This window comes from Vigna angularis, chromosome 4 (genome assembly GCF_016808095.1).
Source record: "Vigna angularis cultivar LongXiaoDou No.4 chromosome 4, ASM1680809v1, whole genome shotgun sequence".
NCBI lineage: Eukaryota > Viridiplantae > Streptophyta > Magnoliopsida > Fabales > Fabaceae > Vigna > Vigna angularis.
Genome location: NC_068973.1, coordinates 2,763,945 through 2,908,123, shown reverse-complemented (window position 1 = coordinate 2,908,123; position 144,179 = coordinate 2,763,945). Strand labels below are relative to the sequence as shown.

The following is a 144,179-nucleotide window of genomic DNA, read 5'->3' as shown; positions in this document are numbered from 1 at the left end:
CGGACCGAACTGTTTGAACAATTTGGATATTTCTAGGAAGCAGCAAATACAAGAGAGTCTAGAGACCAGTCCGATGAACTATGGATCTTGTCACGTGATTAATTCCAGCCTCAACTTCTTCTCTCCCTATATATAAGTCTCCCACCACAAACAAACCAACGCATACAACCACAGCACAAAACAGGGGAAACAAACACACATAATATTATTATTCTTATTATACACACCACCTTCATCACCATATTCTCTCCCCATTCTCTCTCAACCTTAATCATGGAGAATATTGGTGAAGAGTACAAGCATTACTGGGAGACCACCATGTTCCTCCAGACCCAAGAGCTTGACAGGTACCACTTAACATTCATTAATTAATCACAATAATATCAACAACTCATCAATAATTAATTAATTAATCTCAAATACGGCTAACATAAGCTGCTTTATTCGTTTTGGCGTTGTTTTTCCTCACCAGTAATTGGGGGTTCGAGGAGGCTTTATCAGGCTACTACGATTCCAGTTCCCCTGATGGTGCTGCTTCATCTGCAGCATCTAAGAACATTGTTTCAGAGAGGAATAGGAGGAAGAAGCTCAATGAAAGGCTTTTCGCGCTTAGATCGGTGGTTCCTAATATCAGCAAGGTAAGCTTTGGTTAATTGATTGATTAATTAATTAATTAATAGCTTATTAACTTACTGTTTATTTTGTGTGCGCATTTATATCTTTGAATAGGCTAATTGGGAGTGTTGAGTTTAAACATAAGAGAGAAGAAAATGAGGCATGCTTCATGTTTGTGAAATTGTGTCTGTTATAGAATGATGAGTGGCGTTTGTTTGTTGCAGATGGATAAGGCTTCAATTATTAAGGATGCTATTGACTACATCCAGCATTTGCACGAGCAAGAGAAGATAATCCAAGCTGAGATCATGAATCTTGAATCCGGGATGCCAAACAAGAGTAGTTCGAGCTATGACTTTGAGCAGGAACAGCTTCCTGTGGTGCTGAGGTCCAAGAAGAAGAGAACCGAGCAGATATACGATTCAGTCATTTCAAGAAACTCCCCAATTGAAGTCCTTGATGTTAATCCCCTTCTCTCTCTCTCTCATTCTCTCTCTTGCATTATTGATACTATAAAAATAATGTGGGGTATTGGTGATTTGTGATACGAAGATGATGTGGGGTATCGTGCGATTTTTGTTGTTATTCGTTTGAATTTTTTATTGATTTTTGCCGTGGTGGATGCAGCTGAGCGTGACCTACATGGGGGAGAAAATTGCCGTGGTGAGTTTGACATGCAGCAAAAGGACAGACACAATGGTGAAACTGTGCGAGGTGTTCGAATCTTTGAAGCTCAAGATCATCACTGCTAACATAACTTCGTTTTCAGGGAGGCTTCTGAAAACAGTCTTCATCGAGGTTAGTCTTCTTAGCTCCTTTCCTTCATCACATGATATATATCACTTTTCCCTTCACAACCACTTCTATCTTATACTATAATATATTATTCCCTCTCCTCCCTTTCTTTATCCCCATTAAATTAGCTTTGGTAAATTGGTAGGTGAGTGAGATCCCAACTCCATTTTTTAACTCGTAATGAGGACAATCTTATAGAAAATGTAGTGTGTGGTGTATATTATACTATATAACAGCACAAAAAATAAAGAAGTTACAACTAGAATTTGGGCCTACGTGCTAGAGAAGCACCAGACCACTTTAGCAAAAGTGGAAATGTGGAACACCCATTAGGAATAGTATTAGACTTTTGAGGGCAATCATGAGGGCTTTAACCAGAATTTCTGAGTGAAGTCCGGTCAAGACTCAAGACTCGTAATTTTCTTCATAACATCATATAAGTTGTAGTCATACTAAAAAAAGTAATCAGATAACATGGAAGAAAAGATTGCGTGATTCTTACTACTCCTAAAATTCTCAAATCTTTTCCCTTAATTATATCGCAGTTCAACTCACAGGAAATCCAATTTCAAATAAAATGGCCTTTCCCTTTATATAACAACATTATCAACTAAGCTTCCTACAAAACAAGATTATGCTTCCTGCTCTGGATGCTTGATTTCATTTTGGTATCCTCAGCAAATTTTACACATATTTTAATTTTCGTTCTTTATTTTTTATAAATACAAAATTAACTTTTTTTAATGATCAAATATATTTAAAATTGTGTTGCCAAGTGGTTCATCTACTGTAAAAAAAAACATTTTTCTTTCCTTTTGTATCATCACAAAGTTGGCGGATAAGAAATAAAAAGAAAAATCAAAGGCCATCAGTGCTGTTTTTAGCAAGAAAAATTTAGATACGTAAATACCAAACACACCTGTAGGGTTTTAATATTTGGTCATCGTTGCGATCTTGAACATTTATAAAAGACAAAATTGAAGTGAAGGGCGATACTTATTTAAAGTGCATGTTTTTTTATTACCATCAAGTCAAGCTGACCAGGGTGTGTTTCAAATATGTAAAAATTATTTTACTTTAATCAATCATTCACGTATGATGGATAACTATTATGATTAATATTTTCTTCTGATAAATTTGCAAAAAATAAAATAATCTCACTTGATTGTAAAAGATCAACTTTTACATGATAAAAAAATATTTAAAAATTACCATTTATGAATTTTGAGTTTCATGAAAATAATTTATATTAATTGTTTTATTAAACTTCAAATTTAAGCATCTAGTTTACTTTTTAACAATCGATTTTGTCTTAAAAAAGTTCAAATGAATTTGTCAAAATATTATTACCTGGGAACTTAATTGATTAACATATTACAAATTTATTAAACGACACAAAATAAAGACACAATGATTCGTGTGTTTGACGTTAACGATATTGATCTTATTTAAGCATATGATATGAATTTGATTTTGTTATTTTCTAATATTATTTTTGTGCAGTTGCTTTCCATATGTCAATTAGTATTATTTATGACTTTATTATTATTTTATTCTGATTATATAAATTAACTTAGTATGTTAGACAATTCATCTAATTGGTTAGTTAGCTAATAAATTAGTTTAATTATTAGTTTAATATGTCAATTAGTTTAATTTATGATTTGGTTAATAACTATCTATATAAATTGATCAGTTAACTAGTCAATTAGTTCAATTATTAGTTAATCCATAATTAACTAATTTAATTTGTTAATTAACCAACTAAATTGATTTGTTAACTATCTAATCGAATTGATTAATTAACTACCAAATTAGTTAGGTAATTGAATTAATCAACTAATTATAAAAAACCTATCTTGGTTTCTTAATTAAATATCTTTCTAACTAATAAAATGAAAAATAATTATAATATCAAGCATGAAAACGTAAGAAGATTGAATAAGTGATAACAATAAACTCCTATACTATTTTAAAATTTTAATTTAATTTTAAAAAATTAACTTATAAATTAAAATTCGAATTCACAATGAACATAAAATTTTGAATATAATAGATGATTTTGAAAAGGATAACAATATAATAGATTATATAGTGATGATAACGCCTTTCTTCATCTCTATTCTCATTTTAGAAAGAAAACAATTACTACAGTGAACTCCCCGCAAGATTTCGGTTTCTGTTTCTTGTTTCACTTTTGTCTGTCGCTTTCGACCATTGGTGCTCCAAACAGAGCACAAGGACTGCAACGTAATCCAATTTCCCTTGTTCCATTGTATCTGGCTTGTCCCTAAATAGTGTCCTAGATATCTACGACTGCACCAAATCAGACAACATAAAACCCACATTTCTGTCATGCTTAAACACTCTCACAATCAATTTCATTTGGGAAGACAACACTCACTCACACATGGCTGCGACATTGTTGTTCGAGAGGAGACAGACCAAAACTTGGGGGAGTCTTCATTGTTAGGTAATTTCAACAACAGAGTATTTGTAAAACCAAAACCAAAACCAAAACCAAGACGGAATTTTGACAACGTGTTTCTCGTTCTTCTGCTTGTGAAAAAGGCTTCATGGATCGGCGTGACTCTGACCCAAGTGGTGCCGTTTTTCAATCGCGCACGTTCTTGTTGTTTTTCATGTTATCGTTATTTATTCGTTCGTTAGAAACAATAATTTCATCAACAACAACAACAACTCTTGCATCTTACGATATAACGAACCTTCCTCTGCACTCACTCTGTCGCTCCCACGTCCACGCTCCACTCTTACTAAAACAACCATCTTTTGACCCAAACGCAAAACCACTTGTCGTTTAGCCACTGTCTGATTCTAATTATTACTATTTCAATCTTCATTCCAAAACGTACCCGTCAAAGACCATTCAACTGTCGTTTCACTGCTATGTTGGTTTTCCTTGTTATTTGTCCTTTTTTTTTTCACAGAAGAGGGTATTTTAATGAGTACCATTACGTTGATTAAGGAAGCTTCTTATTTGCCAGACACATAAACGTGTTTTTATATTTAATTCAAAGTCAAACCATAGCACGAGGAAAACGATAAGACAGGAGTTCATTTTATAAATTACAGTACATACAAATTTTTAATGCCCACTTGAAAAAAAAATGCTTGCTTGTTCCCTTGTGTTTCTTTATTTTGAGATAGCAAACGCGACAATGAATTTCAAGAATCTGTTGTTTTTTAAAAGGGACTCAATAAAAATAAGAGACAGAAAGTGAGACCTTACAATAAAAAATTAATAATAGCTCAGAGACGTGTTTAGATTTGGAAAACTATGCTACTTTTTTAGAAACAACAGCAGTTTTTGAAAATTTAGAAACAGATAAGTGTGTTCCAACGTCCAACCGATGTTTCAAGCTCTACGGCAAATAATGCATTATTGAAAGAGCCGTTTAGAATATTGCTACTTGGAGAACAAAACATGAATTGTATTTATCCACAAAACTTTTTTTTTTCTTGTAGACGAGATTCACAGGTGTTTCGTTTTAATGGAACTACCAAAGTCTTTAGTACTAATTAATAGCCAATACTTAATTGTCTGAATAAAAAAAAAAGACTAATGCTTAGTTGTAAGTTTAATTTATTTAAAGTCTAACAGAAATAATTTATATATCTTAAACAAGTGAGACACGTAGTTCAAGTTTAATAAAAAATTATTTAGTTTTAATTACAAAAGATTATCATTACTTCATTTTTTTTTGTACGATAAAAATGAAATTTAAATTCAAGAAATTATCAATGTGGTAATACCCTTATGTGCACGTTATTAAATTGTGTTCTCAATTACTTCTTAAGCAATGTCAACTCCAAAACGATAGATATATCGTATCAATTATAATGATTGCATACCAAATATTTAATAGCTATTAAACATGACTATTAGTTCATAATAGAGATGCTTAAGATTTAAAAAACAAACAAGTGCCGCACTATCTGTCTTTCTAAAAAACAATTGAAATATATCTAGTGTTGACGTGTTTTTTTTTTATAAAATATGTCATGGTTGACGTGTTTTGTTTTCCTCTTTTCAATATGCTATACAGATGTCCAACCATAGTTCTAACTGCTAAAAGATTCAAATTAATTGTTACTATTATATGTTGTAATAATTTAGTGGAAAGATCTGTCCATATTCTTTTATTTTTTAAATATCAACTTTCATTTTAGTTATATGGTTTAATAGTTTAATTTTGATATGAAAGTCTGGAAAGGAACATTAGGTTAGAGAATAGCCATAGAATGAAACAATGAATAATCTAGAAAATAATTAAAAAATAATCTAATGATAAGTGGAGATTATTATAAAATATGATTTCTTTTATTGAAACGACGTTTAAAAGGTTCTGTAGAATGTTATTATCACTACGATTAAAACTATTCTCCTTATTTTATCAGAACTTTTGGTTCCAACCCTTCCTTTGTAAGAGTGTTTAAACAAACAATATTGTTAAAGTATTCTTCAAATGCTAGTTCTCTAAGAAATTTTTTCTTAAAAAAAGTCTTATCAAACATAGTAACCTCTGAAAATTTTAAAACACTATATATCCAACAAGCATATCTCTTAGACATGCATGTGATGACTTAATTCTTTTTGTTTCGTCACCTTTTCTTGAACAGAAACACTGCTACACAATGTCACACACTGTTATAGAAAATTATGAAAAGAGATAATATTATATTTAATTCTATACACTTTTTTTCAGGCCAATGGAGAAGATAAGTATCATTTGGAGATAAAGATCCAGACAGCCATTGCAGCTCTTAACGAACCTCTGAGTCCCATGAGCATTTAAGGAAGAAGAAGAAAAACATCATTAAGTTGGGGTTTCTCAAATTTGGGGTCTCTATTGTATAAATAGAAAAGTTTAGGAACCATGCCTTTCATAGAAGTTTTCTGGTTATTACGTGCAATTTGGTTTAGTTACCCTTTTTTTCCCTCTCAATATTCCCATCAATCAAATATCTTCAACTTTGTCACCTGGGAAAGTTTGCAAGTTTCATACCCTTGTATGCCTACTGTATGTTATTATTCTTATAATAAACTGCTTTTCACACATGCATCTGAAATTATATAAGAATGTTCGTTTGAACGAATGTGAGAAAACTTGAGAGTAAATTGTGTGCTGTTCTTTTTAAGGAATTTAAAAGTAATTGATGATAGATTTGAAAAAAAAATTTATAAAAATTCACGTGAGATTTGAATGATGTGGTAGATTAAAAAAATATTTTAATAAATAAAAATTTAATATTATCAAATTGTCGTAATAGTAATATAAAATGATTTTTATGATTAAGATATTTTTTTGTAAAAATTATTTTAAATAGTAAAATAAAAAATTAATTAAATAATTAATGTAATATTTATTTTTTTAGGAAACTGAAATGAAAAAAAGGTTGCATTTGTAACCTAATAATACAATTAACCAGGTGGAGAAAATTAAAATGAAACTCCACAAAGAAAATAATAAATAATTTATAGCAAAGAACAACAAGAAAGGACAATCATATACCACTATGAGACAACACACCTTCGCGAAACTTTAACTGAAACAATAGGTGCAAGGGTGTTCTCCAAATTTCGGTGAATTCTCTGGTGACAGCACATCCTCATTAGACGAAGAAGCACCTTCAAGAGGCTTGATAGTGACAATGATTCCTGCTAAAAATCTCCTTCGACAAAAGAACCTTGGAAACCGTAAAAATGGCAACCGGTTCTGATCAAAGCTAGAATCGGTTGGAATCAGTTACACTAACAGCATAATCTGTTATGTGCTCATCAAAGACTTGTGGAATTGATTCCACCTCATTCAACATGCATCATGAATTGATTCAAGGCGTTCTTGGTTCATCTTCAACTATCATTTACAAAACCAAAAATCATTGTTTGGAATCGATTTCTTATTTTTTTTAATCGATTACAAGAGTAGAGTTTTAAATTTAATATCATGGATTGTAGTTTTCTTGTAGGACAAAAAGGGTTTTTCCACTTATTTAACAGTGTTCCACATACACTTGTTACTACTTAAAAAATATTTGAGGTAGGTATATAAAGAGATTCTCCCACTTGAAATTTAGAAAAACGCGTCTCCTTAAATTTTACGAAGAAAAAAGCACATGGAAACTGAAAAACTTCGAATATAGTATTTCAAAATATTCTTTATTAGTCAAAGTTTGGCATATCATTATCCTCTAATGTGACTTAACATCGGGCTAGAATTCCAAAGTCTGAACTAATCCAATTATTTAATATAAATATTATGTGATTATGGTACACTTAATGTTCAATTCCTTAACTATCTTCTTCAATTCAAGCTTACGGATACATAACCCAGTCAAATTTGGAACATGAGAGGGATAAACAGTAATAACTACTTTTCATTTATTATATATATAACTTCAAACTTTAATAACAAATTATAAATTATAATATATTAAAGTATGCTCAGATATTTTATTATAAAAATTAAAGAAATGAAATTATTTCTACAATGAAAATTATTAAAATAGAAATAAATATTTATATAAAAATAGAACAAAACTATTGATTGATTACCAATATCATAAAAAATATAAAAAAGAACAAAATGTTTTATAATTAAAAAAATTTAATAAACAATTTTTATTCTTACAACTAAATATTTTTAGAACACCCATTCCACGTCTCATGAAAAAAAAAAGACGAAAAAATTAATAATGCTTATTTGATTTAGGAGAAAGAAAATTAAAAATAGTGGAACGGGCTTTTATATTTTGTTTATCTTTATCTTTTTCGTTATTTTCTATTAAATTTCATAATTCTCAAAGCAGTTTGTATTCATTTATCTCCTATTTCTACTTTACCAAATAATTAAATATTTTATTTTACTTCTTACTTGTTTTTTTCTTCACTTATTTATTTTGTGTACATCTTTTCTATTTATTTCCTGTAACTGAAATCTCTCTTTTGAAAGAGAAATATATATAAAGAGTTAATGCTTTATTTTTGTCATTTTTTATAATCTTCAAATTTGTGAACAATAATTTGAAAATCTCTTCAAGATTCTTTTTTTCTAATTTTCCTATTATCATGTGAAGATCTTACACTATTCATTACCTTTTAATTACCTTCAATTGACCATTAACATTACATGAAAATAATGCTAAATAATCTTCCACACTCTATTATGATAGATAATTCTGATTGACCAAACACGAATATGAATATAGATATAAACCATATTTATTTTTAAAAAATAAAAAATAATATTCATCTCCTCTTATTCTTGTTTTCATAAATACTCTTATTTTAAATTATTAAAACACTTTTAATTTATTATTTAACATAAAAAAATTATTTTTATTATTCTTTTTGTTTCTTATTCTATTTAATTTGAAGAATTCTTTATTTATTACATATTTTATGTAAATTTCTAATATTGCATCAAATTAAATCACTTTAAAAAAATATATATTTGATTGTTTTTACTCAATAGTTATTCATTTTTGTTATATGAATATATTTGGTTGTACATCTCAAGTTTTCAATTATATAAACTCATTATTTATTAGGTAACATTTGTAATAACCCGACAACTTACAGGAAATATTGACTGCCTCCACACATTACTACGAAGCGCAAAAGGTTATCCATCCTTAAATTACTTCAGGCTAAGCACGTTTAACCATGGAGTTCTTATGGGTTAAGATGGTGATATGAGTAGTCAAATCAATCTCTTTAAGTTATCCTTCAACTGTATAGTCTCATACCTATACAGTCTCTAGATCCTTCTAATTCCGGTGTATGTTCGATTCATCCATGTGTCCCTTCCACTGAAAGCCTGTCAGGAGCCGCTCTTTATTTGTGTCTCTTGCACTTTGTGCCTCTTACACCGGCGATCACTTCCTGTCCTCGTTAGTGCCCGAGTGTCACAACATTGAACACTTTTTTTTTTGTTATTTTTTTTCTATCACCGGTTCAACTCATCCAATATTTACAAAATTCACTAAAATCCATAAAGTATTTTTCTTCTTCGTATATATAAAAAATGATATATTATATATCATGAAATTTCACTTATAAAAAGTTGTTTACTTTTGTTTGTAATTATATATTTGTTATTTGATTATCTATTTTAAGATTTATATTATAACAATTTCCTCTTTAATATTAATTGTTAAAGAAAAGAAAATATGTTTTTTTTACATTATATATTTAAGGTACTTTTATAATTTAATAGCGATAGTAGTGTAAAAAAAACACTAACTTATCAGAAAAAAAAACAAATGTTGAATATAAATAATGTGCAAAATATTTTTGGAACAAATGAAAATCACGTTATTCCATACACACGTGTGTGGATATATATATATATATATAATAATTTTCAATTAATACATTAGAAGAAATTTAATTATAGTAATTTTCAAGATAGAAGGTTGGTGCTAATTATGGTGATGGTGTGGTGAGTTTGATGTTGTGTACTGTCAATTCAACATTTATTTCCTTTTAATGGAAATTGTACAAGAAAAGCCTTTTTTATCAAATATAGAGAACTGAGAAAAATATTATTAACTAAAGAATAATTTTTAACTCAATTGTATAGATTTATGTTTTTTTATTTATATTTATGAAGCTAAATTTATTTAAAAAATTAATTTTATTTACATTTATATTTACTATCTAATTTATTTGATTTTTTTTAGATAAAACGTTTTTATTTTATCCAATATAGTTATATAATTATATAATTATATTTTAAGATTAAATTTTTTATTTTATATTTTAAATAATGTTATTTTAAAATTAAAAATAATCTTTATATATCTATATACATTCACAAATATAAAATAATCGCTTGATAGGTTTTAAAAGGAATATCTTATTATAAGTAATGTACTTGATGATCATTTCTGTTTGTAATTAGTTAGACCTTAAACATGATTTAAAACTAACAATAATTATATTAAATCAAAGTAAGTTGAACCATAATTACGCTGACGATAATTCAAAATCAATTTTAAAATTTATAAATACAAGTTTAGGATTATATTAAACCAAAGAATCATCATTAAAAATTAGACCGTAATTAAACGAATACTAATCCAAAATCTATAAAAATAAATTTGAAATATTATGATAAATTAATTATATTTAATTCATATTTATTAATCAGAATATTCTTTACACATAACCTTTAAGTTAGATCAAACTGTAACTTGTATTTGAAATTAAACAAACCAAGTAAAAAGAAAGATTGACTTCGACCTCATAAACATAAATTTTTAACAGAAGAGATAGTAAGTAGCTCCTAGTCTCTATTTGTTATATAATTCCTAATAAAGTAAGTAGTTTCACTTTTTTTCACTTATAAACTAATGAAGGTGGATGTTTAAATAATATACTTTTTTTGTTTTTTTCAAATCTTTATCATTTAATTTTATTATGTTTAAGTAAATCCGTATGAAATTAGTTCTAAAGTTTTGTCATTTTAACTTAAACATTTTGAAATATTAATTTTGTTTATAAATATAACTTGTTTATTCAATCACCAAAATAGCATTTCATATTCGGACATATATATATATATATATATATATATATATATATATATATATATATATATATATATATATATATATATATATATATGGGTTTACTAACGCGCGTACGCCTGTTTTTCAGTTGGTATGTTTTAACAATGTGTACCGGGTTTTAGTAGACAAAAATATCCTTATATATCATGGATTCTAAAAAAAAAAGAAACCCCAAACCCTTACTCACCAACCCTTACTCACCTCTCTCATTCCTCTCAACCCTTTCTCTTTCATCTTTCTCACTCCAATCTTTTCTCTGTTATCCCTACTGTAGCCCCAATTGAAAAAATCAAAAATTCCTCTCAACCCTTTCTCTTTCATCTTTCTCACTCCAATCTTTTCTCTGTCATCCCTACTGTAGCCCCAACTGAAAAAATCAAAAACACTTATAGTTAAACAATCTTACAAAAAAATGATTTTATAATGAGTTTTCATCTTATAATTTTTGTCTTATCTAATTTTATCCAATTTTCACAAGCATAAAGGAATTTGTAATTGACCTAGAAAAATATCAAAAATACTCGATGTTAAACAATTTCTTACAAAAAATGATTTTATAATGAGTTTTTATTTTATAATTTTTGTCTTATCTAATTTTCACAAGCATAATGACATCAAAGGAATTTGTAATTGGCCTGGAAAAAATCAGAAACACTCGTTGTTAAACAATTTCTTACAAAAAATGACTTTATAATGAGTTTTCATTTTATAATTTTTGTCGTATATAATTTTATCTAATTTTCACAAGCATAATGACATCCAAAAGAATTGGTAATTGGCCTGGAGGGTTTTTTTAGAGATGATGATTCAACATATGCAGATGATGAAATTAGAATATGTCAATGACTCAACTCTTTACAAAGGCAAATTGTTTAAAGGCAAATGTTTCTGATTTTTTTCAATTAGAGCTACAGTAGGGATGACAGAGAAAAGGTTGGAGTGAGAGAGATGAAAGAGAAAGAATTCAGAGGAATGAGAGAGGTGAGTAAGGGTTTGAAATTTTTTTTTTTAAGTTTTGAGAATAAAAATTATTAAAATAGCCTTAACTTTAAAACTTAGAATCCATGATATATAAAGGTATTTTGTCTACTAAAATCCGGTACACATTGCTAAAATATACCAACTGAAAAATAGGCGTACGCGCGTTAACAAACCCATATATATATATATATATATATATATATATATATATATAATTTTATTTCTGTAGCTATCAATACTACTTTTCTTTAAAAATCTATTTATATTGATAAGTCTTTATCAATACTATATAATTGACTGTTAGCATTGCATAATAATGATAAATAATCTTCCACACTCATAAGTCTTATCTTGTCTCTGTTATGATAGATAATTCTGATTGACTAAACACAAATATGAATATAGATATAAATGATATTTATTTTTATAAAAATAAAAACTAATATCTATCTCCTTCTTATTCTTGTTTCCATAAATACTCTTATTTTAAATTATTAAAACACTTTTAATTTATTATTTAACATAGAATGTTTTTTAGGTTAAATTCTTTTATTGTTGCTATTTATGTAGGTTTTTTTAGTTTGATTCTTGTTTTTTTAAAATTCCCAATTGAGTTTTAAATAGTGTTAATTTGAATTAATTGAGTCTCTGTCGTTAATTTGGCTTAACGGGTTAAGTTTTTGCAGAGATTGGAGGTTGACGTGTCAATTTTTTTAAACGTGGCATGCTGAAAGGAATGTGCTTGTGCCGCCATCAGCACCATGGGTAACCTTAGGCCGCCGTCAGCCACCCTGCTACCTTGCCGCAACCTCGTCATAACCCAACATCAGCGTCGCCGTCGTCGCGCAATCAATTTATAGCATTCCAGCAACCATCTTCATCTTCTCCAGCAGAACCCTCAAAGGCGAATTGCAATGCCGTCCCGAGTTCGATTTCTCCGCCAGTTCGCGAACATCTTCATCAACCTCCCTCACCGTCATTCAAACACCACCCAACACTGCAAGCCGTCGCGACTGCCACCACTCAGAGCTTCCTTTTCGCGACTGCCGCCACCCAGAGCTTCCTTTTCGCGCCAGCAGCGCCGTTTAAACCACCACCGCAAAGGCAAGACGTCGATCATGGAAGCATCTTCATTCTCGCGTTCATCATCAAACCCAGAGAGCCGCAATCACAAAGATGCAGAAACTTCTCATTGCAGAAGCATCGAATCGCGAATCGCATCAGCCACAGTTCTCCCTCCTCCTGCGCGAGCCATCACCGTCTTCCTCAACTTGCAAAGGAAAACCCAATCACAGAAAAACCCTAATGAAGATTGGGCAAAATCGAACCAGTAGCCACAATCATCTTCATCCTGCTGCACCTCATAACCATCAAGCGAAAATCCAAATCGCAAGATCTCCTTTCTCCATCAATGTCCACCTTCGTGCACCACAAGGAAGAATAACAACATCACCTAGTCTCACGCAAGGTTCACAAGACTCTCACAAGCACATTCCTGTCAGATTTTTTAATCACCAAATTCCACGTATTCAACTCTCAGTATGCCATATTCAAACTGAGAAAAACCTACATAAATAGAGACAACTAAAGGAGTTTAACCTTTTTTTTATTATTCTTTTTGTTTGTTATTGTGAGACCCTAGAAAATTAACATTGATAATCTCTGTCACATCACCATTAATACACACACCACGTCACTGCTCAGGGTAATTAAAACCCACTAAGCCTTGCATGCAGGAGTGCCATGTGTCACGATAGAAGCTCTGAAGTTAGAAGTGGGAGTGCAGGTGTCGACTGAGGGAACGTCCGTCCGTTTGACGTGGATTGAACAAAACTGAGTTTTTGAAAAACTCTCCCACTCACCTGCACCACCCACCTTCTTCCTCAGAAACCAACCTTTCATCTTCTCCAACTTCTCTCTAGAAACCTTCACCTTCTCTCTACTGTAACTCATCACCTTCTTCTCCGAATTCCATTTCAGAACCGTAGGAACGCTCCCTGCGCCGAGAGCTTCAATCTGAACCGAACAGATCCAAATTCTGTAACCGGTAAGTCGCTCGACTCTGGACGCTAATTTCTAGGTTTCATGCAAACTAAGATTCAGTTGCATGCAAGGGTAAACACTGAGTTCTCTGAGTTTTCTTTGGTTAGACTTAGTTGAAAAGCGTAAGAAATCGTGGAGGGTAGAAAGCCATAGTGGGGCAAGTCCAAGTTATACTAGTAGACGTACACTGCTATCCAGGTAAGGGAAGCTTATTAAATTTAATTCGTATGTTTGTCTTGTACTGTATGAACATTTCGTGTGTCGCATGAAATATGAACTATGTTCTTTGATTGTTGGTATATGATCATAAGTATGAGGTGTATATTGGTTGAGTATGTATGGTCGAACGTTGTTGTACTGTATGAACATGGTATATGTTGGTTGAAATGTATGATATGAGTGATACGTGTGAATATGAAATATACATGCTTAGAAGCAGTGAACGTAAGTGAAACTTGAATATCAAATTCCCTATGATAACGTGTGTCCAACATTAAACGGTTCTCGACCGTTTGGTGTTCTAGTAAACTTCTTTGAATTTGGAATACTTTCATTTGGGAAGGATTCTGGTCGAGCATGAACTATGTAGGTCTTTTACTTAGAGCTCATAATGAGCAGTGTCGATCTTACACATAGAAATCGTGTTGGGTAGTGCTCGGTCTTACACCAAGCGCTCTTATTCCTTTCTTGAAAAATCTTTGTAATACAGATCATCCATCTGTGTCGACCGACAGTGTCGAGTACCGTTGTTAATACAGGTCGACCATCCTTGTCGACCGACAGTGTCGAGTACCCTTGTTAATACAGATCATCCATCTGTGTCGACCGAAAGTGTCGAGTACCCTTGTTAATACAGATCATCCATCTGTGTCGACCGACAGTGTCGAATACCATTGTTAACACAGATCATACATCTGTGTCGACCAACCTTGTTGATCACCCATGATAACACAGATCATTCATCTGTGTCGACTGACCATGTCGAGCAACCATTGTTAATACGGGTCATTCATCTGTGCAGACCGGTTGTGTCGAGCACCCTTCTCAATACAGGTTGTCCATCTGTGTCGAGTAACCTCCTTAATATAGGTCGTCCATTTATCTTGAAGCCGGTATTGCTTTATTTTGGAACGGGGCAAGTTCTTCGGTCTCGTCCCTCACATTAGTTCTCGTTATAAAGAGGTCGTGACTTTTATGTACTGGGACAGAAAGACAAAAATGAAAATAAAAGTGAAAGATTATAAATGATGAACATGATATGAGGTGAACTATGGTTGTGAATTTTGGACGAGCGTTCCAGGGAGGAACGACTCATGGTTGAATATGGAATTTTGTAAAGTATGACTGTGGGCATGCTAATGCTGGCTTGGTCCATCCTGATATTCCGTGATACTCATCTTCATGTAGAGGAGAGTAGTTCATGTGTGGGAATGGCAGGAGGTCCTTAGTCCATAAGTTAACATGGGCGACGTAAGAACGGACTAACCTCGAGTGGCAGCTGTTGAGGGTCTCCCAGTTACTACACCACTCGGGTGCAAGGACGCCTGTAGCTACACAGATTCATACAGTCCGGACGGTCAGTCTAGTATCAGGAATTGATTTGAGTTGAGGGATTGATTTAATTATATGTTGTGAAATATTTGATATGTTTGACGTATTATGAAATGAATGATTTTACTTGAATTAAATTCAATAAGCTTACCCTGTGTTCTCTTCCTTGTGTTGTCGTCCGTCCATGTACGTTCGTCTTGTCCTTGCGATGATCATCCGTGTGGATGGGAGCAGATGGAAGTGAGCTGCTGGAAGAGGCGCTGGAAGAAGAAGTTTTGGAAGACGCCAATCTGGTTGAAGTAGAGGTTAAGGTCGAGCCCTAGAGTGCTCGACATGTGGTAGTCTTTAGTTCTTCTGTTTAGCTTATGGAAGTTCAGTTGCTGTTTGTGTGACCGTTAGTATTAGAACTTTGGAATACCGCTGGCTGTATTAATTTTTGTACCCTAAGCCGTCCGACAATTTGAACCTCGTTTTTGTTTTATGTAAAGACTGCACTGTTTACTGTTAAATGTAATCAATTCTATTATATGGTGTCGACTGTATTTTTGGGATGTTACAGTTATTCTATTTAATTTGAAGAATTCTTTATCTATTACTTATCGTTATGTAAATTTCTAATATTACATCAAATTAAATCACTTTTAAAAAATATATATTTGATTGTTTTTACTCAATAGTTATTCATTTTTGTTACATGAATATATTTGGTTATACATCTAAGTTTTCAATTTATATAAACTCATTATTTATTAGATAACGTTGAACACTTATCTTTTGTTTTCTGTTAATTTTTTTTTCTGTCAATGGTTCAACTCATCCAATATTTACAAAATTCACTAAAATCCATAAAGTATATTTCCTTTTCATATTTATAAAAATAATGTATTATATATCATGAAATTTCTCTTATAAAGAGTTGTTTACTTTTGTTTGTAGTTATATATTTGTTATTTGATTATCTATTTTAAGATTTATATTATTACAATTTCCTCTTTAATATTTATTTATTGTTAAAGAAAAGAAAATATGTGTTTTTAACATTATATATTTAAGGTACTTTTATAATTTAATAGCGATAGTAGTGTAAACAATTACTAATTTATCAGAAAAAAAAACAAATGTTGAATATAAATAATGTGTAAAATATTTTTGAAACAAATGAAAATCACGTTATTCCACACACACGTGTAATATATAATAAATAAATTTCAATTAATACATTAGAAGAAAGTTTGTTATAGTAATTTTCAAGATAGAAGGTTGGTGCTAATTATGGTGATGGATGTTGTGAGTTTGTAGTTGTGTACTTTCATTTCAACATTTATTTCCTTTTAATGGAAATTGTACAAGAAATGCCTTTCTAATACACACACATATATTTTTTGGATGAGAAAAACCTTATTAACTAAAGCATAATTTTTAATTCAATTGTATAGATTTATATTTATGAAACTAAATTTATTTAAAAAAACTTAATTTTATTTACATTTATATTTATTATCTAATTGATTTGATTTTTTTTAGAAAAAATGTTTTTATTTTATCTAATATTGTTATATAATTATTTTAATTATATTTTAAGACTAATTTTTTTATTTTATATTTTAAGTAATGTTATTTAATTTTTTTTAAAAGTCTACATATATCTATCCATATAAGTTACAAATATAAAATAATTGCATAATAGTTTTTAGAAGGAATATCTTATAAATAATTGACCATATGACTGTCCGATCAGCAAGAACAGTATCTGTAACTTTTTTTATTCTATAACGTGAACCGAGTTGTCTCACTAGTCAAACCTTAAACATAGTTTAAGACTAAGGATGATTATATTAAACCAAAACATAATCATTAAAAGTTGAGCCATCATTAAATCAAGATTAATCTAAAGTCGACTTTGGAATTTATATAAATACATGTTTAAGAATCAAAGCATGATTATTACAAGTTGGACCGTAATTAGACGAACACTAATCCAAAATTCATTTTAAAATCTATAAATACAGATTTGAAGTATTGTAGTAAATTAGTTACATTTAATTTGTATTTATCAATAAACTGTTAAATCTATACTCACTTTAACGTCAAACTACATTTTATAAATAACCTTCAAACTACATTTTATAAATAACCTTTAAACTATATTTTATAAATAACCTTTAAGTTAGACAAAACGGTATAATGTGTTTGAAATTAGACTAACAAAGTAAATAAAAGGAATTATTCACTTCGATTTAATTAGTTACTAGTCCGTGTTTGCTATATAATCCCTAATAAAGTAAGTAGTTTCACTTATAAGCTAATGAAGCTAGGTGTTTAAATAATATACTTTTTTTTGTTTTTTTGAAATCTTTATCATTTAATTTTGTTATATTTAAGTGAATCCGTATGAAATTAGTTCTAAAGTTTTGTCATTTTAACTTAAACATTTTGAAATATTAATTTTTGTTTATAAATAGTTTTTTTATTCAATCACCAAAATACCATTTCATATTAGGACTTATATATATATATATATAATTTTATTTTTGTACCTATCAATACTATTTTTCTTTAAAAATCTTATTTTACTATGCAAATTATTCACATATTCTAACATTACATCATAAAACAAGAAGTTTTCATTTGAGTGGAACTTCTAATTATTTATGCGCTACTTAAGTCACTTGTCAAATTTTCTTTACCTATTTTCATTACTATTCTTCAGCACATTTTATTTGTTCCAATTTTTGTACTTGTCAGAGGTAAAATATTAAGGTGGGGAACACATTTCAATAAATATATAAATGTTAAAGATCTCAAAACATTCTTGTTTTTGAAATGATAGCAATATATAATAGAAAAATATAATTTCACAAACTAAACCTCTTTAAAATATTTAAACTTAAAAGTAATAATCAACAATTTCACCTTTAACTAGAAATCTTGGTAACTTTATATTTAATAATCATGTTTTTTTACAAAAAGTCGTATTATATACCAAAAATAAAATAAACTATTTTATTCATTGAATTATCTTTCAAGATAATAACCGTCATGACCATTGAAAAATAATGTTTCAAGATAGTTGACATATAGAAGAATATAAAAAAAACCTATAACTTTAAAAGCAAATTTATGGTAAACTTCCAGCATCAAATTGGTTTCTCTAAACTTTAAATTAAAAACATGAATTTTGAAGTGTATTTGATATAAAAATGTAAAAATATATATTGAAATCCTACAATGACAGAAGAATAAAGATAATATAATAAAATAACGAGAATAAAATATGATTATTTTAGCAAAATTTATATTCTTAGTTAGATATTAAAATGTTTATAATATGTGTTCTTTCCTGTTGAAGAGATACTAAGGTCTTAGAAAGAACTCTGGCTATTCAACAACAAAACTTTGATCCTACAATACATTTTATTATATGAATCATACAATTGCATTCAACTTAAATTCAAGATTAACTTTTCATCTAACAAAGTTCCATCATATCAAATTGCTTTCACTGTCCGCCGAACAAAATTATTAGAAATTCTGAGTTATTATTTCAATATCATAATTATTTCTATTCATGTTAATTATTTTTACTTTTTTACATAATATTTTTATTTTAAAGCCACAGAAAATACTATACAAAATTGTCAGGAATATTAGCACTACCATAAATTACTTCCATAAAATCCAAATATCAAATTTGCAAGCTAAGAGAATGAAACCTTACATAAGAGGGAGAACTAGTTTGATAAAATCCTTTAGGCCTGTATATTAAGAATTTAGCAATACATTTGTAAGATTCTACCAGTCCTTCAGCAGCTCATTGGCAGCATCCATGAAGCTAACCTTGTTTTTCTTTGTAGTTATAGGCTCTGTTTCTGCATTGGAGGTTTCTGCTAGTTTCTCTTCTCTAACACTAAGATTCATAGGTTGCTCAACTTTTTGGGTGCCAAGAGTAGGAATCATGTCAAATAACATCGCCTGAAGGGGGTCAGCAGAAAAGTCTAATTTCTCTACCACCTCATTCTTTTGGTCATTGTACCTATCAGTCATTTCTATTTCAGGAATCAACATTCTTTCATGATCATTGTCCTTCAAGTCCTCCAGCTTGTTGTCTACCTTATTTTGTTCAGAACTTTCCACTGTCCTAGAAACTTGGACATTTTCCCGTTCCTCATTCTCCTGGGGTTCTGAATGTTTCTTATAAAAGTTAAGACTTCCTGCTCTGGTGTCAATCTCCTGCTTGTCACGAGAATCGCTTTCATCCGATGATTCGTATTCCCATATTTTAGTAGGCTTTTTCACATTTTGTGGTCGTGCTCTTCGAGTTTGTTTGCCAGTTGGTTTTACATTTTTTATGCCACTGCCCACAGGTCTTCCTCTTTTCCTTTTGATACCCTTCTCTCGGGATAAGAAGGCCATACTGTCTTCGCATGCAACTTGTTCACTTCTTTTCCGATTTCCCTTGTCAGAGAAAGATGTATTTTGGTGTTGTGTGTTATCTCCACACTGATGAGCCTCTAACGCCAAGTCCAGTCCACTGAAACAGAGCTAAAAACCATCAAATGCTGAGGAAAATATTGAAAATATTGATAGGAGAGAATTACTAAGGACGATTTCCAACATTTAACCACAGCCAATACCACCTATTTCGCATTTATTGCCTGATTTACCATTTCAAACAGCAGAGGCTTTCATCATCAATATTCTTAGCTGAGGATACTAGAAAGCTGGAAGAAAATGTTTGAAATACGTAAAGTTTTCCCAAATACTAAATTCTAGTTTTTATCAATCTACGGGCTCAGTTTTCAGCGACAATGAAATGATTTCTACATGTTGGTGCTTTCTAGTCCCCACAATCTGATGTGTAACATAAGTTGGTTCAAATTTGATTGTGTAGCTCATCAAGTGAATTTATCATTTTTTTTGTTCTTTCCTCTTTCATTTGATTTCAAGATGAATACAGTGACGTCTAAAGGAATTTGTAGCATTTGGGTTTGGACATTTTCTGAAGCTATTCTTGCAAATTATCATCAAATTTTGTCCCCTTCAGTGAGCAAAGCAACTTATGATGTGCGGTTTATTAAGTATAAAAATTGCAATCAGATTCTTTTTCCTTCAATCTAAAGAGAAAAAGTTACTCGGAAAGAACGAGGGAAATTATAACTTGCAGTAGGAAAAGGTACTCTTCAAACAAAGAATATAAAACAAGGAGGAAAACAATGAAAAATGAAGTAAAATTGTCCAATCTCTTTGCAGAGGAGAAGCTATAAATATAATCCTATCAAACTGGAAATCTTAAAGCAAAGGGATGATGACATTAAAACTGTAATCAGCTCGGTTTAGTTGAGGATAAAACAAATAGCAAAGCAAATCATACCTCAATAAATTCAATCTCCAGTTTATATAATAAATGAACAAATAAATCTAATTGAATTAGCATAACATAAATATAAATCTTAGCACTCCTAATCATTCATGCCCTGCAGGCCATCGACACTCAAAGACACTAGAACAAAGCCCCAAGAACTTGGCAGAACACTATAGTTACAGGTTACAGGCTTACAACACTCGTGAGGAACATATATTATATCAATATTAAAGCAATTGGATTTACAAAAGGTTCGAAATTGACACCCCCCACAAGTCACAGAACTAAAATGCTGCTTATGCATAAACTTACCAATCTTCAGCAGTTGTCTCTTCTATTCCCCAGGGCTTCAAACTGTAAGAGTCTTCTGGTAATCTTTGGCTACTGTCTGAACAATCTTCCAACCACTGGGAATTAACTATATACAACCTCTTGCTTCGGAGAATTTTCCTTTCTACTGAAGTGAAACTGCATAGCCAAAATCATGTTAGAAAATCTGAGAAATATCTGATATCATTTTTATATCTTCCTATTTTAAAGGTATCCTAGATAATTTGTTAGGATTTATGTTTCTTTAAAATTTGATATGGTTCCTTGTTTAATTAAAATCTTTGTAATTATATAGGCCTATTGTATATTGTAAATAGGTATATCATCTTCTATATTTATTTATTGCATTAAATCTATATAAACGGATTCTGTTGTGTAGTCAAGACCCATGGCTTCCGGCATCTCTTACGTTTTTCTTCTATCAAAGAAAGTCTTACCAACACCATTTTACACATTGTCAAATTTATGCATGTTATTTTTTGTTTTACCTGTTTTAATCACAATCATAGTCCATTCTCCGGGTAGGACAATCTCACTGCAAAACCTTTCAAGTGTTCTAGTTGGGTACTCTGGTAAAATTAACTGTTTATTTGATTTAGGCCATCACCTAGTAACCTAGGTATATTCTATTCTTCAAATAAATATTTTACGATCCTTCTTCTAACCGAGAAATCCCTACTCCTTTTCCTACCTCTAGTCCTTCCTGCTTTCTTCGTTTTTTAGTGCTGACGATCACACAACATTCAGGCAAGCCTTGTTTTGAAGGACGTTCTCCACTCTTTAAGAATCACCACTTTCACTCGTTCTATGCTTTGGTTCTTTTAGAGTTTGGATTTGAACCTAACTCAAGGCCAAAATCTAGTTTAAGAGATGAGGGTTGTCACTTATATAGTATATTGTTATCATATCAGTCACTATGAGATCTAAAATACACTCTTTAAGCCAATCTCAACCTTGAAGCTTGCCGACTAAACATGAGTGAGTGGTCTAATAACAACCAATTAGAGATGGTCCTATACACTTAACAACAATTGCTATAATAACTACGGTATCATTTTAAAATTTAGGTTTGGATCTAGCCTTATCCACGAGATATATATATATATATATATATATATATATATATATATATATATATATATATATATATTCTATTTTGACAATATTCACTAGTAAATATGGGATTTCCAACAAATTCCCACATTTTGCTAATGAAGAAGGTACTCAAACCTCATCTTGTTTATGAATTTCTTATGATCAAGTTTTTCACAGCACCACAAGACAGAGAGCTCTTTGTTTCCATTCCTAAACTCACAGGTGATATGATCTTCTACAAGCTGTTATCAACTAAATGAGATGTCCACTCTTAAATAAATAGGAAAAACATGAAAAAATGAAAAAGACCTAACCAGAAACTGAGAAACTAAAACTATACTGTCATAACAAATTGTACTGCATAAGTAGTTGATGATGCTCACTTAACAAGGTAGCAATAGACAGAGCACTTACCTACTCAGTATTTGTTCAAAGTCAGTCAGACATCCTGGCACAAGAAAGGCCACTAAATGGGTTGCAGAAGTAAGATTAGAGGTAACTTTTCCACCACCCATGAGAACCTCAAGCTTGAATCTCCTCAAAGCAAGTTGTAATATATAATGCCAATCTCCTTTCCTATATGAAGATATTTAATAATGAAGCTAAGGAATGAACTACGTGAAAATAAGGATCATAATCAAAATCCTGAAATCTCATTTTAACTGCTGAAGGTAAAAATTATTTTTGATTCAACATAATATCTTACGATGAAGGTGTTGCAGTGTGGAAATAAATTGAACATCCACAAAAGAAAGACCACTTATCCTTTGGGCAGTATTTTTTCCTGTAATGATCGACAGTGCTGACATCTTCAGACTTACTAATATTGCTTAAGAGCTGCAAAAGTTTATATAAATGAAAGTTAACCTAAAATACAGGTACAATCTAACTTGACTTTGCTAAATATTAAGGAAAAAGAAAAACACATGACACACATCAATCAAGTAGTTATTAGCTACAATGTACACAACCCATCATATGGAAAAGGTCTACACCAACAGAAGAAGTTATAACTTGGCCTTATCAAAGCGAATGCAACAATCTAAGAGAAAAATACATTAACTAAAGCTTGACTAATTGAAAATCATACCCTAATTTTCACATTAACATGGTGGTTTTGTCTCCTTTACATTTCAACATGTGAATTTTTAATAGAGTAAAAAGTTTGACAACATAGAAACTAGCTAGTAGAAAATGCTATTACCTGCTTGATGTCTCCAAGATCTAGGTCCATGTAGAAAGAGTCTGAGAACTCATCAATTTCTTCTCGGAACTTCTTCTTTGTCAGTTCAGATAGGAAAAGGAAGTACCTTTCGATTGAAACATTAAAAGCAACATATAGCGAGATAAGCTTTTACAGGATGTAAGTAAGTTTATATTCAGTCATATAACTCACTTGGGCTGTAAGCAGACAAGCTTTTTTTGCTCATAACAGTCTAGTACCCAAGAATAATGAATGATATCACCATGACGCTTTGCTGCTTCAAATTTAAAGCCTGCAGCACAGGAAACTTCTTTTGTTAGATCTTCAGCCAACAAATTTGTTCTTTTCATGCAAATGCAATTGCACATGTATATAAACAGAGAGAGAGAGAGAGAGAGAGAGAGAGAGAGAGAACCCTTGCTGTCTGCGGCAACACAATGTGTGACTGAGTTGTTCAAATTCATTGAAAAAGTTCCCCCATTCTCAGCAACTATTTTGTGCAAGGACTCAAGAGAATGCGATGAAGGCACATTAGCAAAGTCTGCACATGTCAAGGTAAACTGTATTGCACTGTCAACCTCCAGGAAAATTATGAGGAAGGAGGGGTAAAGCAAGCGACAAAATATCTTTGTAATGGAAAGAATTGTTTTCCCTATTCTACGGCAACAAAAGGCCATTTTATTAAGAGAGGAAAATAAGAATAATGGAGCCCAAAGGGATTGCCAAAAAAAAAGGAGCAAAAGAGGGAATTTGGAAAATGTAACAAAATTCGGATGCAGGTCATGTACATGCGTGGAATAAAATAGGATAGTTGTACAATGTCATAAACGATAATACACCACCATTAACACGAGGAAATAACTATAAAGGAAGAATTTTAAACAAAACGTATATAGAAAATAGAAGTAAATTAGTGGACAGCTGATTAGTAGCTAGCAAAATTCACCAGGATACAGAACATCATATTTGACAATATTAAGGAGCCCCCCTTAATGCTGGAAATATCAGTTTGAATTAAATGAGAAGGAACGATGGACATGTTTTTCTTTTCTCCCCTAGTGGAGGATTTCATTCTTTTTGGTTTACTGTCCTGTTTGCTGCCATATTCTGTATCCCTCTGTGTGGTACCATTGCTAGAATGCACTAGTTCTATAAATGCTGTAGAGTGAGAAAAGGAAAGCAGTCAATCTTACAGAAACATCAATCCATCATCAATACCACAATCACATGTTGCAAATCCCTTACATTGAACATCAAGGCATTCGTTCCAAGCTTTGTCATATCTCACCCTGTCAATCCTAGGAAATCTCAGGCTGTAAGGTGCAGCAAATACCTGTAAATAAAATCATTCAGATTAAAACTGTGCAATTCACAGGACATGAAAGGCTATGTAGACTGTAGTCCTTCCAGTTTTAGATAGACACAATGCATTTGCGAGGACATACCTCAGATTCTATAGTTCGGATATCACTGGTAATAGACAGAATAATTGATCTGCATTAAGAGAGGGGTAAATACTGATCAACATTGAAAATAATACAAATGACATGGCTTAACAAGTTCCTAATTAAGGTGGACTGGAGATACTTACTTCTCAGGGCTATCAACCCACACATCAGGTCTTTCTTTTGAATGATTAGTTACTTGATAAAAACTTGGTGGCCTCTTCTTTGGATATTCATACTTTCTGACAGAAAGAGGCAGAGAAGTTGAAGATATTTGATACACTATAGTATACCATTTAACTTTTTAGCTTCATCACCAGAACATGCAAATAATTTAAATACACAAGGAAAAACATGAATTATTACTGCATTAAAGAAATTAACCTGAAAATATAACTTACCTGAAGTATGGTTTTAATTTGGTTATTACAACATCAAGCTCCTCATCAGAGAGTCCAGTGCCAACTCTGCAAAAGGATATAAACCTGCAATATAAATAAGAATCTCATTAATGGAGCCATGTATACACAGCAATGCATATAAGTTAAAACAAGCTATAAAGTATCCCAACTTAAAAATTTAACCAAAAGGAGTACCATTGTTTGCTAACAGCACAGAAACAAAACGAAACATAAAATTTGTGAAACTTCACCAAATTCAAGGCACAATTCATTTATATTACAGATGTTGGTGTCAATACCAAACTAATTTAGCAAAACCAAAGTATGTTATTTACCACATGCTAGCAATATTGAAAAGTTTTTCACTTTTAGAGAAGAAATTCATTAAAAAAGCTGAACTATTTATAGAAAGAATCAAACTAGATGAGATGAAACTAATCGAGTTAAAACCATTTGTCCCATCTTTGTAGTGCATGCACACACCAAACTCATTTAGTTGAAACTACTTGTCTCAGGCATCTGGTGAAAAAACAAGACCAATAGACTTGGGACAATGACAGAGCCAGTGCATCTAGAACAAAGTCAAGGAGAATGCATTTGGGACAAAGATGGGACAAAAACGAAGTAAGTGCATCTATGATGAAGACAAGACTAACGATCATATAGAACAAAGATGGAACCAATGTATCTAGGACAGACAAGATAAGTATCTAAGACAAAGATAGGACAAAAACGATGTAAGTGCATCTAAGATGAAGACAAGACTAACACGCATATAGAACAAAGATGGAATCAATGTATCTAGGACAGACAAGATAAGTATTATGTGATCATATATAAAGAATGTGTGAATATAATTTTTACATTGGATCAGATCATATCTAGCCACTGTGTCAACAGTAGTGATTTTCAGAGCCAAAATCATGAAAAGTTTGGAAACTGAAAATCACGTTGCACTTTATAGTTAACACATGAAACAACAATGCTATGACAAAGCATTGTGTTGGAATATCTACCTATTCCTCCAATGGTCACTATGTAGCACCAGGCCACGGTACTTCAAATTTACAGCTTCTATTCACTGTCTCATGCTCTCATGGTTGTGCATGTTGGTGGGTCAAACAGAAAAGTTTACCTGTTGATAACCTAAGTTTATATGATTCCATCCCATGTTTATTTTCTGTTTTCCCCTGGTAACTTTTGTGTTTTATTTCAAGGACAAGACAACCAGTGTTTGGAACGTTAGTTTTAACAATTCGTCCCTTATTCACATTAGATTTTCGTATTTAAATAAAAAGAGAAAAGAATAATTTAAATTACATGCACTATAATCTAGTTTATTATTTTATCAAATTTAAATAAAGATATTTTCCAATTAAGATATTTTAGAAGCTAAAAAGTGCACTTGTTTATTGATTATGAATCTTAACCATACAATTTGATTTTCAATTTGGAAGATGGGTCATCCCATTCACGTTTTGTATCCTGATTCAACTACCATGAAGCTCAACATCAGAATGAAGATGAACATACAATGTATGGACTGCAATTACAATATTAAGTTCATGCATTTCTACCAGGTTTTAAGAATGGAAATTAGAGCAATGGAGAAGTAAGGATTAGCATAAGAGAGTTGGCACAAGGGAAAATTGAAAAAGTGAAGTAGGCAATCATGATGGTGGTTGTTGGAGGTGGAGCAATGGTGAGTCCGTGTTGCCACAATGATGGTTGATCATTTTTTAGGTTGTGTGCTATTTAGTTGGATGGGGGAATAAGGGAGGAGGAAGAAACTAAGTTGCAACATGGGACTAAAATTTTTCACTTTTAAATGAAAAGGGACAAAAGCCATAACCTCACATATTTATAAGAACCAAAATCATAAAAAGTCCCAGACACATTTATACCGCATAGGTTGTGCATTTGGTGATTGACGTTCTGCAAGGCCAACCAAGAATTGAGCAACCTGAAAAGAAAATAAGCATGCTCTTACAAGCTAATTTGAAGAACAATGAAATAAATTGTTAAAACATAGGCCTAATGCAATGGAAAAATAACCAAACCTGTCCTCCGCGTCGTCCAGAACCATAGTAGCCACCTAGAAATAGCAAAAGCAACAAAGTAAAAACAACCATGTTATAAACTCTACTTTAGAACGTACAAATTTAAGAACACAAATCAAATACCTATGATAAGTACATCCAAATCAGAGCCAGCTTGAATGTATTCAGGCTTCAATTTTAGCCACTTTCCACTACGATCACTAGGTTCCCATTTAGAGCTGTGGTCTTTTAAAACAATTCCCTCATCTCTAAAGAAAGAAAGAAAAAAAAAGTGTTAGTGTAATAAGACCTAATGGTAGGGTAATGTAAAGTGGAACAAGAGTAGAGGATCACAGCCATTAAAACAATGTAATTCTACAAAGGTTTAATTAAGTTTTAAGTCTTTTATAAATTTGAGTATTTTCAATTGAGTTTTTATTAAAGTTTCTTGGTTTATTGGGTACTCAAAATTCTTATATTTTTCAATTGAGTGACGTGACGGCTATTTTGTCATGTCATTCTGCTTACTTGTCCACGTGTTAAGAAATGTGAAATTTTGTAGTTGATATTAAAATGATATTACAATTGATGTCAAACAACAAATAACATTTATTACTTTAATTGAAAACATGTTGGATAACAAGGGGCTGAGACCGTCACCTACATCAATAGTGGTGATAGCAACACTCCCTTCGTTGGTGATGACATGGAAGTTATCGGAGAGCAAAACAATCTTGTTATCCAACATATTTTCAAGTAAAGTGTTACGATATTAGGTGATAGGATAGGAGGAAGGGAAGCCAAACGGTAGGGTAAAGCAAGTCGAATGGTAGGTGGTAGGGGTACGCAAGCCGAATGGTATCAAGCATAGGGAAGCAAGCCGAACGGTTGGAGGCAGACTGAAGCAAGCCAAATGGTAGGAGGCAGAGGAACACAAACCGAACGGTAGGAGGCAGGGTAAAGAGATGTAACCGATCGATTGAAGATGGGCGGGAACTAATTACAGTAAAAGGAGCCATATTCGAGGAGAATATCCAGTATAAGTTAATTAGAGTAAATAAATATATATTCCAGGAAAATATTCAATATAAGATATTTATAATTAAGGATATATGCCAGGTAAATATAAGGGGGGATATTTATATTAAATATAGGGATATTTATATTAAATGCAGATATATTCTAGGGAAATATTTAGTATGAGATGGGCGGGAAATAATTAGTATAAATAAAGCTAGAGGCTATTGTTAGAGTTATGTTTTTGATTATTGAGTTTGGTTGGCAGGCGACTATGTGTCCTGTGAGGGAGGTTATACTCCCAAGTAATTGAAGGAGGTTATGCTCCCAATTATTGTTTACTTTTTTTATTCAGATATTACCATCAATAAAAGAAATTCGTTAGTTCAATTCCATTCTTTCATTATTATTTTGCTTACTTTGAGTGTGTGAGGTTGTTCTGGTTAAGTTTCGTACTCAGGTATGTAACATAAAGCAACAAAATTCACCTATCACTTTATATTATCTGCATATTAACCACAAGACCTCCTATTTCTTAATACATGGAAACAAACAAGACGAAGCAAGATATTAAATAGTAGGGACTTAGTATAAAAATATAAAAAATTTGAGTACTCAATAGACAAAAAAATTTAATACGGATTCAATTGAAAATACCAAAATTTATGAGGGACTTTAAACTTAATTAAGCCTTCTATAAAATATTGCCATGTTATAGATGACTGCTTCAAATATCGCCATATAGCTTGTTCAAAAAAATTAACAACAATAAATCAAGGTTTTCACTAACCTATTTTCAATGGTTTCCTTGAAAAACCTCTCAACTTCATCAACTTTATGAGCAATAAATGACCAACAAGGTTCACCTGTATAACAGCACAAATACCACATATATTATATCATACGAGCCTGTAGTAACTCATTGATTCAATAAGAAAATCAGGTGAAAATTAATAAATGAGGATATTGAGAATAAAAAATAGTATCAAAGACATATGTATTACCACTAGAAATGTTGATGCAAACTCAAGATCATCCATAAAAATAAAAATCACACACACACACACACACACATATATATATATAATGATGATTGTAATGACATGACAATGAAATGAATGGTAGCAATATGGAGGAGATGGATAGAAAAATTTGAATCATTACATTAACCAAACTTAATTAATTCATGTTATCAAAAGTGAATTTTAAACCTAATTTAACCTCAAAATTAATTTGTAATATGAGATTTGCATCCACTTATATACTATAAATTTATAATATGGTAATATTTCTAGATGATGTGAGATTTCTAACACACTCCTCATGCTAAAGATTGAACATTTAAAGCATAAATTAATTTGTAAGATGAGATTTGCATCACTTATATACTATAATATGGTAATATCTCCAGATGATGTGAGATTTCTAACACACTCCCCATGCTAAAGATTGAACATCTAAAGCATAAGATGAGAAAGTTGTGAGTAGTCTTACAATAGCTTGATAACAATTCACACAATAGGCCCACCAAACCTTACAAAGACACCATTTTGGCCATATCTATGCAAAACACCCCAAAACATCAAGGACAAGAGGTCCGATAGATGCCCGATAAGAGGTGACAAACCTCAAGATAGACTCTTGTACCATTTTAGAAAGTGAGTTTTAAAGTTAAGTCAACATCACAAAAGTAACTTATAAAGTGAAATTTACACTTACTTATATGCTATAATTTGATCATATCTCTAGAAGATGTGGGATCTCCAACACAAGTCATTCTCATCAAACCACTGTAAACACTATTCATTTTTAAGAACTCTTCTTTGTGGTTGTATTCTTTTCTTACAACAAAAATTCTTCTGTTAGCTATCCTTATGTATAACCAAATTTCTCTGTCTAAGACAATTTATCATAACAAATTGGTAATACAGTTATTGCATTTGCAAAGTTTGATGTGCAGAAATTTACTACAGGAGAGACAACATAACTACAGAATATTTAATTACCCTATTTTAGGCTAATAACGTAAATATAGAATCAATCTAAGTGACCTTAATATTGTCAATTACTATATCTACAGGATCTAACATATGAACAAGATTCTATCAATAACAAAGACTCTCAACAAATCAAAAATGGAAACTTCCTAAAATCAGCTTCGAACTGAGAATCCATAAGCATAATTCTGCACTATAAGTAGTTTGATGGTAAAGGCATGTCCTTGAAGATGTGGGCATTCTATATACCAAAAACACTTAAAGGGAATCTTACTACAAGAGAGAAGTATGGTGTTGTGAAACTTCAAGCTTCATTTCATTTGCCATTTCTCAATAGAGAATGCAACTGCACAATATTTACCACTAGGTCGTGTGATCATCTAGATTAGTGTCCCCAAACCTCAAGCATTATCTTTCTCTATCCTTGCGTTTCCTCAAGTTACAATAAGAAATAATACAATAGTTGCCTATTCATGGCTAAGAACATAAATTTCATAAATACAGTGCAAATGAAATATCAACTAAAACCATATCAGCAATCTGCAATCATGAAAATTGGATTGAAGTGAAAGGCTGTTGGGAAATTCCTTAAAGCACACAAGACAAGACAAATTGTTTGTGAGAAAAATCTTACCTGAAGTAAGATGACTGTTGATACCAGCATTAGGCACCAAAACTTCCAACCGTCCCTTCATTGGCCTAACAACTTTACATAAAATCTCATGTCTTTCCTTCAAAGATTGGTGAATCACACTAGTATCTCCAAAATAAAGGATATCAAACGCAACATCTAGCCACCTCAAGTCAAGGCATATCATATATAATATTTTATTGCATTATAAAATATTCATCACCTATAGATATGCATTCTTCCATTGAAATCAAAACCATATCAAATTTCTTGACAGGAATTAATGTTTGAAAGCTTCATATACAAGGATACAGCATAACTGCATCAAGAAAAGGCCATGAAAAGATTAAAATTGAACTTGATAGTTTCTTATTAAAAAAAATTACAAAATAGATAACCTGTCTGTCACTATCAAGTCCATCTCTTGCTGCCTTGGCTGCAAATAACAGAAAAACATTAAATGGTTGTTACAGAAAATTAAAGATTTATGCTTTGTTTGGACAAGGAGAGAAACAGAAAAGAAAGAAGTAGGGTAGAAAAAAGTACAAGAACAGGAAAAGTGAGAAGAAAATGAATAGATTTTTAAGGTGTTTAGATTCAAGAAGAGAGAGAAGTGGAGTTTTCTCTCCATTGATTAGGTTGCATAATAGAGTGGAGAAAGAAAACAAGTTTTCCTCATAAAGACATAATTTCCCTTGATATATAAAGATTTTTAAGAGATTGGAAAAAAATTAAAGGTTATAATTGTAATTTTAGGAGGGGCCCACAAATTGTTTGCCTCTTTCTTCATTTTCTTCCCATCAAGGTTTTTCTTTTGTTGAGATGGGTCCCAAATTTTATTTTCTATCATCTCTAATGTCTCCTTAACCAAACAGCATAAAATCACTTATTCTCTCTCACTTTTCAATTTCTTTTGAAACAAAGGTTGGTGGTGATCAAGTTATATTAAGTACATGCCTATTTCCTGATTTGAGCCAAACTCAGCAAAGCGTTTTGAGGATTTGTCCCACACCAACATTTCACCATCAAGGATACACCTAAGAAAGATTGCAAGGACACAAGAAAAAAATACATTAGCTATTTCTGAAACATACATACATACACGACTTTCACTAAATAAACATGTATAGTTGCATGCAACCTTCCCATCGAGATGAGTAAACAAATGGGATAGAAATTATTTGAAGTAAACAAAATTGTAATCAAAAGCACTATAAATGTTCACCTATCTACAAGAATGTTTTGTATTATGATATCTGACATTGCATGTGCATATTCAGAATGATCTATAAAGTTCCTGCAAAGATGAAAAAGTAAATAACAACTGCGTTGTATCAGAACTTGTCATAGTAAATATATATCTTGATAAAAATAATCAACAAGAAAGAAATCCCATAATATTATAAGATTTTCAGAAATGACGCAGCAAATGGAAAACCCAAGATAAACAAAAAAAAAACTCATGCTGTGTTACATTAAGCTTTTTCTGCAATATAAAATTATTGAATAAATAAAACATTTCATCAAGCAATCATGTTGTTTCAAGGTCAGAAATAACATACATACAGGGAAGGTTGGATGAAAACAAGAATTCCCTGAGGTGAAACGGTGACAGTAGACAGGCTGAAGTATAAAAATAATAAAATATAAAATACATTTGATGCAAAGCACATTTATGCACCTGCCTTGAGAAAAAATGTATCTCAGTTCCGTTTTTATGAATTTGAATTCGGTCGCCATCAAATTTGCACTCAACAACCACTTCCTTCCCATGAAGCTAAATAAACGCAGAGTACAAAAATGAAGAGTAATAAGTACCAAACTAATAAATTCACTATGCATGAATTGTTCTACAATGTGAGCCACTGAGACATTGACTCTATGGGGCGTTGCTGTCATAGAAATTTGGGTGTTATGGTGTGCTCAAGTCTCCCCCTCAACAACTAGCTTTTAAGGGGGAGTTTCCCAAGTCCTTAGTTGTTTATGAGATCCAAAACACAGTAATATAGTCTCCATGTCATGTAGTCATGGAAAAGGATAAGAATGACAAGTGATTTGGTCAAAACATAAGTGACTGATAAAAAGGGTTAGCAAAGCAAACCTTCTTCCATGCTTCAGTTGCATTAGCAACTCTCTTAGCTAATTGGGGGCGGACAGCTTTCCCAACTTCAATATCCTACAGAAGAAAAGAAGATCTAAAAATGATTGCATAAAGCATATTAACAAGCAATATGCAGATAGAATGTTCATGTATATTTCAATCTTTATTTTAGAATGAAATACATCAGAGCATTTATAATTATGAATGACTCAACAAATTCTCTCAGCCTCATGGATTTATATTGAAAACATTACAAAACCAAATCCCATACTTTAGGGAAAGGGACTGACACCTATTTACAACTAATACATACACTATTTCCTATTCTAAGTATAAAATAGACCACCTAATTCTCGTATCAAACCACACCCTGAAGCTAAAGCTTGTTTATGTCATGCAACAAGCTTGTTTCATGTGCATGTTACTCATGGACCTTGGAGAGACAGCGAAAATATATGCTAGTTAACAGTTGAAATTTGCATGATGTAACACATTGCCACAAAAGAAATAAGATAACCAAAATGATAGAGGTCAGGTCTAGCAAGGCACATTTAGGCCCCAAGCTCAAAAAATAATGAAGTGACTAATTACCACCATTGAAGACTATACAGATTTCAAACTATTTTTCTAAATCACAACTAACCTGCCGTTTATGCCGCTGATTCCGATCCCTTAGCTTTTCACATACTAGTTTTAAGTCACAGGTAACATTAAACAAGTCTTCTGCATCAGGATGGAACTCATGAAAAATGCTTTTTTCACTAATTCCCAGCTTTAGATCTGCAACAAAATTTAGTTACATGCTCAAAGCTAATTTTAAGATATTAAATAAATTTGTTTACTAGTATAAATGAAAAACACCTTTCAGGATTATCATGATAATCCACTTCATTTCCTGTGCATTTGTCTTTTGGATAAGGGTAGAAAGAACCAAAATTTTCTCAGCCCTGTAGCAATGATCGCGCCATTAAGAATCAAAGATGATAACTCAAAATTATACATAGGAGAAGTATTTTGAGTATATTGAATATCTTTCCTAAGAACAATGGGTCAAGCAGAGATTTCAACCAAATTTTCCCACTTATCAGAACATATAACCTCGCGTAGCACCTACCAATGCTACACACAACAATCACGTGCGAAACTTCAATGTAAACAACAACAAACGCACCTGTTTTCACCGGAAGCCAACCGGTCAAGCAACTCATTCAACTCCCTTATCGTCAACCCTCCTGAAGCGGTCCCTTGCCTGCGGTGCAGCACCTGGATCAAAACCAACAACATTTCACTTTTCACCTCGACACAGCATTACAGAACCCTAAATATACAAAACGGCTCCGTGAACTGACCTCGGTGGCGACGAGGGCGAAATTTCCTGCTGTAGCGCCGGTGGCGGCGCCACCCTTACGCCAATTGATGAGTCGGAGGGCATCGGGGGAGTCACGGGAGATGCCGAGGGCGTCGATGAGGGAGGTGGCGAGAACGGACTCCTTGAGGCCATAGGAGCCGCGCTCGCGATCGAGGTTGGGGAGAATGAGGCGAATAGCGGGGAAGAAGTTGCGGTCAATGCAGAAGGCGTCGAGGAACTTGCGGAACTTGGAGCGCTTCTTCGCCGCCGACTTGCTCCGCTGCGTCCACGTGAAGAGGCTGCACAACACGCTGAATTTGGTTTGCTCCGTCGCCATTTGAACTGAGGGAGCTAAAGAGTAAGGCTTGGATTAACCGCCAAAGCCCCGTGAATGATGTATATTTGTGTTGTGTTAATATTAAGTGAAACACATATCTAACACGATTCAGCGCGACTTGCTGGATACGCATCTGTTTGTTTTTACTTATTTGTTTTAGTATGTTTTTTTTTTAATATTCAGCTAGAAAATAAATAAAATGAAAATTTGTATTTTTTTTTCCAAAAAATATAAAGCTAAATTCCAATTATCTGGCTTCAATGAATATTAAATAGCCCTTAAATTATTTTCTATTTTTTATGCATTTCTGTCATTCTAAATACATATTTATCTCTTTATTTTTTAGTAGTGGCATTCGTAGTGGCAATTTTTAAGACTCTTTATTTTGTTTTATATAATTATTACTTTATAAAATGAGTTAATTTATAAGTATATGAACAAAATCAATCTTAAGTAACCAACTTAGGTCAAACAAAAAAAAGGATCTAATCTAATATACGTCAAAAAAGTTTTGTTCGAAGATGATTCAAATCAGTATGGACTGCCTCGTCACATTTAAGTTAAAAGTGAGATAACTCAAATTAATTTACCTTTTGGAAAGTTATAAATTTTATAATTAATTATGACTTGTTACATATTAGTGGATTAAGTATGATAATTTATTTAAGCATATTTTACTTGTTGTGTATATCTATTATAATATAATACATATTTAATGTTGTATTTTGAAATATCCATTCTAGTACAAATTTAATATTAAATTCTGAAATATATAATTCAGAATACAAAATTTGTATTTTGGAATATATAATCTACAATCCAAATTTTTCCAAATTATGCCCTTCAAAATGTCTTTAAATAGTGCATTTCGGAACTCGCGATGAAAATGATAACTACGTGATAAAATTGGAATTTTAAAACATACAGGAGTGTAATGAAGGTGCGTAAAGAATCAAGCCGTGAGATCAGACCTAAAAAAAATGTCCATATGTTGCAGAAACCTCAGGAACATAATAAATTGCTAAATTGTATACAAGCAAAATACGCGAGAATTTTGAATTATTTATTTGAAACTTGTAAAAGTTTTGGCAATTTAACATATGATAAAAGTACTCAAATGATGTTTTAACTCAACAAACATATCATCAATAGGTTATCATAAAATCAATTTATGACTAAAATATTTTTATGAATCACATTTAAAAAAACATTCTTGTTTCAGATAAACATAATTAACAAAACTAATTACTTAATTAACTAATGTGACCGTACACGTTTGACATACTTAGCAAATAGTATAAAGATATTTGATATCGCAGCTGCTCCACATGCGCACTTAACAAAAACAAAATAGTCAAAATGGCTAAATGACATTTGATTACATTTTCTGTAAAAATTCTGATCTACTGGCCACCTCTCTAAAATTAACCACGATACAAGATGATATCAATGAAATACATAAAAACAAGCTCTTCTGAGGTTTCATGATATATGCAAGCGTTACTAGCCTCCAATCAGACCCAATTAGAAAGAAATTGGTCTAAAAGGAGTACCCTTGCCATAAATCAATTTAAAGCCTGAAAGTACTGTAGTCTCCTAAACCAGAAGATCCATAACCTGTGTATGGTTGTGATGACAACGAAGATGGGAGGCGTGATGCAGTGCCCAATTGAGAGTACGAAGACCTCGAACCTGCATCTAACCTGCCGTAATTCATACTGACAGGTTCTTTGTGAGTGCTTATAAAATCCTGCAATGCAGATGGGAAAGAATTTCTGTGAGCAAAAGCTAAAGTAATCAACTATTCTGAAAATATAATATCAAATTTTCACACTTATGCTTAATTTTGTCCTGTGAAAATCTCAGGTTGAACTGATGAAGTGAAAAAACCAACTATGAACTTCCGACAAAATAGTGACACTGCAAGATGTCTTTAAAATGTTCCAACTTTATACAGAGTTATTTGAAACCAAAATTACCATGCTTGCATGAGACCTCTACTCTTGCATATTCACAAAGAACTACAAGAACAATCGTAATCATCTTTCATTTCCTACTTCTCTACTATTAATAGAACTTATTCTTTCAATCCTCACATCGCACTATCAAGTAACACCCAAGTGATAAAAGACTTCAGTCAAGAAGATGAAGAAGAGGAAAACAGCTAATAGCGAGAGTGATCCTAAAGAATTCTACTAAATGAAGGACTAGTGGCTACAGAAAGAGCAACTAGGTCAGATGTAAAAATAAGACCGCCCCGTGCATAAATACCAACAAACACCACATCTGACCGTGCAGATATGCTTATGTAAATATGATAATCATACAGGAGGTAACAGAAACAGAAATATATAACTGCATTCTTTGCGAGAAAAGGCCCTCTGAAGTCTCCTACCTGAATTAACTGTTGCGCTGTTTGAACCTCAGATGAGGTGCCTTTTATTTCTACAATGATTTCATCAGGCACCCTGCTCTCTTGCACAGTCAATACAGCACCACTGGTGCGACGAATGTAATCAATATTAGTCCCTTGAATACCAATGATGTCTTCTGCATAGGATAGTGGTATTTGCATTGTTTGTATTACCTAAAAGGCGGGCATAATTGGGTGAATGAAGAGTACAGTGACTATTAACAAATCAACAGAAGAGATAAATAAACAAAATATATAGACTGAAGAATGAGCACACGTTTGCTTTTAGCTTACTACAGAAGAAGTCAATAAAAATTATATGCTATGACAAATTTTAAACACCCACATCATAACCAGCCATAGAGCCAGATCATCATCCGATAAACAGTCACAGATGTATATTCTTTTGTAGCGGGTAAAACTTCATAATACACATACACACACACATATGTATATACATAGATATAGATATATTCTTTTGCAATAAGTAGTGAAATTTGACAAAATAGATACATACACATAAATCTTTTCGCAATAGGTTGAAAAAATAAACAGATTATTTTGGAACAAGTAGTAAAACTAAACAAAATATAGGCAATCACATATACCAGTCTCTTTCCCAAGTAAATTTCATGCAAGAAAATCAACAGAAAACATGTGAGGGGAATATAACTAACCGTAGTAACAATAGGAGCACTAACACGGCCTAGGGCAGAAGAACGAACACCAGAAAGTGAAGAATCCTGCCCATAGAGAGACATGGTGGAAGAAGGGAGCAATGAGTCCAATTGACTTTCACGCTCAGCTAAGATAGAATCCCTTTTTGTTGGAAGAGGCATATCGGGAAATACACTGGTACGTGAAGTACTATTCAACAATGACTTGTCAGACCAGGCCTCTGCTTGACGATCTTGCGAGATTGGTGCATTGAACTTAACAACACAGAAATCAAGTACAATAGTATAAGTATATAGACAAAATCAGAAAATAATATATCTTACATTTCTAGTGAACTGTCACCATATTAACAAGAATACAGTGGCAGCTCAAAACAGAGAATATACATCATAAATAACAAAGTCTGATTCTGGAAGTTATAATTCTAAGTTAGGAAGCTACTAGAGAGCTACTTTTATATCAATTTCAGATTAGACAGTTATAGGAAACTAATATGATATGAAAGTTATAGTGATATGTAAGTTGTGTTACTGTCTTACAGACTGGTAAAAGGCAATATGTCTCAGGATGTTATTCCTTGTGCTTTGCAGGAGGATACAATTAGGGGAAACTTGTATTTGTAGTTAATGTGGCCTATAACTCTAAGGATCTGAAAACGGTTCACCTTGATCAGCCATTAACTTTTGATTTGTATCCATAGGAGTATCAATGGGTTTGTACTCAGTCATGCTTGTTTCCTTCATAATGTCAAAGCATATTTTCTCTGTGATATCACAATGCCTTCCTTGATTGGGCCACCTCAATACCAATAAAGTATTTTAAACAACCAAAATCTTTGATTTGAAAGCAACAAAACAAGAGTTTACTTAGTTAAGAAAGTCAGAATTCAGTATTTTACTTCTTGACTCCAACATATAGTAAAAGAAAATACTACCTAAAAAAGGCATCATGAGTAGAGATTTCAAAAAGGGTGAAATAACCTCCAAAATAGAAAAAGCAAAACATATCAGAAAACTAAAAAATTGAAGAAATGGCAAAGCTGCACAATTCAGTGCATATCTTATATGGAAACCTTCTTACATTTCTCTCAAACAGGGGAAGAACGCTGTGATCAACCAAAAATTTCCTCAGATGGCCAACTACTGCTTCCAGAGCTTTAAGGACCTTCAAGGTTTCTCCCTGAATTTCCACAATCCTCTCATCCGCAGTAGCATAAAATTGCACCTCATCTTCATGAAAATGATTTGCCATTAAAATAATATATTGTAGTTTAAATCATTGCATGCAAACTGGAAGCCGTGCTATGGTGAAACAAGAGAAAAGATGCATTCAGATTATTATTTTATTGCACCCAGATATAACAATAAATATGGAATTTAAGAAATGAATAGTCTGGAAGAGGTCTTATTATAATCTGGGAACAGTAATATTGCATTTAAAGGAATATTGCGATTTAAAATGTTAGATGTGTTTTACAAAGATCTCAATATAGAGAATGGAGAGTTTAAGATATATAAGCTTGCTAATATACAAAAAGAAAGACAAAAAGATTTGGATCAAGATATATCATGAATGAAGGGAAAGTTCTGGTCACAAATCAAAAAATCAAAGAGTGAGAATAGAATTATTTTTGTAAGCTTTTCAAATATGGGCAAATATTTGCTCCTAGTATGGAGGAGAAATCCAAGAGGAAGAACAAAAGTTCGCTTACTATTGTAGAATTTAACCTGGGGAAGCAAAGAAGCCCTCAAAAGGATAGACAATGAAAGAGCTGTTGATCCAATTGGTCTTCCTATTTAAGTTTGGTAGTGTATAGGAGAATACGACATGATTCAAATCTCTGAGCTATTCAATGAGATTTTGAGATATAAGAGAATGTCAAATGAGGGACGGAAGAGTATTTTAGTTCCTATACTTAAGAACAAGGTAAATATTTAGAATAACTTAAACTATAGGTGTATGAAACTTATGAGTTACATTATAACAATAAGGAAAAAGGTGATTGAGAGCATAGTTAAGACAAAAACGGGGATTGCAGAGAAATAATTTGGTTTTATGCTGTGAGGGTCTATAACAATAGTAATTTATCTTTTGCATGGGTTGATGATAGAAAGATACCGGAGCAAAAAAGAAAGGGACATACATGATTTTTATTAACTTGAAGAAACTTATGAGCAGGTGCAAAAAGAAGTCTGTTGACTTGTGAAAGATGTTAAAACATGTTTTCCTTTTTAATGGCTTATACTGTGGATATACAAGACATGTGGTAACTACTAGTGCCAAAACTCCAAGAGACGAGACTTGGGACTTCCCTGTAGGAATAACTAGATAAGTTTACATCAAGCCTCAACCTTATGTCCTTGTTTAACTTTAATCTAATTTTGAACGTACTTACTCAGAACACAATTTCCCTAATTGTATGTTTTTTGTGAATGATATATAATTTTGATCAAGGAACCAAGCGAAGTTAACTTTAAACTTGAGCTTTGGAAACAGACTTCAGAAACAAAAGGTCACTTAAGTTGAAGACAACATATGCATGGCAATTTTAACAAGAGACAAGAGAGATACAACTAAAAAAAAATGAGTCAAGAGGTCATACCACAAGTTTCTAAGTTTAAATATCTAGAGTCCATATTACAAAATAATGAGAAAATCACACAACAATACAAGTGGGATGGCCAAAATGGAAAAAGAGATTACAGGTTATTTGTGATGAGAAAATACCTCCCAAACTCAGACAAGTTTTATTTACTGCTATACATCCAATAATACAATAGAGTTGTGAATGTTGGTCGCTATGAGAACAAAAAAAGGTGAGAGTTGCATAAATGAGAAATTTTAAGATGGAATACGTTGAGAATGACAAGAACGATTCAAAGATAGCCTATTTTGATAAGCTACACCAAAAAGCTAATTGAAATAAGTTGTAAAGAACTTCTGGGGCTCCAGATATTTTCATAAACTAAAATAAGCTCTTCCAAGCACCCCTTTATTACCTTGAACTGTACTTCGCTCTTTACCTTCTACAATACTTAACATACACATGCAATATTTGAAAAGAAAAACAATTTAGGGAAGTTGACAGTATGGCTGTGGCACACATTCATGACTAATCAATAGACAGATAATTAATTACTCATTTAAATTTCTCAATAGATGATCACAAAGACAAAATCTTGCAATCTACCTTGAAGGAAAACTGTCACTCCAGCCAAGATGAAAATGTCAACATAACTCAAATAAACAAATGAGAGCAGCAAACATTAACTGCAATTTCTTAGTAAAGAAACATTGGTAAAATCATTCTCTAACCATATAAAAGTAGTGGTAGCATACAATATCTCTGACACAATAATCATAAAAAGAAAGTATCCGACATAGAAAATAAATTGTCATCTACAATTATGGACATCCTTAAACATCAATGTTTTTCTACAGTAATACCCCCATAATATGTGTCTGTGCGCATTAAAGGATTCGCATGCAGAAGAAACCCAAATGATTGCATTATATCCATGCAGAAAATAGGAAGCATACCTCCTGACAGCACTCTAACAGAAGCACTGGTATTCTCCTGGATAGATTTTATTAACGAGCCTTGCTTTCCAATCAAACTAATAGCCTGTGTCGATGCAACCAATAGACGGATGGAACAAAATGCAAGACCAGCAGTAGATTCTTTATTCTCAGAATCAATTTCAGATAATCCAAAGACACGCTTGAATATCCTTATCACCGCATCCATTGCAGGGGAAAGGGCTGCCTCTGTCTCTTCCCTCCCGGATACAAGTACCTATGAGAAATATAAAAAAAAAAGAAAACAAATTAAGTATAAAACAGAAACTAATACACAAATATATAGAGTCCATCATCAAAGGAAGACATACAAAAGAGTAGATGTGCATGCATACATTTCTCGTTTGAACAACAACATGAAAGCAACTGAACCATAGAGTTAGCTTCCATTCACTTTCTATAGGAAACTAAATAACATTCTAGGCACATACGCTTGAAGATTCTATACAGGAGTCATGCTGATAATCCACATGAACAAGAATAAAAAGCAACACTTTGACATGGAAAGAAAGACACGGACACATAGTAATGAAGTAATGATAAAATTGAAGTTGAACAACGTAAGCAAACATAAAACCCAAAATATAACACCAACTAAAATATACACTTAATGTGAGGAAGGTATAAGTAAAGCAGAACGCAGAAAAACCCAACGAAAAGAACAAATAGACCAGACAAAAAACGGAAACAATTATATCTATATGTCACTGAATGTAATCAGAATCGGTTCACCATCATTCAACTACGGATGGTCATGTAATTGAAAATTATTGAACTTTATGGCAATTAAACTTGAAAACAATGCTAATTAAACCCTAAAATTCGAATTTTGATTTCTACTGTATTGAAATTGAAATAAACATACAATTGACAGAATAAAAAATCAACTACATACTTTAACACCATGGCTTCCTAAATAAGAGAAGTAGAACCGCCTTATCATAGAATTTTTTCCACAGAGACTGTAGAATCATTCACCGTATTGAACCTCGAGTTTAGGGTAGCATGTAATGCAATTACAATAATCCTAACTTGAAACAACTGATTGAGCGAGAACAGTCACGCGCTTGGTGGTACATTAGCATGGAAATTAAAGGAAGGGAACAGAAGAAGCAGTGAAGAAAGCACAAAAACAAAAGCGACTACTTCTAGGGTATCAATCACTTTCGCGGTGCTAGAAAGAGTTGGAATAAAAGCATACAACTTGAAATTTCGAAAAAGAAAAAGGATATGAAAACCCTAGACAGAGGGAGAGATTAGGTGCAATTGAGACTTACAATTCGATCAGGAGTGCCAAGAGGAGCGTCAAGAACGCGAATGCGAGATCGTGTCTCTTCACACATCTTCTTTATCAGTTCTCCCTTGCGCCCTATGATGCTCCCAACCTTCCCCACTGGCACGATGAGACGGAATACGCAATCCCCAGGCCACCCTAGCCACCTCCTCTCCGGAGGAGGCGCCGCCGCAGTGGTGTCAGCCTCCGCCTCGGCCGGTGGCTGTGCGGCGGAGACATGGTCCGGTGTTAGTAGGTTGCCGGCGGAACCGTTCTGGAGTGGTTGTGCGGTGGCCATATGAGAGAGACGAAAAGGGTTGTGAAGTTAAGGTCTTGAGAGTCTGAAGGAAAATGAACACACCGGAGCTTCCCTCTATTGCTTAGCTTCACTGTGAGTTTTCTGTTTTTGGTTAATGGAGTCTTTAATCCTCAAATTTAAATTTATATATTTTATTTTTTATTTACATTTTTCCTTAAATCCATGTTTTAGTCTTACAAATATCAATTTGTAAATTTTATGTCGATGTATTTAAGAAATGTTAAAGATAATAATTTATTGAGTTCTTTAATTTGTAAAGTAATTATAAATTTTATATTTTTTAATTAAATATCTGTTATTTGAGTGAATTTATAATTAGAGTGACAGGAGTTACCTTATATCATATTACTTATTACTTGTATGTCTTTATATGAAAAATTAAAGAGTATTTAATTAAAATTTAAGTCCTTCATAAATATATATGTGAAATTTAAATTAAGTTTTAATTGAAGATTTTGGTTTTATTGATAGTTTTCTGTTACATTAAATTGAGGTGGCATCATCTTTTAATTTTAATTTTGCAGTTTCAAACAAGATATAATTAAATTAAACAGTACAAAGTTGAAGTTTTCAAATACATGTGCTACCTACGTATGGTATAGTGTGTCTATTTCTTTTTAGCAAAAATTAATTAAACTATAAAATATTTTTTATTAGAAATAATTATAAAAATAACTAATATTCTTATAAAATCGAATACATCTTGCAAAGGATTTCTCTAACACTTCAAACATTACAAGTTATTTCACATTTTCTTATCGAAATATTTCAAATACTCATTTCTTTGAATTGAAAATTGATATGTATGCAGAAGACATTATAACGGTTGAATTATCTAATAATAAGTACAATAATAAATGATTAATCTATTAATTATCTTGTAAACACTCTTATCTATAATAAATAATAGTTTATGTTTTCTTGCAGTAATTATAATTACTAATTAAGATTAATTTATTTAATGATATTTAATGATATTGAATTTTATAAATGATTATTAAAAAGATAAAATTGAAAAATATTTTTTATTATGAATAATTTTTTGAATTTAAAAAAAAAGTCCGGTAAAATTGAAAAAGAAATTATGCACACTAAAATAAGAATAATATCTATATAGTATATAATAAGATAACATTATTTCGTATTATAAAACAAACATTAAATAATCAAATCAATGAAAACAAAACTATTTTTGTTATAAAATATTACAAATTCGTAACTTTTTTTTTCTCATTGTTCAAGTTTATGGTATTTTTCTTGATATTACAAAATCAAATAGTCACCTAATTACTGAGAGAAATCCAATTGAAAATACAAATATTTTAAACATTTAAAAAATAAATAATAATAATGAATTAAATTGAAAATATTAAAATTTATTAAAGATCACAATTTAATGTTATTTATTATTTTCTATGTGAAACACATGCAGAGTGTAAGACCTGTGTAAAATAAAAATATATTTTTATTTTACTATATTTATGATAAGAAAGGAAACATAGTTTAATACTTAGTTTTGTATGTATTTAGCATTGTGTTTCCTCTTTTTGCATGATTTGAGGTTGTGAACGTGACAGTAGTTGACAAAAGGTGCTGCAAGATTTTCTATGATTTGTTTTGTTTTGTTGTGCTTGGTTTTGGACAAATTGTAGAGTTATTAAGTAAAAGAAACCTATGGTTAAGTAGGGGCATATTAAAAACGTGAATTGTGACTTTGAGGAGAACCCTACCATTTTTCTTATATAAACTCTAATCTATGTGAGAGAGTGGAGGAATATACAGATACTATGCTAAATCATAGGTTGGGAGTGTAGTTTTGAATTGTGGGAAGCACTGCTACGCAAGGAAAGAAAGTCATCTTTGGTCTTTACTTTGAACCTCAAAGGGTTGTGGAAACTCACTGGAACTAGAGGTAAGGGGGGAAACTAGGGTTTATATAACTGTATGCATGTTGGGGTAGTTAAAAATTAGACTATATATGTATGTTTGATGGTGCATGTATATTGTATGATGGGTAGAAGGTAAGGAGAGCTAGATCTGTTTCTATAGACTGTAGAAGTATTAAACTGTGTTTGAGATCTGTTATATTATGCTCTTTAATGCAAATTTGGGAATTTGGGGATGAAAGTAGGAGTTTCTGGGTTTCTGGAAAAAAGCCTGGTGCGATTCTGCAGAAACGCGCGCTCGTCCAAACGGTGCTCGACCAAATAGTGGTCGGCCAATTTCTGAACGTTCGGTATTTGTTGTGAGCATTCGCCGAATCGGCCAAATTGGAACGTTCGTCCGTATAGTGCTCGACCAAATTCAGCCAGTTTTGGAACGTTCGGTCTTGATCAGTGATAATAACCGTTCGGTCTTGTATCCTCCAGTAACGAGCGCTAGCGTTCGTTCTGGGCTTGTTTGGGTGAGCGTTCGGTTTTGATGTTTTAGTGATTTAAGAGTTCGAACTACATTTGATATCTTTTAGGTTTGGATCCTGAACGTTCGGTTTTTGGGTATAAGTGAACGTTCGGTTTTAAGTTGCTTATTTTTAAGTTTTGAATCTTGAACGATCGACTTTAGGGTATTAGTGATTAATGAGCGTTAGTTTCTGCTGATCGGTTAAGTCTTGATTTTAGCACCGTTCGGTTAGCTGTTGATATATGTCGTTCGGTCAGGGCTTATTTTAATACCGTTCGGTTGAAACCTGAATTGATGGTGTCCGGATTAATAGTGTTTATTTTGAGTGTTCGGTATTAGTGAGTATAAGCGTTCGTAGTTCTATCAAGAATCAAAACGTTCGTCCAAATGGTGTCCGGATTAATAGTGTTTATTTTGAATGTTCGGTATTAGTGAGTATAAGCATTCGTTCTTAACTTGGAATTCTTGGGTAGCAATCTTGAGCGTTCGGCCTTAAGTTGGTATTCTTAGGTTTGAATCTTGAACGTTCGGCCTTAGTTTAATTGTGATTGTGAGCGTCCGTTCTCGATGTTGTTAATCCTCAGGAGGTACTCGTCTCAGGTAGTGTCCGAACTAGGTTTAATCTTCGAGCGTTCGTCCAAATTTTGCTCGGTTTTAACGTTCGGCCTGATAGTGTTGAGTATAGTAAGGTGTTCGGTCTTAGCGTTCGTCCGAATGGTATGTGGTGCTCGGTTTTAACGTTCGGCCTGATAGTGCTGAGTCTAGTAAGGTGTTCGGTCTTAGCGTTCGTCCGAATGGTATGTGGTGCTCGTTTTTAGCGTTCGGCCAAATAGTGCTCAATCTATTATGGTGCTCGGTTTGTTGCGTTCGGCCTGATTATGCTTGATCTCATAGCGTCCGTCCAAGTGGCATTCGGTGAATAGTGTTCGACCAAATAGTGTTTGGTAAATAGTGTCTGTCCAAATAGCGTTCGGCGATAATATATGAATCCGTAATTTCTTTGGGAGTATTTTAAAACAATTATTGAGAATTGTTAGTTATTTTCTTGATCTAATATCGGTTTATTTATACATGTTATTGAGAATATGTATGAATTCGTGATTGAGCACGTTTATTCTGTTGGAGGTGGTACATACACTATGTTATTTATTTGTAACTTCGTCTGTCTTTTGAGCATTTTTGCTAGTCTCGCGTGAGACTGAGATTCGAGTGTCACCTTCTTCTGCGCGAGGAGGTGAATGTCTCGCCCAATGACTTCGGCTCGTGTTGAGTATAGTGCATCGTTACGCGTAGTATCGATGTTTTTACTCGTTAGTCCTTGAGGAGTCGGGGAGATAGGTCTGAAGTCGCGATGGAAGACGACTCGGGTCGCCTGTTATTGAGAACAGGTTATGACAACGAATTACAAGTAAACAACAATTTTTATGAAGGACTAGTCTGCAATGTCATGTGTGTCGAATTATATTAAATCATGGAAATTATTATAGTTTATATGTAATGGGTTTGTGATGTGATATTTCTGGTTACTCACCCTAAAATGTTGTGGTTGTGGTTTCCACCTACGATGATCGTACTTGTACGGGAGTAGATGGTATTGCAGATAAAGCTGGATTGGAATAGCTCTTCGAGAGAAACGGGAAATAAAACTTGTTGGGATTTTTATAATGTTTTCTTATTTATGTTCGTTTGATTTTGTTATTTTAAGAAACAATTAAGATTTGGTTTGTTGTAATGTATGAACTTATGATGTGTGTATGGTTTGTTTATGTGTGGTATATTTTAAAAAAAAAAAAATAAACACTTTCATAAGATTCATGCTTCAAGATTATTATTATTATTATTACTAATATATCCTATAAGGGGTGTTACACAGAGTAATAATCACATCATTCTTCTCGACAATAAAACAAAAATAAGAAAAACTTAATTGAAAAATATACATACATTTTTATACTAAATAAAACACAAATTCTTGAAAAAAAATCAATTAAAAACGTAAAAAATTGTCAAAATTTTGAAATTTAATTAAGTATAATTTTTTTATAAATAACTTCAAATGTTTTATATACAATAAGTTATTTGAGTAAAAAAAATGTTGAGTAATCGTGAAATTTAAAAATATAAATAATTTTTAATTTATATCTCTTTTAATTGATTAGGACTTTTTACTAACGCTAATAGAAACTATTTTTTATTTCTTAATGATTGTCATAAACTTTTTGTTAATATTTATAAATAATTAATTTATTTTTTAATGTTAATAGAAAAATATTTTATCAATATTAATTATGATTATTTCTTTTGTTAATATTAGCTGAATTTTTTTTCAACCAATACGGATGAGAAGTCAAAACAAAATTTTCAATTAATAACATTAAAATATAATTTCTGTCAGTGTTAACGTAAACAACTATATTAAAAATAATCTTTATTAATATTAATGGATAAAAAGTTTTGTTAATATTAATTTAAATAATTTCACAAACTTGAAGTAAAAGATATTCTACGAGAGTACATTTAAATTATGAAAAAAAATGTATATTTAAGTAAAGTTTATACTTCGTTATACTTGAAATGTTTTATAAAGAATTAAAATTAAAAATTAAAGCAAAGTTGATGTAAAATAAAATTATTCAAGTTTTTAGATGTAGAAAGTACTCATCTTAAAGTGAATTCAACTTTTTGATCGTTGAAATATTAATGATATAGATTTTTTATTAGCAATCTAATTACAGTTCAATTATTAATAATCATATTTTATTGTTTAGTATTAAAATTAATTAATGAATTAGTAAGCCTCTATAATCTTCCAATTTTAATGATAATTTGTTCATATTCCTGACAGTAGACCGTCCAATACCTAACGATCATCCATTTCCGTCAAATGACCTGGGCTCCATGGCTCTTCCACCGCCCTGGCTTCCTTTTCTACTAATATAAAAAGGTACTCCGTAAAAAAAGAATTTGCTTTAACTGCGTTAAACTATATATAAAGAAATAAAATTATGAACTTTCTTCAAACTGAAATTTAAAACTTTTTATTTGATTTTCATGCATCCTATCCATAATTAATTTCCCGTATGTATATATGTGGGAATCCAAATATAGTAAAATCTGCCAATACTAATATTTATATTAATATTCAGGAATCCACATATAATAATATTCAGGTGATTAATAAAGTGAGTTAAAAATGTGCGAATGTATTAATGTATAGTCATAACTTAGGCATACTTAACTATTTATAAATTTCAATCTATTGATTTTCAAATTACTGAAGACATGCACCTATTATTACCCAATATATTAATTATATTATTGATTCGCCATTTTAAACCAAACATGTTATCATGGAGTTATCGGATAATAAATTTTCGTTGTTAAAATTAAAAGGTGGTATTTTTCCAATATCTTTACCAACAGTTTTAACCGCCATTGTTAGTGTTGACGTAAAGTTAAAAAGAGAAAGAGGAAACGTGTGTGTAATTTCTGAAACACTGTTAGTTATTCATCTTTTGAAGAGCCTTTGTGTTGCGGTACAAAGAAAGAAAAAGTACGGCAACTGAAGATTGGATGAAGAAAAGAGTTACAGAGATGGATGCATGCACAGCAGAGGTTTTTAGAGTTTGATGGGATGAAGAAGGAGCCTGCTGACGGTGATGGCAATGTTGCAGAGCTTGCGGAAGATGACGCTCTGAACGGAGAGAACGTCGTCGTCGCCGGGGATGGAGGCGTCGCAGGTGTCGATTGCAGCCAAGGCAGCTTTGAGCCAAAGGCGTGTATCGGTTTTGGTATCAATCAAGAGAGCGGCAATGGTGTCCTCCAACTGGCTCTCTGCGTCGAGAATGGTCTCCTTGCAATCGGCCAAACCTTGTTGAACATCGGGGCTGAGGCTATCGTCGTCGATGAGAATTTTGGTTTCTCCGAGGATCCCAGAAGCGTTGGTGGCAGCAACCCTGAGAGAAATGATTGCCAAGTCTCTGAGGTCTGCGTTAGGGCTTCTGAGAGGGTCTGAAGAGAGAACCTGAACACACAGGTTTCTGGTTGCGGAGAGTGTGCATACCTTCTCGATTAGATTCTTTCCTTTCGGTGTTTCAACTGCTGTTGCCTGGTGTGCCATTGCAACCATGCACACAACCAACACCCAGAAGAATTTTGTTGAGTGTTCCATTTTGTATTTGGAACAAAAAGGTTTTCTTCTTCTGGGTTTGGTTGTGTGTTGCAGACCAGGACGAGGAATAACTGAACTCTAAGGTCAACATTTATAGTACTGTCTCTTTAATTCTTCATACTTAATTAAGAATTTGTTATATCTTCAATGCTTAATTTTAGCACAATATCTAACTGTATTTTGTGTTTACGTGGTTATTATCATGTCTTCCTCCCTATTTTTTCGGCTTCTCAATGGACTTCTGCAACTATAATTATCAGTTATCAGTTATAAATAGAAAAAGTTGTACTATAATTATCAGTTATATTTTTATCTAATAAGAAGCATCGAATGGAATCGAAAATAATTACTGTAAGAGCTAATATTGAGACTTCGATTACGTAATAATTATCATTTTTCACTTAGATTGATTTAAAATTTAACATTTTACATGAAATCTAAGTCCAACTACTTAAAATTTGCTATCATATATATGCAATCTAGTTTAACAGACACATAATTATTTATGAATTATAAAAGGGTTATTTATGCATTTACTAATTTTCATTATATGCCAAATCTAGTTTATCTTACTTAAAAGTTAAAATCCTACATCAAATTTAGGTTAATTGACAAGAAAATTGTCACTCCACATTGAATCTAAGTCAACCGATATCTAAAACCTGTTATTTTATACTGAATCTTGATCAATAGGACACAAAATTATTTTATTTGAAATATTGGACCATCAATATAATAATGATAAGACGAGACATTTTGTACGTAAATAATGTTTTTAATGTTTAAAATAATGAGTGATGTTTTTAATGTTTAAGATTTTTTCTTGAAATCTAAGATATTTTTTCCCATAAAATTTATTAAATTTTATACTCTATTTGTTATTTCTGCGTTGAGAGCAATTAAATAAAAATAAGGTTTAATCATTCCTTTTCTTTCTTTACGTCTCAATTGAATCCTATTTTTGTGAAAATTGCAACAATTTGGCCTCTACCGGTAAATTGAACCTAACGGCGTCAGTATCTGATAAACGTGACACACTGTACTGATATCTTTTTTCTTGACGTGTCACGGTGAACTAATTGATGTTGAATGACGTGGATTTAGTTTATTTTAAAATTAAAAAATTGAGAGTTTCATGGGATAGCCACCCACCGCAGATCTTCTTTCACAGGTTATAATTTTTTCCTAAAGTTCCACCGGAGACTTCTCTCCCTCCTCCGATTCTACCACCATTAAGATTAACTTACATATAAGGTACTGAAAGGTGTGTTTTTGTAATTACTTCGTAAGGTTCAATAATAGAAAGTTCCAAAATCCCACCAAATCTCGAGGTTCATCAATGGCGTCGTCGCTCACGGTTCTCTTCTTCATCCCCTCCTTCGTCTTATCCTCTCTATGCCATGCACTACCGCGCGAAGCCGCATTTGACGTCGTCGATGTCCTCTTGGATTCAAGGTTCGTATCTATGGCTCTAACACTAGAAGTTGTTCAAGAAATCTGGCCAGCCGTCCCTTGACCTCCTTCGCTTCCACCTCGCACCGTTCCCGCTCACCTCGTCCACCCTCCGCCTCCTAAGCGTCGGCGCAAGGATCCCGACAACGCTCCCCGGTCAGTCTCTCACTGTCACAACCTCTCCATCCGATTGCGCAACCTTCATTAACAACATAAAACTCACGCCATGGTCAATCTACGACGACGTGGAGAAACTTGCGATTAAGGTGCGAGTTAGGGTTTTTGTAATTAGGGTTTTTTTGGTTTTTGGTTTGGGAATTTTCTCAGTTCTTATTTTGTCTTGTAGTGGTTAAAATGTTGGACGAACGATTGGGTTCCTGTGCAGTCTAAGGTGGCTGCCATGGAAGCTGGGCACTGGAGAAGATGAAGGATGGCATTCCAGGAGATGGCAGATGACTACTTTGTCCTTATTTAAATTTTATTTCCCCTTTTTACAGTCCATTTTTTAATTCAAAAATTAAAATAATACACTTCACATACATTTCTAATGCCACATCATTTAAAAAGACATCATCAACACGCCACATCACACTCTTCCTAACGGCGTCTTCTAAATTTAACGGTAAGGGTTTATTTGATTCAATTTTACAAAAATAAGGACCCAATTGAGACGCCGAAAAAGAAAAGGATCTACTTGAGATTCTGGACGAAAATAGGGACCTACCGAAACATTAAACCTAAAAATAAAAATCTTAAAAAATGTAACATCCCAAAAATACAATCTAAAACTATATAATAGAATAATCACATTCAATAATATACAGATCAGTCTTACACTAGAAGAGAAGGTACGATCATGACCGAACGACCTTACAAAGAAGTACGAGAAATTTAAAGCTGTACAGGGGTACACTTCTGACTGAACGGTTTACAAAACCTATACCGAACGGTCAATCATAACAAAAAGAGAAGGTGATCGAACGACCACCTCACAACCAAACTAAACTACTGACCGAACGTCCTACTGTTCGGTCTTCACTTCTACCTCGACCAAGTTTTCTTCTTCTAGCGTCTCTTCCAACAGCTCGTCTCCTTCTGCTCACATCCACATGGATGATCATTGTAATGACAAAGACGGACGTACAAAACAAGACAAGACAGGAAACACAAGGTAAACTTATATAATTTAATTCATGTATAAACATACATTTCACAAAATCAAACAAACAAGATATTTCATCATACGTTCATACAAAGCTTAATACTAGACTGACTGTTCAGACTGTATTAAATCTGTGTAGCTATGACGTTCGTGCACCCGGGTGATGTAGTAACTGGGATACCCTCAACAGCTGCCACCCGAGGTTAGTCTTATATGTCCAAATTAACCATAAGGACTAGGACCTCCTTTCGTTCACACACATGACCTACCCTCCTCTACGTGAGGACGAGTACTCACGGAATATCAGGATGAACCACCAGCTTAGCATGCCCACCTTCATACTTTACCAATCTCAATATTCATACATGAGTCATTCCTTCCCGGAACACTCGTTCATAATCCACTTCATTTCGTTCATAACATATTCTCTTCGTCTTTCATTAATAATTATCTCACTTAACCACCTCGTACAAAGATTCATAAGGATCCCAAATACCGAACGTTCAACACTGATTCAGAATGGGACCGAACACTTGGAGCGAGACTGAGAGGTCTCTAGTTCCAGAATAGATTAAGACCAAGAGGTTTACTGTCAGGTTGAGAAAGAAACCGAGTGCAATAGATATCTCAGGAACGAAGGGAACAAACGTTAATTACAAAGTGAGCCAATTAGATGAACTGACTCTTAAGAACTCCAACCGAACACCAAAAAGACCATGTCAAGTACTAAAACTCTAGGCCGGAACCAAAGGATACAACCACTTCAATACATCAAAGAATAATACTTAGAAGAATTCAAGTGAAGAATCCAAACGCTTGTGAATACTTAGCTTGTTTGAGTTTCGCATCAAGAAAATCGAATGTCAGTCAATGACCGAACACGGTAAAAGGGAAAACTCTATGGAAGTTGGACGAACGTTATTTTCATCAAGATAGATTATAAAAGAAACAAGTACGAGCGCTTGGTGTAAGACCGAACACTACTCAATACGAGCGCTTGGTGTAAGATCGAACACTACTAAACTTATATTAGAAATCTTGATAAATATAATAAGATACTTATTAGAGTAGTGTTTAATAATAAACTTAAAATATACGAATACATATATACATATTTAAGTTTATCACTGAATACCAAGAACCAACTATGCTTGGCCGAACGCTCATGCACAGTATTTTGAAACTAAGACGGTTGTCCTCAACTGGGATTCCTCCCAAATGAAAGAATCTAATTCTAACCAAGTTTACTAGAAAAACCGAACGGTCAATGACCGTTCAGTTACAAACGTACACTCTCATAGGGGAAATTCCATACTTATAAACCATTTATCTCATTTAATTTCTCAACATTTATCTTCATAACTTCATAATTCATATCATAGTCAATTTTCATACTTCATACCATCCAAACATAGAAATTTCATATATTTCATGCATCAGAACATAGCTCAATCATTTTTCATTTTCAATCATCAAATCAACGAACGTTCATGCATCACAGCAACATATAAATTAAATTAAATAAGCTTCCCTTACCTCTGAGCGTGACCGGACGTTCACAGAGGCAGAATACAGTTCACCACTACCAGTTTTTCTACCCTCAACGCTCTATAATTATCCAACTAAACCAAGTAAAACCAAAACACTCTCAAAACCACTCATTTGGAGAATGGTGATCAACACATGAAACCAGAACTGGGTTTGCGTGTCTAGGAAAACGAATGACAGAGTGAAGAGAAAGACTTACCAGCTCAGCTTCACCAACCGAACGGTTTATCTGGAAGCTCTTGACGCCGAAAGTGCTTCTACGGTGTCTGAACGGAGATCAGAGAAGAAACGATGAAGATTTTGTAGAGAGAAGATGAAGGAGATTTAGAGAGAAGGAGGAGAAAATGAAGTTCCAGAGTTTGGAGGAGAGGTTGCATGCAGAGAATGGCGTGGATTTCTGAAAACTCAAAGTTTTCCTTCCAAGTCAAGGACGAGCGTCCGCTCATCTGCCGACACCTGTCTTCCACTATCTGATTTTCGGATCCTCTTCGCTTGATACCGGGCGTCCGTCATCTGAGTGTCGAGCCCTCCTCTTAACACGTGAACTCCACTTAAAACGAATCCTGAATGCGTTTTAAATGGGTTCCGACAAAAAACATCTTAATTAATAATAAGGAATGGTATAATATTTTAAAAGATATAGAAATACATATAAAATAATTTCACATTTTTATTCTATTAAAATTGTCACATTTAGTTACATATGTTTCAAATATTTTGTTGCATGAAAAAATTAGTATAGTAATATATTTAATTTTAGACTTAATTTAAGTTTTTCTAGTATTTTTAACTAAATTTGTATTCCTTTTCTTTAGTAATGTGAGGATTTAAAATTACTTTTTAATCAAATTTCAATCACTTAATATTTTCGGTTAATTAGATTACATGAATGTTATAAGATTAATATAAAATAATATTAGTTCGGTTTTATGGTTAATATAAAATAATATTATGACTAATAAAAAATTAATAACTTTTATTACTTAATTTAAAATATGTTGAATAATAAAATTGTTATGTTCTTATACGACTTTATAAACTATAGGTATTACAAACTACTTACAAAAATCAATAGACTAAGTGGTGATAATGGCCTCAATTTATTACTCGTAATTTCCTTCTATATCAATTATAGATTTTCACATTTTATAATCTTGAAAGGTGACACGGTTAAAATATAAAAATATTATTCAAAAGACGAAAATAAATTTAATAGAAATTCATTTAAAAATAATTAGAATTATAAAGAACTTGAAACTTGATTAAACATTAGTATTATTATTCAGGTTTAGTTTTAAGATAAAATATGTTTCTAAAGTCTCTAAATTTAGACATGAAATTGAAATTATTATTCTAAACTTTATATATTTTAGTATTTAAACTTAAATTAATATATTACTTTTAGTTTAATTGTATTAACTTTTTTATATATATTTTAAAATGATATTTGAGTTGTTTATACCTATTTAACATATTATATCTTAAATGTCGGTATGAAATACTATTTAGAAAATTTAAAAGGATTATTATTATTAGGTTAAAATGACTGTATTTTTTAAAGTTTGATATTCAAATTGTACGAAAGTTTATGAAATATACTAATTTTAATTTTGTATTTAAAATTAAAAACTAAAAATATATTTAATTCTGATTTTATCTACAATTATGTAAAGTGTAATTGTCTGAATTATTTTTCTATTGTTTATTATAATATGAATATTATGTTGTAAATTCTATGTTATTAAAAGTGTAAAGATAAATGTTATGGATACAAGTTATCATTAACTTTCCTTCTTAGGGTTATATTTACTTACTATTGTTTATGTTCACGATAAAAGCATTTGTACTAACTCTTGAAAATTAAGAAATATTAAAATAATGATTGTGAGATGTATTTTTCTAATAATTGAAACATAACAATAAATTCATTTTGGTGTAAATGTGTAAATTAATTCAAATTTTGATGAAAAATAATTAAAAATCAATAATTAACTTAAATTTTAAAGTCCACATATACATAAATAAATTAAAAAAACATAAGATGATTTTTTTTATAAAGATAAGTTTTTGTGTCACTTTATTGTTAAATAAATCTTAATTTTTTTGTTTCTTCAGATTTAAGTTTTCTTATATATACTCATTAGTAATATAGTAATAAGGGTGTTACATTTGTTGTTAATATAACTAAAAACATTTATGCAACTAATAACACATTTAACGAATGAAAATTTATTTTTAATTTTTTTTAGTTAAAATATATTTTTAATCCCTAGAATTTAGGTTATTTTTCTTTTAGCCCCCAATTTTTTTTAAAAAAAATATTACTTTAAAAAAAATTAAACGACTTTTTTGATCGCTCAAATCGAAAAATAAATTGACATCTTTAATTTACATATATGTCGGTCTCTTTATATTGCAAGAATAAGTTAATGTTACTTCCTAACAATTGAGAAATAATAAGATTTATCACAATTTTTAATTTTAAAAAGTTAAAATTATTGAATAATGTTTTTGGGAGAACATATCAGTTCTGGAAAGAGGTTGAATGATGTTCTCAAATGATTTTGCAAATAATTTTGAAAGACCAATATAAGTAGGCAGCCCCTTATAAGTTAATATAGGTTTTGATTAAAAAAACTCATGAGGTTACTTTTGACATTTCACGTATTTGATGAATGCAGGTTGAAATTTGAAGGGATGCAGGAAGTAATTGTCAATTTAAAATTATTTCCCAAATTACATATATAGTCAATCTGAAATAAATAACTATATATGTAATCAATGTAATTATGGAGATCTATTCACTTCAGCTACTGTGAAATAAATTGCGATAAAAGCTCATTATTATCTACGCTTTAAAAAATTATCTAACAATGACTATTTCATACTTTAATCAAAACTTCCCAAATTTTCTCACCAAAATAAAATTATCCTATTTTTAAATGTTTATGAAGTCCAAGTTGAAATTATTCTATTCATTAATACTCAATTTAAATGTTAGGTTTGAACTATTAGTAAACTTTTGGTATTCTATTAATTAATATATTAAATACTATTTATTTTAATATTCATTAAGTCATAGTTTCCAATTAAATAATAAAGTTAGTTAGATATTCCTTTTTGACTTAGTTAGATTCTCTATTCATTTAAGTGTTTTATTCAAAGTTTATGAGACTTAATACCTATTCATTAATATTTTTAATAACTAAATGGACATTTCCTAATATTATTAACTTGTAAGAGATTGTTACATGTTGATTTACAACAAACTTACATCATATCATGATGTGAAAAAATACAGTAAAAAATATAATTATCACTCAACCTTTTTCCCTTAATTGGGCTGTGGGAACATATATAATAGAGGGTTCATTTGTTGATCCCTTAGCTCTGCAATTTTGAACTTCATTTAGTTTTCGCTTCATGCTATCTACTTTACTCTTCACTTTGCTCAGTCTTTCAAATTCCAACTCTGCTATCTGAGAGTCTCCATATATAAAATTTACCCTTTTTTTCCTTTCTTTCAAAAGCTTCTTCAAATTAACATCATCACTCATCTCCATGGATTCCTGAACATAAAACATCAAAGAACAACAAATTATTAATGGAATTTCCAATAACATAGACCCTTTCTCAAGTGATCTGCAAGAAATGTACCTTGTTGCTGTTTTCTCTTGACAGAGGTGGAGATGGTTTTTGCTTCCTTCTCTTCAAAAGACTGTTGCATAATTTATTTTTCTCTTGGCCCGTGATGCTTTGACCATCCTTCTGGGAATGAATCAAAGTAATTTTGGGGACTTGTGATTTCTCCATGTTTGGAGATGTAGAATGTTTTGATATCTGAGATGTGAAACTCTGAAGCTGTTCTCCTTCTGATTGATACTGAACAAAACTCACTTTTGTTAGACTTCTTTGCAAATTCCAAGGACAAAACAATTTCTAGATTTCTGATTTATAAAAATGCTGTTATTAACAAATTAATATGCACAAAAATCTTTAAACTTTTTTAACATTAATGATAAAATTATGCAAGGTTTGGTACCAAATCAATATCTATTGGCAAATGGATCCTTACCATATAACCTCCCATTCAGTATCTTATTCGTAACTGCCTATGATCTGACCTGATTATTATAAATCTTACTCACCAACTGATCACAAATTTATCAACACTAAAAGATGTCTACATGGGATGATGATCATTCAAAGGAGACATACCACAAAATTTCTTAAAAACTATGAATCAGAGCAAGAAAAAAATAAAAGAGAAACAATGTCAGTCATAAACTGAAAAAGGACAGAGCAGAAGTTTAATGGAAAAGCTTACCCTTCTGGTTTTAAGTGCCAAGTAACGTGCATTTTTGAACCATTTGCTAACCTGCATTTCTAAAAACATTAGTATCAGAGTTTGAACAGATCAAGACAAGAATAAAGACTAAAAGCAATGCCAGTAACTTGCAGATAGAAATAGTATATAATATTTTCAGTTCAATACTTAATGTTTAGCAAAGTTATTGCTGCTATAAGATGAATTCAGATTAGAATAGAAACAAGATGCAACTAGAGAATGCAAGGCATAACCTTTTCAGGATCTAGTCCCAACTCTTTTGAAAGACCCTCCTTCACGGATCTTGGAGGAAGCTCATTCTCTGCAAAAACTTGCCGAAGTTTCTGGAACATTTTATTACAAAACAATTAACAGACACAATTTGAGCATATATATCTATTTCTATGTGTTGTCAACTGGAATTTCAAAGGAGGGGAGGGAGGGGCTTAATGGCAATAAAGAAAGATTGCTACAGGAATTGCCACAAGAAATACCTCAACTGCATCAAGTGGAATTCTGAAACAAGATCTTCTTATTTGTAGGCCGGAAGAGCCCTCTCTTATTCTATCACTACTCTCATTATTGGGATGCTTATTTTCACTTTCATGTAGGGTCATTAGAGTATTAACAGCATCAGACTCCTTTTCTCTTCGCTTTCTTTTGCCAGGGCCCCAGTCTTCATCTTCACTCAGTTGTTCACAAGGTAGAGCATCCTTCCCAAACATTTCCTGAAAAGATGTCAAATCAAATGAAACTTATGACCAGAGAAGAAAACAGGGAACTCTATCTTTTAGTAGTATTTCCCTGCACAAACAATACAAAATTTCCATCTGCACAACAAAGGGCAAAAAGTACATCCAATTGGAATTACTTTTAAACCAGTATTGTAAACAAATTTTTTTCCAACCCAAAACATAAGAAAGGTACACACTTTGTAGTTTGTACCAGTTATTAAATGGCAGGCGATGACTCAACAAAAGCCTTAAATTTTGAATTATCAAATTGAGGCAGAGGTTGTGAACTTTACTTTGAGAACAAATGCTTATGTTGAGTGAGAACTTAGATACTCACATCATACAGTTTCTTGTAGTCAACAGCTTTGCGCTGCCTACGGCCGCATGCTATTTCCCCGGATTCATCAGAATCAATGAAGCTATTGACAGAATAATATTGTCGACTAAGGTTGTCATCAGCAGGAGGACATTCTTCATTCAAAGACCACAAACTCAAAGAACTGGTGGAATCATTGGATGCAATTTCATCAGCACCTTCTGTATTTATGCTGTGGCTGCCTTCTCTCCTCTCTGGATTGTAATCATCATCTTCAGGATCATCTGATGGCCATTCTTCTTCTGGACTTAGTAATGCAATATCACCATCAGGCACAGCAGCCTCTTCCTTAAATACATCCTTAATTAATGGAAGAAAAATATTATTACTTGGACCAGTAAAAATAGATATATCAAAAGCAAAGATGAAATCAGAAAAATGGTGGATAGTAGATTATTAAGGTAAAAAACCTGCCAACTACTGTCCAAGGAAAATTGAGTCCCAAGATGGGCATTTGTTGACTCTATAATTTCTATCTTACATTCACAAAACTTGCAAAACCAGCCTTGATCTCCAGGAGGAACTGCAATGTATAATTAAGCAAATTATTTTCTAAATAAAGATTACAGAACAAGTTTACTAGTGTAAACAGGAACTCACTATTTTCAGTATCCAAAGGAGGATTGAGACATCTTTGGTGAAAAGCCCGATTACATGTGCCATCACAGAGTATAATATCATTATCTGGGAAAGCTTCATGTAGTTTGCAATTGGCACAGAATATCTAGATGAAGAAAACAGAAAAACATATAATCAGCTTTTGAAATGGTGAACCATATTTTCTCTGTATGAGTTCATTCAACATAAGAACAGTAAAAGTCAATAATTCCCCCTTAGAAAATTAAAACAAGATGCAAAGCGTTATAAAAGGTCTTGAACAGGAAAGAATGCAAAAAAATAACATAGGATAAGTATATGTAGTTTTGATACTTGCTCACATGTTCATGATAAACAGATCCGTCTGGAGCAATGACAGAATCTTCAATGCTACCCACAGAACTAAGAGAATCCAGCTGGCGTATAACATCACGAATACTAAGTTTACATTTTAAAATCTGCTTTTTCGCTCTTAGTAGCTCCTTTTCTGGCCTAATCTTCTCCCGACTGTGACAGGAACAATAATTAGTCACTAAACTATTTCTCAAGGGAAAGTGTTGAATTCTAAAAAGTGATTGTTGCTTTTCAATAAAGATCACACTGCATTGCTCCAAAAGCTTAAGTTAATTAGTTCAAGGCTCATGAGTGAGCTTGAAGTGTTTCTACAATGCACAAGCCCACCATTTGGCTGAAATTCACATTTACTTAAAAGAATGGGTGTCAGGGTTCAAACTCGTGACTTGTTGGCAATAGAAGCTCTGATACCATGCCATAAATAAGCTTTTCCAAAAGTTATTGCTTGTAGAATTATACATGATATTCTATCTAACTTAAGCGAACCATGATAAGATAAAAGTCTACTTCTTGTAATCATATTAAAATGTACTGTCATTTCAAAAACTTCAAATAATTTTTTTTCAAAAAAGTATATATTTATAGGTCTCTCTTTGTTTTCTGTTCCGTTGGTAATTTTTCACTGTTTTGAGACACAGAAATAGGTTGAAAACACAACGAAGGTTAGTAGCTCCAGGACAAATTAAATTGTCTAAAAAGCATTCTAAAATATCCTTGAGAAGACATGACACATAGTAAACACAAGGCATAAGCAGGTCCTACAAAGGATCCCAAGGTAATGTTGATTATGAATTGTTTGTCTTTCCTATTTGATTTTTGACGAAGTCTGTTCCCCTCAAATTGTCAGCTTACATGAAAAAGAATTAGGGTAAACAATTTTTAGTTGTTCTCGACAATGGCTGGAGTCTAGAAATTCGTATCTTTTTTTATTGATGGAGAAACTGTGTATTATACACAACACTGCCATGATTATCCTACAAGTGTAAAAAGGGTACATATCTACATTTTCTTAATGTGATATAGTGAATACATTTTTCCTAAAAAAAAAAAACCCTTAACAAATTCTTCTGAAACTGTAGAAGGGAGGCCTAAATCTCGTTCAATCATTTAAAAGATAATATTTGCATTTCATTTACCAAACATTTAGAAAAGGATATATGCTAAAGAAAAATTGCTCCATACCTTTGACCTTTCCAACCTTCTCCAGAGTAAGCATCAATAAGGTTTTGCTCCAGCTTCATTTTTATTAAGAGGTATCTTGTTCTCCTTCGAAGGCGTGAAGCATCGTCATGATCTATGCTGTCTCTTTGTCTGCTCTTCTTTTTGTTCCTTTTACGTTTTTTAATTTTTGCCTCTTCATCAACACCATTCCCCTCTTTTCTAGAACTATGAGGATTCTTTCTTCCTTGTAGCTTTGTTGAAGACACCATACGTGAAGAGTTCCCATCAGTTTTATGGAGTGTTTTTCTAATAATCACTTTTTTATTTGAAGAGTCCTCAAGTGATGCCTTGATAGAAGAATCAGCAACTCTTTTCTTTGATGTGTTTGTACCAACTCTGAGTTTATGAGATCTTGACTTCTCTTTGTGTTCCTTCCTTCTGTTTTTTGTGCTACTTGCTTTTAATTTTGATGAAAATAGCTTGGACTTAATCTGTTCCTTTGAGTAACTGGATTTTCCAGATCCTTTCTTATTTAAATTCTCCGCATCCCGCATATTAATTGATTATGTATCAAGCCTGATGCACAGATGTAAAATTGATAAATAGTGACTACAAAAGTACAAGTAACCAAGAACTCAACATATTTCTGTGCCAACATGTATTTTATATAAATAAGAACACAGAGAGATGATTACTTGCACTTTCAAATGAAAATCAGTGGTATTACTTCTTGTCCATTGTTAAGATACAACATACAAAGTAATTTTATACTACAGATAAAATAACAATGCTTAATAGGAAATACCATGAGCAGTGCAGTTGATTAAATCATTGACAATTTGATACACAACTACAACCCTACCTTATGAATCCATATTAGCAAATCATAAGATGATGAAAGATATTATTGTAACCAGATTCACACAGAACTAAGAGAATATACTGTCCTATCCCAAAACTGACAAACCAATATAGAGTTTACTCGCAGTAAATCAATCCAAATATATATACAGAGTGAAAAAGACTATTTCAAAAGGGGTTAAGAAATTAACCAAGGGTAATGATGATGATGACGTCCCACTTCAAAATACCCCAAGAAATCAAGCCACAAACATCAACAACATGGTAATTGATAACCTACACATAGTTCATGAAAACCCCGATGCAGCACTGCCAAACACACACAGCTCAAGAAGAGCCAGAAACCATTTCAAGCACTGCATGGTCAACAACACATGAAAAAGACACAGAAGAAGAACACTAATTCAAGAATCACTCCACAAATTCAATGACGAAACAAACTTCTTAGGCATGAAGACTGCAGGAACCTGATCACTTCAAAGCTAAAAGAATCGTAAAATTCACTAATCATAATTTTCCCCAATCTCTCTCACAACCACAATTCAATAAAAGAAAAACAATAACTTTATGGTTAGAGAAGCCAAGTGATTAGTATGGTCAATTGGTGTACAAAGTAACACCAAGGCATAGACTTAGCTGAGCCCCACAAAGTTCCAAGCCAAAACAAAAGGAACCCACGTGAGCTTAAGGTCAATAAGTGAAAACCAACCTGCAATGGGAGACAAAATAAGGGTAAAGATCTGAACTTTGAATTGCTCTGAAGCTGTATCACAAGAGAAAAAAAAAAGGAATTTAAGCTTAGAACTTCGAATAAAGAAGTGAAACTAACCTTTTATTGAGTGAATGGTTTGAATATGAAACTGGGCCTTTGATTCCCAATGTACAGAACAGTCACCGGAGATGGTGTGGCTGTTCCGGAAGCATCACCGGCAACGGCAAGCTTCTTTTCTTTCTCTTCACTTTTAAACTCTAACCTTTGTTTTAGTGTGTGTATTACACCTTATATTTATTTATTTATGTATCTATTAAATATTATATTAACTGATACATATTTTTATTTTACTTTCATATTAGCATTCCATAGTTAATTGTTATGTACGGTAAATCTATGAAAATTTACAATAACTCTTTTAAACATTACATTAAAGACTTTTTATATTGATTGAAATTTAAAAAGCTTTATATTTATATTTTATATTTATTTATATTATATATAAAAACTGTGTCTTTTACCCAAGTCAAGCAAAAAAACAAAGTTGTTCTTTGGAGAACTCAAATCCCTAATGTGTTAAATTTTTCAGTGTGAATGAACTGAATGAAGTATCTACAAATATCTCTGTCAAATGTAATCTTCTTTCAAGTTATGACATAAAACTACTCTAAGATTATGTGGTTTTGGAAGTCAAAGAAAATGGTTGTTTGGTTAGTGGGGTTGAGAGGACACAAACTTGTATTTGAGAAAGAGAAAAAAATGAATTAAATTTAGTTTTAGTTTTTGAATAAATTTGTTTTAATTTTTTTCAAAGTTTAAAATGATTTTTTTTTAATTTTTATAGTTAATTTTTTATTTCTATGAACAAATTCTAATATTTTTTTTTCTAACCAAGTGGTTTATTGTTTAACTTTTGGTAATATCATGACATAAATTATGTTTAGCACAAGTATTATTACAACTTTTACCTAAGAGTGATAATTTAAGAAACCGTGTAAAGTGTTTAAAGAAAATATATAAAATTAAAAACAAGTCATAGAATGACATTTTTAGTTCTGTTTTTTTTTCACTTGATAGAGATGAAAACTAAATTTAAGAGGTAAAAAATACATTATTCTAAATTTAAAGGAATAAAATATTTAAATATTTTTTTTAAATAAGCCATTGCTAAAATGCAAGACTAAATTTGTGTTATGATGAGTTTAGTCTTTGCATTATGTAATGAGTTTGACATATCTATCACAATGTTTTAGAAAGTAAAGTGGGAATAACTTGTTAAGATACAGAAGAATATTGTTTTAACTGTTAAGTCATGTAAGATATTTAAAGTAAAACATCAACATTTAACAGTTATTTTAAAACTGGACTAGGAACCTGATCATATCAATGGTTTAAATTTTAATTTTCCACATAGTGAAATTTAATAATAATAATAATAATAAATAAATAAATAAATAAATAATGTAAAAAATACTATTAAAATACATATATAGCATCATTCATTTATAAGACTCAAAACTTAAATAAAATTTAATTGCATAGGTTACATTAAAAGAATTTATCAGAAAAACCTTAGTGAAATCTATCTATATATAAATTTTAATAATATAATAATTTTCAGTAAAAAAAAAATACTTAAAAAATAATAATAATAAATTAGTATGACATATAATTATGAAAAATAGCATATACAAATATAAATTAATACAAATGACTAAGTTATATGTTTCGTTAAAAAAATTCATATAAATTTGTAAATCGTATTATAAATGTTCTTTTCTTGTTTTTCTTAAAACTATTTCAGAATAAATTTTAAAAATTAATTTATATTCTTAAAGTATTTTTTTGTTAAACTAACACTTAAAAATGTTTTTTAAGAAATTCAATTTATAATATTTTTTTATCTAAAATCATTTTTTAATAAGTGTTATTTAATAAAAAAAGACAAATAACTCATTTATGTGAATTATGACAAAAGTTCTATAATAAATATGAGCATATTAAAACGCTTGTGTGTGTGTTTAATTTAAATTATAAGTAGGGATGGAAAAAATATATTCACAAAAAAAATTCATTTTCGTTTTTGCTCATACTTAACAAATATAATTTTTTTTATTTCATTTTCAATCATATAACTTTTTTAATATTTTAATGTTAATTAATTAATTCTTATAAATAAAAATTATGGTAAAAAATTAATCTTATCAAATATTTAATATCAAAATAAAGTATTGTTGATATTTTTCGAAAGGTCAAATATTTATAAATAAATTATAATAATATAAATTTTAAATTAAAATATCAAACAATAATTTAAAATATATATATATATATATATATATATAATATTATATAATTAAACATAAACAAAATTTCATGACAATAAAAATATTTACTAAATTTATAAATATTAATAAACTAAATTTGATAAAGTTGATTTTTTAAAGTTATAAAAAGAAAACAAATATTTAAATTTAAAAATATTTCAAATGTCTTTTTATTTTCTTTCTATAGATTCTAATGATATATTTATATATACAATAATAAAAATTGCAATACACTACTTGAAAAAAAAGTGGTAATAATTTGAATTTAAATACAAATATTTCATTTGTTGAACTTTAATTTATGCTAAATATTGATAAACAAGATTTATGTTAACGATATTAAACTATTATATTATAATAAATAAAACGTTTTTATACAATTATAATTGTAGTTTAAAATTACATTTATGATATTATGTTAGAAAATAAAAATGATTATATGAGAGAATCATTAAAACAATATTCTACATGATAAAAAAATAAATAATAAATAAAAAAGTAAAAATAATCAGTGTATCATAAAATAATTTGACACACAAATTACTTAAAAAATAACTAAGAGTATGATAAGATGGAAAATATTGAGATTTGAGAAAATTTTCTAAATACCAAATCTTATTTTAACCAAACAAAAATTGTTCAAATAAAACAAAAAGTAAAGAAAGAAATAAAAAATAATTATTTTTTATATTATTAGTATATGAAGGATTAAAAGGATCTAACACTAACTGTCAAATATTCTCATACAGAAAATTTAAAAATAAATAAATAAATTAAAAAACACTATAATTAATCAAATATGAGACAAAAAAACTATTTATTAAAATTTATAATATATTATTTGTGGCATCCCAATTATATAGAAAGCGTATATAATAAAGACGTCCACGTGCATAATATAGGAAAGCAGTTGAGAGTCAATAGGATTACAGTCATCCGATAAGTAACTTCAGAATATAACTTAAAGGCTTAATACCCTGTTTTGTCCCCAGTTTCGCTCAAAAATGTCAAATTAGTCCATCCTTTAAAAAGTGCGTCAATTACGTCCTTACTTAATAAAATTTATATCAATGAAATTTCTTCCGTTAAATCCGTACAAACGGTGTTAATTATTAAAGTAGAAGAGAGAGAAAAATAATTAACGCCGTTTGTACGGATTTAACGGAAGGGATTTCATTGATATAAATTTTATTAAGTAAGGATGTAATTGACGCACTTTTTAAAGAATGGACTAATTTGACATTTTCGAGCGAAACTGGGGACAAAATAGGGTATTAAGCCTAACTTAAACTCCAAAAATATATAAAATAAAAGTTGAAACGGGAATTAGTATTTCAGAGTGACCAATTAGACTAATGGCATCCTAGGAGACTAGGCAGCAGCATTATTCTCAACTTCCAGAGTTGTCTCCAAAGGGACCTCCTCGCCATCTGCTCTCATCCAAGTGGATGATCATCGCAAAAAGAAACATACACAAGCAATACAAACAAGCAAGGGTGAGCTAGATACAAAAATCATGTTAATCAATCACATACGACATGCAAAAGCCACTTAAACATAGCACATTGACATCACAAGACCCATTGCTTTATAGACCGACTCGTCCGGACCAGAATGACTACCGAGCTATGGCGGGTTATGCACTCGTGGTGGCCTCTACTGCTTTGCAAAGCCGTTGCCAATGGGTTCCACCCTACCACACTCACGAGGTTAGTCCGTTCCGCGCCCTGGAGCATACTGGAAGCCTCCAAGACTAGGACCTCCTGCTACTCCTCACCACATGGATCAATCCTCTCTACTTGAGAATGAAAGACCATTGGAGTGTCAGGAAAACCCCCAAGACTGAGCTACCATGCAATCATTCTACACACCACCTGAGCACCACCATGTATCCTCTCCTTGAGGACCATGGAATTACGTTCATGGACCATACTGACACTTTGAAACTTAACCCATACATGAATATCCAGATACCATCATATTATCACATCATTTTATGCATTCCAAACACTGCACACATTAGAATCAATCAAGATAGAGAACAAAAGAATAGGCTTGACCCGAATGAATTCACACAGCGCATCCTACTCGCAAGGCGAGACAGAAGGATCTCGCACAGCGCACCTTAGTTCGCATAGCGAATTAAGTCGCAACATACATCAGACTTCAAACCTCTCGCATAGCCCACCCAGGTCGCTATGCGGAAACCCAGACCGAGACCAACCTCCCCAAAGTTCTCGCTATGCGCCCCACTCGCCCTTCGAATTAAATGGGCAGTGATCCCAGACCACCACCAGTCGCATAGCGACAGGATTCGCCATGGCGAGTCCATAAACAGTGAGCATCACTCTCTGGTAATTCGCACAGCGCACCAGCTTGCACGACGAATTTCCAAGACAGTGAGCACCCCATGCAAGGTCTCGATATGCGAGGCAGCTCGCATAGCGACACTACATAACCTGCAGAACGCAAATTCTGCAGAATCACACACTCACACTAATCCTTACCATTTCTAGGACTCTTGGCTAACTTCTAAGACTTCCAATTCGATTATTAAGTGTAATTATACTTGTATAGATGATCCAAATCCTCCCCAGTACTAATCTAAAGTGATTAAATCCAGTCTTACCTTTTAAAACATCAATCCCTGCAACTTATGGACCCAATCTCATTTCCATCATTTGCCAAAGACTTGCTCAGCTTTCTGACCCCTCACCAGTTCCATTGACTCATCTAAACTAACCCAACTGCCCAATTGGTCACCGAAGAAGAACCCAACGTCTGAACGCATCAAACTCACCTTCGCCGCCAGCATATATGACTAGTCACAACTGACTGGACCAGGCCAGGGCTGCTCTATGATCAGGGATGTGCCAACTCAAGTTTTTAAGGTTCTTCTATCCTACCAACAACGTGCTCTCTACCAGTCACAATTGATCCCCCCAAACTGTTCCAACACTGTAAACTCATCGTAGACCTTTGTTACTCAAAATCACTATGTCACTTTCCTTAATTTGACCCTTAGAGGCTACCAAATTGTTAAACCACTTATCTGATTAATATTACAATGGAGTCTCACCCCCAACCACTTCCCATACGTGAAATATACAGGAACTAATTTCCCACCAGTCACATTCATAAATTCCACATTTAAATCTCAACAATTGCACAGTTCAGTTCATGTCATCCAATCAACTTAAAGATCAAACACACAGTTCAAAACAATACAACATTTCAAAGTACAACATATTTATATTTATCAAACAGAATCAAGCACTCCATTCAAAGGTAAATAACTAGCTTCCCTTACCTTGAGGTTGAGCAGTACAGCCAACTAGAGTGCCCTAACAGCGCCTTCACAGAGAAAACCCAAACAGTGTCCTACAACCACCTAAATGGTGATGAAAATAGCTCTTAGAGCTAGAATAGACAGAGAATCAAAATGAGCTCTATGCAACCAGTAAAGTTGTATGCCCTAAGGTCAAGAAGAGTGGAGAATTTGACTTACCCGTCCAAATGAAAATCTAATCGGATAGAAAGGAAGCTCTCAGCTCTATGAGCGAAAGAACGCCACCTAACGAAAAATGCAACGGTTCAAATGAGTGTAAGGGTAGAGAGAAGGCAGAGAAGGAAGAAGAAAGCTGAGTTTAGAGAGAGAAAGAAAAACTGAAATTTGGTTCAGAGTTGGGAAAATGAAGGAACCCCTTCTAAGGTCATGGTGCCTTTAGCCCTTTGGGTCTGGCTGCCCTAGAAAATAAGGCCCAATGGCCCATACAGTTTTCCAGGACCTTACATTATTTGAATATAATAACATAAATAAAAAAATTAATCAAATATGTGATAAAAGAAAATCTAATGTAAGTGAATTTTGTAAAAGAATAATATATATATATATATATATATATATATATATATATATATATAATTTATCTAAACTATGAATACTTTATTAATAAAAACAAAAATAAATATTAAAACGGATATAAAAATAAAAACGATATATATAATTGTATTGATTTTTATTCAATTTTAATATACAAAAATGTTTGTTATATTGACACTATTTTTATAAAAATAATAACTTATTTAATTTTTTTTAAGAATGATTCTGTTGAAAAAAAAAATTAATACTCAATCGGATTTATTATACTTTAGATATCAAAACTAAAAATAAATTAAAAACTTATTTATATAAAATATTTTTTAAAATAAATTATCAAAATAAATTCATAAAAAATTTAAAAACACGAAAGAATTAAAAATATATATTTTTATAATTATATCTAACTATAAGTAATTTCTGAACATTTTATAACTTATTTTGAACATTTTTTTTTCTTTCAAAATTATCTTACTTTTTAAGCTTAAAGAAACTCAACAAATATTATATGATATTTGAATAACTAAACAACAAAAAACCTGTTAACCAAACAAATCAATTATATAATATTAGTCACAAATATAAAAGGAACAGGTACTTATAGTTAGTTAAAGAATAAGTATTGCATATTAACAATTGAATTGAGGTATTGACTTGGAATTTGCTTTAAGTAGAACGTATTTTGAAAATAAATATAAATATTTAGATATTTTAAATGCCAAGAAAAACTATGTTAAGTAGTTACTTTGAAATGTAAAATTACCCATCAAAAAATGAGGGCTGTATTTCAGGGTCATGTTGGTCAATTAATTCAAAGGCCAGCACCGCAAAATTACTTTGGAAGTTCTGGTTTGTTGGGTTTTTCATAGTAAACTTCTGTAATAACTTCAAACATGTCATCTTGTTTCCATATTCTGCTTCTTGCTTTCAACTAAGGAAATGGTGAAGATGAATATTCTTTGTTTTCACCATCACCTTCACAAATATTTTAAAATAAGAATTAAAAAGAAAACGAGATATCATTAAAGAATTGTAAATGGAAACACAAACCGAAAATGAAAAAATATCCCCTTAATGTGTGGATTAGAACCAAAAAATAACTACGAAATTTGGTACTTAAGCGAGAGTGAGCGAGCTCCTTCAACATCTCATTTAATAATATATCACTACTAAAAATAATTACATAATCAAAATCTAAAAACAAATCATTCACTAATATAAAACTATTGCAGTTATCCAAAATATAACTGTAATATTTAAATACTTACAAAGATTCTACACAACTAATGAAATATTATAATGGTCGAAAGTAAAATATTGTTTTTCCAAAAGAAAACTTATATGTGACTAGGTCATCCAAACACTACATCGTTGCATCACCGAGTCCTGCACTGGATTAACTATCACGTCCTCCTCTACTCACATCAGTGATCATTGTAAACAAAGAAAACACACAAATAAAAAGAAACAAACACAAAAGCAAAAGTGAGATAATATGCAAAGAGATCATTCATAAGGCCGACATAAGGTTATTAGTATACATAAAATATTTTGCCAAGATAAAACTCTTAAACTAGGACCTATTGCTCCTCTCATCATGTACCCACCTTTCTTTACTTGAGATTGGATAATTGTTAGAGTGTCAAGATAACCCCAATAATGAATCCAGATATCAATACATACACTAATGAAATGCCACCATAAAATCTTTTCACAAGATCCCTTGAATTATGCCAAACACATACAATGTTCATATTCATCAACCAACTCATTATGCAATATAGAAATCATATCATATTCCACAACCAACATTCTAACCAGATTCATGATCATATTGTAACTCAAAACATGTCATCAAAACAACAATGCAACCACACATGATTTCACACCTTAGTTCATCACACAAAATGGTCTCAATGCAAGGCATCAACTCTTACAAAATCACATGATATATCTAGGAAATAATGGATCTAATGCAGCTCGGCCAAAGTTGGATATAGCTTGTCTAAGGTCGAACACAACTCGGCCAAGGCTTGAAACATCTCCCACATCTTAGCCAAAATGTAAAAACATCTCGGCCAAGGTCAAACAAGATCGAATACAGTTCGGCCAAAGTCAGTTACTGCTCGATCAAGAAGCGAAAACATCTCGGCCAAGGTCGAACATAGTTTGGCCAAGTTCGGTTATAACTAGACTAAGGTCGGATACAATTCAAGGTCGGTTACAACTTGGTGAAGATTTGAAACCATCTCGGCCAAGATCGGACACAGTTCAGTCAAGGTTGGATACAACTTGACTAAGTCTGAAAACATGTAGGCCGAAGTCAGATACCGTTCAACCAAGATCTGAAAATAGGTCGGCCACGGTCCGACACAGTTCAGCTATGGTTTGGGAACATTTCGGCCAAGATCTGAAAACAGGTCAGCTGATGTTAGAAACCGTTTGACTAAGGTGTGGAAACATTTTGGCCAATATCTAGCAGAGTTAGACTAAGGTCAAGAAACATCTCGACCAAGATTGGACATAGTTCAACTAAGGTCGGGTAACGTCTCGACCAAGATTTGACACTGATTCCAAGTTTGCTAAAATATGATATTATGATACTTCAAAGAATCTACTATCAATAAAAAAAAACATATAATTAGTTTCCTTTACCTTGATTCCCACTACTTTCTTGATCAGAAGAATGTCCTTCTTCCTCTACACCTAGTAGCTCTCCCTTCTTTCAATAAGAGATACTATAATCTCCGTATCCAACATCTCGGTATCCATTAGGTCAACCACCGACAAAGTAACAACCTGACTTCATTAACATAGCCCAGTCAAGATTCGATACAACTCGACCAAGTTATGTTACAACTCAGCCGGAACCCTTTTATACATTTAAGCCCGGCAACTTGTCAGGCCAGGTTGTTACCCCTCTCTTTCTCTTTCCCTGAAATTTTTCAAAATAAATTCTATCCATCCAGACAAAATTGGGTAAATTGGGTGTTGACACCATTTATTATCTATTATCTTATTTTATCTCATGTATTTTGCTTGGGTCTTACAATACTCCCTCTTCCACCCTAACAATTTCAGTTGTAATCTTATACACTCCTAGCTAACAGCTGTACCTAACACTTTCAGTTGTAATCTTATACACTCCTAGCTAACAGCTGTAACTAACACTAATAAAGAGGCCCTAATAATTTGTGGGTTGTGGGCCATCTATTATTATACCTAAAAAACTAGTCAACCATGTCCAGCTTAACAAAAACAAGAATAAATTACGTAGATATCAAAAACCAGATATAAAACAAAACAGCACTCACAATAAAGAACAAACACAAGTAATGTTTATTTGTTTACCATTTTCAATTTCAATGTCATCAATACTTCCATCTTATCTTATTTTAGTAATGTTATTCCAGGTATACTATTCCATCACAAAACTCTGAAATTGCAGAAAAAAAGTGACATTTTTTCTTGCCTTCCCATATACATCCTCCTTCTTTGGATACAATCATGTTCCAGACACTTGAACATGAGATGTAGCATCTCTACCAACACGAACTGTTGATTAGTTTTCAAGTTCCCTATTCCATCAAAAAAACTCTGAAATAAAAGTAAAAAATATGACAGACATTGTTTTTCCATCTGTTTCGCGTTTTCATCTTCAGTGCTGTAAGTTTTCAAATCACAAAAACATCGAAATAAAAAAAAAACATTTTTTTCCTGTTACCCCACAGGTATCCTCATTTAAACACAATGCTGTTCAAGATTCTCAACTCTCCCAACTGCATTCGGAGAAGAAGGATTAGCCCCATTCGCTAAACCTATAACAAATCGCTAAATATAATTTACAATAAAAAACAAGCAAAGCCAAAAAAAACGTTCAAAATCAACAAAACCAAAACACAGCATGTAACTAATTTCTGGAAAAACGGCGTCGCATTGGAAAGGTACCTGAAGGAATCAGTGGTTCTGCTGAGCGTGCTGCTGAGCGCGCTCGAGGTGGCGGCGCTCATGGGGGAGAGCGACGAGGTAGGAGAAGATCATGCCGCCAAAGCAGACATGGAAAATGGGATCGGGAGAATCGGTCTCGATGTACTTGGCGTGGTAGTTGCCCATGCCTCGCTGAATCGCTCTCTTTATGTAATTCAAAGACAGCATCGGCTTCACATGCTCCGGAACCTCGCTCACCTTCTTCCCCTTTATCTCATTGTAGAATCTTCTCAGCGCCATTGCTTCTACGCTCCCTCCGCAACAAACCCTGGATTATGATTTTGATTTTACCATTGCAACTATGGCGAATGGAATGTGGTGTTTGTTTCTGCGTGGATGGGTTCTCGAAATTCTCAACCCAACGTCTCAGAGGTCCGCGAGACCCGACCCGACCCGATTGTGTAGCTATGGGTTTCACTCTGTTCAACTTGGGCCGCTACAACCATGCTCGAATGTTGCTATTTAGAAATAGTAATTTATTTATGGTTTAAGTGGTTGGTTATTTTTAATTAAGTTTCTTTTAAAATTTTATTGAATGAATATGATTATTACTTGAATATTGATTGTTTGCATATTTGTAGATAAAAATAAAAGATAATATAATTAATTTTCAAGTTTTTTATATTTTAATCGAATATTTATTAAAAAAAATATTTTATTAAGTGCTTACAATCTTTATATTTTTTAATTAAAGTCTATTATTAAAACATTGAAACCTTTTATTATAGTAATTGACTTAGAGAATGAAACAGTGTTATTTTTTTTATAGAGAAGATAATTATGAATTTTCAAAACATTTAGAATTCATATTAATTCTTATTATTTCAAGCAACATGGTAATATTCTTATTAAGTTGAACACCACACAAATCAAAGTGAACCTTCCAAGGGAGACTTTTATAACTTTAAAGAAAACGAAACAAAACTCGACTTTTTCTATTCTTGAAAATTCAACCAACAGATTCTGCAGAAATTTTCGTCAGAAGTAACCCAACTGTCTCGTCAAGATTCATAAAATAGTTAATCCTAAGACATTTCAAAAGTACCATAACACCCTTCTCAGACATAATCAAAACAAAGAAGAAAACAAGAACATCGTTCATTCTTCTGTTTGTTTTTTATCTTTCCTTCATCAAAGCCATAAAACCGAACCATTTTTAATGAATAATGGGAACGTTTCAGAGCTTCAGAAAAGCCTATGGAGCTCTCAAGGATTCTACCAAGGTTGGCCTTGCCAAAGTCAATAGCGAATACAAGGTGATATATGATTTATTCATTATATTATACGTAAAAACGCATGCATGCATGCATGCAAACGTATTTTCTCATTCTTTTGAAATTTCAATACATAGATTGATTCTGTTCCATTTTGTTTATAAAGGAGTTGGATATTGCAATTGTAAAAGCTACCAATCACGTGGAATACCCTCCCAAGGAGCGTCATGTTCGAAGTATATATATGTTAATTAAAATACAATTTACAGTTTCTGTTGAATAATCTTCCTCAAAATATAATGATACTTTTACATTTTGATGATATCATATGACATCTCACAAAACTTCCTCATTTCCAAAGCTTCTATTCATCAATTTATGTTTGTTTATTTTCCTATTCGTTTCTCATTATTCTCTTGTATATAATATTCCTTAAATTGTTTGCAGAAATATTTTATGCAACATCAGCACACCAGCCTCGAGCAGATGTATCATACTGCATTCATAAACTTTCTAAGAGACTTTCCAAAACACGAAGCTGGATAGTAAATCCTTTTTTCATACTCATATACATCTTCTTCTAAAATCATTGTGAACTAGATCATCTTAAGAACATAATTTTCAGATATGACATGGTAATAGTATAGGAATAGGAATAGCGTAGTTCATGATATTGTTATTTTTTTTATTTCTTCATGTATATATACTAGGAAAAAAGTAATGGAAAAAAGGAAGAATAAAAGAATGAAAATATATAAAGTAAATCATGGTTATAATCAATGACTTATGATGTGTTCATCAATTATCATAGAGCTAAATTAAAAGTTAACTCATACATTTAGAGAAAAGAACTGCACACAATTTTACTGAGAAAATGAAATTTTCATGATTGTAATTGAATGAATGACAGGTTGCTATAAAGGCATTAATAGTCATTCATAGGACTTTGAGAGAGGGTGATCCTACCTTTAGAGAAGAGATCCTTAACTACTCACGCAGGGGACATATTCTCCAAATATCCAATTTCAAAGATGATTCAAGTCCTCAAGGTTAATTAATCACTTATGCAGATAAACTTGTTATAATTAACTATTTTGAATATCTTGGCCTTTTTCTTTCTTATTCAACATTTTTCCATTACATGACCAATTATTCAACTTATCCTTGTAGCATGGGATTGTTCTGCATGGGTTCGAACCTATGCACTATTTTTGGAAGAAAGACTTGAATGCTTTAGGGTGCTCAAATATGATATAGAATCAGAACGTTTGACAAAAGCATCACCAACTGCAACTAAAGTGTGTGTTTTTCCTTGTCTTATTCACACTCAAGTTTATTTTTCAAGCATCATATTTCTGTGTTCATCAGAATGCTATTGAGTTTTTCCACTTTAACAGGCACACAGTAGAACTCGATCACTGAATAGTGAGGAGCTGTTGGGGCAGTTACCTGCACTGCAACAACTCCTATATCGTCTTATTGCTTGTCAGGTATGGACTAATGGGAAATTTCATAATTGATGACTTAAATTTCTTGTATTCCTTACCATTGAATTTTCTTCAATATGTTACAGCCTGAAGGATGCTCTTATAGCAACTACCTAGTGCAGTATGCATTGGCCCTGGTATGCATTTTATTATTTTATATTTGCATTCTCAACATAATAGCAATTTGAGTTTCATCTCAGAAAATGATTAACGTGATTAGTTATGGATAACTTTAGTTGTAGTCATATTCATTCATACCTGAACTACTATCTGTCAATTGCTTAGGTTTTTTATGTTATTAACTTAGACTGATCTTTAATGTCAATCTTGATTACAACAATTATCAAAGTGCAACTGTAACTGAGGAATTTGCATCTAAATTTTGTCTAAGTTCCTATCTGCATGATTCTGGTTGTTAGATACTGTTACTCTTGACTTGAAACTCAATTAATAAATTACTTTCATTCATAAAAGAAGATCACGGTGATTTGATGAATTACACAATGAAATTACTACTTTTAAAGAAATGTATCTCGTACAACTTGTGTCTCATTTTGTCATTTCTGATATTTTGAGCTATGTGTCATTTAGGTTTTGAAAGAAAGTTTCAAAATATATTGTGCACTCAATGATGGAATCATCAATCTCGTGGATATGGTAGTATCTATATCATGGTTTAATTTACCACTTGATCATTTTATTTGATATTCAAATCACACTAACTAGTGAAAATCATAGTTCTTTGATATGACAAGGCATGACGCAGTGAAGGCTCTAAACATTTATAAAAGAGCTGGTCAACAGGTTTACAATAATATTTTTTCTAACACATTCTAATTGATGTCTAATATACATAAAATTTTATGTTTTATAAGGTGTTGATGTTCTTTTATGAACATTATGCAGGCTGAGAATCTTGCTGACTTCTATGAATATTGCAAGGGCTTGGAACTTGCCAGGAATTTCCAGTTTCCAACACTGAGACAGGTTCTTTTTGTTTGTTAGAGTAAGTCATATGATATTATGAAAGGAAGAATGTAACAAATTTTTTAACTATATAAAAACAGCCACCTCCCTCTTTCCTTGCAACTATGGAAGAATACATTAGAGAAGCACCTCAAACAGGATATGTTAACAGGAGATTGGTAAGAGAAGATGATCAGGTTTCACAATTTATTCTTTGAATTATAGTTAACAAAATTTGTATCAGTGTCATTATTTGTTGTTTCTGCAAGTCTCACATAACACTACCTTATTCAGCTTTCATCATTTTTCATAAAAATAAAAAACTTGGTCTCATGCTTTATAAAAGTACTCAATCTTGCAATGTAATAAATGTCATTCAATATCAGGAATATGAAGAAAATGATGAATCATCTAAAGAAGATTCAGAATCCGATGAAACTGAAGAGCCTGAAGAAAATGAAGAACACTATGAGGAATTCAACGAGGAAGATTCGGTAGCAGGGGATGAAGCACAATCTAAGGAGGAGGTGGAGGTGGAGGTTGAGCCTCCTCCTTTGATATCAACCGATGATGGTGCAAATGATTTGTTGGTATGTGTTGATTATAAAATAATATTTTCTATGGATGCTTGTGATGTTCACTTAATGGAATGAATACACACTTCACCTTTGCAGGGACTTAATGAAATAAATCTAAAAGCTATGGAACTGGAGGAAAACAATGCTATGGCTCTTGCAATTGTACCACCTGGTGGTAAGGACTAAAGTAATTGATTGACAAATATCAAGTATTTCATATAAGCCTTTGCAGATATTGCACTTTGCTTCATTGATCCATACCTTAAAGTTTCAGAGATTTACATTTTAACAATCATCCAATGCTTGTTGGGATTCTCTAATATAAGCAAGGACAAGTTTTATATTTACAGAATTTTAAGTGAGTCTAAGTCCTGTATTAGATAAAAACAAGAACGTAAAACATCGTATAAGGTTAAATATTCATTAACATATTGTTTTAAAGTTTTGAGTAGAAAATCTCTTGTATGATTGGACTCAGGTTTCATTTATGTTGTATCTTTTTACTAAACTTTCTCCGTAAATCTAACTATTCTTGAATTCAAAGAAGGGTTATTTTTTCAATTTTTTCATATAGACAGATGTATTAGAAAGATTAATATGCATGTAAGTAATTAAACTATTTGTTGTTTGACATTATTGAATTCTAAAAGTTTAAAGTTTGTGTAGGAAGTAACCCAAACAATCTTACTTTGAGTACCATTGATGGAACTACTGGTTGGGAACTTTCATTAGTTACAGCACAAAGTAAACATACTGGTCAAGCCACAGATCGCAAAATGGTTTGTTTCTCTACCATAGTAATATCAATTACTTATTCACCTTTACCTCTTCATTTGATTTCTCATACTAAAACTACTGAGATGTGTTATGACTGCCCAATTTTAAGATACAACAGAAGAACAATACAAGAAAACTCAATCGAGAATTCAAATTCGTTAATCATGAAGCAGAAAAATATTAACACAATTCTTTTTGCCTCCTTTATTATTAAGCCAGGCCGGTGGTTTTGATACACTGTTATTGGACAGTCTGTATGAAGATGAAAATGCCAGAAGACAACTTCAACTCCAAAATGCAGGTTATGGACATGGAGGAACCGCCATGGATGTACAGAACCCTTTTGATCATTATAACCAACAAGATCCTTTTGTAATGTCCAACAACATAGCACCTCCAACCAATGTGCAATTGGCACTAATGGCTCAACAGCAACAACAGCAGCAGATGATGTTCCAACATCCACAAATGTTGTACCAACAACCACAACAACACAACATGATGATGATTCCTCACCAGCAGCAACCACAAAACCAATACTCTCAACAGATGCACAATCCAGATTCTCATAATCCATTTGGAGATCCTTTGCCATTACCAAACTATAATCAGAATTACATGCCCCAACAAGGAAATTACAATTTAATGTAGATTTTGCCTTTATTGTCATTTGATCTTCTCTTTTTTTCCTCACTGGCAAAAATAATTTATTCTTTTTGTGATAGAAGTATACATTTTTTTTCATGCGTTTTAACATTCTTTGACTAGTTAATGACATGCTTTTTTTTTCATCTGTATAGTTATCAGTGATTCATCTATACGTTTCTCAAGGATTCGTATATCTTAAACCTGATTATAACACATGATTTTGATGATAATACATAATATCATAGTTTAGTGTGTGGAACAAAACTACTTAATATATAACAAATTACACAAGTTTAAAAGGTTGAATGATCACATAGACTTTATTTATAGGTAGACTAGATGATCAAAGAGCTTAGACAAAGTTATGTTAAATGCAAGTATGTGAAGGTCAAACAAAATCTACATAAAGTGTGATGCAAAAGTGAAGGCCAAACAAGGTCTACAGAAAGCACTAGATGAAAGTGCATGAAGACAACACGAAATGTGAAGAAGTGTCGAACCAAAATACATGAAGAATAAACACAAGTGAAATGATGTGTTAGATGAAAGCACACAAAGACTAGGCACAAGTCAAAACAGGACATAAAATAAAAACATGACACATGTTCAAAACAGATGAAATTAATATGTGAAAATCATAAAACACTTCGTTAATGCTAAAATGTTCACCTTTTAAAGAATGTTGAATCATACTTTCCAAAGATGATTATGACAAAACACATCAATCCTATGAGTTTGTATGCTACATATCGTGTTTTTCATAAAAAAAAAAGGAAAATGTGGTATTCACAATCCATGTCCGTTGATTACAATAGTGAAAACTATCATGAAAAAGTAAAAAAAAAAAACACGTAAGTCAGAACAATCCTTTTTAGGACCTTTATAAATAGAAATTATGTCCTATGAAAGAAGAAAAAAATAATATATATATATATATATGAGACATGAAAAATATTTTCAAAACTTCTCAATATTTATTATAAAAAGATTATTTGTTGAACAACTTTAGGATAAGAACCGTATTTGTAAATATTTCACTTTTGTAAAATTGATCTATAGTACAATAAGTAATTAGTTTATATATTTTTATAAGAACTTTTCTTGTACATACCTAAACAACTTTTGATATAGTGTACGTTACATTATATATTCAACTCCCATGTACTCAGTCAAAAGTGACAACGTGTACTTATTTTTTATCTTAAAGAAGGTAAAAGAAATATTTAGAAGTAATTGAAGTATTTATCCATGAGATAAAAATATAATTATAATCATATTTTATTAGGGAAACCCATAATAATCATGTTTTATTAGTATTTATTATAGAACATCTAATATCTTGAATAGGGAAAATTTCAATAAATATAATTAAGTTATTAAAAATTGATTTAATTAGGTATAATTTTGATAAGTACTTTTAACAACTAATCTATCCCCCATAATATTATAAACAGGCTGTTTTTCTAAAATTTTCAAAAGTGTTATTTTAATGAACTATTCATTTGTTATAATCTTTAATACTTTTGGCTGCCCCTGTTCTGAGGTAAAAACAGAACAAAAAGTTAATTTCCACCTTTTTTTCTAGAAACATATTAAAGTTGTTTCTATGAAAAGGTTTGGTAGAAAAGAGATCAATACTTGAAAAAAACATGGAGCGTTGTTTATTATTTTTGTAGTGACATTGCATGTGAGTATATCTGCAATCATTGTTAAACTCATTTTGGAAATCCTTATGCTTTAACAGAACTTGTTTCTTAAACACATTGATCAGTTGTTTGATTGCCTTGTGGCCTTTCCATGGGAAACTATTTCTTCAAATACAAATAAACGGGGAGGGGGATAGAAGGGAAATATAACGTAATTTCAAGCTAGAGAGTGTGAATTCAATGAAGCTTTTAAAGTGTTCCCCAAAGAAAGGTCTGTTACAGCTATATACACATCAGCATAATCAACATAATACATGTGCACTAAATAGAGAGCATTTCCTTGCAGGTTTAGAGGGGAATATTCTAAAGGTCTATTTTTTATTAGTTGGATAAATATATACATTCAGCCTGCAAGGGTTCAACCTAACATTGCAAATATTCAGCATACACAGGATAAACAGATCAATGTTGAGTCAAGCAGAGTGAGATGGGTTTAATCCCAAAAGAACCACCAGTTCTGCGCCTTAAGGAATTTCAATTTGAACGCACTGTCCTTTTCAATATTCAGAGTCTGAACTTTCTCCCATGTTTCTTTTTGGACTTCTCAACAACCTTAATTTGCATCATGAAAATCCTACAAATAACAACTCAACATAGTATTGTTACCTGGGCAAACAATATACAGATGTTGAAAAATATGTTTGTGCAGAAAAAAGTGGGAATTAAAGAATGAGATTTCATCTTTGATTACATATATATTCTAAGGAAAATTGTTTCTTATTAAGGAAAATGTTTGTGCAGAAAAAAGTGGGAATTAAAGAACTTACATGGCATGCATTACCATTACCTACGTTACACAAAGGAAGTAAAAGTTTATGTGCACCGTATTGTATTGTCCATAAATAAAGACACAAGCATAGAAGAAAATTCCAAGCTAAGAATAAAACTCACCGCAGCAACTGGCTCAGCTAAATTATGAATTAACTCTCTTCATCTTCTGAGTGAGCTATATTTTCTGACAATGTCAAAACCTTCACTTTCACAGTCCTCTCTCTCCCATCCGTGCTGATTACCTCCATTTCAGTATCCTCATCATCAGTAGATTCATTCTCTGAAGTCAAATAGACAACCACATGGAATTGTTTGAGCTTGTAAATCACACTATTTTCACCCAACTCAAAATGTAAAAACAAATGAAACTGCCTTTACAGCCTTCAATGTATATACTTATATACTTATGAACAACATTTTGCAGAAGAAATCATGAACATCAAAATAAATTAATATCCTGATCATCAAAGGTTCACTAACTTGGTAGTAATGCCCATTAGAGTTCATAGATCGATCTACCCCTCATAAGTACATATAACATGCCGTTAATACGGAACACCCAGTTTCATACTTCTAAAAAGTCAATCACCCATAAAAACTAAAACCAAAACTAACAGCAACAACTATTCTCCATTAACAAACATATACATACCAGTTTATACAGCCACTCACACCAACAAGATGCAGCATAATGAAAGTCATACAAAATTTCAATTGGAATGAGATGCACTCAAAATAAGCCGAAATGCGCAATCAGAATTAGTTTGTGCCTTTCCAACCAAAATTTACGCATAAATCACGTAAAAAAAAAAATCTTTTAATTCAGGCAATCCCCCATCGAACCATAACCAAAAGAGGATGAAAAAAAACATTATTGTCAATGCAAAAGGTTCAAGCATATGGCAATGAAAAGGACACAAATCAACCAATAAAACAGACCCAGCTTCAGCACTGGTACAAAACTGCAAGTTCAAAACAAAACATTAAATCATGGTCAAGGTCACCGCCACAGTCTATACGGGTTTCTAGGAATTGCAGAAAACTACAGAGAAATGCGATTGACGTAACCAGATTCGCAATTGCAAAAATTCAAAAACCTCGAAATTACGGTCCAAATTGCGGTGGTGGAAAGATTTTTAAAACCTTGCAATTGCAGACAAATGCAATTGATATGACCACAATCACTATCGCCGACATTGAAAGACCTCGACATCAAGGTCGAAATTGAGGCAGTGAACAGATGGTTAATACCTCAGTTTTTCTTAATCCGAAACTAAAACCATCCCCAAATGACGAAATCAATCAACAAGAAAAAACACACCCAGAAACCCACGCCTTTTCTCAATTTCCCCGAATCCCCAAAACACAACCAAAAAGCAAAAAAAAAACAATTTGTATAGTTTATCCAAAGACCCAATTGGACGAAAGGGCAAAAAACGAGATTTTGAGAGAAGGGTAGTCACCATTGATGAAGAAATTCGACGAGGGCCAACCGCGGAGGGTGGAGAGGAGAGGGGAATCGTGAGGACGATCGTCTTCGCGAGTGAGTTTGTGGACGAGGTCGACGACGTTGGTGGGCGATGGTCGCGGCGGGACCCAGAATGAGGAACCGGGCACGAAGGGTAGCCAATCCGGAGTAGCCTTCTTCACGATGATCCTGTGGATTAGGTCATCGAAGTGCTTCAGCGCCACGTCGTACTCCGCCATGTCAACCTCCACCACCTGCGACGCCCCCGCCTTGGTGGACCTCCGGCGCATCGCCACCGCCAGCGATGGGATTCGGCCCACAGACTTTGCCCTCCACAGGAATCCCGTCATCATCGTCATGTTTGACACAGACAAGAAAAAGAGAAAAACAGAGAGAAAAAATGAGGGTTTGGTTCTGTTGGGTTGAGAACGAATGAAAAGCTGTTTCTAGCAGCGGATGACACACATATAGCACCAAAAATTCACCAACATTTTATTTAATTATTTAATTAATTAGCTGCCATCCATGTTATTCAATCCTTTTTAACCGCGTCAATCTGGTTGAGACAACCTCAAAGGTCAAAATGAAAAAAAAAAAACTGAAGAAAATAAGATTTTTTTTAATAAAATCAGATTAGTAAAACATATTCAAGTTTACTTAGATTATAAATTAAACAGGTAAAAAAGTAGTTTGATTTAAGTCATAATTTTTTTTGGTTGACCTGATTATTTTTTCTCACGGCAGCCCACTGAATTGAAGCTTTTTGACAATTTTATCTATTTGAATTATGGAATATTTTAATTTTTCTAAATAACTTTGCTTAACAAATATCCTTGTAGAAATAAATAAAAAATATAAATAAGTACATTTTACGCATAAATGGAAGTGAATATTATTTCCCACCAGATTCGCTTCTTTCTGAATCTGGATTCTTTATTAAATCTTTGCGTTTCTTTTGATTATTTTTAACATATATTAATTTTTATACAGATCAAACAGTTTTTAATATATTTTTAAATATTAACATAAATCTGTTGTAAAATTATAAAAACAATATTAAAGAAAGTCAGACAAAAAAATCTGTATTACGTATTCATTTTATTATTGTTTTTCTAATTCAGTTGTAAAGAATTGTTTACTTTTTCCATGTAAACGAACAAAGCATTAGTTTAATTTAAATACGTTAGTCGTATAAAAGTTTCACATGGAATAGTTCTAAAATAAGTTCCCATTGATTTTCTACTTTTATGAAAAGTATTGTGTGTCATTTTTAAAACATTGAATATGTATGTATTTTATTTAATATTTTATAAGAAGATTAGTAAAATGAAATTATTTAAAAAAGAGATTATTTTATAAATTGTTATGCATTACTTTTTAATTCATTGATAATTTCAAATATTTACTTTGATGATATATGAAAATTATACTGATAAATCATTCTATCTTATTTAAATGTATGATCTGACGATTGCTTAAAAAGTTATATATGAGAAAGGTAGGTAAAAAAAACGTTCCACGTGATAAATACTTTTTCTCCTCTTATTCTACTCTTATCTTATCTATAACATTTATATAATTTTATCTCTAATATTGTGTTTTTATTAGTATTAGTTATTAGAAGATAATTAACTGAAATTATATCTAACAAAAAAATCTAAGATTCTAAATAATAAACCAAAATTCCTAAATAATTAGTTAAAAAACAAAACATTTGCTGCGATACGGGTGAAGCAAAACATCTCCAATATATTTGATGATGAGAGATAAATTTTATTTGAGAATGATAAACATAGTAATTAATATTTATCAGTATACAAAACTCTAAAAATATAATTATTTAGTATACAAAACTCTAAAAATATAATTATTTATAATTGAAGATCATACTTATTTATCATGTGAAATATTTAAAAAATATATAACATCTTTAAAATTATAGGTATCATCTTTTTGTAAATACTTTTTAAGTTATATTTATTTGATATTTTGGTATATGTAACAAATACATTACATTTATTTTACTTATTTCAATTATATTTAATTTTTTGTCCATATATGTAATGTGTTAAGTGAGAGAGATTCTCAAAGTTCTTCTATGAAGAAAGTATGGTAAAGTATGATTTTTTTTACAATAAACTTATTAATATTCTTTCTTAAGTGATTAAGTTGTTAGATTAGGCTAGAATTTATGTAAATTTTATGTAAAATAAGTTATAGGTTGAGTTGAATAGTTAATTTGATCTTAGGTTCAAAATTGCACAAATTTAGAATTGTGTCACTATTTTAATCAATTAAGCACATCCCTTAATCGATTAAAGTTGTGAACAAATTTTAATCGATTAAAATAATAACATAATTGATTAAAATAGGTTTAAAGCACACCAGATATTTGCTCTCTGTTTTAATCGATTAAGAGAATAACATAATCGATTAAAACAATGTGTAGAGCTTAATCGATTATGAAAATAATATAATCGATTAAATGCATCAGTTTGGTGCCTAGGCTATATATGTGTGTTCTAATTCATTTTCAAGCACGAAGAACATTTTGTTTTTTAACAAATTGAGGCAAGAACACATCCAGAACTGCCTTGGAGGTATCAACCAATGTTTTGAAGAAATTCAAAGTCTTTAAAACTTCAAGGAAGGGAGAGTGATCAATCAAGGAATTTGTAATGTCTGTCATTGTGAAATCTGCACTTGTTGGTGCTCCAGGTCCTATAATTATTGTGTAATCTTTGTCATTAGTCTTGGCTAGGTAGGCAATACTCTAAGAGTGTGTGTAGTCTTTCTAGATTGGATTTTTTGTGTATTTGAGTGTGGTGATAATACATTGAGAGAATCTTGTATTCTTAACTGCTAAAGACTAGTGAATTTCCTCTAACTCAGGTTGTTGGAGGATGACGGGATGTAGACTCGGCTAAGAGTTGAATCAGTATAAATTTGTTGTGTCATTTTGCTTTGTTTTTGCCTATTTCTTTGTTAGTCGAAAATTGTATGTGAACAACACCAAACACTTAAAGTTTTTTAAGAAATACTAATATTTGTTTTAAAACCAATTCATCCTTTTAGGATTGATATATAGTAGTTTTCAGTTTAACATAATGTATATTATTGAAATTTATAACAAATGAAATGGTTAAATATTAACAGGTTGTAGTATATCTTTAATAGTTTATTTAAATATTTTGAAAAAATAATTTTATATACGAGAAAATTAAATTTAACTATGAATTTTATAAATTTTGATTCAAGATATTTTTTAGAGGTATATTTGCTATGCTAGTTTATAAGTTATCACTTTTATTTTTGTGTTATTGTAGTAATGGAATCAATTTATATATGTATTGTTTTTAATTGGTTTGGTCTAATATTCAATTATAAAAGTGAAACTCACATTCCATTATATTGAAGATGATAACGATGATAAAGTTTTAAACATACATGGTCACGTATCAAAACTGGATAAATACATGTTACACTATTGAAAGGTATGAAATGTGAGTTAATAAGTTTTTATAGTTTATATGGCAAAATAAAAACTCTAGTAATGAGACATATTTCTTCATCCAAAATCATGAAAGTAGGACAAACGTGTGTCAAAGATATTGAAGGATATAAGAAGAGAGTTAATGATTTGTATGGTAAAATAAGAAAAATCTATTAAAGAGACATATTTCTCAACTATTTAAATAGATGTTATGAACATAGGGAGATACACCATTACTTGTTCATCTTATAACGTGGTAGAAAAAAAGTTATAGATATGATTTTCTATGAATGTTTGTTAGATTTGATTTGAAATGTTAGTGCAATATATTTATTATAATGATTCATATGCTATGAAATTTTAAGTTTTTATAATATTTGTCTTTTTTATATTATAGGAGAAAAAAATAACTACTCGAAAAGGACATAAGCTTAATAATACTTTGCACTTATTGTCTCATTGGGGATACAACGAAAAGATGTAAGAAGGCTAGATAATAAGCATTATAGTGTGAGAAATTAGGTGATCCTCCATCTCCACTTATACAATATGAGACATGGAAGGTTGTATGCACAAAGTCATCTAAGCAAATGACTTATGAGTTTGGCACAATAGATTCTTGATGAAATATTGACTATTATAATATGTTGCACAATTTTTTATTCCTCATGATTGATATATTAAGTGACTAAGGATATACTTCTTCATTGTTGATATGTTACAACCACTAAAAAAATAACACTTAGGACATTTATGTGGTGTTGGTGATGGTTGGGTGTAAGACCCGGGGAAAATAGAGATCTTAGAAATATAATAGTTTTGAGATTTGGGATTTTGTTTAGAAATTAGTGTTATTGAGTGTACACCTTTGTTAGAACATAATTGTTATGTTATTTTATTTATATTTTTGCTTAGAAGCAATAGGTTCTTTTATCTATTATTAATTAGGTGCAAGAAATTAAAATAGGGGGTGTAGAAAGAAAAAACATGCAAATTAAATAATGTGGGAATTTTATAAAAAGATATTATATAAATCTTTTTGAAGAGTTAGTTGTTGTTATTTTAAAAAGTAGTTGAAAGAAAATAGGGGATTGGCATTTTAGGAGAAGAAGAGAGAAAGCAACATAAACTCTTAGTGCAAAAGAAGATTTGTGGTGTTTTTGGGTTGTAAATAAAGCCCTAGTATTGGCCAAGATATGAGAAACTTACCTTTGTTTGTTAATTGTTGTATGATATATGTGTTCTTAATTATTTGATCAATAATCCTTGTTGATGTATGTTTATATGAGTATGATTAAGGCTGTATGTTGCTCTTGTTCAGCAAGAGTTTATGTATGCATGTGTATAGCGTTTATCTAATATTTGTGTTGGGTTTCCCTATGAATGTATGTATGGTTATTGGATTACCCAAACAGAGAGTTTGATATTAAGGGAGAATAAAGTTATCATGCATGAGGTTTCCATGCAAATATATGTTGTAAGTATTGGGTTAAAGGAAGGAAAAGAAGTCATTCCCGCATAACGTAAAACCTACACTGGTGTTTTCGTCTTTGTGAAGTCGTTCACCGTTGGATCGAGCTGATATTTAGACAGCAGGTTCCAGACGTATGTTTCTCCATTATGACCGTTCGGATTGTCAATTGGAGGTCTACAATAGGAGAAACAGCCTAAACGAAAAGAGGAAAGTATTTCTGCATAACACAAAACATGCACTGGTGTTTTCGTCGTTTCGAAGTCATTCACCGTTGGATCAGACTGATATTTGGACAGTAGGTTCCAGACGTATGATTCTTCATTCTGACCGTTCGGATTATCAATCGGAGGTCTTGTTTGGGAGAAAACAGTCTCGCATCAGAAACTCTATTTTAGAGAAGTTGTAGAACGTGATGAGAATCAGAGAATGAGTTTAGGGGTTCTGTTTAAGGTCAATTTTGACTGGTGGATGGGATTGAAGCATGTGTGAGTGTTGGTATGTACCTTAGTGTGTGATTCATGAGCATGAGGCATGTGAGATTAGTCTATTTGATGTACCTAGTAAATCCTAGTTCTTTCCACGGATAGGTGCTCTCTTTAGCATTGGTTGTTGAAAAGAGAGTGGTGACTCCCTTTGGCATTGGTTGTTGAAAAGGGAGGGATATTCCCTTTGGCATTGGTTGTTGAAAAGAGAGTGACATTCTCTTTTGCAAATAGTTGTAGAAAAGAGAATGTTGTCCGAGTGTTGAATCATCTTTGGTGAGGATGATAGATGTTCTATCTTGTGTGATAAGAGAACAAGTCTGAAGCCAGAAGAAGGATGACTCGAGTGTATCTCTATGAGGAAGCTACAGATGGGGCTGTAGGAGCGGTTACAGTCGGTGAGGTAAAGTACAAGAGTGTGACTGAGTCTTGTCATGATGGAGTTTATGGTTTGGTGATGCTCATGGTGTAATTCATGATTGAGATAATCATGTTGGTGGTGTACCTATAATGATGATCATGGTATTGAGGATGCTTCACGTTATGCTATGATGATAATGGTGTTACTATAATGGTTATAGTAGGTAGTTAGCATATGTACTAATGAGTGGATAAATCAAGGGTATAAGTGTGAGATGTTAGTAATGACATCAATGGTTGGAGATCAAGGATCGAGGATCGAGTAATTCGTTTGATTGAATTGTTATGTTAGAAGATTATGAATCCTATTGTTATTATTGCTATGTATGAGATGTTTGATTATTGTTGATTTAATCAGTATGTTTATATCATCTTGTTATGATTGTTTTACCGGTAGCTTACCCATACATGTTTGTGTGTGTGCATGTGAATGCAATGATCGTATAATGTGTGATGTTATACGTGAGCAGATGATGTTGCAGATGATGTTGAGACATGATAGATTCAAGAGATAACGAGGGACAAACTTGAGATTTCAATTATAGTTATTACTTTTGAACCTTGTGATAATGTAATTGAAGTCATTTTATTTCCTTCATTACTTTCATTCGATAAATGTTTTTGAATTATTATGTTATGCACGTTTTGAATGTTGAGGTTTTTTAAAATATGTTTTCACGTTACGTTAATGTTTGAAATTTTGCCGTTTTTGAATAATCGTGACACCCTGGAATTTGGGCCATTACATTGGGGTCTCTTTCCTTACTTTGATACATCATCATAAGGGAGCCTCATTAATTATTTGAGTAAGAGGTATTGCATAATATGGAGATATAGTTGAACAAAATATTGAATCATATTTTATAGTCCTTAGAATAATAGTTTAATGAGAAATTTGAATCTCTAGCTCTTTCTTAATAATAAACTAAAACAACACATTATATGGTAGGTGGGGTTGCTCAAGTCCACACCAAAGGGAGTTGTGCTTCTTTAAATCCCTCAGAGCATAATGACAGTAAGGTCAAACTAATATGAGTTATATTAAAGATAATGCTCTTTGTTTACTAGCAATTGAAGAGAAGATAATTGAGGGTTAATCATCCATAATATCACTTTTCCATTAGATTGCATGTATGTGTAAATGAAGATTGACATGTTTATGATCAAGTGTTTGTGCCTAGTATAGAGGTTCAACTAAAGGAGATAGTTAAATATATTTCTTCCATGATGACATGCAAAATTTACATTGATCTTATAGCTCAACTTCTAACTATAATCTCATTGTCGAGGTAGAAATCTCTTTACAAGTAAAATGCAAAAACAAAGTTTTTGGAGTGGATAATTAACTATGTTGTTTCACTGTACATTTTTCTGCTGTATGACAAAAAAAAAATAATCTCTCACGCAATGAGAGGTCAATCTCATCTAATGAGAAGACAAATCCACCCAACTATAATTACTTTTTTTAGAAGTTGTTTAAAAGTTAAAATAAAAATAAGAAAAAAAGAGTTCTTTTAATGGGAAAATTGAACCAAAGATCATTGAATGATAGATGCGCGAGGAGAGCTCTATATTTCTAGCTTCAATCTTGACACTCTCTTTTGATCATTTTTTGTAATCCATGTACGCAGGAGTAGCTAAGTCCCATGTTGATTAGGGTTGAGTGTAATGAATATTCTCTTGTTGTAATGTTATCTTTGCAATATAAATTTCTTTCACGAGTTTTATATATCTTTTTTTTGTGTTTCACGTGGATGACTAATAACCCATGTTATTTGTGAGACTAGATTTTTGTGAAATGTTTTAAAATTTAGATAAAGATTGATCAATTATAAGTTTGACTTTAGACAAAGATTATTATCTCTTAATCATTTTAAATACTTATCTTTAATACAATATTGTATAAAAATAATTAAAAACTTAGTATTTTCACGTGACTTAAAACTTGTTTATGAGAAAATAAAATTAATAAATTTATAAAATGAATGTTTGGATTATGTGAATATTTGAATTATATATATATATATATTTGTTTTGAATAATTTGATTTTATGAAATTCATCATCTTGATTAACTTTTACTTCAATTGAATAATATAAATTTAATTTAGTAGATTTCAAGTGCTTTGAATGAAATTATTTTTATGAAAATTTATTAACTTAATAAGAGTTCTTAGTTATACAAATTAATTATTTATAAAATTTACAATTTTGAAAATAAGAGTGATTGGTAATTTTTTCCTTATCTTCATCCAAATTAGTGTATATTATATCTTTTACTTTTTTTTTGCCTTTTATTTTCTTTTTCCTTCTTACTTTAACATATAAACAAAACACTAATGAAGCACAAACGTGTCATTCGGTCATTGGCTTACGCTACGCAATAGGTCCTTAAGACAACTCACGTGGAATAAAATAAAATATTAAAATCTCAAATTTTCATTTTATTCATTTTCAGGTTTTGAGACCCAAACACACTGAACCGAACGTGATCAACAATGGCAGAAAACCCTCCCGAAACGGTGCCGTCTAGCTCACAACCTTCTTCGTCTTCTTCGTCTCAGAAATTGCCTCAAGATTCTCCTCAGGTTCCATCACCTACTTCAGCTGCACTTCCCTTTTCGTATTTTTCGTTTTCCTCTAATGCGCAAACACCCCTTTCCATATAATTGGAACTGAAACTAGGGTTATTATAATTATTGTTCGTTTTATTTTTCATTTCAAGCCCGTAATTGTTTGATTTCTGTAGCTAATAGACCAGGACCATTCTCCGTACAACCTAATCGGCGCACGATGTTTTCGGGCATCAAATCCGTGTTATTTCCCCCTGTTTTAGTTTTTTTTTTCCTTCTTTCAAATACGAGCTAAGGACAGAATTTGGAGCGGAATAGTTAATGTTAAGTTGGGATGCGTTAGGCCTTTTGTCGTAACAACCTAATTTAGCTCAAATCTGTGGTTTATTATGTACCATTTTTTAGCTCGGTGAGTGAACACACATGTGGAAGAAAATGTGGCCTGAAATGTTGTTTTAAACACATCTACCTTCATCTTGGTAATGGTTTTGTGTGGATGTTGTCACAGGTCCCTGCATTTTCGAATCTTCCGCCGTATTTGGGTGGATATTATCAAATGATTCCTGGTATGTACCCTGCACTTGTTCCAGGGTTAACTCTGCCGCAACATGAGGAACATGGGAACCGCGGAGCTGGCATATATGCTGTTCCTGTTAACTCCTTTGATAGACAAGTTACTGGACTTCCATGCAACACCCTGATTCCGCTGACTTACCGCATACCCACGTAAGTGGCAGGTTATTTTGTTATGATGACGTTGTGAGGGATGTGAAGCTCAGTTATTGCACAATTTATATTTTTTAGTCGGATATTTAAGCATAATTTTCTGCATGGACATTTTTGAAATGAAAGAGTACGTTTTATACCTTTTCATGCTTTGTTTTTCCGTAGAACCTTTGGCAATCTTTAATGTTTCTACTGACTTGCATTCTCAACTTGGTCACAGTGATTGGTGATATAGAAGACCAATAATTTCTTTAATTGCTAAATAAAAAACAAAAAATTGTTTAAATGAAATTATTTACAGCAGGGATGAAGTTGTAACTGCTAGCAATATGAGGAATGACTTTGATGTAAAATTGTTATTAAATTTACACTAAGTAGGCAACGAACGCTTGGCATGGATGATTTTTAGAGGTATAAGAATGACCGTGCATGAGTTTCCTCTTTGATAACTATTTTTTCTTGATTTAATCTAATCTGTCTTTTACATTTTGTGTGGGGAATCAAAGGTAGATTGATTTAAGGGTTATTGTTATCCGTAAAGGTATGGGGATTTTGGTAGCTGGAAGTAAAATTACAGTTAAGGATTTGGGGTTAATATGTTGGGATAACTCAAGCAAGAAACAATTAAGAATTTGATTGGGGTGGATTGTTAAGACAGTCTGCTATTCTACCAAGAAAATTATCTGTCGGGAATGAAGCAATCAAAGAAAAAAATTGTAGCTTATAACAAGAAGAAATCCTCTTCAGATCTTGAGCTTGTGTCAGCCTGCCAAGTTATTAACAATTTTCCGCAATCTTATAATCCGGTCAATGAACTGAAAGGAAGCATTGATTTTGAGTCTCATAGGATTTCAAACACGATAAGTAGGTTTTGATGCCATGTCCTGGTCCTAAGCCAACTATTGCGTGTGTTGTAAAGACACATGAATGGTTTAATATTAGAGGGCTCACTTTAAAAACTTCTCAACAAACACTCATAAGAGAAGAAAATAGGAGGTTTGAGGATTCAAATTGCTCCCGTAAGATAAAATCAATATATTCTGCTCCACTTTTTGAGAATTTAGATGATAGGACTCTTTAGAAAAACTGATGTGCATTAAATAATTTTAACACATGGGGAAATTTGATTCCTTGTATCTTTATTTTTCTACAAATACTTGTAGAAAAGTTTATATAAACAATTACGAGCAACCAGGTTCATCTGAAACTAGAAATACACAGCTTCGAAAAGTTCTAGCAAGCACTCATAGGTCATCTTTGGTTGTCCTTCGGACCTCCAAATCTTCCAGAAAATTTGGTCCCAACTCTGTATGCTTGACATTTGATAACATGCACAACACTTCTTGGGTTTGTACCACATTATAGGAAGCTAATGGCTATACTAGGAGTTACCCTAAAACTACCACTAAGGCTATAGAGAAGCTAAAAGATAAACATTGATATTTTTGTATTCATTATAAGGGGTAAAGAAGAGTACACTTATATGGTAAAAGATATGCCAAAAACTGAATAATGACCGAAACATTCAAGGAAAATTGGACCTGATTCTGATTCACTAGCACCATGAACTAGACTTGCTGTTGGATTTTCTTTTTTGTTCCTGCATCAGTTTTGGATGTCCTGTATACGTTCAATGTTTTATCAATAGATCTGGTGATTGATGCTATGTTTTTCTTTCATACCAGTTTCATTTAGTGTTTGTTTATATTTCAGAAAAAGATAGTAGCAAGTGTAAAATTGATGATAATTCTATTTTAGTTTTATTTGTTTGTTAGCAAATATGTTTATTAATGTTAATTAATGGTTTCTGTAACTGAATGGCCACCGTCAGCAGTAGGCCAAGTTCTGAAGCTGTTGCTGCCAGTGAAAATCAGGGGCAAGCGGGACAGCAACCTCAACAGCAGCAGCCTGCACCTCAAAGACAAGTTGTTGTTAGGAGATTTCAAATTGCATTTCAAATTGATTTATTGCTTATGTTGAAGCTGGCAGCTGTGATCTTTTTATTTAACCAAGATGGATCAAGGCAGAGGCTTATTGTCCTTGTGTTCTTTGCTGCTATTGTATATTTGTGAGTACAACTATTATCTTTTTTTTTTTGCAATTTTTTAAATATTTCTCTGCTTGCAAGTTTTGCTGTACTCATCAAACCCACGGAATGCTTCTTATATAAATCCTCCAACTCCCCGATCTAACCTTTTTGTTGTCCAATTCTTCATATAATATAAGTCTACTAATATTGTTTTTGTTGCGAATGGAAGCTGTAGTATTTATTAATGGACATGTGTGGCAGATACCAAACTGGAGCTTTGACACCAATAATAAGATGGCTTTCACGAGGTATGCAGAGAGCAGCAGCACCTCCTCATCCAGCAAGACCTGCAGCCAGAGCTGAAAATGTTCCTCCACCCAGGCAAGAGGGTGATAATGTTACTCCAGCAGGTATGATTTGTACATTTTATGCATGGGATTTAGTGAGCATTTTTTGGGAATCACTAGTGATATAGCTTATGTGATTTATAATATAATTTGGAAGCCTTTACTTCTTGAAAGCTTGCGAGGTTCAGTTTATTTTGTTATTATTTATTCTTTAATTTTCTTTAGGTTAAATTTAATTTTCCGAATACTTGTACTGTTCTTGTATGGAATAAGTATCAATTGAAGTTTTGATCACGCATTGACACATGCTTACCTTTGCCTCTTATCTATTGGAAGAGGGTCAACCTGAAGCCGAGAATGGGAACCAGCCTGCAAATGAAGCAGACCGGGCAGTTGGGAATGAAAATGTTGCAGAAGTTGGAGGAGTAAATGGTGGGAATCAGTGGTGGGGCATTGTAAAGGAGATTCAGATGATTGTCTTTGGATTTATCACTTCCCTTCTCCCTGGGTTCCACAACCATATGGATTGAACTATATTTTGTAGTTTACAAGGTTTGTGAAATTGACATCTATGGTCTGAGAGACCATGCCCTGAAATAAAAATGTATAGCATCAGAAGTTCCAAGCGTCATAACTAATACATACATAGTTAGGTGCTACTATAATCCAGAGGAAGATATGGTGCAACTATAGGGTGCCGTTTTTGTATCATTACTTGGTTTGTTCATAAAACAGCTTCCATAGTAGGACGTTAGATTTTTTTTTTCTGTACTGTTTTCTATTGCAAGTGCATGGTGATTTTTTTTCTTTTCTAACTTTGTATGATATTTCTCAGTGACTAATGCTTTTTCCAATCACTCCAAACTAGCCTTTAGTTGAACGTGAATGGAACATGATCTCAAAAAGTGAAGATGGAAAATACATTTCCAACTACCACCCTAAAAAGGTGGATTTTTCATCGAGGAACAAAATTCTTCAATAAATTAGAATTACTGATGAATTGTTGATGGTAAAAAAAAATTGATAAAACATTTGTTGAAATTTTGTATTCATAATTAAAATTTTTTATTATTAATTATTTAGGATCAAAATTTAATGATAATTATGGTAAATATTTATTGGTAAGTATTAACTAATAAAATTTGTCAATAATTATGATTCAACAAACATCTAGATTTATAATCTATCAAGAATTATGAGTTGACAAATATCATGATGATAAACATTTTGATTTGGTTTGCTTTATCTTTATATTTTTTTTCATCTTCTTTGTCTTCTCTCCCTCTTCGTCTTCTTACAATGTCTGTTTCACAATGACATATTTCAATTAATTTTATCATGAATAAATGTGGCATACTAGAACCTTCCAGCACATTGATTTTTCACACCAAAATGTACTCTAAACAACGTAGTGTAGACTGTGCGTACAACCATGCAATAAACTCGGATGACGAGGCTAACAATATGTTGTGGCAAAGAATGATGGATACTTATAAGGCAGTTTCTTCATCTATCCCATCAAATATATCTCTTCACTCCATCATCTCTGTACTAAATCAATTCCAAAAATATTTTTCCAGAACAAAAGTGTCAAGTGTCTAAAAAATATAAAAAAGTAATTTTCTATTTTTGAACTACTCAAAAAAATTGCTTAAAAAGAGTTTTTCTTAACCACAAACGAACATATACCAATTTATAATTATATAAAAACTATTTAAAAATAATCATTTTTTTAATGAATAATTGGCTATTGTCACGATCAGACCCATTATATGACTGCGTGCCTGACTTTTGTAATATTATTATATAATCAACGCCACGAGATGCACGAATCCTCTAATAGACTGAAGAATACGAAAAATAATTCTGTTGCGTTTAAGATGAAAACATTAACTTACACTTTAAAATAGAGGAATTAATTACACAAATTACATCTTTTATTGTTTCATTATTTTATGTTTTATGTTTAAGATAAAATAATACAATGATGAATTGAGATGGTATGCAGTTACATAAACATTAGATTATCATACTCCTATGTATGGAGATTTTCTTTACACATTTTTTTTAATTTAATCTTTTAAATAATCGTTATTTTAAATTAAAATAATTACACGCCGTAATTGAAATTTAATAATTTAAAAATAAAAATAATAATTTGATCATTTTGTCATTCACGACTCCATAAGAAAGAAAGCTTTCTCCATATTTCTGAGTTGAAACTTACCAAGGAATACAAAATCAGACCCATGCACTAACAATTCAGGTTTTGTAAGTTATAGCAGTAGAGCCATAGTGTTTAGCTTTCTAAAATTCTGCAACTGAGTACAACCATTTTCATTTTACAAGGAGTTATTTCAGACTTAAATGAGCTACCAGTAGAAATGATGCACTAACCTATTTTTTAAATATTTTTTCAGCTTCTTTCTCTCGAGTCTTGTGTTAAAAGTTCACGTCTAATATGATATCAAAGTCATGATTAGAACCTATTCAAATGAGTTTTATGTAAACATTTATGTTTTCACCCGTTGTTGGTCGCTATTGGACCACCCCATTAATTTATACTATCTTCTAATATCTTTTGAGAGGAATGTCGAGTAACCATCTGCATGCACCACTTTCATATTAATATAAATAAAAAATAACACAAAAAGAATAAATAAGTGGTCTATCTTATGTGCAGTAGGATGATGGGGATTTGTTCGTTACTAATATTCAACAAAATATGTCAGTTAGGTTTAGCTTAGGAGTTTGCTTGAAATTAACTCATGTATGTTCAGCTTCTTAAATCTAAGTATTATAAATATATCTTCTTTAAATTATCATCAATTTGGTAAGATATTAAGGATATATATAATGTTTTTAAAAATATTTTTTGGACATTAGGTAAAATTGATCATATCAATCTTTAGAATAATAGTTGATGTTAGTTGATGTTTACATATTTGCATATTTAAATTGGTTAAAATTTTCATTGTGATAATGTAAGGTTATACTCTATTATTAGTTCAGTCTCGATAAGTACTCATTGCAACTTTCTTTTGCCACTAGTTTATGAGGATGTGCTTAATTGGATTTTGAATTATACTTGTGTGTTTTCTCCAAAAGTTATAAAAAAAATTATTCTTTAGGTATGGAATGTTTTGATTACGAGAACTTAATAGTTCGATGATGTGTCTCTACCTAAAACTTTGTTTTTTTGAAAATTTTATATGATTGTTTACCAATTAATTTGAAAGTAAAAAAGAAAGTAAATTTATGCCCAATGTATTCCTTATGCTAAAACTAAAGTTTTCTTATAATCATTTGAATGCCATTACTATAACTATTTGGAAGATAAGGTGAATATATTAATGGTGCATTTGCTCGAAGTGAATATTAATAATACAATTAGAAATTATCCTTGTTTAGCTTATATTGGTATTTTAGAAGAAACCGAGTATAGTTTTTGAAAGAAAAGTTTTCAAAAACTTTGTTCCAGACTCTCTCTTAGAAAGAGAAAGTTTCTCTGATAACACTAAATCAATAATTTAAAAAATATAACAATAAAATAATAATCTAAAAATTGTAATCGGAGTAATGTTTTACAATATATTAATATACTAATAATATTATACTAATTTATCAATAACAATTTTTAAATATACTAAATACATATTTTCACTTTTAACATTTAAGATATAACTGTTCAAAAACTAGTGACGAAACCTTTACTTGCCCCCTATAAAATTCATTCTAAACCCTAATTTATTTGAAAAAAATAATAAAAAATGTAGGTAAGTTTACATGGGTCATCTTTTAAGCCTTGTTTTTTTTAGTGGATTTAAGGGAGTGGATTTGAGGGGATTTGAGAGGATTTGAAGATAAATTTTTTTGTCGTTTATTTGAGTGAATTTGAAGATAAATGAGAGTAAATTTAGAAATAAAATTTGTGAGAATTAGTATAGAATTGTACTGACGTGACAAATTAAAAAAAAGTATTTCCAAATTCACTCTCATTTACCTCCAAATTCACTCAAATAAACGACAAAAAAAATTTATCTTCAAATTCTCTCAAATTCCCTCAAATCCACTTAAAAGAACAAGGCTTTAATATGAAAAGAAAAGATTTTACACTCAAAATTAACCTTTATATAAGGAATAAGAGTATAGACTGGATTTTTTAGGATGCAGGAAGGAAAGACAGTAACAACCAAACCAACCCCCAAAATTGACCAACTCATCCAAACTAGAACAAAATGTGAATATAGCTCGGTATTATGTTTTAACCTTCAAAAACCGTTCTAGAATGCAAGAAAGCAGAACATAATCATAAATGCAAGTCTGTTTATTATGAAACCCGAATAAATATATTTACAAATTCATCTCTGCAAAATTTTGGTGGAGTTCAGAAAGAAGCAGAAGAACTTAATTCCGTTGGCCCTAATGAATTGTAATCACATTATTTATATATATAATATATATATATACACGATTCATCTACATCTCTGACAAAAGATTGCTAATTTTCCGAAGCTCTTTGAGAGCTGTCATGGCAGTGACCTGGCCTTTGCGGTCTTGTTGGAAAACAGATTCAATTACCTACACCACAAGGGAAACAAGTATATATGCAATCAGGGGGACAGACATCAGATTGAGAACCAAATTTCATTCATAAAATGTTTTCATATTGAGAAAAGAAAAGCACTCAAAAAACTGTGCATATCTTACTAAAAACTTGTCATTCAAGTGTGATAAAGGGAAAGAGCTCTCTACCTGAATATGGTCAAGCATAGACTGCCCAATATTCTTCAAAGTGCCCATAACATTCTGGTCTACCGATTCTCCTCTGGAGCTAACAGAACCACCATGGTCATTGGTTGTGGATGAGGTGGCTTGTGGAGCACTATTTTGAGAGCTACCACCAGCTTTCTCAGATATAGCCTCAACAGTATTCCGTCCAAAGGGCCAAAGCCACTGGAACTTATTATGCTTTTTCTCTTTAGGAGGTGTGGCTTTATTTTCAGCATTATTGTTATTGCACCCTGACTTTAGGGGTGGATCATTGGGACTGGTATTTAAAGTTTCATTGCATTCAGAATTTCCTGTATTCCAGAATGATGTCTGATAAATGTTGTCAGGAGAATAAGAGATGGGAAGGGGTGAATCATTGCGCTCAGAATTTCGTGTATTGCTGATTAATGTCTGAGAAATGTTCTCAGGAAGATCAGAGATTGGACGGGGTTGATCATTGGGACTGGTATCTGAAGTTTCATTGCATTCAGAATTTCCTGTATTGCAGAACGATGTCTGATAAATGTCCTGAGGACGATAGGGCATTGGCAATGGCGAACTAATGCCTGATGTTTCATTGCGTTCGTCCAGGGATGAATTAGATGCAACACTAATTTTCCCTGAGATTATTTCATCATCATTGGCCTCATTGGGGGGGCTAGTTGGGTCAGAATATATAGACAAGTCTTCCTCACTGCCAAAAGGTGCACCTGGAGATCTATCATCAGATGAATAATTGTTGTCACCATTGAAGCTACCGTCTTCTTGTACTTGAATTGCATCAGAAGGATTCTCATTCTGGCATATGGTTTCATCTGGCTGCATTTTCTCTGCATCATCATCTGAGCCAAGTGCCTTGCGCAGATCTTGCAACAAATTGCGCCTAATATTTTTGCCACTCTGAAATCTTGACCTAGGAGGGTCAGATTCTGCTCTTCTCAAACTGAATTTCACTTTTTCCGTCCATCCCTTTTTCCGAGTGGGAACCTGTTTTTCTAGACCATCTTGCCTTTGTTCTTCAGCCTTCTGGGCAACTCTCCACTTTTCTTCCCAGTAGCTATCAGGTACCAAACTCAGGGGAGCTTTCGGAGACAGAGATTCAGATGGAAGGGTCACAGATCTACTATACTTCGATTTACTTTGGTAATGGAACCCGATATACAAAAGTGACGAGGTTGAAATATCAACACTTAGAGCAAGAGCCTGCAAGGATCTGGCCTTCTCTAGTAGTTTTTGGATATTAATGTCTTCAGGGAAGTTTAATAATCTCTGGAGACACCTTGTAGGGTTTTCAGTTGCAAGCAGTGAAGATCTTAAATGCAGTAACATTGCTACTGCCATGGCTGAGATAAATGCTCCACGGGGTGAACTTAAGATTCTGAACTCACAGTCATCAGAACCTTTTCCATTGCTGTTATTCTCGGATGCAAATATCTCATCCCAGATGATCAAAAGATTGCCAAGTGAAAATTCCCGACCAAATAAAACTCGCAACCATCGAAGAGAAAAGTACTGGGGTTCAACTCCAAGATCAAAAAGATGGCTATGAAGAGATGAATCTACCTGAGACAACAAATAATACAGTGCCCTAGAAGCTTCAATCACAGGAGGAAGGCCACTATGGGACCCGGATATAGGTGAGGAAGAGAAGAAATCAGCCATTGCAACTGAACCATGAGTCCCGTTCATTAAAGCCTCAAACATACAGTATGCATCATGTTCCATGAATTTCTCAGATAAAACAATGCCCAGTTCACCTTCAGCTCCATAAGCATCACTTAGTAATACAATGGTCTGTATCTCAGGATCAAGTTCATCAAGACTATTGACTTTAATGGAATTTCCATGGGAATCAAATCCATCGTCCATCAATTCTCGAGACTTTCTAAATTCAAAGCTGTAAGAAATATCATTCTCTTGACCTAAAAGGTCATCAAATCTATCTGTAAAGTGATCTTCATAAAGCTTCCGAACTTCTGAGAGACGCTCCAAATCAGATTGCAGTACATAAAGCAGAGGAGCAAGTAACTCATGCATTCCTATAAAATAAGTTAAGGAAAGAAATTAATCAGTCAATATTTTCATAGCAAATAAAACTAGAGTAAAATGAGTTATCCAAAAGCAAGGAAACTATATTGATGGAATTTGCATCTTCACTGGTAGGTATTAGGTTTCTCAACAATTTATAGCCTGTTTGTTTTGGATTAGGATAGACTTCATTTTGAAGAGACTGGTTTTAAAAGAATTGGTTTTTGTTTGGAAATATGTTCATAGACAAATCTGTTATCAAATTCTTTACAGATTTTGGGGCAACAGGCAATGTAAAAGCAATTAAGCACTCGCTGACAGTAAAGAATTTATGAAACAAAAGTTATAAACTAAACCCCACTGGCAATAGCCCAGAGGTCTTTAAGTATTATTTTTAGCGTTTAAACATGATGAAGATAGCCGTTAAAACATCTCATCACATTCTTTTGGCTAGTGTAGTAAAACTCATTTGGATGGCTCTACTATCAATTATGCAAGGATGGAAATTGGAAGGAAAAAATTTGACAAGCATCACAGCATGATAAAGCATACATAAAATAAAGGAATATTAGCTAGAAAAATTTATTTGGAGTTAGAAGAAAAATACAGCACATGAAAAATAGAAGCATATTAAAAATGGCTGATGAATTGTTAGACACCATTGCTTCATTGCCTGGCCCAGATAATTTTACCTTGTCTATATCCACATTCTGGATGCCTGAGACACCACAGCAACAAAATTCGCCTCAACATGCTTTGGCATCCTGGTGCTTGAAAATAACTACCATGTTCTGGGTATAGTCGTGATAAATCCTGATCAACCATTCTCTCCAGCTCTGCATTGCGGAAAAAGCGACTCCATGTACTATCTGCATATAAAGGCCAATTTACAGATCAGGTTCAATTGTATATATTATACTGAAAAGTGACAGATGGGTAACCATTAGCTTTTTACACGACAGAATTCCATGAACACCTCGACACAATATAGGACAATTTTCTTCTTTTAAATTTTTTATTGCCATTTACCATAACCAGTTATTTATTGCCACTACGCACTAATTCCCATATTAATCTTTATACGAATTGAATTTGCATAAAATAAGCAGGCGACATGGATATACTCCACCATAACAACATAATCATTCATTTACTTATCCTTAAAAAGAATAGACTGAATATAGAGTACATTATGAGGCTCTGGTTTAGCCAGCTGGGAAAAGGATCAATAAAGTGTACATTGGCAGCATAGATATCAAACATGCTGGAAACTAGATTGGCTGAATCATGGATCCGTAATTAGGTTAAAGATTTAACTCCAATTAAGGTGCTGAAATACAGTACAAAAAACTTAGATTTACCTGGATTTAGTGAAAGTGGATTGTCAATGTCAAGATTGGGTGAATTACTTCCATTCTTTGGAACATGTGGTTCAACCAGAAGGCGCCTTCTCAAGCTAGCATACCTAACAAGAAAAACACATAATCAAAATGCAAGGCTAACACATAATTCATCAAAAATACAGCAACAAATCCTCACTACCAGAGAAAGAACAGATTAATCATTTAGATTTTCCACCAATGAAATTGTTGCTGTAATAATCTACGCTCATAATGAATAGTGTTGCCCTTAACCTAATGAATACAACCCAAAGTCAAAGCGATAAAAATTCTTTATTTCTTTATTTCCACAAATTTATCTCCGCCATAAACATACGTCACACACAGACAAATACATTATCATCAAAATTAAACACCTAAAAATAAAACTAAAAACATCAAATGTAGCTGAGAATTTACCTTCTTCTACAATTGGCCGTGACTCGACGAAAATCTTCAATTGAAGTCGAAGTTGAACACGGCAACACGCCAAGATTTATCCGCCACTGCAGCCCTCTAAGATCCCGGAATCGCCGATTGTCAGGTGCCGATGACTTCAAAACGGCGTCCGCGGAGGTGGCCGTAATCGCTGACAACGGATCAAACAGCGCCGGTGGCATGACCTTGCAGCAAGTCCTAAAATCTCAGATGGCAAAACCCAACGAAAACCCCAAAAGACTCCGACTTTCAAGATAACAGAAACCAACCTCACCTCAGACTCAGGAAGTCAAAAGGAGAGAAAACCCAGTTCATTAATAGAGAGAAACTCGGCAAATTGAGTAGGTAGAGTGAAAAAGAAGGAAAATTTAAGCATAAAAAACAACTGGGGTAGAAGGATTCTGTTGAGAGAAACAGAATTACTCACACAGTTGCATTTGTTGTATGAGTGTATTATGGAATGGTCGGTTGGAAGAGAGATAGAGAGACTAATAAGTTTGTTTGTGCAGAGAGAAAAGGTTGGGTTGGAGAAGAAAGGGAAAGAGAAAAAGCAATGGAGAAATTGTGTGATGGTGTGATTGTGCTTGACCTATTGGAATGGAAGAAGGTATGGTGAGTTGTCTTATTCACAAAAATTTCTCCATCATTTTGTGTTGTGTGTTGTGTTCTCTCCTTTTTCTTTGTCTCAAATAAATTCAGAAATTCACAGAATTTGTAATATATAAATCACATGCCAATCTCATAGTTCCTGCTCAAAATGGCCAACTTTTTGTCACTTTCTTTTTTTTCTCTCTCTTCAGCAAAATCATTATTATATTTATATTATAAAATGCACCGCGGATCATCTCATAAATCTGTAAATATTTTCTTTTTTAGATAAGATTTTATTCGTTCCAGGTAAATTCTATTTGATATTTTTTAAATAATAAGTTTTTTTTTTAAAGGGCCATATAAAGAGAAATTCTTTATACTTTATTTTACAAAAGAAATAAAAATAAATTTTTTATTAAAGGAAAACATATATTTATGCTGTATTTTAGCTGTATCTGTGTATGAGTTGTTTATTTTCACACGAATAATAATTGGTGTATCTTTCTGAGCCCGTGCACATGTTTCGACTTAATTACAAAATTGAATATATTGTAACAACTTACCAATATAATCTTATTTGATTTTAGTTCCAAAACTAATTCAGTTTTCATCTCTGATTTCTTCTAATCTTTATCTTTAACAATTATTTTAATGTTAAAATTAATTTTTTTCAATTAAAATAATAAACAATATTATAGATTTATATAATTAACTTATTAATTGCTGCATAATTCAGCAGTATATTTATCATTTTATACAAATATGATAAATATACATAATTTATTTTTATTCTTGGAATATTATAAATGATAAATCTTTTATATTGCAAGAAAATTTTATTCAAAAAATAAATAAAATTACATAAGTTTATCTTATGTTACATTATAATTGTATGATTTCATCTTGTGTAAAATATCAGCACATATAGTTCATAATACAATATAAAATACAAAATATATGCATTTATCTCTTTAAATGTTATTTTGTGAATAACATATTAATATTTAACAAAATTGATATATGGAGATATGGTTTGTTTATTGCCATTTTGTGTCAGTTTTAATTATTTTATTTTACTTTTTATTTATTAAAATGATTTTATTATTTACTACTATATATAGTTGAATATAAACTCACTATATCTATAGTGATGTGTTAGTCTTACTTTGATACTTTTATTGGAAATAAATTAACACTTTGAATTTGAATAAAATAAGTGATAAGATACTCTTTTAAACTTATTTGTTACAACTTAATAGAAAACTACATTTCAAAAAGGATAATAATTAAAAAGAGGTGAATCTCAAATTTATATTTTATTTTGTTGATAAAATTCAAAACAATAAGAGATAATATGTCTAAAATAATGTTATAAATATTGTTCCTAGTTTTTTTTTTCAAATAATGGAACCTTAGTATACAATTGTGTTAAATACTTTTAGAAAGATGTTGAATTTTTGGGAGATTACACGTTTTTGTAGAAGAAAATTAAAATTTACAAATATAAATATTAATTGATTGATAGAAGAGTACATACTTTAAAAAAAATATTATTTTATTTATAAAACAATTCAGTATTAGATATAGTGCCATTTTTACTATTATAATAGATTACCATACAAATTTTATTTTAAATTATTTAATGATATAAAAGATTTAAAAAATATTGTTAAAGAGATAGAATAGCGTAATTAAATAGGCATATATTTAAAAAATTTGAGATTATTTACTATCTTTTTACATCCTTCTATGATCTTTCAAACATAATTATTTCATCACAGAAGAGAAACAGAAAAATAAATAATAGTGTTATTTTACAGTTGATTTTTTTAAAAGACAAATTTTAAATTTTAATATGATGCAAAAAAAAAATGGGTGCATATTTAATTAGTGAGATTCAAATTTTTGATGTTGTTGCATTTAATTTCATTTTATTTCTAATAACTACTCATGATCTATGCCATAGCTTCAAGTACAAGAGAGTCATTTTCTTCTTTTAAATGCAAGCTTATGACGCTTTGGAGACGAAGAGAAAAATACATATATTCTTATTATCTTTTTGTGTTATTTGGTAATTTAATATTTTCTTGTTAAAATATTTAGATTTCAAACAAAATATAAAAATAGGTATATCATTTTTCGACTCACAATTTTAAATAAAGAAAAGTATGAATATTTTAAAGCATATCTTTGTGATTTTCCTTTTTTTTATTTAAATAAACCAGCGGGTTGATCTATATAAATAATAACAATTTATTATCTTACTATATTGCTTTTATATTGTATTAAAATTATATATATATATATATATATATATATATATATATATATTCCTATCTCACCAATATTTTTAAAAAATATTTTTATAAATTTTAAAAATAATTAAATATGACACTTTTATGCTATTTTGATTTTCTAAATTGATTCAATAATCAATTTCACCCAACACTTTGACTTTAATCAACTAGTTTTTACAAGTACCTTGTATTGTATTATTATATATGAATCACGCCTTGAGTTCTTGGAGTTAATCTCCTCCTAACATGTCAAATTTGCACTAAACTAATTAACAATTATATATTCTTAGTCACTTTTAATTCAATTCTAAGTTATCAATCACTCGATGCTGTTGAGTAGAGTTGGTTAATTGGTTGATATGTCTATATTTTAATGTAGGTGGTTTAGTTTTAATTTTATTGAATTAGTTAAAAAAAAGTTCAAAATTAATAGAAAATAGAATGAGAAATCTTGAGCATTTTAACGATCCTATTTTAATAATTGATATTAGATTTTTGTATATAAAATTTGAAAATATAAATAAAATTAAAAATGGAAGATTATCAATGTCTTGTAATATGTTGGAAATTGAAAGAAGTGTGGTGGAGGCATATTCTTTTTTTTGTGCTTTCCTTCTTCTCATTATGCACTTTCCACTTGGATTTTTGATAGTGAGTTTTTCCAATGAAAAATGGAATCCAGAAGAAAAAAAAAACTTGAACCTACTATTGAGATGAAAAATGATTGATCATTTTAAGAAACTAGAGTAAACCCAATTACTTTAAAAATTTATCACATTTTTTGTATATAATTATAGTTCCATATTTGAAAACATGTTATATGATTTTAATAAATAACATACATATAAATTTGTTCAATACGTGATTTTTGACATCTTATTTTAAAATAAACGCATTTCATCTCTCTCTCTCTCTCTCTCTCTCTCTCTCTCTCTCTCTCTATATATATATATATATATATATATATATATTTATATATATATATATATATATATATCTTTAAATCAAATTTTTGTTGAATTTTTTTAATTTGTATTAATTATATTATTGTTTTTTATACCTTAAATAACCATGTCAAAATCATTCATGCCTTGATTGGACGAAATAAAAAAAATAAGAATTGAATTAAAACGAACCTTTTTCAATAGAAAATGACCAAAATTACGGATTGAGTATAAAAATTAAAAAAATGAATTATTTAAGTTTCATTTATCTTATAATTTTCTTTTACAATAATCTTAACGAATGACTGAATAATTAAAGATGTGAGTTGAAATTAGGTAATTTGGAAATTGAGAAGTAAAACGTTTTTCACACGTTTTTATGGAGTAGACGTAAGTGAATAGAATTTGAAGAAGAGAGAGAAAGAGAGGATAAAGTGAAAGTCATGCATAGCCATTAAATATATACATATATAAATATGTATAGCAATTTGCATTGCATTGATGACGATGATGATGATGACTGTGTGTAGGCAGAATGATTAGCTTGATTGACGTGGTGCATACGTGTTATTCTTTTCACGATCATTTTGTGTTACAGAATTTGATTTGGTAAAAGCGAGGAAACAGAGAAGAACATCCCAGGAAGCAAATAAACAATTGCCATTATTATTTCGTACTACACAATTGAACCAAATCTACATCTTCATCACCATTCATATCCTATCTCATTTTTTTATTTTTTTATTTTTCTTTTAACTTTCTACCAATATGGATTTGAATCTTTCTTATGTTAATTTTCTTATCTCTTGACAAATATTTTAGACTGATTTTCGGACAATTAAAAGTTTAACAAAATGAAATCGCTTGCTGTATAGATCAAGATTACGTACATCACTGTTACATGAGATCTAGGATGGTTTGGGTTGGAAGTTCTACATCGATTAGAGATAAGATCAATTTATAGTTTATAATTAAGTGCAAATCTCATCTTACAAGTTGGTTTTGTAGGATTGAGTTAGACTTAAAGTTCACTTCTAACATTCTGGTATCAGAGTTATGGTTAGAGTTTATCCTAATGATATTTGTTGTTTGTTGGACATATTGTTCCACCTATTATTGGACCACTATCAAACCACCCATTAAAAATATTACAAACTGATTTTGTGGTTTAAGTTAGATTTAAAGTCCACTTCTAACCGTTCGGAATTCGTTATTCAATAGATAACATTATAAGGTTTAGATTAGCTTATGTTCTTTTTTTCATGGATTTATTATTCACTCGGCTTTGTTTTTTCTAAGATTAATTGTTGGGATGCTGTAACTGATAGCGAGTGCATGGATAATAGTATGTTCTGTAACTAATAGTGATTAATGTGAGGAACTGGACTATGGTTTTGATATAAAAATTTATAATTATAGTTTTTGAGAGATAGGAATGATATATGACGAGTGTAAAATCTGCGTAAAATCTCTAATTTAAAGTTTAGTCAAGTAAAATTTATTATTTATGTTTTCTATGAATTAAGAGGTGTTGTATGATAATGATTACTTTATATTAAAATCTTTTAATTTTAAATTAAGTATAATATTATTGTAGGTATATATTATTAAAATTTCTTTAGTTTACTATGTATTTTGATGGTGTTACGATATCCATCTGCGATGATTATATATTATACATAAAATCATACAGGGTGATCATGATGACTACAAATTTGGAATAAAAGTAGACTATAAAAGTGAAAAATCTTAAATGAAAACACTTAATATAACAACTCACCTGATTTCTTATTCTAGATTCTCTATTAATTAACTAATTAATATAAGCGTGATTAAGATTGGACCTTCTAATGAGTTTAATTTTGCTGATGTGTTTAATTTTCCCATTGTGAAAATACATTTACTATAAGCTTAATTTCTCTGATGTGTTTAAGTTTGTTGATATGAGACAGTCGAGACTCACGGTTTTGTTTTAAGATTTTCCATGCATTACTGTTCTTTTACAGAGGTCAATGATGTCAGTTTATATTTGTAAATTACTTATATATAAAATAATAAAAAACTATTAATTATTAAATAGGATTGATTCAATCATATTCTCCAGTGGTATACGAAGAATCACTGATACTCTAATTCTTGAATTGAGTTTAGGAATTAATTCTTAGTTAAGAATGCTTAAGAAATATTTTGGGTATTTAGTGATATAAAAATATGGAGAATATCAAATATATTATAATATATATATATATATATATATATTATTTTTTTGGGGACGAATATGTGATACCTTTCCGTTTTATATTTTTTTAAGAAATTCCATTTTACTTTACTTTGTTTTAGAAATGAATTAAAATAAATTCATGATAAGTTTAATTAGAATATATTCTGATAATAGATTATCATATATTTTAATTTGTTAAATTTTAAAAATTGATTTAAAAAACTTATACAGTGTAAAATTAAAACTTTATCTACATATACGAATAATTAAATTATTAAAACTTAGTGTTGGAAGTCCCACGTTGACTAAAGATAAGGCCAAATTATAATATATAAGTGAGGTGCAAACCTCACCCTATAAGTCGATTTTGTGGGGTTGAGTTAAGCTTAAAACCCACCTTCTAATATGGTATCAGAGTCATGATTAGAGCCTATTCTAGCGACTTTTAACTGGGCATTTTATTCTTCTATTTCACCCCCTATCGGGCCGTTATCGGACCATAAGGACAAATTACAATATATAAGTGAGGTGCAAACCTCATCCTACAAGCCGATTTTGTAGGGTTGAGTTAGGTTTAAAACCCACCTTCTAATACGTAGTGAAAACATGTGTGTTTATAATTTTTTATCACAATAAAAAATTATTATTATGTTATTTTTACAATTATAAAATTAAATAAAAATAATTTTTGTGATTTATTATAAATAATTTTTGTTTATTTCATAGATAATTTTATAATTAAAAAGTAGTTATATTAAAAAAGGATCAAATAAAAAGTAATTAAATTTAAAGAAACTGTCATTTAAATGATAAAATTGATAAAATAATTATTGTAGTTTAAAATAGTTTTGTTTAAAGAATAAAATTGGAAGATAGATGTGGACAAAAAGAGAAAAAAAATCTTTTATATATAAATGTAAATTAAAAAGTAAATATCACTTTCAAATGAAGGTAAACTAAATAGGTATAAAATCCAAAAAAAAACGTATTACATGTGATGAAAAAACACTACAAAATGGGTGGCTCTATAATGTCGATAATTCATTATTATTTTTATGATTTTACATGTTATGCATTGGATTTATTAGCACACAGTGGAGAGCAATTTTTTTGCTTTTTGCATAAATGAGAAAATAAAATCTAATAAAAGTGGAAAGAAATATTATACATGAAAAAGAAGAGAAGAAAAAAAAATAAAAAATAAAATATTTTGACAGAAGGGATCTGAAATAGTGAATGGCCATGCAGATAAGGACATTGTGTGGCCCTTTCTCTGTCCTTCTCATCTTTTCCAAAACCATTATTAATTAATTTCTCTTTTTGTATGTACTCATTTTTCCTGTTAATATTTTAATAATAAATTTTCAGATTAATACAACAAAGGTAGACCAGAAAGTGTGGTTGGAATGCAAAGCTTGCAATTATAATGCTACCCCACTCGGCTTCTTCGTATGAAGCCAAGAAAAAGTGCATCTTTACCCACAATTAACTTTTCTTCATAGCTTTTAGGAAACAATTCTTCTTTTATAAGAAAATACTAAAACTTTAAAAATCCTAAATTCATTTATTTAAATAGTATTTTTTTTCCAAATTTAAGTTTGATCTTTTTAGTTACTTGCTTTCAAAATCAGAATTTGTTTTAATCCCAAAAGTTTTGATCATTCTCGATCAACGTTTTTAATGAAATGAAGATTTTTCTAATTCCAAAAGTATATCACCACTCGGCCAACGTTTTTATAATTGATCGATCTTAATATTATTAAAACCACAAATCTAATATTATATTATTAAAACTACAAATCTAATATGGTTCAACAAGTAAAAAAAATAAAACACATTTATAGATTTTTGAGTTCTAATTAGATCAATCTTAATAAAAAATCTACCTCAAAATCTATAAATATATAATCAAAATAAGAAGATAAATAATTATATTTAAGACTAAATGATCATATTTCTTTAATTAACTTTGAAAACGGAAATTCAAAATAACTATTAAAAAGACTAAAAGAAAAAGTGTGAAATGAATAGTTCTACATCTCTAAAACATTTCTTAAAGCACTAAAAATTAAAAATTATCTTGTAAATAAAAAAAAAGATAAGTTAAATTTTATACAAAAATTTATCTTAATTCTATTGGTATTATATTCACATAAAATAATAGATCTGTCAGAATCGAAAAGAAATTTTTGTAATATTACCTCAATTGACATCCATGAAACATTATAGTGTCGTAGAAAAGCAGAGTTAATATTTTAATTTATGAAACAATATATAATTTTACTTTAGTATTTTGTTTGACTTTGAATGTTGAACACTAGGTAAAACGATCACCATAAAAAAAATATGTGGTTGTCTAAGCACCTAGACAATAAAGAAATCAATCTTTATAATTGCAACTAATGGTCGGAAAGTTTGGTTATCATTGTGACATAAATTAGAAGCAAATTATTAAAATTTAGAGGGAAGTTAAGAATTGGGTTTTGTTGCATTGATCTTATGGATAATATTAAATTTGCATGCTGCATTTTAGAAGTCGGTGCTTCCATCCTAAAATAATAGCTTATGCTTTGATTTGTTGTTTACCAAATCATTTGCATATATTATGTATAAATAATTCAGTTGCCCATTTGTATATGTCTTCTTCCCTAATGCACTTTTTTTTTTATTCTTACGAGTGTTTTAGTTGTCTTCATCCACTCACGATAATGACATATATACCACCTCACAAGTAAACAAAACTTAATTCTTGTTGCATGATTGAATCAAATATTTGTTGTTAGCATCATTAACATCATGGAAAAACTAATTTTTAAAACTAAAAATTACCCAAAAGTGGAAAATAAATTTTCAAAAATGATAATTTTTTTAATATCATGAAACTTATCTTGTGTTTTTATCTTACTCAATAATTTTACATATTGTCTGTTTAAGAGAGTGTAGAGTTCTGCAATCGAAATCTAAAAAGAATTATTAATCATTTATAATTTATTTGTAGTCGAAGACTTTAAGGATGAATGATCATGGATCTTCGAGTGATATTGTTAAAATTAATTATTATATATTTGAGGATTAAAATTCTGTTTTATTTTTAAAAAATGCTTTAAATAATAAAAGGAAAAAAAAAGTTAAACTACCTTAAATATTAACTTTTAAACAATGTATTAAATATAATAGGAATAACTTGCATTGAGAAAATATGATGATTTGAGACATGCTTGTACACGAAGGTAACATGGATTTAACAGAGAGAACCAGAAACATTGTTTTTCCAATGGGGTTGAAGTTGAAGAGAGATAGTAGCTGAAAAAGAAGAATAACTAGAATTAGGGTTTAGAAAAAGAAAAAGAATAAAAATATGACATATGATGATGACATATATGGCCATACATAGCCTTATCAATCAAGAGATAATTGTGTATTAATTAATTGACGTCCTTATATGGTTGCAATTATCATAATATTTTAATTATTTCTCAAAATATCAGTGTCTCTATAGGCTTATAACAATAAGACCTAATATTGTAGTGGAAAAAAAAATTCATCTTTACCACCTTTGATAAATTTTGCAGACAAATATATCACACGTGTGAGATGTTGGTTTTGCTAATCAAGATTTTCACAAGTATATTAATAACTAAATGAAGAACTAAGCCATGACAAAAGTGTTTTATCTTTGGAATAAATTTAATCACCTTTTTTCTTCTTTCTCTCAGATGATATTTTTTAAGAGATTTAAAAGATCACCAGAAATTTCAACTATAGAAAATGTGTGAATTTGTATGAGTTTGAAGGGCTTATTTATGTCTATAAAAAATATACTCATTTATGTGATGTGCAAGTTTTTATAATATAAAATGAAAATTTAGAATATCAAAATTATAATATAGCAACTGGCTAAAAGAATCTAAGAAACCAAATAAAGAAAAACGGGAAAATGTGTGAAGGAGGAAACTCCTAAAAACCTTCTCAAATATATATTTATAATATGAGACTTAAAATTAATATTCAGACCAAATAAATATTAAAACTTAAGTATAAATTATGAAGTCGACCATATAAAAAAAATAATTATATTTTATATGTACTAAAAAGTGATGTATAATTATAACTGTATTTAAATACACGTATTAATCTTTAGAAAGATTGAATATAATATATAATAATTAAAGACAACAAAACATTAAAAAAAATGGGTAATGAATATTTTAAAACTAGCTTATAAACACGTTGAACGTGGCTATTATACTATTCTATTTACGAATATTTGTTATTTAAAAAAAAGTTTAATTTATATTTTATTTAATTAAATTTAATTTAAAATATAATTAATTTATATTTTATTAGATTAAATTTAATTCAAATTATCTTATAAATTTTAGGTAATTAAATTTTAAAACCTTTTGATAAGAGAAACCATCCTGTTTGGAATATTATATAAGTAATCATACATTTAGAAAAAAAAAAATTTGATGTAGTCTATTTTTTTGACGTTAAATTTCTCTCGTTAATTCTCACAATACTATAAAAATCCATTGTTCTTGATAGATCAATTATAATAACTATTAAAACTCTAGAATGTCAAAACTAATTCTCCTTTTCTAACTAAAAAATATAATGCATAATCACACACTACTATACTGTCTCCGGCTAATTAATTTCATATTCTTATCTAAAATAGAGATAACTGTTGATAAATTATAGTGATTCATTAGGAATTTCAGTGCATAAATTGATTTAACAATAATAACGGGTAAAATCAGTATTATTTGTTAACATTTTTAATACAGTCAAACTATTTAACAATACTATATATACTTACTATATTTTTATACATGCATAACCTAAACAATAATTTAAAAAGTTGCATATATTAAAAATTTAAAGCTTTATTACATTTTAAAAAATTAAAGCTAAATTTATAACTATACTAAACGTACTGTTCATGGTAGTAGTTCGGATTTAATGTTAGAAATATTTTGATTTGTTAATGAATCTTTAATTTGTTTTAGTCTTTATATTAATTATTTTTACTTAATTAAATTTTAATTTTTGTTAAATAAGATCTATGTGATGTTTTTTAAAAAAATTGAATGATCACTTATTGATCTAATAAAAAGCTTAGTTACTAATTTAGTTTTTATATTTAAATATATGAGTTAATGTGATCTTTATATTTCTTTTTAACTGAATAAAGTCTTTATATATTGTTTTTTAAATAGAGATGATTGTTCTTTTAGTTAAATAACATTAATATTGTTAGAAAATGATTCATGAACTTCTCTAATTTTTTTTTTCATTTTGACGACACAATCTCATCAAAATAATTTCTTTTAGATTAAAGATAGTCTGTTTTAGATTTAATATCATAAATAAAAGATCCTCATTTTTATCTAATGTATATTTATGGCACATGAATCCAATTATGGTTTTTGAATTTGTTTCCAAGAAAAAAAAATTATCTTTATATAAAAAAATACAGAAATTTAATAATTAAGAACAATAATTTTAATCAAAACTGCATTATTATATTTAACAAAAATTAAGACTGAATTAAGTAAAAAATAATATAAAACTTAATAACAACCAAATTATTAATTAAATTGGTAATATGTTTTTATTATTTTTATATAACTTAATGATGTAAAAAAAGTTATAAAAACATAAACAAAAAGTAATACAGGTTTTTTTGAGATTTAATTATTATATTGTACTAAAAAAAACATTGATTAACATAAGTGGTACACGCTTATTCTCTAAACTAATTGATTGGAAATTTGAATCATGATGATCATGATTAATTATAAATCAAATTTCCAAAATTAATTTCATAATTTCTTCACTTTATAAATAAATAGATAGATAGATTTTATTCCAAATTTTAAATATCGGACAGAACGCACTTCCATTAAAATTTTGGAACTGTATGAAATGACTTGCAAATAGGTGTACAGAGTTCTTCCTGCACATTTATACTGTAGCTTGGTCAAATGATGTTTTTATATTTTTTCTTCATTTTCTTTCTACACCAGTCTTGTATTTTTCTCTTTCCTTTCCTTGTTCTTCATCTTCTTCTTTTTACATCAACTTGCACTCTTCTTTTTTTGCTTTTCAGCATCATTCCATGTATGTTTACAGAAAAATACATTTTAAATTATATAAATTTAAAATATATTTTTTATTTATATTCTAAAATTTTATTTTAAATTTTTAATCTAAAATGAAAAAATTTAAAATACATTTTGAATCGTGTAATTTAATTTTAATATTTAAATTGTATAATTTAAAATAGGATAAAAATTTTGTATTATAGATTATACAATTCATAATATATTTTTTATTTTGGATTCGAAATGTAAGATATAGAATAACAAAATTTATACTAAATGCATGTCTCTAAATTAAACCATTTAAAACTAAAAATAAAAATTTTAACTGAAGAGTAAAGTCGGAATTTTGAAATTTATAGGCTGGTATAGGTCCAACATCAATTCGAACCATAAGCCCGAGATACCACCAAAATATGGATCAATTCCTATATTGCTTTCTACACCCCCACATATTCTTTCATGTGCTTCATGAAGGTTCCAAAAATCTTCTGTTAAAGACAAAAATGCACTGTTAAACCCTAACTTTTTTTTGTAAATAATTAAAACCACCTAAGATATGTCACAAAAATAATTTAAACAATTATTCTCTAGCCCTTTCATTATATACCATCTTAAAAAGATTGTTTGTAACATGTATTTAGAACCTTTTTTATATTTTAAAACTATTAAAATATTGTTATATACCTAATTAATCTCTTGAAAATCAAATTTATATTTTATTGTCCAAATAAATCTTTTATTTTTTCATTTCAAGAGGAAAACATGTCTCTATTATAATACTAAATTCTTTTTAAATGTTTTAGAATAACATATAATTTTATACTATAATTGTAGACTTTAATAATTGAGAAATCTATCTTCAAATAATCACATTTTAAAAAATTAGTGTACAATAACAAAAATACGCTAATAATAATTTAATGTTTAATATCTATAATAATAACAATTTATGGAAACATGTAGAAAACAAATAAAGTTCAAAGATCAAAGAGAAAGCTTTCCTGCATATTCTCATACATCAATCATCTGATAAAGTTCAAAGATCAGCGTTCCTTTGATGTTTTCACTGCAAAGGGCCATAAAATCCCCAACATCCTGCGACATAAATTTTCAAATATGTTTGCTGTTTCTGAATTAAGAAGGCTACCCCTGAAAAAATTTCTCTTCTCATAAGTTACGTGCTGGTGCTTACGCTTTTCGCTGATAACTTCAAAACTTACTGCACAGATATTGCAAAGGATCTGAGCATGAATGTTTTGGCCGTGAGACAAGTCTATGAGCAATTGGGTTGCAAACTTATCCGTCAGAAAAGCTCTCTTAACGGTTTGTGTGCTACTCTTTCTGTCCTCTTACATTTCCTCCTGAGTTAAAGCAAAAAAAGAGGAAGAGGTAGATGCATCACTGTGATCTTGTGCGAGCTCTTTGATCCGTGGCATGGGAGAAAACACCATTGTACTGAAAGAACATCGACACTATACTCTCCCATTAACTGGCCACTGCCATTTCCTTGATCTCACAAGCACCTTTACTGTGTTCACAACGAATTTTATAGCATGATGAACTTGAAATTTCAGTTCTATGTCGCCTGGAATTACTTTAATTTGCGTTTCGAAACCTAGTGAACCCTAATGTTGCACTTATCTCTCTCCAGGAAAGGGATTTTTTGGTTTCCTCCATCTGATACTATTCTTAGTATACCCTATGAGTATATTTGGTAGACAAAACTATCTTCTGAAACTCCTTTACATATTTAAGAAAATATTATCCAGAAAGTATTACTTATATTTGTACTTGGATAAAAAATTTCATAATCTTACAGACGTTCAAATATATTGAATTTGAGATTTTATTTCTAATCGTTTTATTTATCAAATGTTTTGTTTGAAAAAGATTATTCAAATTTTGTAAATTTTATTTTTCTTATTTGAATAAAGTAATTCAATTACTATCAAATTAAAAAAATATTTAAACGTTAAATAATTATTAAAAATTTAAAAATATCAATAATGATAATCTTATTTAATTGATCTTGATTCATTTCTTTTGTCAAAGTTTTTCAAAAATTTTCATTTTATATTTACAAATTCTTTTTCTCAATATGTGACTATTTTTAAATACTGTGAAATGTTAAATTATATCATAAATAAGATAACACCGAATCAGATTTATGTAAGGTCAAGCTAAGTTAATATAGGTTGGGGTCAAGTTTAGTCAATTTAAGTTGGGTCAAATTGAGCTAGTTTGAACCTAACTCAAGCTAAGTATGTGTAGGTCTTGGTCTAAGTTAAATTAGACTTAACTTGAACCAAATAGGCACGAGTCTTGGTCAGAGTCAGTTTTGACTTAACTTAAGCCAAGTAAACATAGGTTTTGGTTGATTAATGTTAGCTTGATTCTAAGCAAGTTGGTTCGGACCTAACACGTGCTCGAGGTTCAAGTTGAGCCAAGTCGGGACAATAAACATTTAGTCGAGTTAGGTGAGTTCAAGTTCATTCCAGTTGGGCCAACTCATGTTTAGCCAAATAGAACTAGTCTTGGGTTGGTTCTAGTCTAGTCAAGCCTAGGTTAAATTTATTCTATTTGGGTTTAGGTCGAGCCAGAATCAACCTAAGTCTTCGGATTTAAATAAAGCCGAATTAGCTTAAACTTGGGTCAAACTAAATCAAGATGAGTTTACATTTTTTTTGAATTAGGACCAACCCATGTTCACCTAAATTTAGTTGACCTAAGTAGATCATAGTTTAATCAAGATTAAATTAGACTTTGATTAAGACTAGATCAAGCTAAATCCAGATTAATCTGAATTAGTTTCAAACCCAATTATATATATATATATATATATATATATATATATATATATATGAAAAAAATTAAGTAATTGATGAGATAAAAGTTTAAATAGTTTTTTTTTTAAAAGTAATAGATAAATATTTAAATCTTTTGAAGATTACTTTAATGACCGATTTTTAATTAAAAAACTAATATAACAAGAGATGTTATATAATTTACTTTTAATCAATGAAAGAAATAGTGCAATACACTTTCATGAAATGGCTTTTGGATAAGAAATTAAAAAGGCCTTATGCAAAGTCATTTTCAGTAATTAAACAGTCAAATGCAACTTAATCATGTGGTCCACTAATATGCTATGATCATGGGATAAGACAAAGAGAAACATATTTATTTTCATTTTTGCTATTTATTTTGGAATAATGAAATCAGATATTATTATAAGATGCTGTTTCCTGCACATGTATGGCAGACCCACCACCCTTGCCTTCATGTTCATGACACCCTGTGTTGTCTCAGATGCCAATTTTTGTCCTTTCTTTTCCCCTATTTATTTTAATTTCTGATTTTACCAATTTTATTTAAATGATTAATTTTGTAAAATTCTGAAACTTATTAATCTTAATATCTGAGAAAAATATAACAAAAAATGCTGAAAATAATGAAATCTTATAATGTTAACATAATAAAAGAAACCTGAGTTCTTTGAAGTTAAAAATCGAAAAATAAAATAACCCTTACAAATTTTATTGACATTTATCAAGTGAGATGTGATATAAGTAATATTTTTTTATAGAAATATAACAGTAAAGAAGTGGTCGTTCTGACCTGTGGATCTTTGCTATGTAATCTATCTTATAAATTAATCAATTTAAACTTTGTCTTAACGTAAAATATCTTAAATGCTTAATCCATTGAGTTAACAAGTTAGTCCATCAAATTTAAAATATTTATTTTAATATATATGTATATATAATTTTTAAATTTTAATAAGTAATTAAAGATTACATACAATACAAACTTCATGATAAATTAAAAAATTATAAATTTCTCACTAATTTCAAGTTTTTATATAATACACGAGTAATTAAAGAATTAAATTTTATATTATTTTTATAATTATGTGATCTTTTCACTTTTTAGATAAGTTGATGGATAGCTTCTATCCACCAAAATAAATTAGTTTGTAAGTGAGTTAAATTCAATTTTTTATTTATTATAAACGAATTAATTTTTAACCTGGTCCAATTTAAACCTATAGTGAACTGGTTTAACGTAAACATTTAAATACGTTTGAACCCATCCACCTATGAAAAGTTATGTACTCTGTTTCTATGTCCCTTTGTTTAATAGATCTTTGTATTTCATGTTTTTATGAATTCAATTTTCTTATAAATTAGCTCTTAATTATATTAAAAAATCAGTAATTTATTAAAACAACGACAAAAAGAATTAATTTATGACAATGAAGGAATAACATATCTAAAATGTCATTATTTAATGGCAACAAAAGTATTTTAAGTTTTTAATTTATTCTATAAATTATTCTAAAAATTTTAGATCAATATATTCTCGTCTTATCATTGTATCGCTTAGTCAACTTTTTTCTTTGTTTAAATCAAGCTTTGCATGTTGGTAAAGCTTTCCATAATATATATTTTTTTCATGATTTTTTTAAGTTAAGAGTTAATGTACTTAGTTGTCATACAAATTTTAGAGTATAAAAAAAATGTGGAGAGTAACAAATATATGTGCAAAATTCAATGTATAGATATATATATAATTATTTTTGGAGTTATATTTGTTTTTCATATGATGTATTTGGTATTATAAATAATACGTTGAATGTATAGTCTAATATCTTTTTTGCGTAAAATAAAAGCTTAAGTTAATTGAAAAAGAAATTTAGAATTGATGACTAAATAACTATATCTAACTTCAGCATAATAAAGGGGATGAGTAGCATCACAGTCTCGGCTAAGATAAAATTTAAACGTTAGTTGACGAAGAATTATATTTTATTAGGAGTAAAAATATGTTGTTAAATCTCAAAAAAACTAGATAAAGAAAACTTGAATGTATAATAATCACAAAAGGATCTGAAAGGAGGATATATATATATATATATATATATATATATATAACCTAGTCAACTATAAGATTTTTGTAAAGCCATGTGAAAAATGAAAATTCTTCGTAACTTGTATATATTATTCTTATAAAGACTAAGTGATTTTGTGATCATGTTTTCTTTTTACTTAGTTTTTTGTTTTTTACTTTTATCTTTTCGATATTGAACAATTATTAAAGTGTCTGATCTTCTCGGCATGCTTGAATACGTGTAAAGGATACTTAATCGATTAAGTAAGTGTTCATTCTAAAAATATATTAGATATTTAATGCATATTTTATGAATCACATATTTTTTTTATTAGGAATGGTATAAGTCAGTTTGACCCGTTTTGGTCCAAATTGTCCTTAGCCTATTTTTTGTAACGGGCTTACCCACAACAAAGAATGGGCCAAAAATTGCAACTCGCTCTACCACAAGACATGCCTATGAGTTGGCGGATTGACCCATCACTATTTTTAAAAAAAATTATATTTTTTTAAAATTTGTTTGTGTATATACTTATAAATAAATATTTAAAGCATATTCAATCATATAAATATTTTCTAAGCTTTTAATTGACTAATTAATATTTTTAATTGAATAATTAAAATAATTATTACATTTACATATAAAATTATTCTATTGTAACTAATAATTGAACCTTAGCTTGTAATTGTTAATGATTTAAATTACTATAGTTTTGCATATTTACATCTTTACATAAGTGTAATATAGACAATTTAATCTTTTTAATTATTTTAATTTTAATTTTTAGTTTAAAATACAAAAATAAAAAACAAACGGGTTAGCAAGTTGACAATTCCAACCCAACCAATCTCGTTTTGGTGGACTAGTAGGTTGGCCCACAAGACACAACCCATTTTGACACCCTACCTCCTACCTAACTACCTGCATTTAAATATGATGTAGGTCCAATTCTCCTCTAACCATGTTTAGTTATGCTAATCATGCAGTTAACGTGATAATCATGTTCTTAATCCCTTGTTGTCAATACTTGGTTTATTTAAGGTCTGTCAAAGTCGAATGTGTATGGACGAGAGGTTTTCTAGCTTGCGAAGGAGTCACAATTGTTGCTATTTCATTATTCGTGCTCTCGGATTCACGCTCTTAGTCTTAAGTTTTCGGTATGAGGTTCTCGGCCTCAACAGTATGCATTACACATCTCAAGTTCTTGGTCTCGATCTCATGTCGGCTAATGACTTTGTAATTGCAAAGAAATATCTTCTTTGGTGGTTAGGTTGGATACGGCATATATGAATATTATACCTGTAAATTACTAATAAGAGAATAACTACTTAAAAGGAAGTTGTTGTGCAATAATGATGACCAGAGTTTCTTTTGTGAGGAACATTTTGAAATTTGTTAGAGAAAAGTTTAACATTTATGTTTGTGATTATGTGTTATATAAACAACAAAGTATAAAACATAGTCAAATTTCATTTAGAAGATGAAAACTTTTTGTTTAATAATAGATCATGAAGATGCAAGTATTGCATTTGTGAAATGATGCAAAACTTTTTTTTGTCTCTTTTTACGTCGGATGATCATTGTGTACTTAGACGATACATACATAATCTTAAGTTTGATTACACCACATCAACGATCTATTGGAATATGAGCTAAATTTGTTTTTGCTTCAACAACTCCTTAGCATATGCTTTGTCAAACTTGAAATTTTTTTATCCACTTTGAACACCTTTAGTTTTACATGATTTAAAGTAAATGTACTTTATCCATTAGAGATTAGTACATTCAACTATCAACTATCATAATAATGCTTAAAGAAGGGAAAAACATTTAATGCAAGCATGAAACACAATTAATGCATCTTGTGTGTTCAAATTGTTCATGTGCAAAGAAAGACATGAGTGGCAAAGGCCGACTCATTCCATATAAGATATGTAGACTAATTTATATGATTTGTCCTGCAAAACATATGGTCCACAAGCTTATAGGCTGACCCACATAAGGATTGTTTATTTTTTAATTTTGTTATTTTGAATCAACAAGCTTAATCCAATACGTTTAAAGAAGAAAAAAAATGTAAAATAATCAATAAAACATTCATTTTACATATTTTGAATCTTGATTTTTCCAGTTGTGACCATTAAGTTTTTTTATTGAAATTATGAGCATTATAATGGTTAGGTTCACACATTTATTTGAATGTTTAATTAATAACCCTTATACTTTATACACATAATGATTACAAATCACCTTTCTTACATTATAAAGTATTTGTATTTCCATTTAATATTAAAAACATATAAATTTTTTTACCATTTTAAGTTTATGTAGGTTATGTAGGTCAACCTACCATGTTCCATTGTTGGTCCATGAAGGCTATGAATTATGCGAGACGGATCAAAATAGACTAATGAGTTCAAAAACTGAGCTCAATTCACTTTTTCTTACGAGTTTGTGACCATTCTCATAGCTCACCTACATTGTTATCTTAAAGAAAGACATTCAAACGATGACTTTAAAATTTTCAACCACTAATAAAGAAATTTATCATTACTTTTTCTTTTCAACTTCTATATAAAAATATAATTTGAAGAGAAAAAATAATAATTTGAGCTTGTAAAATGCTAAAACATTGTTAAAATATTTTTGTGCCATAATAATTTTGTAAATTATTCATTTAACAAACTAAAAAAAAGTTATTAAACTTATAAATGTCAAAGTTACCACTCTGTAGTGAACAAACTTTTAATATTTAATCACGTCCTAAATAATTTATTTTTATTAAAAGTGGTTGCATATTAAAAATACTTTATAGATTAATAAAAAGTGACTATATTTAAAAATAATACTAACCAAAAATAACTAAAACCTTATATACTGAAGTATTATTTAAGGAACTCAATCAATTAATTACAAAATAAATGCAAGTTACACTATTAGGTAAAAATGTTCTTGAAATATATTTTTTGTTTAAACCCTTCCTTAGTCCTAATTTTTGTATGAAAATCTCAGTCGGGTCATCTTTTTTTCAAGTGTCTCAATTGGGTCATATTTTTTGTAAAAATGAACACATTTTACCCTAATCGTTAAGTGCTCTCTAACGGCGTTAGCAGTTGCTGACCTATGCACGCTGATGTAGAAGTGTTTTATTACGTGGAATTTTCTTTTTAAAATTAAGAGTTTTTTGACGTGGCTCATCCAAATCTGGTCAGATTCCCTTCACCACCCACTTCACTGGACTCACTCTCCCATGGACCTCGTTGGCGGAGTTTCGCCGACGCAAGTCATTAGCAGGCATACCATTGATTGGGTAATTAAAAAGATAAAAACCATTGAGCGAGTCCTCCTTGTCGCGCCTTCATCGTCGATCATTGCCGCTATGCCGCACCGAATGATCGTTGCCGCCATTTGTGAGAGAATTAAATTTGTCATGGTTAAGCAGTGCACCGAAGGAGAAGAAGAGCAGAAACAGAACAAAAACCAAAAATGGCGAGACCTGATGTGCGAACTGCCACTGCCTATGCCTTCACGACCTGAACCAGGAAGAAGAAGAAACCAGAAAATTGGATTTTCCTTAGGGTTCAGGAGCATTAGGGTATCAAATTGGAAATTTTCCCAATTTAGATTTCAGATTTTAATTAGGGTTCTTAAAAGAGATTTTCTAGAGGATTAAATTCCAGAAACATAATTGGGAGTTTAATTTCCAATTTTATCATAAATGTTAAAGTTTCCCGAATTGGATTTATCATGCTAATTGGTTTGGGTTTCATATCCTGGAGAACCAATTTGATCCACCAAGAAATCAAAAACAGAAGAGCATCATCTTCCTCCATTCATTCATTCATCATTCGTCCCTGCATTTTTCTCCCAATAAAGTTGTCTGAAAAGCCTGGGTGAAAGGAGAGGGTCCAACACCACCAACAACAAGGGGAAACTTTTTGGGATATAATACCAGGTCATTGGAACAACAATATTTTTGGTAAGTGTTGGAGGAGGGGTCGTGGGAAGCAGTCGCTATGTTTGTGGAGTTTATCGATTAGGGATGGGAGGGAGGAGAGGATGCAAGAGAGGTTGTGGAGGTTAAGGTCGGAGGAGAAGACAACGTGAGACTTGGCTTCGAGGTCGAGGAGCGTGTCAATGGCAGTGCTGGGTGTGAAGGACTTTAGAAGCTTCTTTGATACCTTCAATTTTGATAAGCCATATCATGATTCTTTAATTTAAATAAAATTTCTACGTAATCAACAATATATGTCAGCATAAACACATCAGCTATATTTAACGCCGTCAGAGAGTACTTAACGGTTAAGGTAAAATGTGTTCATTTTTACAAAAAAATATGACTCAATTAAAACAGTTGAAAAAATGATGACCCAATTAAGATTTTCATACAAAAATTAAGACCAATGGAGGGTTTAAACCTATATTTCTCTATACATTTCAGCTCACGTTGAAGAGAACAAGAGTCTCTCATCCCTTCCTTTCTCTGTTTCCAAAAATCATAGCAAATGATTAAAATTATAAACACGAAAATAACTCATACTTTCACCAGATAAAAAAGCATAAGAGTGAAAGTATAGAAAAGATAGAAGAAAAATGAGTGAGGGACAAAAATATTTTTTAAAACGTGTTACATATATTCTACAACTAAGAGAAAGAAAAGAATAATAAATAGTGTGATAGAGAAATAAAATACGAAGAAGTAATAATATATAAATTATCACGTCTCTCGTATCTTTTTCTTTAAATATATTGTTTAATGCTTTTTTTAAGTACTGATTTTTCATACAAAAGTTATTTTGTTTAAAATTCAGTTTTTATTATATTATATTATATATAATATTCAGTGTAACTTCCCCTTAACAGGATAAATTAGAAAAAAAAATGTCATATCAGAACTGTCTCAACTAATTAAATAAACACGTAAAAATGGTGCATAAATTCATAGAAAATCGCAATTACGTGTAATTTTTTTAATTAATTAAGGTGTTATTAATTAGTGATAAAAAGATCAGCAACCTTCAAAGTAAAAGTGTTTCGTATAAAAAAAATTGAGATATTTCTCACAGCAGTGTAAGCAGTGGACCATGTCACACGCAAACACTTTTAGATATCTAATCTTTTAAAAAAAATATTTCATTAAAAATATTTCATTGATATTTCATCTAACATACTTAATTTATATATATAATCAGCCCCCAATTACCTTCAACAATAATTATCTGAAAGTACTAATCAACCAATCTATGTCTAATCTACATTTTTTTTTCGTTGATAAAAAATTTACATCCTTTTTTCTTATGGTGATTTAGTATAGTAAATTTATTATTGATGAGGAAATATTTCAATTTTCAAATGTATTTGTGAGTATTTCGAGTATTTGATAATTTGAATGGATTTGTTCATAAAGTTTAGAGTAAAACAAATATATGTGAGATATAAAAAAAAGGTGAAAAATTTACATTTAAGAAATACTTTTTATTTTTTATTAATTCTTTTAATAAAAAGTATTCATGTTTTAAATTATGTACTAAAAACAATTTCCACTTTATAAAAAAATAATCTATTAACATTCTTTAATTCGACCAATCAATAATAGTTACGAATAAACTTTTTATTCAAATCTATCATATTTTCATTAAATCATCAAGTTATTTTACTTTTTGTTTGAAATTAAAGCTGAACAATTCACTCCCTGAATCAAACAAACCATATTAATGTAGAAAGAAAAAATCATTCTCCTTGGAATATTGGGTCTTTGTAAAATGTGTCTAATAAAGAAAAGCATCATGAATGTGATTAAAATTAGAAGCAGCATTGTTGAGAAATATAAATGCAAGATTAGAGAGTGAAATGTGACCTTACCTTTATTGATTGATACATTTGTTGACCTTTTCATGAGTTTGTAGGTTATGGCCATGTGGGATGTGACCTTTTTTTGATGAATTTGTTGAATGTGACATGCACTATAAATGGGGACAATACCATTGTCATGTGGGAGAAAGCTTCAATCTATTCCAACATACCCTTTACACTCTTTTACTAACATTTTCATCAATTCTTGAGATGTGTTGTATTGGTGTTAATTATCAATACAACCTTTTCAAAAGAATACAAATCCGTTTAAGATAGATTATGAAAAAAATGTTATATTAATTCATCCTTAATTCTTGATTTACATTCATTACTTTTTATGAAAATCTCAATGAACTCTACTGATAAAAAATTTAATCAAAATTCAAATATATAAATAACTTTTAACTATCACATATTGCATAAATATTAATATTGACTACTTTTTTTAGTTTTATGTTGAGATCAATAACTCCAAGTTTTTTATTTTTATTTTTTACTTTTAACTCTAATTATTTGAAATGTGTTATGACAAAAATGTATTGTTAGATTGTGAAATTTTGGAATAAATTGAAATTTTATAATTTTATTAAAGTAATTAAGTTACTTAAAATAAAAGAATTTCAAATTTAATTAAAAAAAAGAATTTGAAATTTTTAATATCTTCTTATATATATTTTTTATTTTCATAATTTGGATTGACTTGACTTTCAATTGATTTTTGACACAACTTAAATTAGATAATCTTGATTCGACTTGATGTAAAATTGATCAAACTTAGTTTGACATGATTCTCATATAATGTTTTATATAACATATGTTCAAGTTAACTTGGTCAAACTTCACTTGATTTGTCATGGCATAGTCCTATTTGTGTCCAATTGGAATTGGCCGAGCTAAGTCTAATCAAACTTCAATCAATATGGATCTATCTCAACTTAATTTAATATGATCATGTCTTAATCTGACATGATTAAGACATGATCGATTTGGATTTAAGTTGATTCAGTTCCACCTGAATTTAGGAATATCTACCAATACTTTAAATTTATATTTTTAGATTTCAGATTAATATTATTCTAATTATAATTCAATCGATTATGAATGTATTTAAGTTTAACATAATTCATAATCACCCTTATATTAAAATAAAAGCAAACAATAGAATCAAACTTAATTCATAATCAATAATTCATGAAAAGTAAAAGTTTTAGACCAAAACTAAACTTCTCTATACAGTTGATATATATTATGAAAAAAGCAATCCAAATTAATATAAAAAGATAAAACAAAATACCATTAAGTTTTTTTCTATCTATCAAAACCCATTCAAACCTACTTATCTAGATACTGGTTTTCTTTCCTAGAAAAACTTTAAACTTCATATTTTTATAAGAAATAAAACATCTCCTTTCTCTATAAATCTAAAGAACTATAATTTAATTATTAAAAACTTTATACACAAAATCTGAATCACAATCCAACCAAGGACATAAGAACTACTGCTACCGAACACACTTGATAACATATAATTTTTACAGGTTCCACATAAAAAAAAAAATCCAGATGAAAAAACAGAAAAACTATTAATATATTATTCTTTAGTACCCCTTAAAATACCACCAGACAGCACCATTAATATTTACTTTAATCCACTGATATTAAAAGGGGTGGGTTATCATTTATCTGTGTACAAAAATGTTAAAAACCTATCTCATGTAATGTAATGTTAGGAATGTATCAAATCGATAATCATTGCCCTTTTCCCAGATAATTTTTTGCATATATGTATTTACTCTGTATAAACAATTATTTTTTGTCCAGTTCTACGTTGGCACTGTTTTCTCGTAACTTTAATGGATGAGGATGGCTACACTGTTCAGTGCTACAAAATCAAATTCGACAAAGCAACAAACATGTTTGTTGGTCCATTTACTAGGTGATTATTAATATTTGTGACTCTCAAAATACATCAATTAAAGTGTGGCTCCAAAATCTTATCCTAAGATAACCTAATTTAACATGCTAAGATACCAAAATTCGATATTAATGAATAATGAAGAAATTATACTAAAAATAAAAACATTGTATTTAATTGTAAATATTAAAATGATATTTTTGTACGTCTTGATCATTTATCTCCAATAAGAGAATGTAACTTATATTTATTTTTTTAATAATTAATATTGAGATTATAATATGGTGGAAATTAGAAGAATGTATGCAAATAGAATGAGAAGACACTAATATCATTGAATTATATATGCATGTTTAAAATCATGAATTTCAAACCAATGTTAATGACTTAATGTTAAATATATAAGTTTAATGTGTCGTTATTTCCTTATTTTTGTTTGAAATTTCAAATAGGTCTTTTTCTTTTTCGGCGTCGTAATTGGGTCATTGTTTTTGTAAAATTTAAACAATTAGGGGCTTTCCGTCAAATTGAGAAGACGTCGTGTTACGTGGCATGCTGACAGTGTCTTTTTAAATGATGTGGCATTAAAAACGTGTGTGAAGTGTATTTTTTAATTTTTGAATTAAAAAATGGAGTGCAAAGAGGGAAAATAAAATTTAAATAAGGGCAAAGTGGTCATCTCATTTCATAGAACACATGGAAAGGTCCAAAAGCACTACCAACACTAAACATTGCTCCTGGAATATCATCATTCATCTTCTCCGGTAACCAAATCACACTTCCATGGCAGCCACCCTAGACAAAACTGCAAATTGCAGGAACCCAATCGCGAGTTCACCCAACATTTTCACCACTGCGAGACAAAATTAGAACCTACGAAAATTCCCAAATCAAAATCCAGAAAAAAGATGTATGTGAACTGATGCAAAATTGACAAAAAAAAGTTGAATCTGCGAAAATTTCCAAATCAACCGTCACTATGAAGCATCTTCGCCTGACCACCTCGTCGATGCTGCCGTAGAGACCACCCAAACACATCAGCGCCTCTTCGCGAGCTACTCGCTAGGCCGCCACCAATTGTGATTCGATCTCCACTGTCTTCGCAACCTGAAACGCAGAAAAACCAGAAACGGTAGAGGAACCCTAAAACGCAGAAAAAATCCCCAAATCAGCGAACCCTAGTCGCGCAAGCACGATCGATACTCAAGAGGCGAAACTCAGGAGCGTGATTCCCTTCGTTTTCCACCATCATCGCGAGAGATAATTAGAATCGTGAAGCACCTGGAAAAATCAAAACGCAACCACAGGGGAAATTTCTCTCTCGTGCACCAAGATCTCCATGGCAATTGACAGCAACACACTTTGCGACGCAAGCAGAGGAGGCAGAAGCAAGCCTTCCAAATCCCAATTCTGAAACTCTAATTTGGGTGAGAAAAGAGCTTCCACGTGGCAATCCCCCATTGGATACTTAATTTAATTTGATTTCCCAACTTTGCCCTTACTTATATTATATTTTCACTACGTAAACTTCATTTTTTAATTCAAAAACAAAATAAATACAATTGAGACACGTTTTTAATGGCACATCATTTAAAAAGACACTGTGAGCATGTCACGTAACACCATTCTTAACGACGTCTTAATTTGACGGAAAGTTTCTATTTGATTCAATTTTATAAAAATAAGGACTCAATTGAGACGCCGAAAAGAAAAAGAACCTATTTGAAATTACAAACGAAAATAGGAACCTACCGATAGATTAAACCCAATATATATTTGAAGTAACCAAGATATAACTTAGTGACATTTAATGTTATAATTTATAGTTTCATTAAAAGAAAATATTAAAGTGATTATCTCTTTTTAAGAGTTCCGACGTTTAAATACTATACTTTTAAGGGAGAAAGAAATTAAATGAATCATTTCTTTCCCTATGACATATCATTCAAGCTTTGGAATAATATTCAAGTGACATGCTCTATTACATAAGTAGTATTTTATAACTTGAGTAAGGAATTATTAATGTTAATTATTTCTACTTAGAATAAGGTCTTAATAATGTCTCATTCCGTGAATTGTTTTTATTTTTAAAAGTTTGTTTAAATATCTTAAATACTTATTTAAGATAGTAATTAGTGAATGATATATTGTATGACTGTTTTATTGATATAGATATGACTATAAAGAACGAGTATGAATTAAGTTATGTGATAATTACTAAGATGAGAAATAATATATACTTAAGAAGGTATATTTAGTTTGGTTTGTGCTTTTGGACTCGAATACCAAAATTCATAAATTAAATGATACATCTCATGTTCACTAATGTTCTAGATTATATAAATCAAGATACTTGAGAGTTATAAGGTTGGTTGGGTGAGTTTTGAAGGGGTGAAAAATGTTATGACTTCAACCTCTCACTAATAAAATACTAATAATTAACATTTGTCGATAAAAAAAACATAATATAATATACGAAGTTCAAAAATATTATTGCATTGAGATTTTTTTAATATATGATATGATAAATTTTTATTATAATGATAATGTGTGATATTATATTTGGATACGTTATGTTTTAGTCTATAGTTAAATTTATTCAATAACATATTTTCCAAAAATTTGTATATGCTTGTAAAATGTTATATTAAAAATTGATTGATTACTTGAATTATAACTTAATAAAATGTATTAAAAATAGTCAATGTTTTTCCAATATTAAAAAATAAAATTGGTTTCACAAAGATATATAAGGATGTTGAAGAAGAAACAAATTAAATTTATTTATTTTTAAATTAAAAAATCAATTGTTAAAAATAAATTTTTGATATATATTGAAATCAAATAGTTGAATTTTTCTTTAAAAAATATTTTTTTAATTTAATTTTATTTAAATTGTAGTCAACACATGTACCACTATATTAAAAATAAAAAGTAGATAAATATTTATTTTTATATTAAATGGCCTTTGTATTATTTTGTAAGATCTCAAAAGTGATTATACTTTTTTTTATTGAAGAAATTAATAAACGAATATTGAGAAAAAGGTAAAGGTTGAATTAAGAAAAATATATTACTTTGGGATACATTCTTATAGATTGAAATGTGTTAAAAAGTATGACATTTATTCAGATATAAAATAAAAGGTAGAATTAGAAAATGTATTTCTATAAATACATATAACTTGCTAATAAGAAAGATACACAACAGTGAAAAGTAATGTCAAATCTTAAAAGAGCAACAAAATCCCAAGATGGAAAATTGCTTATGTAATACTACTGGTAATAACCAATAGGTTTTCATACGCTAGATGCTTTATATTATTATAGTAATTAATTATGGATAACTTCTCAATTAGGTCAAGTTGCAGTAGAATAATCAAAACTTGTCCCTTACCTTTATTATTGAATTCAACAATTAATTAAGATTAAGACACTCTCATTACACTTTTTTTAACTTAATTTTTACTATTAAATTATTTTTATATAAAGTTTATTACATACTATATATACTCTTTCTTTAGTAGGATTAATATAAAGTTTATATTACTAACGCATAATGTGCTACTAAAGTCAATTTCATGTCGGGAACATAATCTTACTAAAGTCAATTTCATGTTGGAAAAAAAAATCTAGAAGTCTAACTAATTAACGTAATTAAATAGAATTTATTTATTTTTATTTTCAAAAGGTGATATTTAAGTTATATTAATGAGTAATAATCAGTTTTAACATTTGACGAAATTCAGGTGCACTACTTTAAGTATTTTTAACGTTATTTCCAATAAAAAAAATTAGCTTACCTTTTACAATTTATTTTCTTAAAATTTTATATTATTTTATCTTATAAAATATTATAGTATATAACATTAAACTATATAACTTTAATTGTTAATGGTTTCATAATTATTTCTTTTATCTATATAACATCGAACTTTTCTTAACTTTTTTTTACTTTTATTTTTCAATATCTCTGATATTATCCAAAAACAGTGAAAACAGATAAAATTATATTTTAACATTTACTTTTTTATTTTATTTTTAATTATATTGACTTATATTATTTTTCAAAACTTAATATAATTTTTTTTAAAATTAATTATGAGTGTTGGACAAGTGTGTGATTTTTTTTACAGAGAAACCTATAAAAAAAAGTACTAAATTTGCGCCGGCGCTGCTTCACCGAAAAGCGAAGAAGAAGAACCATTATTCCATTTAATTTGACCGTGAGAATTGAAAACCAAACAAACATTTTTATTTATTTATTTATTTACTGATAATAAAGGTTAAAAAGCTTAATAACACCACCTAACCCATTTATTAAAATTAAAAAATATCAACACCATAAAAAATAGTTTCCATATATGGAGTGTCCATGCTCCTTCCTCACACAGCAACCTCACTCACTCACTCTTTCACTATGCTCAACAACGAACGGTGACCGTTAGATCTCATTCTCCGATCACCGTTGGAATGGCGTGTATCTGAATCAATCATTCATTCATTCTTTCAACCTTCTTCTTTTTCTTCTCTCGCACGATTCTTTCTTCGCTTTCACTTTTCGCTTCGCTCCTTTATTCTCTCCACGCGCTTTTCTCTTCTCCGATCGCACTCTCTCTCACGCAGGTTCGTTATCGTTAACTAACTTCCACTCTTAATGCTGCTTACTCTGTTTTCACTCTCTTCACCAATTTCACTTTCCTCAATTAATGTTATGCTGTTTTACTTCTCTAACTCGTGCTGTGTGATGAAACAGATCTAAAGCTTGTAGTGATTTATTTATTGAGATTGTGACTGCATTGGTGAGAAATGAGGTTGGAGTTCGTGTGTGTATTTATGATAATTCTGTTTGGCCTTGCGAAATTCGGGAAGGCAGAGATTTACATAGTGACTGTTGAAGGAGAGCCTGTTGTAAGTTACAGGGGTGGTGTCGATGGCTTTGAAGCCACTGCGGTGGAATCTGATGATGATGATGATCACAAGCTTGACTCCACGAGGTGTAATGTTTAATCACAATATTCTTCTATACTTTATTATTGTTGATTTTATTATTTAGTGTTTTATAATTGTTATTCTTACTAAGTATAGGAATCGCGTGTCGAATTTGTTATTTTACCTTGTTTTTTAAATTAAATTCTCAGAAAAGAACGTGATTGTGGAAAATTTTGTCAACCATTAGTCCGATAAGGTCTTCTTTTAAGAGAAATTGTTTTGATACTATTTTTTTTTTGTACAAAATTTAATACAATAGAGATGTGGGTTGAGACGAGAGGGAAGTGTACAATAAAATTATTGATGTTAATGCTTAATTTTTTTTAAAAATAGTTGTAAAATTTTGTTTAATGGATAACATAATAATATAAATAATTTTCTAAATATAATAAAGTGTTGATATTCCGTTATGGTGACCTGTGACTTCGGCAATTTCTTTTTTAGTTTGTTATTCCTCGCGTCACTCTGATTTTTACCATGTTTTTCCTTTACGTGAATTAATGCTGTCTGCGTTGTTGATTAAGGACTGACCAGTGATATTTTTTGCTTAACTTTTGTTCTGTTTTAATCTTGTTTTAGTGAGGTGGTGGTTTCTTATGCTCGCCACCTTGAAAAGAGACACGACTTGCTTCTGGCGTTGCTGTTTGAGCGTGGGTCGTATGAGAAACTCTATAGCTATCGACATCTTATAAATGGGTTTGCTGTTCATCTTTCCCCCGAACAGGTGATGTCTTGCGTTGATATCTTTTTTACCATGTGGTGGTTATGTTACTAATCATACGTGGAGTTTTTGAGCTTCATCTAAGCATGCGTTGCCTATCCTCTTATATTAGTAGGCAGAAACTCTTCGACATGCTCCTGGGGTTAAATCTGTTCAGAGGGACTGGAAGGTGAAGAGGCTCACAACACATACCCCACAATTTTTGGGGCTCCCAACTGGGGTGTGGCCAACAGGTGGTGGCTATGAGAGAGCTGGAGAAGACATTGTGATTGGATTCGTGGACTCTGGAATCTACCCTCACCATCCGAGCTTTACCACTTATAACACTGAACCATATGGACCAGTTTCGAGATATAGAGGAAAATGTGAGGTTGATCCTGGAACTAAAAGAAGTTTTTGTAATGGGAAAATTATCGGAGCACAACATTTTGCGCAAGCTGCAATAGCTGCGGGGGCCTTTAACCCTTCAATTGATTTTGATTCACCTCTCGATGGAGATGGGCATGGGAGGTCAGGCCCTGTTTCCCTTCTTTATTGATTTCTTCAGTTGGAAGTAGGAATTCTTCTGATGCTCTCATAAGGGATCCTGTGCTTTGAATAAAAGAAAACTATTTATGTGTCTTATAAACATAGGAAATAGTTAATACCAATTTGATAACGGCTGTTCTTTTAACAATTCCCCATTCTTCTTGCACTTCATCTGGCAGTCATACAGCCTCTATTGCAGCTGGAAGAAATGGAATTCCAGTGAGGATGTACGGGCATGAATTCGGGAAAGCAAGTGGAATGGCTCCCCGTGCCAGGTGAGGAATGACAACTCCCCAATTGATCACCTTTTTATTAAAACCGGGACTACTTGATGTTTTGTGTCTTCAGGATTGCTGTGTATAAAGCACTTTATAGACTTTTTGGAGGATTTATTGCAGATGTAGTTGCTGCAATTGATCAGGTATGCAACTTTGCTGTATGTTTATGATGTTATTTTATCTCAAATGTTCTGTTGATCTTGCAACAGATTAATGACAGAATTTCTTTTTAGCTCGAAGAATCTGCACGAAAATATCTGATGTTTTAAATTGCTTTTGAAGAAATGATTCCTCGGTTTTCTTATTTTCTGATGAAAAAGTCTAACGCAACATTGAAGTTCAAGATAAAATTAAACAATCACTTATACACTTAACTTTTTAAGCATTTTATCTCAAGATTTCTAATTATTTAAATTTGAAAGTGAACAGGCTGTGCATGATGGGGTGGATATACTTAGCCTATCAGTTGGACCAAATAGTCCTCCATCAAACACCAAAACTACATTTTTGAATCCTTTTGATGCTACACTTCTTGGAGCTGTGAAAGCTGGTGTGTTTGTCGCACAGGCTGCTGGAAACGGTGGTCCTTTTCCCAAGTCATTAGTTTCATACAGTCCATGGATAGCAACAGTGGCAGCTGCAATTGATGATCGTAGATACAAAAACCATTTGATCCTTGGAAATGGAAAAATCTTGGCTGGAATTGGGTTGTCACGTGAGTTCTCAAACTTCCTACTATGTTTCTTAAGATGTAATTTTCTTAATCATGGACGGATGCTTGGAGACACATTGTTGATGAATATGGTGTAAATCTACCTTATAATTGGTGAAGGAACGAATAAAAAGTAAAAAAGAAAACCACATTGTAAAGGTAGTCTCTTTTCATTTTACTTCTTTACTCAAAAGAATATTTTAGCATCGTTCTCATACGCGACAAGGAGAAAATGGAAAAGATAGTAAGAGTCATAATTTTTTCTTTTGCAAATAAAATCAATTAGTTCTGAGTGTAGATGTGGATCACTTTGAGGAAAAGCCTTGGATCAATGCCTTCGCCAAATAATCTTCTGTATTTTTCTTTAGAATAATTGACGACATGCATATACTAGATTTAATTGTATCAAGTTGTGGTAGGTTTAAAGATATTGAAGAAAAAAGTACGAGTATTGTTATTCCCTTATTCATGTTTAATTTATCAGAAAAAAAACAAAGAATTGTTGAAGCGTAATTCATCTCTAGTTGTCCAAGGTATTTTGCTGATATAAGTTATTATGTTAAAAGATAAATGATAGTAGCATACTCTTTAATGCGCTCTTTCCAACTCGCTATTATGGATTTAAATTTGTAAGATCTGTTTCATTAAATGAAGGTATAAATGTCAGCAGGTGGGAATGCAAATTCATGAGTTGTTTCTAGCAATTAATTAGTCATTTTAGTGTTCTGCAAACTTCATGCTTGTGCCAAAACATATTTATGGTAGTATATAATTCATTTACTTTTGTTGCTATTGGCTTTTGCAGCTTCTACACGTATAAACCAAACATACAAATTGGTTGCCGCAAATGATGCGCTTCTTGATTCTTCGGTTACGAAGTACAGCCCCACTGATTGTCAGAGGCCAGAAGTTTTAAACAAGAACTTAATAAAGGGAAATATTCTTCTCTGTGGCTATTCTTACAATTTTGTTGTTGGTTCTGCATCAATAAAACAGGTCTCAGAAACAGCGAAGGCCCTTGGAGCAGTTGGATTTGTTCTGTGTGTTGAAAATGTTTCTCCTGGAGCAAAATTTGATCCGGTCCCCGTTGGCATTCCCGGGATTCTTATCACCGATGCCAGCAAATCAAAGGTACTTGAATCACATATAGGTAGAGATGGATGATGAATGCTAACTGTTTCTATCTGGTTTCTTGTACCCGATTATTTACTCCACAGCCTACTTCATCTACTGTCTTAATATCCTTTTTGTATGTTTTTATTACTACTTTTTATCACAAAGTGTGCGATATATAATTATTTTGAACATGCAAAATCTTATCTTCAGGAACTGATAGATTATTATAATATTTCCACACCAAGAGACTGGACTGGAAGGGTGAAGACTTTCACAGGTACAGGTAAAATTGAGGACGGTTTGATGCCTATTCTCCACAAATCTGCGCCACAAGTAGCAGTTTTTTCTGCTAGAGGACCAAATATAAAGGACTTTAGCTTCCAAGAGGCAGATCTTCTCAAACCAGATATATTAGCTCCGGGTTCTTTGATTTGGGCTGCTTGGTCTCTAAATGGAACTGATGAGCCAAATTATGTTGGTAAGTAATGGTTTGACTAAGCTGCCTTTTAATTGTCGTTGGATCTTTTTTGCCTTTATTCAAACAATTACTCCCTTTCATCCAAATATATAAAAGGTTCTTGTGTCTTACGTGTAAACAAATCTTAAATAATTTAGTGAGACTATCCTAAAAGGCCTTTCATAATTTGAGATTTTATTTCCCATAACTCTGTTTTACTTTTGAGACGTAGTTTTAAGAAAAAGTAGTTTAATAAAAAGTTTATCTTTGAATGTTGGTACAATTAAATAATGCCTATTATTTTTCTCAATAAGCGTCAATTAGTGTTTTTTAAGAAAATTTGTTTTAGCTCATCATCTAATCATAAGTCAGCATATAATTATTTTTAACAATGCTTAGTTTTATGATATGAAACTGTAAAATTTATTGGGATGATGGGTGCAGTCTGCAATATCCAGAAAAAAGAGTCTTCAATTTTGCACATAGATCTACTTCTTTGAAAGACTTTCGGACCCTAGTGGCAGGATTTCGTAGCATTTTTGGAAGAATTGTTGCACTATTAAGTACGAAAGAGAAGAAAAATATGAAATAAGATATATCGTCAATATATTATAGAAATTGATTTATTTAAGCAGTTTTTTCTTGAGCAGGAGAGGGATTTGCCATGATATCTGGGACCAGTATGGCTGCACCACATATAGCTGGAATTGCTGCTCTTATAAAGCAAAAGCATCCACATTGGAGTCCTGCTGCCATTAAATCAGCCTTGATGACAACATCGACAACTCTAGACAGAGCAGGAAATCCTATTCTAGCACAGCAATATTCTGAATCAGAAGCTATGAACCTGGTCAGAGCCACTCCTTTTGATTATGGGAGTGGACACGTTAATCCAAGAGCTGCCTTGGACCCTGGCCTAGTCTTTGACGCAGGTTTGTTCACCTCTCCCTCTCTAATGTACTCCTCTACTGGCACGTTTGGGTTCTGAGTTGACCAATAAACTTGAATTCGCTTGTATGTGAGAATTTAAGTTAAAGTAAAATTGAAGAATTTGTGACAAGAAATTGGCATTGGATGCAACACTTCTTTATAAAAAATTACTTAAATCGATGTGACCAAGTTCTCGAGCAAGTTTGTAAAAGCGATTGAAAACTGCCATTGTGGCAATAAAGTCAAGTTTTTTTGAGGTTTCAATGATCAGGACAGCAATTCCAACCGATCGCATTAGCTGAGAGGTAGGAGATGTAATTAAACGGTACCATTAAAGAAAAGTCATTTAAAAAAGGGTTAAAATAGTTATTCTAAGATATTGTTGTTCCTTTATGGAAAAGTATTGTGCCAAGACTTCTTTTGGAATCTTCTCTTACTAGACTATGTACTTAAATATATCTTTCTGAAGGTCTGGGTTAAGATAGTTATTCTAAGATATTGCGGTTCCTTTATGGAAAATATTGTACCGAGACTTCTTTTAGAATCTTTCTCTTACTAAAATATGTACTTAAATACATCTTTCTGAAGGTCTGGAAGTTTTCTTTCCAGTTTTGTGCATGTATTTTAAATTTAATTAAAAAAGACAATGCGTCCCTGTAATCCGTTTTAGTATCAATTTGTACAGCAAAAAAAAAAACAGCAAAGAACTGTTTAAGTAATTTTTCTATTGATTTTGCAGGGTATGAGGATTATCTAGGGTTCTTGTGCACAACACCTGGCATTGACGTTCATGAGATAAAAAACTACACAAACTCGCCATGTAACAACAGCCTGGGCCACCCATCAAATTTAAACACTCCATCCATTACAATTTCCCATCTTGTAAGAACTCAAATTGTCACACGCACTGTCACGAATGTTGCTGATGAGGAAGAAACCTACGTGATCACAGCCAGGATGCAACCAGCAGTTGCCATTGACGTGAACCCTCCAGCAATGACCATTAGAGCAGGTGCATCACGTAAGTTTACTGTGACACTCACTGTTCGCTCAGTGACAGGATCGTATAGTTTTGGAGAGGTGTTAATGAAAGGAAGCAGAGGGCACAAGGTGAGGATCCCTGTTCTTGCCCATGGATACTCAAGATAGCTTTAGTCTGGTCAGCAAAGCAAAGTTATGCATGTAATATTCTTTGTAACTTGTGGAAATAAGGTATGTACGGCTTTAGATTTATTCTGAAAATATAATATGGTGTTGAATAGATGTAAAGGTAAGAAGGTGTAAGGGGAAGACTCCTGGTTTATTTTATTTCACATTTAAAGTTTTGCAAATAACATCTTGTTATTTATCGGAATGCTTCTTCTGAAGGTTTTACATGTCTCTGCCCCTTTTTCCACTGTTCGTATCAAATTTCTTATAGTAGGTTGGAACACAAGAAAATAATTAGAGTATGACATATCATATAAGTCATAAAGGGACGGTACTACGTTAACGGTTTGCTGGTTTCTTTTATACTATTTGGTTCATTTTAAAGAGATAATATTTAACTTGGGAATGGTTCATTACCAACACCCAAAAACTTCATCCCTATTTTCTTCCACCTTTGATCAAAAGAAACCATAAGCAAGCTATAATCCATCAAGTAAATTTGGATCCACCCACTAAATACAATGTTATCAAAGTGTAGGGAGGGCTTACGAATGAAGCTTCTTCTTAATGTTTTCTAAATACAAGTTAAAGGCTATAAAGAAAGAGCGCAGTAAAACTAGAGTGTTGAGACTATTTTTTGACATTAATCACTCGAATTAAAGCCACCGGCTAGTTTTGAATCAAGTTTGATACGAGCGTCTCCATGGTGATTGGTAAATTTAAAGGATTTAAAGTGTCGTATCAAATTTAAGAATTAAATTTAAACGTATAAGTCAAATGCTTTAACATGGTTTTATAAGATTTAAATTAGGTTTAAAGTCAATTTTAAGATATAAGATAGTATAAGTAATTTAATGTTTATTCTAAGGATATTTGTTTTCAATAAGATATATCGAATCATCTAAGTCGTTAGTGAAGTACTTTATAACATCAATCTTACATTTAAAATATTTAAAATATATATATTTATTAATGTAGGAGAGGTGAATTTGAATTTCATATAAAATAAAATATTTGTATAATATATAAGCAAGTAGAAACTTTACTTATGATCTAGTGTATAGTATAATATATTTTTTTAAAAAAGAAATAATAATTTTGATTTTTTATTCACTCAAGTTATAAAATATTAAAAGATTTTTTTACTTTTATATAAATCTCAAATAATTCACATTGTTCCAACAGTTTTGAAAGTTGTTTTCTTTTTTTCTAAATTTATTTACAAAATTGACAATGTTGTAAGTAAAATTACAAAGTAATATCAATCTAAAATTTTTATAATTTTTAGATAATATATAATTACTATAATCATGCGTTTATAACAAACATTTTATTATATAAAATTTATAATATATAAGTGAATATTAATCTTACCTTACAAACAAATTAATTTTATGAGATTGAAGTAAATTTAAAAATAATATCAAAGTTATGTCTATTAAAGATAAAATTAATCTATAATTTGATTCTGATATTATAAAATATATTAAAAACTTTTTTAATATATTAAAATCAGTTAATTTCGAAGATATAAACAACATCATAAACTCATAAGAGAATTCTTAATGACACCTCTCTGTATCTAATAAGAGAAGAAAAACAAGATTGAAACTTAGATAAAATTAATTTTACTTTAAAACTAAACTTTAGAGCCCACCAACTTCTCAAAATCATGATTTGATTAAAATTTCACAGTCAAAAACCGATAATATTTAGAAAGAATAAGAAAAAAAATCTAAAATTGAAGATTTTAAAGTGAGCATCTAATTTTCATTTATTAACTTTATTTCCTTTTTCATTTTAAAATATATTATTAAATATTATAATATTTTTTAAAAATAGTATTATATCTTAAAAAAGTGTAATATAGTGAAAATAAAAAAAAATTGTATATCATCCATATAATAATAAAATACTTGAACAATGTATTGATGAGCTTCTTCCGTATTTTCCAACAAATGAAATAAGGTTTTTCATTAGTTTAAATTGATTTCTGTCCTAATTCATTTATATAAACTATGTTATACTAGTTTAATTAAAATCAGATGTTTAACTACACATTTCAACTTGTCTAAGTTGTTTTATTTTTTATTTTATAAATACTTATCTAAATGTCCTCTTCGAACACAAGTGCAAATTAATTTCACTTGATAAAAAAAACTTATTATTTTTTAAATGCTTTGTTGACTGGAACCAATTTATAAACCCATTGTTTTACAGTAAAGAATTCAGTTTTTTTTGGGTAAAGTGAAGTATATTATCCTTTTCCGAACATACCTGTTAAAGTTTCATTTTATACCCATCGATCTAATCCAACCATTAACTATATTTTAAATGTTTCGCTAATATTTAATCATACTGATTGCTCACAAAAAAATATAAAAATCACACTGATTAAGCCAGTAGTAGAGAATCCAAATTATAAAAGAAACTACATTTTTACAATATTTAAAATTTCAAATCTTTGTTTCCCCAGAAAATTTTCTTTTGTTCTCATTAAATGCAAGAGAAAGAAAAAATTGAGTTGAAGATAAGGTAAAGTTGAAGTATTTATGTGCACGAAGTTCTATGATAAGATTAATATATAAAAATATGAATGGAACACCATCAATTTACTTGCACAAGATATGGGCAAATTGGGCTGTTCGTTTGTGGTCCTATACATACCCATTAAGATTTCAGAGTACTTTTATCAAACACCAACTGGGCATTCATTCCAGTCACCCAATTGTATTTACATTTTAAAAATTCAAATATAAAAATAAAAAATCTGACTAACATAGAGAGAAGAAAGATGCATGAATTTATTATCTTAAAATTCTAAATTAAAGATAATATTATTTTTTATGAGAATTTGACATGAATTTATTATCTTAACATTCTAAATTAAAGATAATATTATTTTTTATGTGAATTTGACTTAGGATTACTATATTTTATTTTTTATGAATGTCTCAAAATAGAAAAATAAAAAACTTGCAATCGAACATCTTACCGTCTTCTTGTGCTTTTCCCTCAAAGATTATATATAGAAGAAAATGTATACTCTTATTAAAACTAAAACTTAAGTGTTAAAAACAATTTAAACTTAATGGATTGGTATATCATTTACGATTCTAGTTTTAAATATCTCTATATATACATGAGTTGATTTATTTGTATATGTTTTTTTTATGTTGGTAATAAATTATATTAAAAGATATTTAAATATATTATACTAAAAGAAGTTTAGAAGTTGAGAAAAGAAATAATAATATTTTTAAATTTATAATTAAATTTTTAATAAAACTAATGTGAAAAATTTAAATCAATATATATGTAAAAAGGTAAAGAGTTAATTTTATAAAAATACAAAAGATAAACTATGCAAAAATACGTTTGGTATATTCATTATAAATACAAATTAATGTATGGACATATTGGTATAATATATTCGTATAATCAGTACATTGACAAATTTGTTTTATATTTAATGTTAGACTTATATAATGAGTATATGGATACATTTATCTAATGTGTATTGTTATACTCATCTAATATATATGAACATACTCCTCTAATGTGTATGGCAAGACACGTCCAATTGGAGAATGGATATGGTTGTCTAATGCGTATTAATAAACTTGTATAATATGTGTATAAATAGACTCTTCTAATGTGTGTTGTTAAACTTATTTAATTAGTGTATGGAAAAAAAACATCTAATGTGTGTTGCAATACTTCTTTAATCAATGTATAGATAGACTCACCTAATATGTATTCTTAGACTCGTCTAATTAATCCATACAATGATTTGTTTCATGCGCAAAATACTTGTCTTATTAGTGCATAGATAGAATTGTCTAATGTATATTGTTAAACTCGTATAATTAGTGTATGAACAAACTATGCACATTACAAAACTCATCAAATGAGTGAATGAACATACTCGTCTAATGTTTATTAACAGACTCGTTTAATTTGTGTATGAAAAATCTTTTGTCTAATGTATATTGTTAAACTCGTCTAATCAATGTATGTTCAAACCTGTTTATTGTGTATTGTAAGACTCGTCTAATTAGTGAGTGAACTAACTCGTCTAATCTATGTATGAAAAGACTTGTCTAATTTATTTTGCTAAACTCATTTTATTAGTGTATGGACAAACTGATATAGTTTTTTTTTATAGACTCGTCTAATCAATGTAAGAAAAGACTTGTCTAGACTCATCTAATTAAATTATGGAATGATTCATCTAATGATTTTTTTTCTAAACTCATTTAATTAGGATATTGACAGAGTTGTTTAATTAGTGTTTGTTTATAATTGTTTAAAGTGTATTGCAAAACTTGTCCAATGAGTAGATGAAGAGGCTTACATTGTTTTAATACTTGTCTAATTTTTGTATAAATAAATTTGTCTAATGTATATTGATAAATTCATCTTATCAATGTAAGTTGTTGGTAGATTCAAATGTAAGTTGTTGGTAAACTCGTTTAATCAGTGTTTAGACAAACTTCTATAATGAGTATTCCTAAACTCGTGTAATCAATGTGTGAAATTTCTCATTTAATGTTGTTTACTATACTTATGTCAGTTGATTGTATGGACAAAGTCCTTTAATATGTGTTGTTATACTTGTTAAATCAATATATTGATAATTTTTTTTCATGTGTTTTGTTATATTTGTTTAATCAATTAATGAAATGATTCGTCTAATATTTTTTATATACTCCTTTAATTAATATATGAACATACTCATTTAATGTATATTGTTAGACTTGTGTAATATTTTTCATTGTACTAATCTAATCAGTAGTGTATTGACAAATTAGTTTAATGTGTAATGCAAGATGTGTTTAATAAATTTTCTTATATTTGTGTAAGTAATGAACGAAATGGCTTGTGTAATGTCTTTTGTTATACTCGTCTAATTAATATATAGATAGACTTGAGTAATATATATTTTTATAATTATTTAATTTTTTTCTATATTCATATAATCAGTGTATAAACAAAATTATCTCATGTGTATTGTTAAACTCATCTAATTTTTTTTTATATTCATCTAGTGTGTGTTTTTAGACTCATTTAGTTAATGAATGATTAACCTATGTTTTTATACTCATGACAATATAAATACATTAATTATATATTTTAAGGCAATTAGTTTTTTAGCTTTTACCTTTTGTTTTGGTCTTACTAAAATTATAACTTGTTACATTTTGAAGTTGAAAATAATAAACAATGAATTAAAAGAATGTAATAAAAAACTATAATATTAAAAAGCATGATTTTTTTTATTACAAATATAGTTTTTAAACATTTGAAATGTATTAAGTAAATAAAATAATGTAACTTTTTTTATTACAAGTATTTATTTAAAATTTTTGAAATAAATTATTAAATACAATATTTTAATTTATTTTATTTTAAATATAATTATTTAAAACTTGTACGAAATTTTATGTACATATTATTAATGGTAATTTTTATTAGATAAAAATAATTTAATTTTTA

At 30.7% G+C, this 144,179-nt stretch overlaps 11 protein-coding genes across 25 annotated transcripts; 4 read left to right on the top strand and 7 right to left on the bottom strand.

Moving 5' to 3' along the window:
• The first annotated feature begins 61 nt into the window (after positions 1–61).
• On the top strand, positions 62–6,488 carry LOC108329994 (transcription factor bHLH35). The gene is made up of 5 exons (XM_017564427.2): positions 62–347; positions 473–638; positions 840–1,076; positions 1,243–1,413; positions 6,138–6,488. The coding sequence occupies exons 1-5, from the start codon at positions 274–276 to the stop codon at positions 6,225–6,227; spliced, it is 738 nt and encodes a 245-aa protein (XP_017419916.1). The 5' UTR covers positions 62–273; the 3' UTR covers positions 6,228–6,488.
• Positions 6,489–19,217: 12,729 nt separating this feature from the next.
• LOC108331720 (DNA ligase 4) lies at positions 19,218–34,968 on the bottom strand. The gene is made up of 27 exons (XM_017566608.2): positions 34,554–34,968; positions 34,376–34,467; positions 34,066–34,151; positions 33,848–33,984; positions 33,205–33,279; positions 32,789–32,880; positions 32,329–32,400; positions 32,061–32,140; positions 31,502–31,539; positions 31,416–31,422; positions 31,107–31,262; positions 29,266–29,341; positions 27,603–27,727; positions 27,480–27,514; positions 27,324–27,382; positions 25,420–25,503; positions 25,165–25,260; positions 25,019–25,067; positions 24,819–24,906; positions 24,528–24,731; positions 23,989–24,114; positions 23,766–23,865; positions 23,574–23,679; positions 23,076–23,206; positions 22,784–22,945; positions 21,257–21,412; positions 19,218–20,113 (listed from the first exon to the last, which is right to left on the bottom strand). Exons 1-27 carry the CDS (start codon positions 34,887–34,889, stop codon positions 19,375–19,377), a joined length of 3,507 nt encoding a protein of 1,168 aa, XP_017422097.1. The 5' UTR covers positions 34,890–34,968; the 3' UTR covers positions 19,218–19,374.
• Positions 34,969–36,164: 1,196 nt separating this feature from the next.
• Positions 36,165–43,251, bottom strand: LOC108329870 (RNA-binding KH domain-containing protein PEPPER). Its single transcript, XM_017564228.2, has 6 exons — positions 42,837–43,251; positions 41,521–41,776; positions 39,061–39,209; positions 37,980–38,234; positions 37,285–37,476; positions 36,165–36,639 (listed from the first exon to the last, which is right to left on the bottom strand). Exons 1-6 carry the CDS (start codon positions 43,128–43,130, stop codon positions 36,460–36,462), a joined length of 1,326 nt encoding a protein of 441 aa, XP_017419717.1. The 5' UTR covers positions 43,131–43,251; the 3' UTR covers positions 36,165–36,459.
• A 5,777-nt stretch (positions 43,252–49,028) lies between these two features.
• On the bottom strand, positions 49,029–49,770 carry LOC108330142 (pectinesterase inhibitor). Its single transcript, XM_017564653.2, has one exon. The coding sequence runs from the start codon at positions 49,720–49,722 to the stop codon at positions 49,171–49,173; it is 552 nt and encodes a 183-aa protein (XP_017420142.1). The 5' UTR covers positions 49,723–49,770; the 3' UTR covers positions 49,029–49,170.
• A 7,368-nt stretch (positions 49,771–57,138) lies between these two features.
• LOC108329923 (pathogenesis-related homeodomain protein) lies at positions 57,139–63,268 on the bottom strand. Of its 2 annotated transcripts, XM_017564309.2 has the most exons (12): positions 63,124–63,268; positions 62,486–63,003; positions 61,455–62,009; positions 60,260–60,425; positions 59,922–60,045; positions 59,732–59,844; positions 59,283–59,621; positions 58,706–58,939; positions 58,466–58,555; positions 58,212–58,262; positions 57,542–57,766; positions 57,139–57,453 (listed from the first exon to the last, which is right to left on the bottom strand). In XM_017564309.2, exons 3-12 carry the CDS (start codon positions 61,985–61,987, stop codon positions 57,205–57,207), a joined length of 2,124 nt encoding a protein of 707 aa, XP_017419798.1. In that variant the 5' UTR covers positions 61,988–62,009; positions 62,486–63,003; positions 63,124–63,268; the 3' UTR covers positions 57,139–57,204. The 2 variants fall into 2 exon arrangements, with proteins under 2 accessions (XP_017419798.1, XP_017419797.1); XM_017564308.2 differs by lacking the exon at positions 62,486–63,003.
• Positions 63,269–66,546: 3,278 nt separating this feature from the next.
• On the bottom strand, positions 66,547–73,611 carry LOC108329961 (uncharacterized). 8 transcript variants are annotated; one of them, XR_008248501.1, is made up of 3 exons: positions 73,162–73,608; positions 71,869–73,031; positions 66,547–66,763 (listed from the first exon to the last, which is right to left on the bottom strand). XR_008248501.1 is itself a non-coding variant. In XM_017564374.2 (2 exons), exon 1 carries the CDS (start codon positions 73,438–73,440, stop codon positions 73,171–73,173), a length of 270 nt encoding a protein of 89 aa, XP_017419863.1. In that variant the 5' UTR covers positions 73,441–73,611; the 3' UTR covers positions 70,409–73,044; positions 73,162–73,170. The 8 variants fall into 8 exon arrangements, 4 of the variants coding, with proteins under 4 accessions (XP_017419863.1, XP_017419864.1, XP_017419861.1 ...); XR_008248500.1 differs by lacking the exon at positions 66,547–66,763 and adding an exon at positions 70,046–70,188; XR_008248498.1 differs by lacking the exon at positions 66,547–66,763 and adding an exon at positions 70,409–71,623.
• Positions 73,612–74,366: 755 nt separating this feature from the next.
• On the top strand, positions 74,367–78,987 carry LOC108331373 (putative clathrin assembly protein At5g57200). The gene is made up of 15 exons (XM_017566022.2): positions 74,367–74,456; positions 74,581–74,650; positions 74,862–74,959; positions 75,325–75,463; positions 75,585–75,712; positions 75,812–75,904; positions 75,988–76,038; positions 76,493–76,558; positions 76,640–76,705; positions 76,808–76,888; positions 76,969–77,046; positions 77,254–77,457; positions 77,542–77,620; positions 78,112–78,224; positions 78,442–78,987. Exons 1-15 carry the CDS (start codon positions 74,367–74,369, stop codon positions 78,871–78,873), a joined length of 1,788 nt encoding a protein of 595 aa, XP_017421511.1. The 3' UTR covers positions 78,874–78,987.
• Positions 78,988–80,747: 1,760 nt separating this feature from the next.
• On the bottom strand, positions 80,748–83,262 carry LOC108330014 (uncharacterized). 4 transcript variants are annotated; one of them, XM_052875923.1, is made up of 4 exons: positions 82,811–83,262; positions 81,468–81,627; positions 81,344–81,363; positions 80,748–81,182 (listed from the first exon to the last, which is right to left on the bottom strand). In XM_052875923.1, the coding sequence occupies exons 1-2, from the start codon at positions 83,172–83,174 to the stop codon at positions 81,497–81,499; spliced, it is 495 nt and encodes a 164-aa protein (XP_052731883.1). In that variant the 5' UTR covers positions 83,175–83,262; the 3' UTR covers positions 80,748–81,182; positions 81,344–81,363; positions 81,468–81,496. The 4 variants fall into 4 exon arrangements, with proteins under 4 accessions (XP_052731883.1, XP_052731881.1, XP_052731882.1 ...); XM_052875921.1 differs by having other exon boundaries at positions 80,748–81,150; XM_052875922.1 differs by lacking the exon at positions 81,344–81,363.
• Positions 83,263–91,124: 7,862 nt separating this feature from the next.
• Positions 91,125–95,126, top strand: LOC108332048 (uncharacterized). 2 transcript variants are annotated; one of them, XM_017567150.2, is made up of 5 exons: positions 91,125–91,271; positions 91,765–91,982; positions 93,817–94,050; positions 94,273–94,421; positions 94,695–95,126. In XM_017567150.2, the coding sequence occupies exons 1-5, from the start codon at positions 91,182–91,184 to the stop codon at positions 94,886–94,888; spliced, it is 885 nt and encodes a 294-aa protein (XP_017422639.1). In that variant the 5' UTR covers positions 91,125–91,181; the 3' UTR covers positions 94,889–95,126. The 2 variants fall into 2 exon arrangements, with proteins under 2 accessions (XP_017422639.1, XP_017422638.1); XM_017567149.2 differs by having other exon boundaries at positions 93,814–94,050.
• A 3,538-nt stretch (positions 95,127–98,664) lies between these two features.
• Positions 98,665–103,674, bottom strand: LOC108331759 (uncharacterized). Of its 3 annotated transcripts, none has more exons than XM_017566671.2 (6): positions 103,246–103,674; positions 102,959–103,161; positions 102,521–102,624; positions 101,852–102,028; positions 99,114–101,170; positions 98,665–98,939 (listed from the first exon to the last, which is right to left on the bottom strand). In XM_017566671.2, the coding sequence occupies exons 2-6, from the start codon at positions 103,156–103,158 to the stop codon at positions 98,838–98,840; spliced, it is 2,640 nt and encodes an 879-aa protein (XP_017422160.1). In that variant the 5' UTR covers positions 103,159–103,161; positions 103,246–103,674; the 3' UTR covers positions 98,665–98,837. The 3 variants fall into 3 exon arrangements, with proteins under 3 accessions (XP_017422160.1, XP_017422161.1, XP_052732226.1); XM_017566672.2 differs by having other exon boundaries at positions 103,251–103,674; XM_052876266.1 differs by having other exon boundaries at positions 103,404–103,674.
• A 28,496-nt stretch (positions 103,675–132,170) lies between these two features.
• On the top strand, positions 132,171–138,905 carry LOC108331958 (subtilisin-like protease SBT2.6). Its single transcript, XM_017566996.2, has 11 exons — positions 132,171–132,423; positions 132,554–132,794; positions 133,369–133,513; positions 133,626–134,020; positions 134,218–134,313; positions 134,387–134,459; positions 134,746–135,031; positions 135,834–136,159; positions 136,355–136,622; positions 137,252–137,533; positions 138,271–138,905. Exons 2-11 carry the CDS (start codon positions 132,607–132,609, stop codon positions 138,678–138,680), a joined length of 2,469 nt encoding a protein of 822 aa, XP_017422485.1. The 5' UTR covers positions 132,171–132,423; positions 132,554–132,606; the 3' UTR covers positions 138,681–138,905.
• The last annotated feature ends 5,274 nt before the right edge of the window (positions 138,906–144,179 follow it).

Coding starts and splice junctions, on each gene's coding strand:
- LOC108329994 (XM_017564427.2), top strand. CDS start 274: ATGGAGAATATTGGTGAAGAGTACAAGCATTACTGGGAGACCACCATG. Junction 348..472: donor CAGACCCAAGAGCTTGACAG/GTACCACTTAAC, acceptor TTTCCTCACCAG/TAATTGGGGGTTCGAGGAGG. Junction 1,414..6,137: donor TGAAAACAGTCTTCATCGAG/GTTAGTCTTCTT, acceptor ACTTTTTTTCAG/GCCAATGGAGAAGATAAGTA.
- LOC108331720 (XM_017566608.2), bottom strand. CDS start 34,889: ATGGCGACGGAGCAAACCAAATTCAGCGTGTTGTGCAGCCTCTTCACG. Junction 31,540..32,060: donor TGGCTCAAATCAGGAAATAG/GCATGTACTTAA, acceptor TGTTATTTGCAG/CCAAGGCAGCAAGAGATGGA. Junction 22,946..23,075: donor CACACTGCAACACCTTCATC/GTAAGATATTAT, acceptor ATCTTCATATAG/GAAAGGAGATTGGCATTATA.
- LOC108329870 (XM_017564228.2), bottom strand. CDS start 43,130: ATGGCCACCGCACAACCACTCCAGAACGGTTCCGCCGGCAACCTACTA. Junction 41,777..42,836: donor TTGGCACTCCTGATCGAATT/GTAAGTCTCAAT, acceptor TATTTCTCATAG/GTACTTGTATCCGGGAGGGA. Junction 38,235..39,060: donor TTCCCCTGTTTGAGAGAAAT/GTAAGAAGGTTT, acceptor TGTGTTGTTAAG/TTCAATGCACCAATCTCGCA.
- LOC108330142 (XM_017564653.2), bottom strand. CDS start 49,722: ATGGAACACTCAACAAAATTCTTCTGGGTGTTGGTTGTGTGCATGGTT.
- LOC108329923 (XM_017564309.2), bottom strand. CDS start 61,987: ATGCGGGATGCGGAGAATTTAAATAAGAAAGGATCTGGAAAATCCAGT. Junction 59,622..59,731: donor CCTTGGACAGTAGTTGGCAG/GTTTTTTACCTT, acceptor CCATTAATTAAG/GATGTATTTAAGGAAGAGGC. Junction 58,263..58,465: donor TGGGACTAGATCCTGAAAAG/GTTATGCCTTGC, acceptor TTAGAAATGCAG/GTTAGCAAATGGTTCAAAAA.
- LOC108329961 (XM_017564374.2), bottom strand. CDS start 73,440: ATGGCGCTGAGAAGATTCTACAATGAGATAAAGGGGAAGAAGGTGAGC.
- LOC108331373 (XM_017566022.2), top strand. CDS start 74,367: ATGGGAACGTTTCAGAGCTTCAGAAAAGCCTATGGAGCTCTCAAGGAT. Junction 74,960..75,324: donor CCAAAACACGAAGCTGGATA/GTAAATCCTTTT, acceptor AATGAATGACAG/GTTGCTATAAAGGCATTAAT. Junction 76,559..76,639: donor TCATCAATCTCGTGGATATG/GTAGTATCTATA, acceptor TGAAAATCATAG/TTCTTTGATATGACAAGGCA.
- LOC108330014 (XM_052875923.1), bottom strand. CDS start 83,174: ATGACGATGATGACGGGATTCCTGTGGAGGGCAAAGTCTGTGGGCCGA. Junction 81,628..82,810: donor GTCGAATTTCTTCATCAATG/GTGACTACCCTT, acceptor ATTTGACTTCAG/AGAATGAATCTACTGATGAT.
- LOC108332048 (XM_017567149.2), top strand. CDS start 91,182: ATGGCAGAAAACCCTCCCGAAACGGTGCCGTCTAGCTCACAACCTTCT. Junction 91,983..93,813: donor CTGACTTACCGCATACCCAC/GTAAGTGGCAGG, acceptor GGCCACCGTCAG/CAGTAGGCCAAGTTCTGAAG. Junction 94,422..94,694: donor TGATAATGTTACTCCAGCAG/GTATGATTTGTA, acceptor ATCTATTGGAAG/AGGGTCAACCTGAAGCCGAG.
- LOC108331759 (XM_017566671.2), bottom strand. CDS start 103,158: ATGCCACCGGCGCTGTTTGATCCGTTGTCAGCGATTACGGCCACCTCC. Junction 102,029..102,520: donor TCCACTTTCACTAAATCCAG/GTAAATCTAAGT, acceptor CTTTATATGCAG/ATAGTACATGGAGTCGCTTT. Junction 98,940..99,113: donor CTATGCTTGACCATATTCAG/GTAGAGAGCTCT, acceptor CTTGTGGTGTAG/GTAATTGAATCTGTTTTCCA.
- LOC108331958 (XM_017566996.2), top strand. CDS start 132,607: ATGAGGTTGGAGTTCGTGTGTGTATTTATGATAATTCTGTTTGGCCTT. Junction 132,795..133,368: donor CACAAGCTTGACTCCACGAG/GTGTAATGTTTA, acceptor ATCTTGTTTTAG/TGAGGTGGTGGTTTCTTATG. Junction 134,021..134,217: donor GATGGAGATGGGCATGGGAG/GTCAGGCCCTGT, acceptor TTCATCTGGCAG/TCATACAGCCTCTATTGCAG.